The 143,188-nt window shown below is 44.8% G+C and overlaps 2 protein-coding genes across 21 annotated transcripts; both read left to right on the plus strand.

Annotated features, from left to right (window-relative positions):
• The first annotated feature begins 4,816 nt into the window (after nt 1-4,816).
• PAPOLA (poly(A) polymerase alpha) lies at nt 4,817-69,428 on the plus strand. 20 transcript variants are annotated; one of them, XM_084970139.1, is made up of 22 exons: nt 4,817-5,035; nt 22,648-22,833; nt 23,280-23,346; nt 24,693-24,774; nt 26,530-26,639; nt 27,100-27,153; nt 31,891-32,002; nt 33,223-33,312; nt 33,403-33,541; nt 35,022-35,094; nt 36,428-36,548; nt 37,495-37,579; nt 42,241-42,294; nt 42,803-42,922; nt 43,623-43,732; nt 47,895-48,016; nt 52,977-53,119; nt 57,151-57,251; nt 57,439-57,659; nt 62,212-62,274; nt 64,721-64,795; nt 67,257-69,428. In XM_084970139.1, the coding sequence occupies exons 1-22, from the start codon at nt 5,028-5,030 to the stop codon at nt 67,350-67,352; spliced, it is 2,232 nt and encodes a 743-aa protein (XP_084826265.1). In that variant the 5' UTR covers nt 4,817-5,027; the 3' UTR covers nt 67,353-69,428. The 20 variants fall into 20 exon arrangements, 18 of the variants coding, with proteins under 18 accessions (XP_084826265.1, XP_084826266.1, XP_001929110.1 ...); XM_084970140.1 differs by having other exon boundaries at nt 57,154-57,251; XM_001929075.8 differs by having other exon boundaries at nt 22,660-22,833.
• A 44,941-nt stretch (nt 69,429-114,369) lies between these two features.
• On the plus strand, nt 114,370-120,373 carry LOC146401909 (uncharacterized). The gene is made up of 3 exons (XM_084967058.1): nt 114,370-115,119; nt 116,889-116,994; nt 119,092-120,373. Exons 1-3 carry the CDS (start codon nt 114,822-114,824, stop codon nt 119,228-119,230), a joined length of 543 nt encoding a protein of 180 aa, XP_084823184.1. The 5' UTR covers nt 114,370-114,821; the 3' UTR covers nt 119,231-120,373.
• The last annotated feature ends 22,815 nt before the right edge of the window (nt 120,374-143,188 follow it).

The raw sequence follows: 143,188 nt of genomic DNA on the forward strand, positions 1-143,188 counted from the left end.
CGCGGCCGTGAGCTGTGGTGTAGGTCACAGACGTGGCTTGGATCCCGTGTTGCTGTGGCTCTGGTGTAAGGCCGTGGCTACAGCTCTGATTAGACCCCTAGTCGAGGAACCTCCATATGCCACAGGAGCGGCCCTAGAAAAAGCAAGAAGACAAAAATAAATAAATTAATTAATTTAAAAAAAAAAGGGAAAAAAGAAAAGATTCCTATCGCATCTTCTTGGGGAAATTAAGACCATCCAGAAGATAAAACTCCAAGGCTGAATAGGAGGAGTTCCCGTCGTGGCTCAGTGGTTAACCAACCCGACTGGCATCTGTGAGGACGTGGGTTCCATCCCTGGCTTCACTTGGTGGGCTAAGGATCCTGCGTTGCTGTGGCTGTGGTGTAGGCTGGCAGCTGCAGCTCTGGTTTGATCCCTAGCCTGGGAACCTCCATATGCCTCAGGTGAGGCCCTAAAAAGACCAAAAAAGAAAAAAAAAATCTCTCAGAAAGGCTTCAGGTCTCAGGTCAAAGGTTCGCTCCTCTGAGAGTCCTAGTCTGACCACCCTATCTAAAGTTGAACTGTCTCCTGATTTATGTTATTCGTGGTACTTATTGCAATTTATAATTCCCTTATCTGTTCATGTGCTTTTTCAAAAATGCATTTTATTGTAGTTGATTTACATTATTAGTTTCTGGTGTATAGCAAAGCGATTCAGTTTTATATATAAGTATATATATGTGTACGTATTTGTGTGCATGTGTATATGTATATATTCTTTTTCATATTCTTTCCATTACGGTTTATCACAGGATACTGAATACTGAATACTGTGTTATACAGTAGGAACTTGCTGTTTATCCATTTTGTATGTCATAGTTTGCATCTGCTAATCCCAAACTCCCAGTCTATCCCTGCCCTACTTCTCCTCCCCCATGGCAACAGCAAGTCTGTTCCTTGTCTGTGAGTCTGTTTCTGTTTCATAGATAAATTAGTGTCATATTTCATATTCCACACACGAATGATATCATATGGTATTTGTCTTTCTCATTCTGACTTACTTCATTTAGTATGCTAATCTTTACGTCCATCCATGTTGCTTCAAATGGCATTATGTCATTCTTTTTTTATGACTGAATAGTATTCCATTGTGTGTGTGTGTGTGTGTGTGTGTACACACATATATATATAGTATATATATTTAGTGTATATATATAGTATATGTACTACAGCTCTACAGTATAGCTCAGGCCAGGGAGTCAGATCTGAGCCACACCTGTGGCAACCCTGGATCCTTTAACCCACGGTGCCAGGCTGGGGATCACACCTGTGTCCTGGTGCTGTCGAGACGCTGCCTGTCCAGCGTGGTATAGGCCACATCGGGAACGCCTATACCTCAGCTTCTTTATCTTTTCATCAGTGATGGACGCTTAGGTTGCTTCCCTATCTTGGCTACTGCAAATAATGCTATGAACACTGGGGTGCATATATCTTTTGGATTTAGTTTTGTCTGGATCTATGCCCAGGAGTGGGCTTGCTTGTTCATGTGTTTTATCTGCTCCCAAAACAGTAGAAGGTAAGAACTAAGTGGGACACTGATCTTAGTATTTTTCACAGTGGAAAGTCACCGTAGCTTCGCAGTGTGATGGTGCACGGCAGGCAGGCAGTGATGGCGGTAATAATGTGTCCTCATCATCTGCCTCTCACTTCACTTTCTAGCTTCATTTCCATCATTCCCCACAACGGACTTTGTAGTTGCTACTTCAAAAGTTTCCCTTTCTTGGGAGTTCCCATTGTGGCTCAGCAGAAACACATCTGACTAGCATCCAAGAGGTCACAGGTTCGATCCCCAGCCTTGCTCAGTGGGTTAAGGACCCCGAGTTGCCATGAGCTGTGGTGTAGGTCACAGCTGCAGCTCAGATCCCACATTGCTATGGCTGTGGTGTAGGCAGGCAACTATAGCTCCAATTCGATCCCTAGCCTGGGAACCTCCATATGCCATGGGCGCGGCCCTCAAAAGAAAAAAGTTTCCCTTTCTCCAAATGAACTTTGAATTATTTGGGAGTTCCCTGGTGCCTTTGTGTTTAAGCCTCCAACACTGGCACTGCTGTGGTGTGGGTTTGATCCCTGGCCTGGGATCTTTCACATGCCATAAGTGCAGCCACAAAATAAATAAACAAATAAAATTACATGCACTTTTTCTTCCCCTGCCATGCCAGGGACAGGGTGGATAACCTGCTGAGCCACACGAGAACTCCCAGCTTTTCTCTCTTCAATTGTGTCTTCTACATGACATGCTCTTCCTCCTCCTCCTGTCCTAGCTTTTCTATCAGGACTTTTTTTTTTTTTTTGGCGTACCTGTGGTATGTGGAAGTTTCCTGGCTACGAAAAGAACATGCCAACAGCAGCAACCCGAGCTGCTATAGTGAAAACACATATTCACCATATTTACCAAGTAACATGGTATTAGCACATTCTAGGTACTAAATAAATATTCTTTGGTTGTGCTGTCTTCCTGCCTCACTCTATGGAAGGCAGAAACAAAAATGGTGCAACTGAAGATGGAAAGCGTGGAGGTTTAACATGCATCTTGTCCTCACTGCCTGCTGAGACACCAGGCAGAGGACAGTTATAAGCTCAAGAAGTTCCCTCTCTTTAATTCATAAAGTACATCATCAGTACCTGTCTTTATGAGCAATTTTTAAATACATGTATATATATATTGATTTTTAGGGTCACGCCTGCAGCACATGTAAGTTCCCAGGCTAGGGGGGCGAGTTGTAGCTACAGGCCTATGCCACAGCCACAGCAATGCGGGATCTGAGCTGCATCTGCCACCTACACTATACCTCATCCAACACCAGATCCCTGACCCACCAAGCAAGGCCAGGGATCGAACCTACATCCTTATGGATACTAGTCAGATTCATCTCCGCTGCTCCACAAGGGGAACTCCCAGGACCTGGCCTTAATATTTTGATATAACAGGATCTCAGATTTTCAATTTTTTTTTTTTTTTTTTTTTTGCTTTTTTAGGGCTGCACCCAAGGCATATGGAGGTTCCCAGGCTAGGGCTTGAATCAGAGCTGCAGCTGCCAGCCACAGCCACAGTAATGCCAGATCTGAACCAAGTCTATGACCTACACCACACAGCTCATGGCAACGCCAGATCCTTAACCCACTGAGCAAGGCCAGGGATCAAACCTGCAACCTCATGGTTCCTAGTCAGATTTGGTTCCGCTGCACCACGATGAGAACTCCAAGATGTTCAAAATTTTAAGGTCAGGTCTACCACTGGGCCCCCAACTAAAGCCACCTTGATGACAAGAGGGTAAAGGAATAAATAGAATTGAGAATCAAACACGTCTGTCTCTAGATCATTGCCGTTTAATAGAAACGAGCGCCACATATATAATTCAAATTTTTCTAGTAGCCACACGTTGAAAAGCAAAAACAGGAAAAACTGTCATATTTTCTACAATGCAATAATTATAAAAACACAATATAAAAAATTGTCAGGTTTTTCACATTCTTTTGTTCATACTAAGATCTCTGAAATCCGTGTGTAATTTATACTCACAGCACATCTTAAACGGACTAGCGTCATCTCAAGTGCTCAAAAGACACATGTGGCTACCCTCCTGGACAATTCGGGTTTAGTGCCCATGCTCTTCCCACTGACAGAGCCTTTAGAAGGCTAGTCCCACTAGATAGCAGTGAAAACAGGGAAATCCTTTGTCAAACAGGATTCCTGAGGATGTACAAATGCATAGTGATATAAAGAATTCAGAACTTTCCTTTGTTTGATTCCTTCCCTCCCCGCCATCAACCTTCTTTGTGACACTTTGGAACGCTTCCTAAATTCGAAAAAGTAAGGAATGTCAGAGTCAAGTCTGTCTCAGGCACTCTTTATCAAACTTCTGCTGGAGGTGGGGAGGAAACTCCCAGATCCCACCCCAGGGCTAGAAAGAGCTACCAAACACCTCTGGGAAACTACCAGCGAAAGGGCCTTGGCTAAAATCCCAAGGATCACTGCTGTCTCGGCTTCCATTGAATGACAGCTTTATCAGTGAGTTCCAGTGCACCAACAGTTACAGAGATAAAATTAGCTCTTGTTCCCGAATGCTCTGTCTTCAGAGTACTACTCATTCAACAGATATTTCCTGAGAGCCTGCGTACATATCGGTGGACAGAAAAGCTCCAAAGTTCCGGGTAGGGGGAACCGAATCCAGTGGAATAGGAGGGAGTCGCAGTAACATCCCTGCGCCCTCTGTCCCCGGCTGTGCCAAGCACCCACCCCTCTTGCATTACAGCATTAAAGAGGTGCCACTGCCCTCGGAAGCAAGCATAACTCTCACTTTGCAGACAAGTACAAAGCGGATGAGTAGTTTGTTACAACCCAAGTGGCCCTGTCCTGAGCCTCGCGCTCGGCGGGCACCTCTCGGGGGCACGCGTGGGCGCCTCGATCTCCTCCAAGAGCCTCAGCCGACGCCGCCCGAGGGACAGCGCAGCCGCCGCGACCCCGGGCGGCGAGAACGGCCGGACCTCACAAGGCGCCGGAAGCGGCGCCTCTCTGGGCTCTCCCTCGCGCCGTCCATGCGCATCGCCCCCGTGGGCGACGACAGCGGTCCGACTCGAGCGACGCCCCGCCGCCGGGAGGGTTCCGCACCGCTTCCACCGCTCCCCTGACACTCGCCAAGGAAGCCGAACAGGATTGGGGCGGAAATCGCCAGAGCGCCGGCCGGCGCGGGAACTACCTTTCCCGTGGGGCTTCGCGGCGGCGGGCCGCTGTTGCGCAGGCGCACGCACGGCGTGCGTGGCGGCGTCAGCGGTTCTAGAACGTTGCTGTGGTAGCGCTCGGGCGCCATGTTAGGACGAAGGGGAAGGAGGAGAAGCGCTTAAAGCGGCGGGAGCGGGTGCGGGAGTGGGGTTGGACCCAGGGCTGAGGCAGGCCCCCCCCTCCCTCCCGCCTCAGTGGATCATGCCCAGGGCGGCAGCGGCGGCGGTTGCGGGGGGGAAGTGACTGGGCGGTGCCGGCGCAGGAGACGATGCCGTTGTAAGTGATTTGTATTCTGTTTTCTCTCGCACGCCGGCGGGGCCCGGGGGGCGTCAGGGGAGGGGGAGGGGGCGCGCGAGCCGGGCCCTCGCCCCGTGGGGGAGGCAGGCGGGACTGGGGCTCTTCCTGTTTCCTTTCCTGCTCGCCGCCGCACTTCCCCTTCTGCTCGGTTCCCGCTTCCCCCCACCCCTTCCTGGCTTCGGCGGCCGTCGGGCCGGGGGCTTTCCTCTTCCGGAAGGGCCGGAGGCACCTCCAACGCTGCTGCTCCCACTTCTCCGCTAAAAGGAAGGGGGTAAAAAACCCCCAGTGTCGGGGAGGAAGGCCCTGCTCCTCGCGGGGTCTGCGTGCGCGGCGGGCTCGCCCCCCGGAGCCTCTCCGGCCCAATTCTCTGCCTGTGTTCCCGGCCTGCGTTTCCCGTTTCCAAGGTGCCTACATCGTGCGCCGCTGTTAATCCACTTCCACGTCTGAGCTTGATGAGCACTAGTTAAAAACCCAATTTTGAGCGTTGAGTCCCACGGTTTGAATTCCTCCCCCGCCCCAGTCCCCCACTCCCTGGCTTTTCAGCCGTCGGGAAAGGGGCACTTTCCAGGGTGCCCCCTCGAAAGGCGTTGCAATTACGACTTGCTCTCCCTATTTTGTTTTCATAGGGTAGCCGGATATCATCCTGCTTCCTCCTCTATCGAGTGGTACTTTGTGTTTTTCTGATTGTGCACTGAAAGCTAGTCCAGCTATGTCTTCTAATCTCACTAGGCCTACATTTTATACTTTCTTTCCCTTGTAGGGTCTTTAAAAAGTTTTCTTTTTTCCTCTCAGAGAACGGGATGTAATGTGAGAACTCATTGTTGGGATGGAAAGATTACAGTCTTTTTTTTCCTGCGTTTATACGGCAGCGTAGAGGCCTGAATAGTGAGACTGCATTTCTTCCGTGTTTGAGGATTCACGTGTAAGAGATGAGGGGTCGAGTTCTCTTCTTTGTAGCCCCAAAACGAAGCATGTAATTCATCCTTGACGTTTTACTTAAATGCAGAATAAAGATTTTATGGTTTCTAGACACCTAGTGTAGCACCTAAGCCTTTTTTTTTTTAAGTAAAAACTTCTTTTCTGCAAATAGCGCTGATCGTACAGTTTTACTTGTGTGTGTGTATGTGGGTGTACGTCTCTCTTTACAGGTGAGGCTCTTTGATACAGATTTTAAAGACATCTGTCACTTTTTACATGATGTTTTAAAAAGGAATTTCATGCTCCTTCCTCCCCCCCCCGTCATTTTTTTGAGAGGCATATCAACAGATTATTTCTGTAATGAGAATATTTGTTAGTTTCAATTAAACATACCGAGAAAGTCGTAATCTGCAAGGTCGCTGTTTATCGATTTATTTTATGGAACGATTAAAAGATTTACTAGAGAACTGAATCTGAGCAAGATTTTTGTGGCGTTTTTCAATTCAGCAATTAAAGCTAAAGTGACATTTAACACAGAAGTCACATTTTATTGCTTTTTGAAAAGGGACTTTTTTTCTGATAATCATGTCACTATTAAAAATTGATCAGTAGCAGGAATGTATGCCTTAAAAAGCTTTAATGAAGAAATAACTTAACTTGTATCTTACAAGAAATTAAATGTACTTTGATACCTACTTTTCCCCAGCATTCTTTGGGGAAGGGAGGTATTCATTTCCTTTAGAAACCTGAGTGTTTCAAATTCTTTGGAAGTTAGTTCAAATGTTTAAGATGGAAGACAAAGTGAAGACAGAAGGTTTTCACACAGGGATATTGCCTGTCTACTGTATTTCTTGAAATGTGAACAACATGGCCAGTTTTTCATTGGCTGTCCTTATTTTTAACTGTAAGTGTATTACAGTACTTTTTAATTTAATTTTTACTTGATATTGGAGTATAGTTGATTTACAGTGTTGTATTAGTTTCAGGCGTATAGCAGCGTGATTCAGTTTTTTATATATATATGTATATATCTATAAATATCATCCTTTTAAAGAAAACAACAAAAAGGCCAAAGACTGCCTAGTTAAATAGGCCCTTACTAATTTACTTTATTTGTTTTTCACGTTCTGGTGTCATTAATTTGTTTCTTTAAGGTTCAGAATTTTGATTTCCAGGCTGTATATTGTGTTTGACTTCCACTGTCATGTTTGGAATGGCTGTTAAATTTGTTTCAGCAGGTGGGGTTAAGGTACAGACAATGTGCGAGTTGTCAGAATGGATGAAATGAAAACAGATTATTGAATTTAGGTCGTTACAAAACATTGTGAACAAGTCTCCATGTATTGTATAAAAGCATATGTAATTTCACGTATAATTTTGAAAGGTTGGTCTGGAAAGCCATGGTGATGAGGAAGCTTCCAGAAATTTTGAGTCTTAGGATCCATCAATACAGGATTTTTCCTGTTGATACTATTGGCATTTTAGGCTAATAATTCCTGGCAGGGAGCTATCCTATGTATTATAAGGTGTTTAAAAGCATCCCTGACCTGTACTAAATTTCAGGAGTCTCACTCCCCAACTCCTTGGTACTGATAACCAAAAATATTGTCAGATATTGTCAGGTGTATGTGAGGCCAAAATCTTGTTGAAAACTATTGCATTAATATAAATTTTGTATTCCAGTTTATGCCCTACTCTGTGCTGGTCAGATGATTATTTTCGTCAGTTCAGTGCTGGCTATCGCACTGGTAATATAAAGATTTTAAGGAAAGTAAACATTATCAGTGACTTAGCATTCATGCCACATTTGTAGAATGACCTTAGTGGGGAAGAGATATTTGGCAAGACTTGGAGAAGACAGTAGTGTTTCTTCTAAGTGTATGTGGGAATGTCCCCAAAAAAGAAGGAATTGGAGCAGTTTCATGTAGTGTTAAGAGGTAGAATTAGGACTATTTTTGATGGATAGTAATGTTGTGTAGCAGCGATTCTCAGAGTGTGACCTGTAGAAGCCTGGGCATTGGGGGTCCTTGACATCCTTTTAGGGAGGTCATAAAATAGAAACTTTTTATAATAATATTGAGATCGGGAGTTCCCGTTGTGGCTCAGTGGTTAACGAATCCGACTAGGAACCATGAGGTTGCAGGTTCGATTCCTGGCCTTGTCAGTGGGTTAAGGATCCAGCGTTGCTGTGAGCTGTGGTGTAGGTTACAGATGTGGCTTGGATCTGGCATTGCTGTGGCTCTGGTGTAGGCCAGCGGCTACAGCTCGGATTAGACCCCTAGCCTAGGAACCTCCACGTTCCGAGGGAGTGGCCCTAGAAATGGCAAAAAGACAATAATAATAATATTGAGATCATTATGTCTGTTTTAGTCTGTTGACATTTGTACCAATGGTAGAAAAGCAGTGGAGCGAAATGCTGCTCATGCTTTAGGAAGAATCAAGGCAGAGGCACTGATTTCTAATTGTCATAGTAAACTTGACACCATACACACAGAATAAAAGGATTTGATGGAAGTTCCCATTGTGATGCAGCTGAAAAGAATCCGACTAGTATCTATGATGATGTGGGTTCGACCCCTGCCCTCACTCAGCTCAGTGGGTTAAGGATCTGGTGTTGCTTTCGAGCTGTGGTGTAGGTTACAGAGGTGGCTCGGATCCTGTGTTGTGGTGGCAGTGGTGTAGGCCGGCAGCTGTATCTCTGATTTGACCCCTAGCTTGGGAACCTCCATTTGCCGTGAGTTCGGCCCTAAAAAGCAAAAAAAAAAAAAAAGAAGGCTTTGATGAAGCAGTAAAAATATGAATTTTATTATGTCTTGACTCTTGACTTTGTCTTTTAATGATGTTATGACAAAATGGGAAGTATACCTAAAGCTGTGTGTAGAAAAAGTAGGATGGTTGTTTTGTGAAGAGCACATGTGTGATTGATTTGTGAGCTAAGCTAGTGCTTTTCTTATGAAGCTCTATTTTTACCTGAAGGAACAAGTGATGAGCTATGGATTTTCATACCTGAGTGCTTGGCATTTACTTGAAAAATGGAGCTTGTCTCTTTAAGGAAAAAAACTGACTGTATTTGTGGCCAGTGATAGAATGTGAGCTTTCAAACAAAAATTGGAATTTTGGAATGCCTCTTTCTGCCATTGTGAACTTGACAGCCTCCCAATAATTGTTTCTGGTTAGATCGATGGTGATATTAATGAGTTTTTTGATCTTGTGTAATTGTCAGCATTTGGAAGATATGCATAATGTGCAGTGAACCCCCGTTTTCCAAACCACTGATTGTGGTAATCTTCCACCAGTTTTGCATTGGTCAGAGGTATTTAAAGTGCCAGGTGGACCAGTGGATTTTAATGCAAGAGTACAAAGGGTTTTTTGATGTGGTTTCTGATTTTATATTATAACTAATCTTTAAGAACTTGCCACTTGTGGCAATTCATTGTAATGCCAAAGAATATTCACGATTATTTGAAAAGGCTACTAAAATACTTCTTTCTAGTTATAGTGGTGTAATGTCAGGTTTTCTCCCTGTGTATTTACCAAAACAGCTTATCAAAAGAGATTGAGTGCAGAAGCAGATATGGGAAGCTGTCTTTAAACCAAAATTAAAGAGTTTTGCAAAAGTGTAAAGTAGTGCTGTCCTTCTTACTTTTTTTGTTTTGCAGAATGGTTGAATTTTTTTGGCCACGCCTGTGGCATGTGGAAGTTCCTGGGCCAGGGATCGAACCTGTGCCACAGCAGCTTTTGGCAGTGTTGGATCCTTAGACCTCCTGAGCCACCAGGGAACTTCCTAGAAAATAGTTTTTTTTTAAAAAAATAGTTAATCTATGTTAACATGTAATAGATGTATTGTTTCTTAAATGAATAAACATTTAAAAAATTCCACAGCTGTAATTTCCAATGCAGTAAATACTGTCAGACATAATCCGTATAAATGACAGCTCTTTGGGGTCCTCCATAAATTTTAAGAATTGTAAGAGTCCTGGGAAGAGGAATTCCCATTATGGCTCAGCAGTTAGTGAACCCCACTAGCATCCATGAGGATTCGTGTTCCAGGCTCCACTCAGTGGGTTAAGGATATGGTGTTGCCCTGAGCTGTGGTGTAGGTCACAGGTGCAGCTTGGATCCCAAGTTGCTGTAGCTCTGGTGTAGGCAGGAGACTGTAGCTCGGATTCAACCCAAGCCTGGGAACCTTCATATGCCGCAGGTGCAGCCCTAAAAAGACAAAAAGACTGGAAAAAAAAAGAAAAAGAATTCTAAGAGTCCTAAGACTGCTGCTGTATAGTGTAGTAACAGCTGACAGCTGTCTCTGCAGCATCTTAATGGAGGAATGGACACACATGATTTAAAGACATTTTTTGTTGTCAATGAAAGACTGTATTAGATAATCTTTGAGAAAGGTAGGTTCTGGAGTTTGCATTATGGCGCAGTGGAAACAGACCCTACTAATACACATGAGGACTCGGTTAGATCCCTGGCCTCGCTCAATTTATCAAGGATCCAGAGTTGCTGTGGCTCAGATTTGACCCCTAGCCTGGGAACTTCCATATGATGCAGGTGCAGCCCTAAAAAGCAGGAAAGAAAAGGAAAAAAAAAAGAAAAAAGAAACGTAAGTTCTGAGAGATTTTGATTCTCAGATTTAAAAATTTAGAGATTTTTGTAATGAGTTGTTTACTGCTAAATAAATGTTGTTTATTGTTTTGAAATGTGAATATTTTACCTTAACCATTTTTGCAGTTGATGCTTTTTGATGGAGAAGTTGGGAGGGACAGTATTGAATTTGAATAAATTTATAAGCTTATCCATTCCTATTCCCTGACTGACCCCCCATTCCCGCCCCCCCCAAAGCCTTCTGGCTTGAAAACATAACTTTTAAATGTTGCGATTCACCAGACTAATTCTATCCTTGGTAACTAAGCTACTTTAATATTACAATTAAATTTCACCTTCAGTTGCTTTTAGGCAGGTTTATAAAAACTGCTTTCAGGAGTTCCCATTGTAGCTCAGCGGTTAATGAACCTGATTAGCATCCATGAGGACTCGGGTTCAATCCCTGGCCTCCCTCAGTGGGTCAGGGATCCGGTGTTGCTCTGAGCTGTTGTGTAAGCCGGTGGCTACAGCTCTGATTGGACCCCCAGCCTGGGAACCTGCATATGCCGTGAGTGCCGCCCTAAAAAGACAAAACAAACCTACTTTCAGGCCAGTTGGAGTCCCAGATATTTTTTCTCTTTTTTGTTTTTGTTTTTTTGTTTGTTTGTTTTTCTTTTTAGGTCCACACCCATGGTATATAGAAGTTCCCTGGCTAGGAGTCAAATCAGAGCCGCAACTGCCAGCCTACACCATAGCTACAGCAACGTAGGATCCAAGCCACTTCTGCAACCTACGCCACAGCTCAGCATCCTTAACCCACTGAGCGAGGCCGGGTAACGAACCCACATCCTCATGGATACTAGTTGGGTTCATAACCAGCTGAGCCGCAACGGGAACTCCCTCTTCTCTTTTTTGGTTGGGTGGGAGAAACATGTCCTTTATATGTTCATTGTTTTGACTATTCAGCACCTTCTAGGATTTTTAGTGACTCTATGTGGGATCAGTTCTCAGACTAGGGATCACAACAGTGAAAGTGCCAAACCATAACCACTAGACCACCGGGAACTCCCGAACAGCTTTTAAGTAATTGTACAGTTTTAGTTTATGATTTATAAAACAGCATTGTGGGAGATAATTAGTTCTCTTTGAAATAGGTTCTCTTTTGTCTAAAGTTCTTTTTTGTCTAAAGTCTTAAGGGTGCTAAGTTGTAGAATGGAGCTTAATTCAACTCTGGGTTCTGTGTTTTATTCTCATTTTAGGACTTTATCGTCTCCTAGGTACTTTGTTGGAAAACTGTGTTTCCTCAGCTCAGTTGGAGGTTTTGTTTTTGTTTTTTTTAAACATGTCTTAAGTACAGTTAATTTTCAGTATCAAGTTTTATGGAAGATGGTTGATTTTTAATCTTGTGGCTTGTAGGTCTGCAGAATATTACAGAATTTTTAATTGTGAAAATTTAAGAATTGGAAGAAAAAAATGGAGGAGTTTAAGTTAGATATCTTTTACCTTATTCCACTTCTGTTACAGAATTGCCTCTTGGAGTTCCCGTCGTGGTGCAGTGGTTAACGAATCCCACTAGGAACCATGAGGTTGCGGGTTCGGTCCCTGCCCTTGCTCAGTGGGTTAACGATCCGGCGTTGCCGTGAGCTGTGGTGTAGGTTGCAGACGCGGCTCGGATCCCGCGTTGCTGTGGCTCTGGCGTAGGCTGGTGGCTACAGCTCCAATTCAACCCCTAGCCTGGGAACCTCCATATGCCGCGGGAGCGGCCCAAGAAATAGCAACAACAACAAAAAGACAAAAGACAAAAAGACAAAAAAAAAAAAAAAAAAAAAAAAAGAATTGCCTCTTAAATTTATATTCCCTCTATGTTTTGTTCAGATACCAGCTTCTTGCATTTTACAATAGTTTTTATAGTTTTTAAGTTATTATTTAAGAATAGTGTTCTTGTAGTTGCTGTCTTAGTTCAGTGGTAACAAACCCAGCTAGTGTTCATGAGGATGTGGGATCAACCCTGGCCTTGCTCAGTGGGTTAAGGATCTGGCATTGCCGTGAGCTGTGGTGTAGGTTGCAGATGGGTTTGAATCCAGCATTGTTGTGGCTGTGGTGTAGGCTCACAGCTGCAGCTCTGATTTGACTCCTAGCCTGGGAACTTCCATATGCAGCAGGTGCAACACTGGAAAAAAAAAAAAAAAGGCAGAAGGCAAGAATAGTGTTCCTGTCATTTTGGCTATTAGAAACATCTAAATTGCATTTCCTGGAGTTAACATGTATAATACTTTGATTTAATACATTTTTTTTTTTTTTTTTGTCTTTTTGTCTTTTTGTCTTTTCGTTGTTGTTGTTGTTGCTATTTCTTGGGCCGCGCCCTCGGCATATGGAGGTTCCCAGGCTAGGGGTTGAATCGGAGCTGTAGCCACCGGCCTACGCCAGAGCCACAGCAACGCGGGATCCGAGCCGCGTCTGCAACCTACACCACAGCTCACGGCAACGCCGGATCGTTAACCCACTGAGCAAGGGCAGGGACCGAACCCGCAACCTCATGGTTCCTAGTGGGATTCGTTAACCACTGAGCCACGACGGGAACTCCCCTGATTTAATACATTTTTAATCATTACTTTTTATTTACTTTTTCAGATTCTCTAGTTACGTTTCCTTCATTTTCAAGTTGTGGGTTTTTTTTAAACTTCTAGCTTTTCTTGGAGAGGGGCAAGGGGACACTTAGGAAGGAAGGAAAAATAACTTGGACATTGTTACAGTTGAGTAACAAGTACCTTTCTTCCGCATAATCAACCTTATATTTCCAAAGTTGGGCCTTGGGATTCATCACTGCTTCATCTGTGTTTGTGCTCCTGCTACTGCTTAATAATTATTGGCTGGATGCTCTACCAGAAATATATATTTTAAGACTATAGTTTTTTTTTAGAAAGGCCATAGTTAGGTTTTAAATATATTTAGTACCACTTATACAGGATGGCAGGTGAATTAGCTATCCTTAGAATAAATTCTTAGTGAATACATTGTCTTTTTTTTTTTTTTGTCTTTTTAGGGTCACGCCCACAGCATATGGAGGTTCTCAGGGTAGGGGTCAAATCAGAGCTACGGCTGCCGGCCTACATCACAGCCACAGCAAAGCCAGACCCAAGCCGTGTCTGCAGCCTACATACACCACAGCTCAAGGCAACGCTGGAACCCTAACCCAACTCAGCGAGGCCAGGGATTGAACCTGCAGCCTCATGGTTCCTAGTTGGATTCCTTTCTGCTGCGCAATGATGGAAACTTCCACAAATACGTTCTCTTGACTCTATGCTTGACTCCACTAGTAAAATTAAGCTGCTAGTAAAGTTACTAGTCAAATTAAAATCTATGTTAAACTTGTGAAAGAGGAAATTGTGTTATTTCTGCTGAGAATTAATATTTAGTGCACATTCAGATAGTTTAGAGATCCCATATTCCTACTCTGTTCAATGACCTTTTTTCCTGCTTAATTTGAATGGGCACATTATATTTAAAGTTAAGGCCTTTAAACAACAAATTATATACTGTGATTAGATTAAATGTTGTGATTTATCTGCTTGCTTCCAAAGAAGAATATCAAGTAAATTAAGTTTTCAGTTTTTGACTTCATTGACTAAAACTAGAAGAAATGATGATGTTTTCTGTTGGCTAAGATCTATACATCTTGAGGGGATTGACACCCCCCCTTTTTATGGCTGCACCCCCAGAATATGAAAGTTGCTGGGCCTAGGGTTGAATCCAAGCTGCAACTGGGACCTATGCTGCAGCTGTGGCAACACCAGATCCTTTAACCCACCATACTGGGCCAGAGATGGAACCTAAGCCTCTGAAGTGACCCAAGCTGCTGTGGTCGGATTCTTAACCCACTGCACCATGGTGGGAACTCCCAGTAAACCCTAATACCATGAGCCACCAATTGCCAGTGCCCACTGTAAGGAGGCAGGTGTTCATCAACAGTATGAGTTTCGTTTACATTAGGATGCAGAGTCATTCATATGAACTGTTTCGGAAGAACACCATTGACCATTTGCTGTTCTTTTCTTTGTGTGTTAGTCATCTTCATAGACTGCCCTTTCCCCCTTCTCTCTCTCAGTCAGTCAGAGCGCACACCTCCTTAACCTTTTCCTTGGGCATAGCCTTAGTTCTTTATTTCTGTAATATTCATTTTAAGCTTTCCCATTGTACTCATCTGTTCAAGGATCTGAATCCCAGAACAGATTTGAAATTGTTAAGAGATTATTTCTGTCTTTCATATATACAATTAGGATCTTATTTCAGTAAATTTCAGCCTAATAAATAACATACTTTATGGCAGAAATAAATGAGGAAAAGATGCTTTTAGGAAAATTGGGTTGTTGAAGTTTGGTTACCTTGGATGCTTTACCAGTTTTCTAGAGCCAGAAACCATCATTTGCTTTGTGTTTACTAATCACAAAGCAGTACACTGAAAAATCCATTTTAGTTTTTATTTCATTTCTTTAATGTGTTTTGATTATCATAAACTAAAACGCTAGTAATCAAAAAGCTAGTAATCAGAAAGTTAAGTATTGTTTTAAATTGAACATTGTTTGGTGTTCCTTGCTGTTGGAGTGATTTTAGCCTCTTTAAGATCACAAACTTAATAGTAGAATAGTAGAATTGGATGATTTTTCAACTTTTGTATGATTTCATAATATTTCGTTTTAAAACTAAATTAACAAATTGGGGCATTCCTGTTGTGACTCAAGTGGGTTACAAACCTGGCTGGTATCCATGAGGATGCGGGTTCGATGCCTGGCCTCGCTTAATGGGTTAAGGATCCGATGTCATGAGCTGTGGCGTAGGTCACAGATGTGGCTCAGATCCTGCATTGCTGTGGCTGTGGTGTAGGCCAGCAGCTGCAGCTCTGATTCGACCCCTAGCCTGGGAACTTCCTTATGTTGCAGGTTCGACCCTAAAAAGCAAAAAAAAAAAAAAAAGTAATTTAACATATTGAAACAAAATCTTATAAAATGAAGTTCTTGCATATCAGTTCTGCTTGGTGTGTTTCTATGCATGTATACACGTAATACACAAATAATTTTTTTCTTTTTTAAGGGCTGTACCCGTGGCATATGGAAGCTCCCAGACTGGGGGTCGAATTGGAGCTGTAGCCACTGGCCTACACCACAGCCTCAGCAACGCCAAATCTGAAACCCTCTGAGCCAGGCCAGGGATCAAACCTGCAAACTCAAGGTTACTAGGTGGATTCGTTTCCATGGTGCCACAACGGGAACGCCTACATAAATAATTTTTAAAAACACAAGGTTATATCTTGTGAAATGTGTAGAGGCGCTTCACCATAAGAGGTTATGATTATAGTCAGATGCCCGAGGCCATGTTCTGGCCCAGTGAACTGAAATAAGCCTTTCCTCTCTTTAGTTTCTTCATCCATAAGGTGGAGTCAGTAGTAGTAGAGTCATCGGAAAATTGGGAATAATGTGAAGTACTTGACACACTCCCTGGAATATGTTGACATTTCAATAAATACTGGTTCTTTCATAATGCTACAACTTTTTTTTTTCACCTGACATATTGTGGGCATCTTTCCATGCTACTGCATGTGATAACTACTTCATTCTTTTTATATGGCATAGTATTAAGTTGTAAGAATGTACTCTGCTTAGCCAGTTCTATATTATATTTATGGATATTTAGGTGGTTTCCAGTTTGTTAGTGCATTGTATACAGCACTCTATTGAACAGCCTTGGATATCTTTTTGTGTTATGCCTATGAGAAGGGTCAAATTCCAGAATCTGGAGTCAAGAGAAGTATTTATTTACAAATAGCAAGCATGCCCTTTCTGTAAGGGATAATACTGTGATAGACACTGCTCCTTTCAAGCTTATTGCTGTTGTACAGGATTTCGGGCCCATATTTGACCTGTCTTCGAATCCATTGTATTTCTACCCTAGGAGCAGCTGCAAATTTGTGCTGTGATGTCATATTTTATATTTTAAAAATGGGTTGTAAGAGCTCCTGTTGTGGCTCAGTGGTAATGAACCCGATCTAATGTCCATGAGGATGCGGGTTTGATCCCTGGCCTCCCTCAGTGGGTTAAGTATCTGACGTTGCCATGAGCTGCGGTGTAGGTCGCAGACATGACTTGGATCTGGTATTGCTGTGGCTGTGGTGTAGGCCAGCAGCTATAGCTCCAGTTATACCCCTAGCCTAGCCTGTAACTTCCATATGCCATAGGTGCAATGCCCCCCAAAAACAGGAAAAGGAGAAAAACCCATTTCACCGTGAACTTGAATTCATCTGTTCAGTGTCAAGTCCCCTGGCTGGTGCGGCCCTAAAAAGAAAAAAAATTTTTTTTGATGAATATTACCAGATTGCTCTTTAAGGTGCTCTCTCCAAGTTTACTTCCTTTGTACTGCAAAGAGTGCTCATTTTGTTAACTTACCAACATTTAAGGTTTATCATGTCTTTCATTTTTACCAGTTGTACATCAGCTTTGTTTTTATCCAATCTGGCAGAAAAAAAAAGGTTTATCTTAACTTGCTTTCTTGATTTGTAGTGAGACTTTTTAAAAAGTTGACTTAATGTATTAAGAATACATGTTTCCTTTGTTGTTTGAAAGTAGAGTGGTCCTATGAAGCCTTTTGTAAGCCAAATGGCATAAAGTGAAGAATGAGTTACCTTAGGACATGTCTTGCTAATGGATACACAGAATAAATTGATATTAAAGCATAGCAGCTCACAGACAAAACTCTGGTAGTCTGATGCTGAATTTACGTATTTCCTGGGGAAGGTGCTTGGTGGTGCCACTCTTGTCGGCTGTTGAAGGTGTGTGCTGCCTGTCTCTGAAATGGCTTGCTGCAAAACAGATGAACACTATTTGTGCTTTTTTGCCTTTTTTCTCCCCCGTAAAAGTGATAATCCTCTTTGGATTTCATTCAGTTAGAGAAAACAGGCACTAGTGTAGGTCTTTCATTTGAGCATTCTGTACTTTCCTCACTGACTTGAAGTGTTTGTTAATATAATATATCCAAAGATTGATCATACTTTGAATCTGTGGCTAATAAACTAGAGTTTACAAATCGTGGGAACTTGTACTGTTTGAGTTAGCTTTATAGTTATTACACCAGAGTGGTTCTTGATATTTCAGAGCATACACATTGGTTAAATTGGATACCTAAACTTTTGAAACAAATATCTAGCCTAAATAAGCAGCCTAAAGTGTACATGCCAATTTCACAAAAATGTTGCTATTTCTAAGTACCTAAATATTTATCCTAGGTAGCATTAGGTCTTAGGTGGCCTAGCATGGGGAAAGGATGGACCTTATTTGGAAACTGGTCTTTGGTTCATAAAACTTTCAGATTCCTAGTTTGCCATCTGAAGCAGAGAAGAGATTTGATAAATTATAATGTAAATCCATAGAGGTACAACTTAAGAATGATATAACAAGCTGCAGAAATGAAACCTGAGTGGTGTAACTAGTAGTTATGAAATCAGGCCTGCTTTCTCTCTTTCTGCTTTATTACATTGCTTCTGGGTCGAGAGCAGATTTTGTGGACTGAGTTTTGAATGCCATTACCGGAAGTCATGGGAGTTTTTAGTAGCAGTATGGATGGTGGACTGGCATAACAAGGGAGTGGAAAAAGTGGGCCAAGATGCCAAGAGTCAGAACAGGTGTAGTGGGGATGGAATTGTTCTATAGAATGTTGTTGAAATTAAAAAAGGAGAGATGGGCCTATATCCTGTGTAAGCTTTGCCTCGATGAAGATTATTTTAAATATTATAAAGAAGATACCTGGAGAGAAGAATTCTGGAAGTATTTAGTATTGTGTCCTCTTCCTTCCTCCCTCCTGACCCCCCAAAAAGTGGGATAGAAGGAGTGCTTGCCTGTCTTGTGATTTCGGGGGGAGGGGGGAGGCAAAGTTCATACACACACACACACACACACACACACACACACACACACACACTGTGTGTAGGTATTTATATTTTGCTCTGATCCAGAAAGGGTTAAGACTTTTAGGAGTTCTTTAGTCATATGTTAAAAACTAGCAAAATGTTTTCATTAAAGGTGGATGAAAAGGAAGAATAAGGATAGAGACATAAAATAGCAGGAAATTAGGGTACTAAAATTTGTCTTATGGAAGCACAGTAATTTTTGAATTTTGTAGAACAGAAAACTTGTTGGTAAGAATTTAGGTAGTGGAGTTCCTCTTGTGGTGCAGCGGCAATGAATCTGACTAGGAACCATGCGGGTTCTATCTCTGACCCTGCTCAGTGGGTTAAGGATCCAGCGTTGCCCAGAGCTGTGGTGTAAGTTGCACACGATCTGGTGTTGCTGTGGCTGTTGGTGTAGGTCGGCGGCTGTAGCTCTGATTAGACCCCTAGCCTGGGAACCTCCATGTGCCATAGGTGCAGCCCTAAAAGGCCAAAAAAAGAAAGAAAGAAAAAAAAAATTTATCCTGAAGATAAATACAAATATGTTCGTGAGGTGAAAATGAGCTAGTTGCTCAGGAAAAGCACAAGTGTTGATACTTAAATTGAAGATGAGAAAGAAGTTTTAATGGATCACAAATACTGTGCCTCCATATCTAGTTTTTTCCTCATTGTTTTATATACTTGTAGAAGTTATTTTAAAAATAGTATAATATCGAAAGAAAATGAAATACTGGTAGAATCTCTAGAAAGTGATGGTCATGGGCAGGTGTCTGAGGTGTTGAAGAATGGGAGAGAAAACTTTGCATTCTTGGCATTGATAGCTGTCTGGAGTGTTCCAGGAGAAAGTAGGTAAGAATCCTTCAGGTTAACCAGTATTGGAGTGTGTGTATTTGTTTTAATAGAACAGATTGTTTTATAACTCTCCTTAATTTCTAACGCTATAACTAAATGGAAACAATTGACTTCTTCCATTCAAAGTTCAGTTATAGTTAATGTTTCTGCTTGGGATATTTTGGACATTCAGAGCATCTGGCAGCCTGGAATCCCTAGTCTGTCTGCTTAGGATGAGATTAAGCCATTTGTATCGGAGGCACAGGTATCTTGTACCTTTCAGACTGTGTTTTTGTTTCTTTCCTTTTATTTGGTTGTGATTTGTTTTATATATGTTATGTTTTATATACGTCTTATATGTATACTTGTATTAGATATATCTTCTCTACATATAAAGATATTTGCTGTATATGTTCTTGAATTAGATGGGACAGGTAAATGTTTTTTTCTTTTTCTTTCTTGTTTCTTTTTGGATGCGGCATGCAGAAGTTCCTGGGCCAGGGGTTCAACCCGTAGCACAGCAGTGACCAAAGCTGCTGCAGTGACAATGCTGGATCCTTAACCCTCTGTGCCACAAGAGAACTCCAAATGGTGGTTTTATCTTATTGGTGTGACAACATTTTGAATAGATAAAAATTGACAACTGGCATATGATTTTTTTTCCCCATCAGAATGTTGATGTGGAAACTAATGTAGACATTAACATTTTTTTTTTTTTTTCAAATTAGGGTAGATAAACTTGGTAAGAATTTAGAATTCTGAGTCTGGAGTTCCCGTCGTGGTTCAGTGGTTAATGAACCCGACTAGTATCCCTGAGGACATGGTTCCGATTCCTGGCCTCACTCAGTGGGTTAAGGATCAGGATTGCTGTGAGCTGTGGTGTAGGTTGCAGATGCAGCTCGGATCCTGAGTTGCTGTGGCTGTGGTGCAGGCCGGCAGCTACAGCTCTGATTCGACCTGTAGCCTAGGAACCACCATATGCCACAGGTGCGGCCCTAAAAAGACCAAAAATAAATAAATAAATAAAGAATTCTGAGTCTGTAGTAATCTCGTAATATAGTTAAAGGAGATGTGCTTTCCAAGCATTGTTTGTTTTGTTTTTTTTTTTGCATGACAATGAAAAATGATATTTGAGAAAGAAAAAATAGGCAACAAGCAAGAAAGCTTAATCCCACAGAGAATGGATACTCATATTTTGTCGATGATCCAAACTCAGCTGACAGTAAATTTAGCCCTTTCAAAAAGGAAAAGAATACAGATGAACTATTTGCTCAAAACCAAAAAAAAGGGGGGGGTTATTGATAGGAAAACCTGAGTTCAGTTTATACTTGACTTAAAGCTTTCCTTGCTTGAACCACATCTAGCTAGAATAAACTTTACACTTTGGCCCTCCTTATGCTAAAATCACTTACAGTTCTGAGGTGGTCGTGAAGGGCTGTAGTTTACTTGGAGATAATCATCTGAAGCGGTGAACAATGCAACATAATATAGTTATGCTAAGATATGTGGTCAGTGTATTTGTTTTACACTTAATACATGGTTTACCTGAAATCTGTAGCGTATGTTGTGAAGGAAGATTTTCAAAAGGTTAGACAGTTTCGAAAGCCACTATTTTTATTTCTTTTTTTTGGCAGTTGCCAGGCCAGGGATCAAACCTGTGCCACAGCAGTAACCACAGCCACAGCAGTGGCAATGCCACATCCTTAACTTGCTGAGCCACTAGGGAACTCCTGAAGGCCACCTTTTTGGTTAGTTTTATGGAACCCGATAAACCGCTTGTTGAGTGACGAAAGTATGTATTAAGATATCATGAATTCATTTATGCTTGTGTTAATTAATAGATTTTAATCATGGAAGACGCTACATAAATATGGAACATTAATGTAAGATACTTAATCTTTTGATGGTGCTTAGTGTATCCCCAGCTCTGAATTAACATCATAACCTTGTATAGCTGTTTAGTTTAAAGTAGGAGGAGCAAGTGATCTGATTTATATTTACTCAGCAAATGTTACTATAAAATCTTTTTTTTTTTTTTTTTTTTTTGTCTTTTTTTAGGGCCGCACCCGCGGCACATGGAGATTCCCAGGCTAGGGGTCCAGTCAGAGCTGTAGCTGCTGGCCTGCACCAGAGCCACAGCAATGCCAGATCCGAGCCTCGTCTGCAACCTGCACTACAGCTCATGGCAATGCCAGATCCTTAACCCCCTGAGCAAGGCCAGGGGTTGAACCCAAAACCTCATGGTTTGTAGTCGGATTTGTTAACCACTGAGCCACTGGGAAACTCCTAAAATCTGAGTTAAATTGAGACAGTGGATAACTAGTTCCCGAAACATTGATTAAGTGCCGTATTTCCCAGTGACCATTTAGTAGCAAACATTATGGGCTTCCTGGCATTCTTAGGTTTGTGTTGATAACAGAAGACAAAGTCCCACAGTGACAGTATAAACCAGAATCTAGGGATAGGTAGTACATGCATAATGGGACTTAACTGCATAGAATTCTTGGCACCTTATGCTTTAGTAGATTATTGCACTTTAATGTAAAAAAAAATGTATCTAGGATCTAGAACTTGTTAAAAAAAAAAAGGTAGAGGGGTGTGTGTGTGTATAAAGAACTTTATTTCTTAAGGAACAGAATTTGGGGCACATAGCTAATTCAAGATATTTGCTTCTTTCTTAGCCTTTACCTGGTTTCGTATTATTCAGTTAGGTTGGTTTTTGTTTTTTTTTTTCCATGGCCACACCTGTGGTATATGGAAGTTTCCTCTCTGGAAATAAAAATTTTAAACAATAGATTTGGCTTGTTTTCAAGAAGTAAAATTTCTCAAGTTCACTGTATCTAGATTGCATTTTTCTTTTAGGATATCTGACCTGGATTCTTTTTGGGCTACCTTGCAGCATATAGAGTTCCTGGGCTAGGGATCAAATCCGAGCCAGGGCTGTGACCTAGGCCACAGCTGAGGCAACGCTGGATCCTTACTTAACCCATTGCTCAGGGCTGGTGATTGAACCCATGTTCCTGCCACTGCAGAGACACCCTTGGTCCTATTGCACCACAGTGGAGATCTGAATTCTTATTTATAGTGTATTTTGATAATTAGATAGTGACAAAGTTAAAATCCTTGCAGTGGGAGAACTAATGTTTTATTTTTGGTCACTTAGATTTTCGCATTGCTTTTTGTTGTAAGACAAAATGTCTTGAAAGTTTTTTGGGGTCTGGCAGGGAACCAACTATGTTTAGAAATGCGTTTTACTAAAGCAGTTTTCTAATCATGCTGATTTAGGTCAAATTGTAGGCCTTTTTTGGGCAGTAATTTTATCCAGTTCTGTTTGCAGTCCAGTTACAACGCAGGGATCACAACAGACACAGCCGCCACAGAAGCACTATGGCATTACCTCTCCCATCAGCTTAGCAGCCCCCAAGGAGACTGACTGCCTGCTTACACAGAAGCTCATTGAGACTCTGAAGCCCTTTGGGGTTTTTGAAGAGGAAGAGGAACTGCAGCGCAGGTCAGTATGTGTGTGTGTGTGTGTGTGTGTGTGTGTGTGTTGTTAATTACAGTTCTTTATGAATGTAATAAACTTATTTTGAGGAATTCTGTGTACTTTGAAAGTCAGGTTTTTCCTAAATGTATATCTCTTTGACAAGAGTGATACCTAGAAAAGTTTTTTTTTTGTCTGTATAAGGTTCTTTTCCCTTAATTTTTGATTCATAGCACCTTTGGTTAGTATAGTACTATAGAGTTGTCAGAAAGCGGAATGCCTCACTCGCTAAAGGAATGCATTACCCAGTGTAACCGTGCCTCCATGTAGCAAGCTACATTATACTTTTTTTTCTGATAACTTAAACATTGGTTAAAATTTAGGAAGCCACTTATTGAAAGCTTTTTCATTTTTAATTAGTAATTATCTGTAAAAACAACTTGATGCTTGATTGACATTTGTTCTATCAACAGGATTTTAATTTTGGGGAAATTAAATAACCTGGTCAAAGAGTGGATACGAGAAATCAGTGAAAGCAAGGTAAGGTGACTTGTTTGTATGTGGGTAACTTGTCAGCTGAGCACAGTTGTCTCAAAATCTGTTCTTATCTGAGTGTATTTAGAGTCTTTAGTGTGGAGTCTTTTAGATTATTGACAACAAAAAACATATTTGGTTTCTGTATTTGAAAGCAGGAAAAATAACAATTCAGTGATTTTATAAGTACTTTAGGTCTCAGCACTTCAAAGCTGAAACTCAGTAATTATACACTTTACAGAAATAACAAGTGTTCTCCCAAAGGGTGCTTTAAAAATGTATTAAACGTGTATATTAAGTATTTTAGAATCTGGTTACCTTTTAAGGAATTCTTTTTTTTTTTTTTTTTTTTTTTTTTTGTCTTTTTAGGGCTGTACTCACGCAATATGGAAGTTCCCAGGCCAATGGTCAAGTCAGAGCTGTAGCTGCCGGCCTACACCACAGCTCAAGGCAATGCCAGATCCTTAACCCACTGAGCAAGGCCAGGGATCGAATCCGCGTCCTCATGGATACTAGTTTGGTTCGCTACTGCTGAGTGACGACAGGAACTCCTTGGTGGCTAAATTTAAATAACTGGGCTAACTTTACAAGTGGGTTTTTAAAATATGTAAATATAGGAAGACATGGTGTTGTCCACTTTTTAAAAATGTGATATTATAGATATAGATTGTCCGTTTTCTGTAAGTGATGATTATACATGCCCTTAAAAAAATAAGAGAGTTCCTGAGCTTTTCACAGTTTAATTTTAAGGTGTTGGGAGTAACAGTGTATGTCACATTGGGAGGGTGGTATGGAGGAGTGGTCTCTCTTATGTTCTGCTACCGAAGAAGACTTTACTGAGAAATTAATAAATAAAGAGAAACATTGAGATTATTTTTTTGTGTTGGAGTTCCTGCTGTGGTGCAGTGGTTAAAGGATCTGGCGTTGCTGCAGCTGCCGTGTAGGTCGCTACTTGAGATCAGATCCAGTCTTTGGCCCAGAAACTTCCATGTGCTGTGCCCCCCCCCCCCCCCCCCCCAAAAAAAGAAAAAGATTGTTTTTTGTGTGGATGGACATCATCCTTTCCACTAAGGGCAGTTAAGTAGTCTCCAGAGTACTTTATAGTGGTGCCAGGACACCAGAAGGTGACTGTCCTGGTGTTTCTGCTCTAAGGAATCATCAAAAAGTTTAGCTTTGTTCAGAGCCTATAATTTGTTTATACTCTTTCTAAATTTGCATGGAAATCTTTGGAATGTACTTCTTTTTTTTTTTTTCTTTTCTTTTCTTTTTCTTTTTTTTTTTTTTTTTTAAGAAATAAGTTATCTTTGTGCTCCACTGGCAAAATAACTAATTTTTTTTGTTTACTTCAACAGAATCTTCCACAGTCTGTAATTGAAAATGTTGGTGGGAAAATTTTTACATTTGGATCTTACAGATTAGGAGTACACACAAAAGGTAAATAGTGTTATAATTATCTTGAGAAGGAAGATTTTTAATTTCTTGAAAATTATAGTGACATCATCTCAGTTACTTGTGATGTATTATGTACAGCTTAGGTTTGCATGGAAGAGAGTACTTAGTACTTCAGGGAGCCTAAATTTTGGTAAGAAGAAAGATACAAAATGATGCTTTCTATACCTGCACTGTCCAGTGCACTTTTAAGTAAAATAAAAAATTCTCTTTCTCAGTAGAAGTGGTTACATTTTCATTGTTGAATAATGACATGTGGCTGGTGACTAACGTATTGGAAAGTGCACATAAAGTTCAGTTTTCCCTTTGGAGAGATCTTTTGGATAGTGCTGCTGTGTCATTTCTTCTACCTAAAGAATGTTAATCTGGAAATCAGAACAAAAAGCTTGAAAAAAAATGAACCTGTGGATTTCCTCATGTATTTATTGTAGATGTGAAATAGAGTTAGGCCAAAAAAAGGGGGGGGGGAGTTCCCTTGTGGCACAGTGGGTTAAGGATCCTGCATTGTCATTGCACCAGCTCAGGTTGGTGCTGCGCCATGGGTTTGATCCCTGGCCCAGGAACTTTTCATATGCTGTGGGCAGAGCCAAAAAAAATATCTGCAGCCATTAGTAATCGCTTTTAATACTTTCTTAGTTACACTTGTAGGTTTTTCCTCTGTATAAATAAATAACAATAAGAATGTTATAGCAGAGAACATTACCGAGCTCTTTTTTACTGAAGGCTGAGTTAAGATTTTGGTCTTCATAATCTTATTTCTTCCTCATTATTTTTATTCTTATATAACAAATACATAAGTCTGAGACAGCTTGAACAGTTTCTCCCAGTCATCTCTTGGCAGAGCTAGGATTCTAACTCTTGCCAGTCTGAGGCTGGAATCTTCAGCCCTTAACCACTGACTGCCTTAAAAGCATCTGCCAGTCTCACGTTCTCTTTGTTGTGGCATTACTTCTCCTCCCCATCTCCGACTACTCTGTGCTGTTAGTAGTGCATTTGCTTTTGATGTGTCCTGTGAACTCTGCCCTTCTCCCCCTTCATGAATATGCCAGACATACAGCCTTCAGAGGTAGTAGTTCAAATATTGAGTCTTTCAGGCAAATGGCTACGATGACCTGATTCCATATTGATCTGTTTCTTTTCTGATCCCAGTTATTGTTTTTAATCATCTTTTTTGTTGTTCTCCTTGTGTATTCAGTCAAGCACTAAATTAATAACATATAACTTCCTAGCACTAAATTAATAACAGCTGTCTTACCATGGTCTGCCTCTTTGGATCCTTGCCATTGGTCCTTCTCGAAGTGTATAGGTTCCATTGAGGGGCAGATCAGAACCCATAAGCACCAGTCACAATGTATAGGCAAAAATTGTATTTTTTTGTTTTACTCATTAGTTCATTGACATGGCTGTGACTAATGACACTAAGATGTTGGGTGTATTCCTGAAATCCCTTCTCTCACCCTAACTGTCCTGAGTCACCTTTCTTTGACTCCTAGTTTACCTGGGCCACTATAATTACAAGAGGGTGCTGCAGGAAAAAAAGGTCTCATCAATTAGGGTCATATTTTTCTTATAATGACTGGTAATTTTTCTTAAGGAGAAGAGTGCACTTTTACAGGCCCATCAGTATAATGTTGGTGGATTTTCAACATCAATTATTTCCATAATAATATGGAAAACAATTTTCTTGAAGTAGTTAATTAGTGGTTAATGGGCTTAATTTTTTTTTTTTTTTTTTTTTAGGTGCCGATATTGATGCGTTGTGTGTTGCACCAAGACATGTTGATCGAAGTGACTTTTTCACCTCATTCTATGATAAGTTGAAATTGCAGGAAGAAGTGAAAGATTTAAGAGTGCGTAAATGTTCAGGGCAAGAGGGGAGGAGTTATAAAAACTGATTTAGTCAACTGAGTTAGTTTTATGATACAGCCGTTAATTTATTGAGCTCTTGGAGTTTGTCAGACCCTTTTAAGCTCCACGTGTATGGTTGCATTTTATTTTTTACATTAAGTCCAAAATCATAAATTTGTAATCTCATGTCTAGAGTAGGAAATGAGGCAAACGAAATAACTGTTAAGCAACTTGGCCACCATCACGTATCTGAGTGGCAGAGATCAAAGATTTGAACTTAGGCATGTCTGCTTCAGGATTCCAGTGTCTTAAAGTTATTTACTGAGAACCTAGTCTGTGAGGCATTATGCTAAATTATATTCAAACAGGTTCAAGTATGCATTCATTTAAAAGCACTAAAACTGGTATAGGTCTAATGTATAGCTTTTCACAGACACTGAATTTGTTTTAATTGTCTCATAGGCTGTTGAAGAGGCATTTGTACCAGTTATCAAACTGTGTTTTGATGGGATAGAGGTAAGGTTCAAATAGACAAGTATTTCTATGTGTAATTTTGATAGATATAGGTAAAAACATGATTTATTTTAAAGTTTTGTAATTTGGGAGTTAGTGTGATACTGGTAAGAATTAAGTTTTTTTGAAATGGAAGTTATTGCCAAATCTTTGTAGGATATACTGTTTTTAGTCTTTTTAAAAAATTTTTTAATTTTTTAATTTTTTTTTTGTCTTTTTGCCATTTCTTGAGCTGCTCCCGCGGCACATGGAGGTTCCCAGGCTAGGGGTCCAATCAGAGTTGTAGCTGCCAGCCTACACCACAGCCACAGTAATGCAGGATCCAAGCTACATCTGCAGCCTACACCACAGCTCACGGCAACGCTGGATCCTTAACCCACTGAGCAAGGCCAGGGATCGAACCCTCAACCTCATGGTTCCTAGTCAGATTCGTTAACTGCTGAGCCACAACGGGAACTCCAGTTTTTTTTTTTTTTTTTTAAAGAGCCTAGTGAAACTAGGAGTTAAAATATAGACAGAAGTAATGAAATACTAACTATGAAATGCTGCTACACACAATGGAATACTACTCAGCCATAAAAAAGAACAAAATAATGCTATTTGCAGTAACATGGATGCAACTGGAGATTATCATACTAGATGAAGTAAGTCAGAAAGACGTAAATACCATATGATATCACTTACATGTGGAATCTAAAATGTGGCAAAATGAACCTATCTATAGAACAGAAACAGACTCACAGACGTGGAGAACAGACTTTTGGGAGCTGAGCGGAGGCAGGAGGGAATGGGGTAGACCACGTATTTGAGATTAGTAGATGCAAACTATTACATTTAGAATGGATAAGTAATGAGGTCCTACTGTACAGCACAGGGAACTGTATTCAGTCTCTTGTGACAGAACGTGATTGAAGATAATATGAGAAAAGGAATATATATATATATATACACACACACACACACACACACACACGCACACACATATATGTATGTATGACAGGGTCTTTGCTGTACAGCAGAAGTGGACACAACATGGTACGTCAACTATAGTAAAAAAAAAATTTAGAAAAATAAACTATGAAGACATCAAAAAATTTTTAATTGTATTTGTTAAAAATAAATATGCCTGTGGAATAGTTTACTTAATAGTTTTTCCATGTTCAAATTTTAGATACTTATAGTTTTAGAAACATTAATATAACACAGTATGTTTTTGCAAATAGAACTTTGCCTTGGCTTTATTTAAATTAAATATTTAAGAAGTTGATAGGAAATTGTGACCTGATTGTTATGTATACTGAAATATTTTCTGACAGTGGAGGATATATGAGCTCAAATTCTTGAAGTGATGTGCCATTCTCTGTGCTGTTTTCAGCATGTATAGTGAAAGTAGTTGCAGCAAAGCTGACAGTGAAGCAACTTAAGTTATTTGTTGTGTTACTTCCACCTTACATAATGGTGCTGGAAAGTCTGATAGTAATGAACGTTATGAAATTTTAGAAACTGGAGGAGTAATACTTCATTGTTTTGTAAGAAAAAAAAAGAGGTGGTTTCTATATTTGTTGCATAACTATCTCTGAGATACAAGTAACCTTAATAGATATAAAATGTTAATTTTTGTAAAGGATTATCAAGTTTAGGCAGTTTTGATTTACTGTGAGTTTTTAAATAAATATAAAATAATCTGTAATGTAGGCTATATGCTGTTTTCTCAAAAAGAACATTACCAACAAAGGGAGAGTTTTTTGGAGACTCAATTCGATTGTGTAAACTTTTCAGGATGGAGATGAAAGTCAGAATGGTTACCTGAACTATTTAATGTGTTAGTTATCTGTACATTCATTGTATCTAAAATAAATAATGTTGTTTTAGAGAATGCCTTTCAATTTCAACATCTTGTTAAGTGATTTTATGCGGACTTTTTAAAATGTCATCGTCATCCCTGAGTTGCCTTTTTTTTTTTTTCCTTTCCTTCTTTTTAGGGCCTCCCCTGTGGCATATGGAAGTTCCTAAGCTAGGGGTCAAATCAGAACTATAGCTGCCGGGCCTATGCCACAGCCACAGCAGTGCGGGATCCGAGCCACGTCTGTGACCTATACCACAGCTGATGGCAGTGCCAGATTCCCGACCCACTGAGCAAGGCCAGGGATCAAACCCACATCCTTATGGATACTAGTTGGATTTGTTTCCACTGTGCCACAACAGGAACTCCCTGAGGTCCTTTTTGAGTTACATATTTTTTTAGAGCATATGGTCTTTTTTTTTTTTTGGCCATCCCATGGCCTATGGAGTTCCTAGGCCAGGGATCAATCCAAGCTACAGTTGCAGTCCAGGTTGCAGCTGCACCCAGGGGGGATCCTTAACCCAGTGTGCCAGGCCGGGAATCAAATCTGCGTCCCAGCGCTACCAAGATGCTGCTGGTCCTGTTGCTCCTCAGTGGGAACTCCTATGAGCATATAATGTTTATTTCTGCCTATATTGGAAGAGATACTGGACTTTGTATCATTGGAAAATTTAGGCTGTACCACAAGTAATCGTGTAAGTGCACAGTTTTTTCCTAACCTCCAGCTGCATGTTTAGTTTTGTTTGTCTTTTTAGGGCCGCACCTGCAGCATATGGAAGGTCCCAGGCTAGGGGTTGAACTGGAGCTGCAGCTGTGGACCTACACCACAGCCACGGCAACATAGAATCTGAGCCACATCTGTGACCTATGCCGCAGCTCACAGCAATGCTGGAACCTTAACCCACTGAGGGAGGCCGGGGATCAAACCCGCATCCTCTTGGATACTGGTCAGATTCTTAACCTCCTAAGGCACAGTGGGAACTCTTGTGAGCATATAGTCTTTATTTCTGTCTAAATTGGAGGAGATACTGTACTTTGTAATCTGTATCATTGGAAAATTTAGGCTGTACTACAAATAATTGTGTAAATGTACAGTTTTTTTCCTAACCTTTAGCTGAATGTTTAAATGATTTTTCACAGTAAGCTTTTAAATTACTGCATTTTAAAGTAATCTTGGAGCTCCCGTCGTGGCTCAGTGGTTAACAAATCCGACTAGGAACCATGAGGTTTCGGGTTCAATCCCTGGCTTCGCTCAGTGGGTTAAGGATCCGGCGTTGCCAAGAGCCGTGGTGTTAGGCTGCAGTCGTGGCTCGGATCTGGCATTGCTGTGGCTCTGGTGTAGGCTGGCAGCTATAGCTCCGATTCGACCCTCGGCCTGGGCACCTCCCTATGCTGCTGGTATGGCTCTAGAAAAGACAAAAAGACAAAAAAATAAATAAATAAAGTAATCTTAAAGAAGATGTTTGTTTCTCTAGCACCATTCAAAGTTTGGAACCATGAAATCAACCTTCAGGAATAATTACCAAATCTGTGCTAAGTTTCTTTGCCTTCCATCTTTCCTTGAAAAAAAAAAAAAAGTTTTGTCAGTTGCATTCTCTAAGTCTTCAAAATTAGCCAGTTTTTGTTTTGTTTTGTTTCTATTTAGCAAAGCTAATTTGGAGAAACAGACTATAATATCATAGATACCTAAGTTCTTAAATATAAGGCTCTCCCTTTTTATTGCCGTGTATATTTGGGCCACATATAACCATATTGGCCTTATATTTGGGCATCTCTTAGGATATAATCAATTCACAGTTCATAGAGGTGACGAACTAAACAGTAATCCAGTATGTACTAACTAAATAGTATATATAACTAGATAGACTAATCCATTATAAATAGAGTAATCCAGTATATTTATGTATTTTGCAATCTTAATGAATTAAACTTAGTGTGATTAAAATGACAAGTACCTGGAGTTCCCAGTGTTGCTCAGTGGGTTAAGACTGACTAGTATCCATAAGAATGCAGGTTTAATCCCTGGCCTTGCTCAGTGAGTTAAGGATCCAGTGTTGCCACAAGTTGCAGAGACCAAGCTCCCATTTGCCCCTTAGCCTGGGAACTTCCATATGCTGCAGCTGTGGCCATAAAAAGAAAAAAAAAAAAAAATGACAAGTAGCTATATATACACTTTATGTTTAGTATTATCATGTTTTAGCATCTGATTAAAATACCTGTGATAAGGAATTCCCGTTGTGGCTCAGTGGTTCAGTCGTTAACGAATCTGACTAGGAACCATGAGATTGCAGGTTTGATCCCTGGCCTTGCTCAGTGGGTTAAGGATCCTGCATTGCCGTGAGCTGTGGTGTAGATCAGGTCGAAGACACGGCTCAGATCTGGCCTCGCTGTGGTGAAGGCCGGCAGCTACAGCTCCGATTAGACCCCTAGGCTGGGAACCTCCACATGCCGCGTGTGGGGCCCTAGAAAAGACAAAAAAAAAAATACCTGTGTTAAGAATTTTGTTTGGACTTTGAGAGGCATTGTCATTTAACAAATGGTTAGCAGATCCTGTTTTGTTTTGTTGCTTTTTAGGGCTGCGCCTGTGGCACATGGAGGTTCCCAGGCTAGGGATTGAATGGAGCTGTCTGTAGCTGCCAACCTACACCATCACCACCCAACATCAGATCCAAGCTGCGTCTGTGACCTACACCACAGCTCACGGTAGTGCCGGATCCTTAACCCACTGAGCAAGGCCAGGGATCGAACCCGAACCCTCATGGATGCTAGTCAGATCCTGCTGAGCCACGACGGGAACTCCTAGCAGATCCTGGTTTTAAGGTATTACATGTTTTCTTTTTTACAGAAATGCCTTAAAAATAGTTTGATAGATACGGAATGTTTTGTTCTTGTTTTAGATTGATATTTTGTTTGCAAGATTAGCACTGCAGACTATTCCAGAAGACTTGGACTTACGAGATGACAGTCTGCTTAAAAATTTAGATATAAGATGTATAAGAAGTCTTAACGGTATGTAAAACCTATTTCCTTTTGCATAGTAGCAATTTTGGTCAAATATGAAGTACTTTTTAACTCGTTTTATAATGAAGCTTTTAATAGCCACATAGTTTATCTATAGTGAGTTAAATAAAATGAGCTTTACTTAATAGTTAAATGACAGAAGGGTATCTGATAATTTGTCACATTCATTGATGTCTTGCACTGTTATTTCTTTTCTTCCTGGTGCATTTAAGGACTGTCTGACATTTGTACTCTTGCTATTGGTTTAGGCTTTGCTGTGTAAATCTAGTTAGGTTTTTTTTTTTTTTTTTTCCCATCTTTTTAGGGCTGTACCCGAGGTGTGTGGAGGTTCTCAGCCTAGGCATCTAATCTGAGCTGTAGCTGCCGGCCTCCGCCACAGCAATGATAGATCTGAGCTGCGTCTGCAGCCTGCACCACAGCCCACGGCAACACTGGCTCCATAACCAACTGAGTGAGGCCAGGGATCAAACCCACATCCTCATGGATTCATTTTTGCTGAGCCACGATGGGAACTCTCTCTAGTTAATTTTGATTCTGATAACCTTTGTAACATTTTCTACTGTCGTGTATAAAAGTTTTAGCTTTGAACACTTGTTTTGGCATTGCTTGTTACCATGCTCTTTAAAAAGAATTCTTGGAAACTTAAGTGGATCAAATCCTCTTCAGTATATCTAAACTGGAAGATGTTTTAATTATGGGTTGAGAAGTTCACATTGTGGCTCAGTGGATTAAGAACCCGACTAGTATCCAAGAAGATGTGATTTCTATCCCTGACCTCACTCAGTGGGTTAAGGATCCAGCGTTGCCATGACATGCAGTGTAGGTCACAGATGCGGCTCACATCCTGAGTTGCTATGGCTGTGGTGTAGCCTGGCAGTTGCAGCTCCAATTCGACCCTTAGCCTGGGAACGTCCATATTGCTAAGGGAGTGGCCCTAAAAAGACAAAAAAAAAAAAAAAAAAAAAAAATTATAGGTTGGAAATTTGAGATAAGGCAGATTACATAGAGTTGAGATTTCTTTGGTTTAGAGTAGTGCCTGTGATAGGAGATAAAAGCTTTATAGTTTTTATTTGCCTGTTATTAACATTACTAATTCTACCAAGTAAATTTTTGTTTAATTTGATATTACTATCAGAAAATTTAAAAGACATATTATCACTGAACTTTTGATGATTTAATGTTCTGTTCTTTTCACTCCTGTTAATCAGGTTGCAGGGTAACCGATGAAATTTTACATCTAGTACCAAACATTGACAACTTCAGGTTAACCCTGAGAGCTATCAAACTGTGGGCCAAACGTGAGTTCAGAATTTGTTGGCTAGCTTATTAAAAATGTTTAATCTTTTGTTCAACACTAACTTTTCTTTTTGCTTTTCCCTTATCAACAGGCCACAACATCTATTCCAATATATTAGGTTTCCTCGGTGGTGTTTCCTGGGCTATGCTAGTAGCAAGAACTTGCCAGCTTTATCCAAATGCAATAGCATCAACTCTTGTACATAAATTTTTCTTGGTATTTTCTAAATGGTATGTGTTTAGATTATATTAAAATAAAATTGATTGTAGACACTGAAGTTTAGTCTTATTTCTATGACATTTCTGCAGCTGGTTTCAGATTCAAATTTTAGTTCATTATGTAGCAGTTTAGGTAGCCTTGGGGAGATCATGCTGTGTAGAAAATGGCAAACCTAAATTCCCTTCCTTTCCCTCTCTTTCCCAGGATAGTAAGGCAGATGCTATTTGTACTTCCCTGCGTAAACTTACTTCCAAATAAACTCGTGAGTTTTAGCTATACTGTCTGCTAAAACCTAATGAGTTCATAAGTTGGGATATCATTACTTTGGATAAAAACTTACACATACCACTCTTTGAGGCCATTAGTTCCTTGTGGTTGTTTTTTGCTTTCAGCTACCCATTTATCTTTAGTAGGATATTAAAGATGTCAATATATATGTAAAGCTTTTAATTGTGAGTGCTTAAAAAAAAGCATTTGGTCATCCTTTTTGAATTTGTCATTAACCCAAGAGAGGTCTGTCTTTTTTTTTTAAGCTCTCCTTCATTTCAGCATGGTCACATCTGTCAACCATTCTTTCTTTTGAGTAAGAGATTATTACCATTTCATATTAGTTGGTTTGGCCCAGAAGGTTAGAGTTCCTGCCTTTCAGTCAAATTGATCTTAGAGATTTGTCTTCCCTCCCCATTTCTGCCAACCTCTGTATCTCCTCCCTCTGAAAAAAGAGGCTTTTTTTAAAAATTAGAGTTTTGGAGACGATTTAGAATTTAGAACTGTGCTACACTTTTCAGGAACACGTTTTCTCATTTATGGATTCGATAGCACTTAAACATTACCAGGTTTTCTCTTAATGCTGTACATACATAGCAAATAGTATTTTTAAGAAGCTGACCTTGATATGAAAGGTGGCAAATACTTCCCACTTTTCCATCTCGTCTATAAAGGACGGAAGTAGTAACCTCATAGAAGACATCTTGCAGACAGTGTGGTCCCCATTACAATGTTTATTACACATGTTCGTGTTACAGCCTGTAAGTAACGAGAGAAATGTTTTCCTAATCAGTTCTTAAAATTTTTCGTACTCCTTTGCCTATAGCGAGTTAACTTTTCATCATCAGTTATCTTTGGATGGAGCTAATATAAAGACAGGTTCTTTGTCTTTTCAAGGGAGAATTTATCCTGCTCAGGGTTAAGGTGAACACGTTAGATGTCTTTGGATAGTATTTTTTATGTAAATAGTGCTTTTTATCAGTTCTTTGAGAAGCAGAGATGTTTGACTTCAGTCAGAGAAAGCTACCAGATGATTTAAGTTAATTTCAAAGAGGAAAAGTATTTCAAGTAGTTTAACATCGACAGAGGAATAAAAGATTATATATACCAAGAGTGCAAAATGATTGAAGAAGGATCACATTCACAAATGCTGTATGTTTAACGAAATACGTGTAGATGGTAATATCCAATAGTCTTATCAAGTGCTACAATCTTTTTAAACAGGGAATGGCCAAATCCAGTCCTATTGAAACAGCCTGAAGAATGCAATCTTAATTTGCCTGTATGGGACCCAAGGGTTAGTGTATTATTTTTTCCCCTACAAATTCAAACTGTTCAATAACAAGTAAAAATCCTCTGCATAGACTTCAGGGAGACTTCCCATCCTATTAACGTATGAGTGGACATGTTCGTATTACACTTTTTTTTAATCTCAACTATAATTGTCCTCTGATGTGAGAAGCGTAATTATGTACCCTGTAAAACTACATTTAATTGTACATAGTTTATAATACCAAAGTCACTAACATTTTAATTTATTCTATAGAGAACTGCCTTGTAAGTCAAAGTTGTGTGGGCATTTGTGCTTAAAAAATAATAATAAAAGGATACTAAAAATCCCTGTATTTTTTTTGTTTGATCTAAATATTCTGTTAAAATTGGGTTATTGTAGGGAAAAAACTGTTGCTTAATGTTTAACTGTGGCAGATAACTTTTAAACACTTCACTTTAGTTACTAGGATATAATTGTAAAAATTGGTTTGGATAATTCAGATTACAGAAGCATTCCATGGGCTAAAGAGGAGTTTCCATTTGCTTCTTTGGAAGTTACAACCTTTACAGCTTACTCAGTTTAAGTGTTAACAACATGCACTTTATTAATTGATTAAAAATTTAAGTTTGAATAAGGCTTTCTAGGTTTATGAAGTTCTATTTTTCTACATTAGTTTGCTTTTTTATTACAATATCAAAAATATTGTCAGTTTAAAATTTTGTTAATGACATCAGGCTGTGTCTTTTTAAGTTTTCTAAACCTCAAGACATTTGATTTTGGAGGGATATGAGTTTGCAATTTCCTCTGTGGAGATATGCCATTTTTATCAATAGTATATGGAGTAAGATGAACAGTTCATTACCTCTTAAAATGATACCTGCGTGGATAATGTAGTTTTACCATATGTTAATAAGCTTCTACTCCTGATAAGTTAAGGGTATATTAAAACTAAGTTTCCAGCTTGTTTAAAATTCATTTTACACAGAACATATTGTAATATGACATTTCTCAAAAGTGTAATTGTGTGTGCATCCATATTACTATTGTTGGAAAAAGAAAAACTAAACAAGTAGATGTCGAAGTAGAATTTTTTTTGCTTGACAGGCACACTGTTTTTAGTAAGGTTGCCAAAATAGTCATGCCCAAATGATGGAAACAGACCATTAGTTTAGACCAAATCGCTGATTCTGTAAAGAATTTCTCTAAAAACAATGTCTCTTTACCTGGTTTTTCTTTCTCAACGCCAGCTATGAGTGAAATAAAATTTAATCATTGGTTCAGTTTAACAAGGGTTTAAAAGTCCAAGTATCTGTTGCATATGTACTTGAAGAAACTGATTGGCTGTTGTTGTATGTAGGTAAACCCCAGTGATAGGTACCATCTTATGCCTATAATTACACCAGCATACCCACAACAGAACTCCACGTACAATGTGTCCGTTTCTACACGGATGGTCATGGTTGAGGAGTTTAAACAAGGTAAGTGTTTCTATCCTTATGCTCTCCTTTATACACGAAGGATTTACATACGGTTGTACACCCAGTTTTCGGGTATGCAGTTAAATTGAAAGCATTCACTGAAGTGGATTTTGGTGTTTGTTTATTGATTATAGTTTATATTTGAGAATTGACTTGAAAACTTGGTTTAATCTCGTTTAGGCAGTTTATTTTTGAGTATATATTGGAAGATGAACCAGAATTTAATGCTGTGTCCTTAGCAGGACCGTTACGGTTTAGTGCCATACCATTGGCAATGTAACATTTTAAGTGGTATCATAGATTGTCTCCACTGGGTGACATGAGAAGCTTTTAGGAGTCTATGTACTTGGAAAGTGCTTTGAGCAGAATTTTGGCCAGATTGCCCACTATTTGGAATAACCCTTAAATGTTTCTGAATCCCAGTAATACTGCTAATTTGAAGGAGTAGCTATTGCTAAATGGTCTTTGAGGGAAGTAGCAAGAACAGAATGGTTTCATTTAATAGAAGGAAATAGAATCAGCCTCAAACTCAGAAGTGTCATGTTGGTTACTGTATTCTAACAAGGTTTTTCATGGGGAGATGTTGCTATCCTTTTATGGGAAATTTGTTTTTTTAGAAAGGCAGGAAACAAAGCTTATGGGAATTTTTCTCTTTCTCAGGTAACTGTAGTGCTTCAGTTTTAGGAAGGGGTCAGTCTATGGGCATGGCATTTTAGAGTAATGGTAATTTACCAGAAACTTGGGATCTCAAAAAAAAAAAAAATCCTCCAGCGTTTTTGACAGGAGTGTAATATATGTAAGACTCTTTATGCTCTAGAGTTATAAACTAAAATTGCTATATTATGATCTTAGTGGTATAGAGAATGCATGTGGTGTATTTAAGATCTTTAAAATTCTAGATTCTTAGACTGAAGCATGCAAACATTTTAATATGTTTTTAATTTAGGTCTTGCTATCACAGATGAAATTTTGCTGAGTAAGGCAGAGTGGTCCAAACTTTTTGAAGCTCCAAACTTCTTTCAAAAGTACAAGTATGTATTTTAAGGCATGTCGGACGTGTTGCTCTCTTAAGTAATGGTTTAATGGTAGCATATGTGACATCTTTTCTTACTAGACTAATGTAGTTTTGAATTTTCCTTTAAACATCTTCTATATAAGTTTTCTTCCTGTCACAAAGCACATACTGTTTTTAGTAAAACCCCTTCCTATCTCTTTGTCAAGGTAAAGTGTAGTCCCTGCAGTTTTTTGTTGTCCGATGTAACCGAATTTCTACATTTGTAGCAACATCAGTTCTGAAGGCTTGTTAGTCATCACCAAAACTCTAAATCTGTATGCCTTGGCAAAGGAGCGAACGGTTAAAATCTGTAGTTAATACTTTCTAAGAAGTAAGTTTTTTCAGCCAGTTCTGGAAACTTATTTATCGTAAGATTCTCTATAACATAGGCATAGCTAATAAAATGTCAATAATGTAGCCAGAAAAAATGTTTCCAGTGGTTAAAGCACACAGTAGGCCTACCATTTCCCCCTAATGTTAATAAAGCCCCCTCAAATATTTCTACAAATACTTTTCATGGATTTTAGTGGGTGTAATTTTTTTTTTTTAACTAATGGTTTTAATATAATGGTTTAATACCTTAGTACAGGTTAAAAGCCTGATTGTGTTGGTTTTGATGAAAACTGTAAGTTATAATAAATCTTACTTTAAAAAAAATGGACTTGCACTTTTATTTGCCCTGAGCTGAAAACTTGCCAAAGTCCCACTTAAAATTTTTTTTTCTTTAATGCTTGAAACTTTCCTGACCATTTGATCTTGTGTTGGATTGTGTTTTGTAATAATCTAAGCAAGATTGCTTTATGCTATTTCCCCAATTAAAAACAAGAATGATGACCTTCATGATGTCTCTGTGTTTTGTTTCTGTATCTTTTGCATGAAAAAGCAATAATGGAGCCAGCTTAATTGTTGTGTTCTGGGAGCACTGCATTGTCAGTAAAAATTTAAATAGCATAACATTCAATGTTCTTGTTTATTACTTATTCCCCATAAATTGTGTTTTTCCATTTGGCAGATAATTTTTCCTTTGTTTATTTTAACCAAGGTTGAGGAGAAGTACCTTTGAACATTTAAACTAATAAACATATATTCTGATACTTTAAGAATTACAGCGTAAAAGAGTACATGATTACTATAAGGAGAATAATAAAGAAATTGGTCTTGTAGAAAAGTGTCAGCTTCTCTTAATCCCTGAGAATCAAAGATAAATCTAGATTGATTCTTTTTCCTGTCTCACTTCTTTGTAGGAGTAAAAGGTGGGTAGAATGAAGTACCAATGTATATGATTTCTTTCACTTTAAGAAAGAATAGATCTGAAATTGAACAAACCTTGATCATCTCTGTTTGAATAAATTGGCATTGCTAGAACTTTGAAGGGTTTTTTCTTCAAAGCTTGCTTAATCTATCTTTTAAAACTTGTAGGCTGTCCTTATGCCAAATTACAAGGTCTTCAGTTGACTGATCTATTAAAATATTTATAGATTACTATCTTTCCTGAATTCTCTTGAAACAGTCAAATTGTTTTATTAAAAAACTTTATTTAATATAATATAGGAGATTGTAGCAACAAATAGAGGAAATTATGTCAGGGAAATTTAAATTTGAGCTGTGAGTCCTGGGAGAAAGATTTGAAAACATGGCAGCGATGGACTAATTTTACCTATACCAAATTCTATTTGTATTTTTTTCTCCAAAAATTTACCTCTTAAAGAACTAGTGATTGCTGTCATCAGACTTTTACAGGTATTCCCTGGTTTGAATTCTTTTAACATATTATATGAATCATCTTAAAGACTAGCCGTATAGTTGAATTGAAACCCTAGTTTTCTCTTGAGTCGATGTTGGTTAAGCTTATTTGAAGTATATTCTGAAAGTACTGTGTTTATGTGTAGGATTTTAAGTCGTGTGTGGTGTACCTCTCTGCCTTTCTTCGAAGGGAGGGAACGGTGAGGGAATTTCATTTGTCTTAGAAAGTAGACAAATTATCTTTTAGAAGGTATCAGTGTTTGGTGTGGGGAAAAAAAAGTAACATTGCTTTGTGAAATTTTATAGTCCTAAGGGAATATTTTTCATGTTTTACCTTTAAGATATTCAAGCTGACATAAGAAACCAAACCCCACCCCCACCACATGCACGCTTTTCCACTGGATTTCAGTAAAATAAATTATTATGGACACAGGAAATGTGAATGCTTACTTCAGATGTTCCATTTCGCTAGGAAATAAGGAAGGAAAAGCATTAGGGAAAAAAACCCAAATATTCTCAAGAATAAGATTGATGATTTATAATTTCAAGGAATACTTATTTATAGAATAATTTTACCCTAGAATGTTTAAAAAACTTTAAAAATAGTGACCTGTAACTCTTTGAGTTGCTTAACAGTGGAATTACAGAGATTCTTGTCTGAGAAATAATACAGATTTTCATTGCACATATCTGCGCTGTTATCTACCTGGGGAAAGTTTTAATACAATGAAATGGCCAGGAAACCTACTTAGAGAATGCTTTTTTGGAGGAAGTAGTTTTGAGGTAGTCATAGCAACTGATGAAGTTTTAAAGTTTTAATTCATTTGGGGTACGTGTTTTTATAGGTAAATTTTTTTATTGGAAACTGATAATCTTTAAATTTGGGGGAAAGTTAATCATTTGTGTTGATTTTAAAGTGTCTCATGAAGGCCTTTGAGTATCTGAAGCGTAATAGTGGCACTATAAAATAGGGGATGGTATTTTTTGGAGCAGCAACAAAATAAATATAGTCAAACTTGAGACCTGTTTCTCCTTGCTCTCTGTGCTCTGATAGGTGAAGAAGTTGAATACCAGTGCTGGTTTTTAAAACATAACAAACTGAGTTGGAATTTTGTTTTCAATTCCCCAGATGGACGAGTCTCACAGATCCTTAATGGCAGGTCACCTCTGTTAACCATAGTCATTATATTTTGTACTTAACATTTGTTTAAATCTGGCTGAGTAAAAGACATTTAACTTGAGCATAAATATTAGTTGTTCAACACCTTGAGTTATAGTAAAACATGTCTTTATGCATAAACGACGTACAGAGTAGTCCGACCCCCACCCCCACCCCATATGCGCTTTTCCACTGGATTCCAGTAAGAACCAATGGTGAACTCTTTAAGCTTTAAACTTGAAACTTTGAGTTGCCAGTAAGATGATGTTCAAATGCATTTTATATTTTGCTGTAAATAGAGAACACTGCACATCATTTAAGCATTTATTGAAGATTCAGGTGGTCATTAAGAGTATTTCAATAGTGTGGTAAAAAGAGTGATTTAGAGACGAGGGAGTTTTGTCCTTAAATTAAGTGAACCCAGACAACTTTGCTTTTTTTGAGTTTTTGTGTGCATGTCTGCTTTTTATACTTTGTCTTCTCCTGTTATAAGTCGTTATACTTTTGTCAGAGAGTTCTTTCTCCATTCTTCCACACCCCCTCTTTAAAATTTGTTGTCCATTTTCAAACTCCCAGGGAAATGGAAATCAGGTTACTGTGCATATTAGGGTATTTTTTTAAGAGCGTTTAGGGTTCCAAGGAGGGTTTCTGAATACATAAAATGCATGAGCTTTTAGTGTTTTTATGTGACTTTTATTGACGTTTATTTGGGCTGTGTGTTCTGTATATTTGGTTTGCTCCAAATAATTGCTAAACATATTAGACTGGTAAAGGAAGTTTTGGCCTGTATGGATTTGGACTGTATATTTACATTTCTATCTGCATGTTTTCATATTTATGTGTGTTACCTCTGTTATAGTTCATAAGTACTTGAAGTTAATTTAAAATTTTTGGTCATGCTCTGACTTTTCAAAGCAGTATCTGGACCAGATAATATTAGTTTGCTTTTTGAGTTAAAAGTTTCTGGTCAGAAGTTTGGCTTCTATCTCCTCTAAAATGGATTTTGTAGAAAGGTGTATTGGATTGAACTTTTGAGTCCTATGAAATTGAATTATATGAATTAAACTTTAGTTGTAAATAGTTGGTTTTTAAAAGATTTAAAACAGATACTTGGTCATACTTGTTTTCTGAAATCAAAACTTGCTTTCTTCTCTAATTTGAGTGGAATTGGATTCTCCATAGAAGTCAGATTTCTCTGTTGCTATTACATTAATGATGTCTACTTCTTTGTTAATAGAAAATCACACAATCACTTAAATATTTTCAGTTTAATCTTTGCTACTTTTTACTTTGAATTAAAAAGCATGATGTATTTGATACTATTTTTAAAGTTACTGATGTATGTATATTTAGTGGTCCTGTTTTTGTGGCCAAAGCCTGTTACCTTATTTCCATTAAAGCAATTTTGCTTTAATATGTTATATTTTAGTAAGGTAGCTCTTTATAAAGTCCTCCACCAGAATCATTGGACCAAATTATCAGTTGATGTTTATTCAGCATTCTTGAATTAAGCTGTTTTGGAGATAATGATTCATAAAACTTGTATCTTTCAGAAGAATCAAATTTGCTAGTAGTTAGAAACTTACGGAATTTAGCATTTATGATTTTATATGCAAACTGAGATTGCAGTTCTTTCTTGCTAAATTGATACCTATAACTGTCACGAGCTTATTACATTATAATCCAGCACAAAGCACTTAAATGAAGTAAATAGCATGTTGTCTTTATCTTCAAAGGCATTATATTGTACTTCTAGCAAGTGCACCAACAGAAAAACAACGCCTGGAATGGTGAGTATAAGATTAGACTTTACCAAACAAACAAAACTTCTTCGAAATGAGTCAGATAGCTTCAGAATACAGTAGGAGGTGAAAGTGCTTAAAACATCCAAATTGGTTTTCATAAATGGAGCTTTACTACTTGTAGTGGAGGTACAGGAATTTAGAGTTTCATATATAACTTTTTTGTTTGCCTTTTAGAGATACATGTATCATTTAACTATATTTAAAGTCCTTTGTTTTAGTTTACTTTTTTCCTCGAAATATTTGTGGGGATATCTTTTGTAACCTTCCTGGTTTGAATGGGGCTTGATATCCCCCCCCCCCATTTTTGCTTTATCATTTTTTGGGGTAGAAGATAAGGCTTCAGTTTTATCTGTGGGAGCTTAGATAGTTGAACTGCCCTCATTGTGTGTTGATGATCTTCATACTACAGCTTTGCACAGACATAGTTGACTTTGTGCATTTTATTTTTTTAATTAACCAGAATTTTCATTAATACTAAGTGATATTTGTTCAGGGTGGGCTTGGTGGAATCAAAAATCCGAATCCTGGTTGGAAGTTTGGAGAAGAATGAATTTATTACACTGGCTCATGTGAATCCCCAGTCCTTTCCAGCACCCAAAGAAAATCCTGACAAGTAAGCAGTTCTTTAATCTGGTCTTTCCATCCCCCTTTCAACTTTTGCTGATAGAAGTTTTATAGGCAATTTTTAATAACTGGAGTAACTCTTCTGTCTGTTCCATATGGGTTAGACCAATTTACAGTTAAGGTTTAGGTTTTCCTGATCAGGAACACTGAAGAGAAAGACTGTTTTTTGAGAAAAATTGCCCCTGAAGTAAATTGTTTTCTCTGCTATTAGTCTGTAATGATGAATGAAGTGCCTGTCAACTAATCTGAGTTCATGTCCTATAGTTCGGCACTTCAGCATTGCTTAACATTCCTTCCCATTTTTGCAGAGTGGTTTTCAGAATAGCTGTCATGTCAAATATGACTCTCTGCTTTTTATCTCAACTTTTTAAAACAGAACATCCTTTGATTTGACCTTGAAAAAAAATTGATTTGTCGTAGATTCTGGAACATTGAGGAGATAAGTTAAAAGCTGCCTCTTTTATACTTTTAAAAGGGGGCTTTTTATAGGTCAATTTCTGGTTTATATGTTGTATTATTACCTAGGTGGAATTCTCCTTTGCCTGTAACTACTTGTTGTATTTGGAGGGTAATGCTTATATATTTGTATTCTGTTTTTCTGCGTACCTCAGGTTGTCAGTCCACATTTGATATGGTAACATTTTCATGAAATCCTGATAAACTGTAGTAATACTCTTCTTGCTTTACAGGGAAGAATTTCGCACGATGTGGGTGATTGGGTTAGTGTTTAAAAAAACAGAAAACTCTGAAAATCTCAGTGTTGATCTCACCTATGATATTCAGTCTTTCACAGATACAGGTATACCTCTACTTGGATAATCAAAACATGTACTTGCATTCTGAATTTGTTTTCATGTATACCGTAGTGATATTTGCACTATTAGAATTACTTAGGAATATTTTACGATGATCATCAGAATAACCTTAATGTTTTTGGATTAGCGATTAGTTTCAGTAATAATCTACTATATGTCATTTTTTCTGTGTTGTTAGACCTAAGTGGTTGAACCACTTTAATTTGGCCATGATTACTTATGAAATTAGAAACCACCTGAATGTTTGATTGTTTTAAACAACCGAGTCTGTATCTGACTGCCTTAATAATCTTGAACCTTGGAAATTTATGAAGCTAAAACTCTGGGGACATGAGGAAATTTATCCTGTATGTCAGTTATAGATGAAAGTGTTATCATGGGTAGGGAATAGGATGATTAGAACTGCATTTCATATTGACCTGTATTCTTAGGTACAAGGTAGTACAGTTTAACTAAAGACCAAGTGGCGGATGTCGTTGACAGAAGCGAGGGCTTATAAATAGATGGACAGATTTTCAAGGGAATGGTCAGTGTGCTCAGGGGCAATGATGACCTTGTATCTTTTTTAGGAACTAATTCTTTTTCTCTCTCCTTTTCCTCCCATTTAAAATATTTAGTGTGTGTCATTCCCACCTATCCCCAGTAAGGAGTCTTTTATTAATGGCCTTCAGATGTAGCATTAAAAGTTTTTCATCTCCTTGGAGAAGGAGAGGCAAAAACTGTGACAGAATTTTTTAAAAGTATCATACACTAAATGTATAGGAGAAATAAAACGTATTTCATTAAAAAAGAAGTTTGTTTTGTAAATGCTCAGGTTTGATGACCAGAAGACATACTTAAGTAGATAATTGCATCTATGTGTAGAATTGCTAGCAGTGTGATATCTGGATTCCTGCTGATAGAGGTGTTCCCTACTGTGATTCCAAGACCATCAGCAGCATTGCCGTTGGTGACATGATAAAGATTAAAGTTTCAAATAAAATGAAAGATAATCTCTTGATATACATAGTGGTGACATGTCTAGAAACTTCAGATTAGAAAACTTTGTTTTTATGTAAAATTTCATTGAGTTCTTGGTTCAAATAGCTGGTAAGTGGGTTTTTCGTCTTTAGGAATGTAAGAGGGACGTAGTCCAGCGCATTGCAAAGAACTGTCCACATTGAAGGAAATTCAGTGTCCCTTTCAAGTAGTAGCCTTTAATTATTATGACAACAAAAACACTCATACATATTTTTTAGGATGTGATTTGGAGTATGATAACTCCATTTGCTGAACACCATAGAAGTATTTTTTTCAGTGTAAAAATTCTGATGTCAGCCTAATCTATTTGCAAACTAACAAATCACATAAACTTGGACTAGGAAATTTTTTGTACCTTGTGCCTGGTTGAACTTCTAATCCAAGATTGTACTAATGAGCCATCAGGTTTTTTTTAAAGGGGGAATTCCTTTTGTGGCTTAGGAGGCTTAAGAACCCATCATAGATAAGGATGGTTTTGATTCCTGGCCTCACTCAGTGGGTCAAGGATCCAGTGTTGCCTCAAGCTGTGGTATAGGTTGCAGATGTGACTCGGATCCCATCTGGCTCTGACTGTGGTGTAGGCTGGCAGCTGCAGCTCTGTTTCGACTCCTAAACTGGGAGCTTCCATATGCCGCAGATGCAGCTGTAAAAAGAGAGAGAGATTTTAACAGTGTTTTGGGCAGGAAACAGTTATCCTCTATGTTGAAACATTTTAATGGAATGCTTTGTGAGAATTTCTAATAAAACAAATTCAACATGTAGCAAACTCAGATTCTTACCCCCAGTCTCTTCCAGATTCTCTGCAAATCTTTCTGATCTCAGGCTTTGGCAGCTGTGTCCATCCATATAGTTGCTCAAGCTAAAAATCTTTCAGTCTTCCTTGGATCCTGTTTTTCCCATACTTAAAATCAGTGTATAGTTAAAAAACTTTTTGCCTCTACTTTCAGAGTATGCTGAGATTTTCTGCTAATAACTGCTATTTCTACCATTATTACCCTAGTCCAGGCCACTTGTCACTGGTCTTTTTCTTTTTTTCCTTTTCTTCTTTGGCTGCCCTGCGGCATATGGAGCTCCTGAGCCAGGGATACAATCCAAGCCACAGTTGTGACCGAAGCCGTAACTGAGGCAACACCAGATCCTTAACCCACTGTGTTGGGCTGGGCATCAAACCCGCTTCCCAGCGCTCCCATGATGCCTCCAGTCCCGGTGCGTCACAGTGGGAGCATCATCACTGGTTTTAGATTGCTGCCATTGCTTTAATTTTCTTGTTCTGCCCTTGCCAACTGACAGCTATTCTTAGCATCTAGAATGAAATTAAACCAAATCATGTCTCGCCTGCTTAAAAACTGTGATGGTTACCAATCTCTGAATCAAAGTCCAAATCCTCACTGTGGTTTTCAAGCCTTAATGTGATGTAGTCTTCCCATTGTGTCTCTGACCTCATTTCCTGATATAAATTCAGAATCTTTTGTGTTTTGACTCCAGAAAGGTTACTAAGTAAGACATCGTCCCAGTGGGGCTTGAGGTAACATTTGCTGGTCAAAGACAGTAACATTTCTGTATGATTGTTACATGAAGTAAAGGTAATGAGATTAAATAGTCACAAATAGTTCAGATCACGGTTTTGGTGGCAATCCTAGGAAAAGCTTCTATTTTGGGGGCTTTTAGAATTGCAGGTAAGGGATTATGGATCATCTGCTTTCCTTCCTACGCATGGCCTGTTTGTTAGTCCTCAAGCATCCCAGACATGGTGAGGACCTTTTGTCCCTGATGTTCGCTCTTCCTAGAATGCTGTTCCACCAGGCACTCTCACTTTCCTTTCTCATTTTCATTTGAGTCTCCACTCAGATATAATCTGGGTATCCAAGGTGAGCTTCCTGTCTTCTTCCTACGCCGTTTTTTCTCCATAGCACTTATCACTGATCTGATATGAAATATATTTTACTGGCGTCCCCATCGTCATGGTGCGGTGGAAACAAATCCGGCTAGGAACTGTGAGGTTGCGGGTTCGATCCCTGGCTTCACTCAGTGGGTTAAGGATCTGGTGTTGCCGTGAGCTGTGGTGCAGGCCGGCAACTGTAGCTCTGATTCTACCCCTAGCCTGGGAACCTCCATATGCCCCAGATGTGGCCCTAAAAAGATAAAAGAAAAAAAAAGGAAAGAAATATATTTTACCTTTTTTTTCTATTATGTTTTCCCCACTAGAATGTGGAATCTGAAGTTCTTTCGGTCTCTTACTTGGGCTCTGTTCCCCATGTCTAGAAGGTGATGCAGTATAGATGCCCAGTAAATACTTGTTGTATGGCTGAGTGAATTTCTCCAGTTTGGAACTAAGTTATTTGGATTTATTTTTAGCTTTTTGTTTTAGTTCTTGTGACCTCTGTTACTTGAGTTATTCTTAGAAAATAGGTATTAGTTTGTCTTAAAATTTTATCTTGCAGATTCTTGAAAAAGTATTTTGGGATGATTATAAGTTTGACTTTTGCTATACAGCTGTTACACTTGCACTAGAATTTTAAATTATACTGATAGCATAAATGAGTATGGGTTTAAGAAGCTTTTTTTTCTCCCAATTCTACCATTTCTTAAGGAGTTACTCTTTTATTTAAGAGTTACTACACTAGGAATTCCCATTGTGGTGCATTGGAAATGAATCTGACTAGTGTCCACGACGATGCTAGTTCGATCCCTGACCTTGCTTAAGTGGTTAAGGATCCAGTGTTGCCTTGAGCTATGGTAGAGGTCACAGATGCGGCTGGGATCCTGTGTTGCTGTGGCTATGGCTGTGCCATAGGCCGGCAGCTGTAGCTCTGATTTGACCCCTAGCCGGGGAACTTCCATATGCTACGGGCGCAGCCCTTAAAAAGAAAAAAAAGAGTTATTACACTGGAAGAATTAATATATTCTTTGTTTTTATTCATTCTGTACACCTTGTAGTAAAAAGCACTTATTAGAGTTTGCTCAGATATTATGTCAGATTATTGATAGGTTTTGACCTGATAATTTTTGATAGGGCAGCATTAATGAAAAAAATGCATCCCTACTTTATAATAGCTTCTCCTTGGTAAGTTGAACTGGCTTTTTTAAAATGTTTCTATTTCTTGTAACAATTTCCTAATTGTGTAGTTTATAGGCAAGCAATAAACAGCAAGATGTTTGAGGTGGACATGAAAATTGCCGCAATGCATGTAAAAAGAAAGCAACTCCATCAACTACTACCTAATCATGTGCTTCAGAAAAAGAAAAAGGTAAATTTAGAAAATACTTACAAAAGCATTAAATCATGTTTTATCAGTACTTCAGAATTTAAGCACAATTTATAAGTCATATTTGAAGTAGATCACAGCATTTTGAAAATCTGTTACATGGAGAAATTCCAGTATGTGAAGCCTTGCTCCTGATCAGGTTTCTTCCACACACCTTTTGGAGACTTCAGATTAGTGGTGATGCTTCATATCCATATTTTATATATGTATTATTTATATTCTCTTTTTGAAATCTCTTCTTTCTATCCATTTAGTTTCCCACGTCAGTATCTCTTTTCCTTTAAAATGTAAACATAGTTAAATTAGGTAACTCGTGGGTCAAGTAAATTATGTGAAATTTTTTAATGAAAATGATTTTATTTTCATAAGAATTACGCATGTATATTATTTAAACATTGAAAGTTATTGGGGATAAAGATCACTGACAGTGGTAACCATGACTTAATGTTTTGCAGTATGTTGTTCTGATGTTAGTACTTCCTGTTGGATAGCCGTCTTTTTCTTATTTGGACTTAATATAGTGTGTATGTATTGGAACTTTAGTGCAGAAAGAACAGTTGCATTTTTACTTTAAGTGGTTTCAAAAGTAGCTTATTTCTTTAATGGAATCCTTGAAAAAGCCTTGAAAGTAAATGAGCTGGAGATAACAGTATTAATATGTTGAGTTAAAAAGCACAGATGAATGTGTATCACTTGATACTTCTTCTATATAAAGTTTACAAGTTTGAAAATGTAAAACAATGTGTTTTTTAAGACAGAATATGAAATGAAAATATATATTAGAGGATGAGAACCAGTGCATTCTGGATGATGGTTGGTTATCTGCGGCTGGGATTGTAAAGAGAGGAATGTAGTTAATACACAGCACTCAACTTTAAACTTTTTTGGTTTTTTCTTACAGTTGTCTTCCTTTTTCACATCATATATTAGTGGTTCTTTTTTTTTTTTTTTTTTTTTTTAAATAACCACACCCTCTGCAAATGGAAGTTCTTAGGCCGAGGATTGAGTCTAAGCCACAGTTGTGGCAGCACTGGATCCTTTAACCCTCTGTACCAGGTTGGGATCAAACCTAGACCTCTGCAGTGACCCAGGCTGCTGCATTTGGATTCTTAACTCACTGCACCACAGCAGGAACTCCCCATGTTTTGTTTCTTAAAACAGAGAAATATGGTACGAAAGCACCTAACTCAAGGGCAAGTATTTTGCAGTACTGGTTCAAGTTCAGTCGAGTTCCACTGCCTCCTAGCTGTGAGCCTTGGACAAGTTACATTACAAACACCATGTTTTTGATTTGCCTTATCTCAAAAACCAGGACGATATTTTTTGCCTACCTCATTATGCATTTTGTGAGGATAAAATGAATGAGTACCTATAAGAGGTAGTTTAGACTAGTGCCTGGCATACCCTAAATCCTTGTATTTGTTGTCACCATCATCGTTATCACAACACAGAGTTAGAGGTACTTGCTTTTGGGTTTTTTTTGTGTGTGTATAAAATGCAGCTTTTAAAAGCATATTTCAGAGTTCCTGTCGTGGCACAGCGGAAACGAATCCGACTAGGAACCATGAGGTTGCGGGTTCAATCCCTGGCCTCACTCAGTGGATTAAGGATCCGGTGTTGTGGTGAGCTGTGGTGTAGGTTGCAGACACGGCTCAGATCTGGTTGCTGCGGCTCTGGCGTAGGCCGGCAGCAACAGTTCCGATTTGACCCCTAGCCTGGGAACCTCCATGTGCTGCAGGTGCGGCCCTCAAAAGATAAAAGACAATAAATAAATAAATAAAAGCATATTTCATTTTTTAAAATAACATTACATTAAAGCCTTTATACAGATTAACTTGTTAGTCGCTCTTTTCTCAACCTAATGGTTTTTCGTGAGTTATCAAATAATCTAGAAACTGGAGTTCTGTAGTGCAGCAGGTTAAGGATCCAGTGTTGTCACTGCAGTAGCCTGGTTTGCTGATGTGGCATGGGTTTGATCCCTGGCCCGGAAACTTCCACATGCTGCGGGTGCAGACAAATATATATATCTATATATACACAATATATATAAACACATTTAATGTATTTTTAAAAGTGAATGCAAAAAAAAAATTAACTATAAAATTCATCACCCAGTAATTACTACTCTTAAAATTTTAGTTTATTTCCGTACCAACTATTTAGTGTGCGTATGTAACTACAGATAGATATTTTTGAAAGGTTTTTGATGATACCTGCCATTTTGTGATCTGCTTTTTGGGGGGCTTTCTATATTGTGACCTTTTATCCAAATTATATTATATTACAAATAGTAAGTGGCTGCTTAGTATTTCCTTGTATGGCTGCAGTATGATTAAATCTGACCTCTATTTGATGTCATTTATTTATTTATTTATTTATTTTGTCTTTTTGCTATTTCTTTGGGCCGCTCCCGCGGCATATGGAGGTTCCCAGGCTAGGGGTCCAATCGGAGCTGTAGCCCCTGGCCTACACCAGAGCCACAGCAACGTAGGATCCAAGCCGGGTCTGTGACCTACACCACAGCTCACAGCAACGCCGGATCGTTAACCCACTGAGCAAGGGCAGGGATCGAACCCGCAACCTCATGGTTCCTAGTCGGATTCGTTAACCACTGTGCCACAACGGGAACTCCCTGATGTCATTTAGATTATTTCCAAGTTTCCACTAGTAAAATAGCACTTTCTTGTTTTATAAGAAGATAAGTGTCTACAAATCTAGATCTATAAATTGTTTCTTTGGACTCTTTTTTTCTTTTTACTTTTTTTTTTCATTTTAAATTAATTAATTTTTGCTGCAGCATGTGGAAATACTTGGTCAGGGATTGGACCTGAGCCCTGAGCCATAGCAATGACAGCACCAGATTTTTAACCACTAGGCCACCAGGGAATTCCTGGACTCTTATTAATGGCTTCCTTTTCCTAACTGCTATTTGCAAAGCACTATACCAATATAGAAAATACATATTCTTTTTTTTTTTTTCTTTTTAGGGCCACACCCACAGCATATGGAGGTTCCCAGGCTGGGGTAGAATTGGAGCTACAGCTGCCAGCCTGCACCACAGCCAAAGCAACACCATATCTGAGCCACTTCTGTGACCTTCACCACAGCTCACGGCAATGCTGGATCCTTTACCCACAGAGCAAGGCCAGGAATTGAACCCACATCCTCATGGATACTAGGGTTCGTTACCCCTGAGCCATGACAGGAACTCCTAGAAGACATATATTCTGTATTTAACGATACAGCATCCTTTAGGCATTGTCTCTACTATATTAGAAAGAGTGCCCAAACACTTGCCCAAAGTAATGTACTATGAGACGTGAATGCAAAAGTATGTGTGTTTTTTCCTCTCTGTAGTATGTTCTGTCTTTGTCTTTTATTAGAAAGTTTTGATAAAATGTTTATGATTTCTTGGCATAGAAGTTTCTTACGCCAAATATGAGAAAGACAACAGAGACAGAGCAAAGCAGCTTAATGATTTTGTGTTCAGACCAACCAGTTAAAGTCTTCATGTTGGCAGATCTTAAGTGTTTGATCACCTGGTCAGACACCTGTAGAATTGAGTATAATTTACTGAACAAATCCTGGAGAGTGAAATTGGTAGCATTTTTGCATAGGAAAAGATGTTCGTTTTACCATATTAGAAAATTGGTTTTGCAGCTGACTTCGTAGGCAAAAGGCATTACTTTCTCCTCTCCTTTCTGCCACATCTCATCTTCCCCATTTGATCAAAATTGATTAATGCACACACATGGTGTTTCCACAGTGCTAAATTTAAAAAAATCAGGTTATTTTGTCATTTTGGGAATTGGAGAGTGTGGATGTGTACACAAACGGCGTATGGGTGTTTATTAATAATGCAAATTATTTAAAATGTTTCTATAAGTAAGTGAACACTGGAACTGTAAGTATTCTGAAAAAAAAAAGCTGAAGAAATAAATTTGGCGATATAATCCATTTGATACATTGATTACAGAAAAAGAAACTTTGTCACTTTAGAAATCAACTTTAACTCATAGCACCATTTATAGTTTTTTAGCTTTATTTTGGCTTTTCTTGCACCACGCGGTTGTGTGGGGTTTTGTTTTTGTTTTTTTGTCTTTCTAGGGCCAAACCCATGGCACATAGAAGTTCACAGGTTAGGGGTCCAGTCGGAGCTGCAGTTGCCAGCCTATGCCACAGCCACAGCGACCTGAGCCCTGTCGGTGATCTATACCGCAGCTCGCAGCAACATCGGATCCTTAACCCACTGAGTAGGGCTAGGGATTGAACCCACATCCTCATGGATACTAGTTGGGCCACAAGGGGAACTCCCTAAGGAGTTGTTTTTGAGTGCTTTGATTTAACAGGGTAATCTACGCTATTTAACATGCACCATGTTAAAATGCTAAGTTGCAGACAGAGCACTGAAAGTCTCTTGCTTTTGGGAGAGGCTCATACAAATAGCTGGGACTGGCATTGAATTGTATTTACTTGATAATTTTTTTTCAAATTTCACTTTTTTATTATTGTAAAATAATTTGAAATCTATAAATAAAAAATTACTTCTAATTCCACTAGCCAGAGATATTCATTGTTAGTATCATGTTTTATCTTTGACTTTTTTCCTAGTATGTATGTGTGTGTGTGTGTGTAGTCCTGTGATTAAAGATACATATGTTTTCATACCAAAGTACTTAATTAATTTGCAGTATGTCTTAACATTCATTGTGTATATTTAATGTATTTTTCTCCCTTTTTTCCACCACTGAAGAACTGTAGTTAAGTCGAAGGCCCTTAGAAGTCAGGAAGTATTTACGTCCCAGATCTTTGCCTTTTATAGTCACTGTGACGCTTCTGATTATCATAAATGTAGTGATTTGTGCTTTTTAGTGGAAATCATGTTTCAAAGGTCTGGCTAAAACAAAGATGTATTTTTTATTAAATATTTTATTAATTGCAGCATTCAACAGATGGTGTCAGGTTGACACCTCTGAATGACAGCAGCCTCGACTTGTCTATGGACAGTGATAACAGCATGTCTGTGCCTTCACCTACTAGTGCTATGAAGACCAGTCCATTGAACAGTTCTGGCAGCTCTCAGGGGTAAGGAAAAAGAGAAAGGAAGTGGAATGGCTATTTAAATGTATTAGATATATTCTCTTATTATTGTTTTTATTTCTTTTTTTTTAAAAAAAATAGCAATTTAACCCTTAGTTTTGAGGAAAGTTGTTTTTATTTTTGTCCTTCTTTGTCATACTTGTATTCCATTTTTGGACAGATATATCTTGATTTAGATGTGAATGAATATTTTTTTAGCTCTATAACCTGTCTAGTTTCGTATGTTGAAACACCTACTGCCTGTAGTGAACTGTATAGTGCACTAAGGAGAACCAGACAAGAGGAACAGAATCCTCTTTCTGTCCTAGAGATATTTATTATCTACGTAGTAGGAAAACAATACCTGTGTTTTGGTTTTTTGTTTTTGTTTTTGTTTTTGGTTTTTTTTGTTTTTTTGTTTTGGTCTTTTTGCCATTTCTAGGGCTGCACCTGCGGCATATGGAGGTTCCCAGTCCAGGGGTCTAATCGGAGCTGTAGCTGCCGGCCTACGCCAGAGCCACAGCAACGTGGGATCCGAGCCACATCTGTAACCTACACCACAGCTCACGGCAATGTCGGATCCTTAACCCACTGAGCGAGGCCAGGGATTGAACCCGCAACCTCATGGTTCTTAGTCGGATTCGTTAACCACTGAGCCATGACGGGAACTCCCTACCTGTGAAAATATTAAGGATCTTCTAAAGAGGGTGAAGAGTGGAATTCCCTGGTGGTTGGCAGGTTAAGGATCTGGTATTATCACTACTGTGCCTTGGGTCACATCTGTGGTGTGGATTCAGTGCCTGGCTTGGGAATTTCTGCATGCCATGGGTGTGGCCAAGAAAGAAAGGTGAAGATTTATGTGGGCTGGTTTTAGTTAGAGGAAGTTTCTTTTGAAGAACTAGGTGTTTCTTTAAAAACATTTAAAGCCGGTAAACTTTTTTTTTTAATTTTTCAATTTTATTTTTTTGGTCTTTTATGGGCTGGCTGCACCTGTGGCTTATGGACTTTCCTGGGTTAGGGGTTGAATTGGAGCTGTAGTTGCCAGCCTAAACCACAGCTGCAGCAACATGGGATCCAAGCTGTATCTGTGATCTATGCTGCAGGTTTTGGCAGCACTGGATCCTTAATCCACTGAACAAGGCCAGGGATTGAACCCACATGTTCATGGGTACTAGTTGGGTTCTTAACCCACTGAGCCATAACAGGAACTCCCAAGAAGTTAAACATTTTTATGTTGAAAAAAAAACATGGCTATGGTGGCAAAAAGTAGATCACAAAAAGCTGTGGTTATGTTTAACTTCTATAAATCTTTATAGTGTATCACTGCAGACTTTTTTTAAATGGACATATTACTGTATTTTCAAAGGGAGCTGTTTATTATAGATTCTGGGAGTTCTGCTCATGTTTTAAATCGTGATGGTCATATGAGCAGTTTTTTTATTAATGAGTTGATACTTAAACCTTGAACACTTTCTAAAATTTTTTTTATTATTTAATGAATTTTATTACATTTATAGGTATACAGCAGTCATCACAACCAAATTTTACAGCATTTCCATCCCAAACCCTCAGTGCATCCCCCCACCCCCCAAACTGTCTCATTTGGAAACCATTAAGTTTTTCAAAGTCTGTGTGTGACTCGGTATCTGTTCTGCAAAAAAGTTCATTGTGTCCCTTATTTAGATTCCATGGGTAAGTGATAGCATTTGATGTTGTTGTCTCATTGTCTGACTGACTTCACTTAGCATAATTTCTAGGTCCATCCATTTTGCTGCAAATGCCGGTATTTCTTTCCTTTTAATGGCTGAGTAATATTCCATTGTGTATGTGTACCACATCTTCTTGATCTACTCCTCTGTCGATGGACATTTAGGTTGTTTCCATGTCTTGGCTATTGCAAATAGTGCTGCAGTGAACATCGGAGTACATGTATCTTTTGGAGCCATGGTTTTCTCTGGATAGATGCCCAGGAGTGGCATTACTGGACCAAATGGTAGTTGTATTTTTAGTTTTCTGAGGAATCTCCATCCTGTTCTCCATAGTGGCTACACCAATTTACATTCCCACCAACAGTGTAATAGGTTCCCTTTTCTCCACACCCTCTCCAGCACTTATTATTTGTAGACTTTTTGATGATGGCCATTCTGGCTGGTGTAGGTGGTACCTCACAGTGGTTTTGATTTGCATTTCTCTAATAATGAGTGATGTTGAACATCTTTTCATGTGTTTTTTGGCCATCTGTATGTCTTCTTTGGAGAATTGTCTGTTTAGATCTTCTGCCCATTTTTTGATGGGGTTGTTGAGTTGATACTTAAACCTTGAACACTTTTATGAATGCATGTTAATATTTTAATTTTTGAGAAAAAGCAGTTTTAAAAATTGGGTCATTAAAGTATGATCAACAGCAAAGATGCAAGTTGGTATGAATCTTTGGATTATTAATGTAAAATAGATAGTGCTGAGGTGCAGTAGTTGATGGGTTTGGTTTTCTCTTCTTGGATTCTTAGATCAATCAAATGTACCCTGAAGACTTTAAAAGATGTGTAGTTTTAAAACAATTCTCCATTTGTACAGCATTAACTTTTAGATTTTTATTTTTAATGGTTTCATCTTTTTTATTTTTGAGTGAAGAAACAAAAATTTTAGTAAGAATTTTGGGTTTTGTATAAAGGCCTTTGTGAACTTTGAGTGCACATGTATGTGAAATAGTGTGCAAAACAAGTAATTTCAGAAGTTTAATACTAGTTTCTTGAAGTATAAATAAGTTCTGTAAGTTAGATTTCTGAATTTTAAGTTTATTTGTGTGTTTGCTCCACAAATAATGAGCATTATGTATTAGCCACTTGGCTATTCAAGTTTTCTTCTGCATCTGTGGTTCTCTGACCAGTTCTTTTTTCTGATTAATCCTGAGTTCTTTGTGCCTTTCAGGGCTCTTTCCTTAGTCTTTTGTCCCTTCTTTGTATTCTTGGGGATGTGGTATACCCACTCTATTGACCTCATTTACTTCCATGTACCAGTGAGCTCCAAAGCTTTAATGAGCTGACTGTTCTGTGGTACCAAAAATCTAAGTCCTTTAGTTTGCCCACCTTGTCATGGTATCATTCAACAGTTGGAGAGTGTAAGCTATAGCAGAGACAGAATATCCAGAGGACTTTTTGCTTTTTTTCCTCTCGGGAGATAATAAAAATGAGATTTTTTTAAAATCCCTAATATTTTATAGGTGATAGAAAAGTTGAAGAGATAGGAGAATAAGGAAGAGTGACTTGAGTTTCCTGAGATAAGACTAAGTGCATCCTGAACATTGAAGGGGGCATTGGGTTTTGAGATCCTTTATTGTTTATCTGGGCCACGGTTTGGGCTTTTAGGGTTTCATTAACCTTTAGGTTTTGTATGCAGAAACTTATTTCTATTTCTCAGAGCACTTTTGATTGTATTTTCTTATATACCTTTTTTGTTTGTTTTGTTTTTTTGCTTTTTAGGGTCTCACCTGTGGCATATGAAAGTTCTCACAGCCACAGCAGCGCAGGATCCCGGCCACCTCTGCGACCTACACCACAGCTCACGGCAACACCAGATCCTTAACCCACTGAGCCCACATCTTCATGAATCCTAGTTGGGTTCATTAACTGCTGAGCCATGAAGGGGACTCCCAGCTATTCTGTCTAACGTGGTAGTCACTAGGCACATGTGGTTTAAATTAAATTAACATTAAATGAAATTAAACCTTTCATTTCCCACTAACTGTATTTCAAATGCAGAGTAGCTTCATCGTATAGTGGCTACGGGTATTATGTAACATAGATATAGGTCATAGTTCTAGAAAGTTCTGTCGGCCAGCACAGCTTTAGAATATTTGTGTGCTTTTGATTATCGATCATATGTTATCAGTGTGTTACTGATGTATATATACGTGTGAGAAGTAAAACTAAAAAATAATTTACTATAGAAAACCACTTCTGCACTTAATAGATTTTGTTATTGAGTGTTATACTTTTCTATTTGCATTTTCCACTTTTTGCTTTTTTCCTTGTTTTTAGCAGAAACAGTCCTGCTCCAGCTGTAACAGCAGCATCTGTGACCAACATACAGGCTACTGAAGTTTCTGTGCCACAAGTAAATTCCAGTGAAAGCTCAGGGGGTAAGCAGATAGGTTTGAAAATATTAGATTGTATTTGGTTTTAGCTTTTATTTTGAAAGATGGCTTTATTTGTTAAGTACTTTGACTTCAGTTTTTTAGTACCATTTTCTTATTTGCCTATAAACTTAAAGCTTTACTTTTAAGTCGATATGATTAAACTTTGTGTGCTTATGTATTTACTGCTTAGGTACATCGAGCGAAAGCATTCCTCAAACTGCCACACAACCAGCCATTTCACCACCACCAAAGCCTACTGTTTCCAGAGTTGTTTCTTCAACACGTTTGGTAAACCCGCCACCAAGACCTTCAGGAAATGCAGCAACAAAGATACCTAATCCTATAGTCGGAGTCAAGAGAACATCCTCTCCTCATAAAGAGGAGAGTCCCAAGAAAACCAGAACAGAAGAGGTATCTATATGTAGTTAGCCATGGGGATACTGTTTTGCCTAGCTTAATACCCAGAGGAAGAAAACCTTTGTGAGCCCAAACCGAGAAGCAGCAAGGAGGAAAGCTTTTAGATAATTTTTAGGTACTGCTTTAGTGCCATAGTTTCTCTTCACCCTTTTCTACTCTTCTCAGTAACTATCTCTCTTTCTCTTTTTTTTTTTTTTGCTTTTTAGGGCTGCCGGTGCAGCATATCGAAGTTCCCAGGGTAGGGTTCCGATTAGAGCTACAGCTGCTGGCCTGTGGCAGAGCCACAGCAACATAAGATCCAAGCTGCATCTGCGACCTACACCACAGCTCACGGCAACGCCAGACCTCCAACCCACTGACTGAGGCCAGGGATGGAACCCTCATCCTTAGGGATACTGGTCGGGTTCATTACTGCTGAGCCATTGCAGGAACTCCAGGAACTACCTTTTTCATAAAGCTGTCTCTCTTGTTTAAACTTCTTTAGCATGTCCAGTCTGTAACACAATTTAGCATGGATTTACAGTGGATATTTGTCATCCTGATTTATTATTCTCTCATAGCTGTGTGTCCTGATTCTTTGATAGCCTCTTTGGACAGTTTTTTGCTTCTGTGGTCCAAATGGAGTTTTGGAGCTTGTCCACTGTACTTGAGATTACAGGGCCACTAAGTCTAAGAGAGGCTCAGGGAATTCCTATTGAATGACTGACCATAAATTGCAGAGTCAGATTAGTTTTGGTATATTGAATGATTTTTTTCCTCCAGCCCTTGAGGAAATATTCTAGCAGTACTTCCCCTTTTTGTAATGGCCAGTTTACCTTGTCAAAAGTCTTAAATAGATTTAGGAAAACCATTAAAAATGTATGCTGATTTTGGTGTTTGCCTTAAAATAGAACTAGCCTTATAAGACCATTTCATTGCTCCTGAAGTCATACTCATGTTGTTTTTCTATTAATGAGACATTCACCATTGCCCTAGAGATGAAAGCCCTCAAACACCAATTCCGTTGTGATTTTTGGCTGATTGTTTGCTATTTAGGAACTTGATTGTTACACTAAAGTTTTTTTTATAATGGGTGAAAACAATCCGGGTATCTTGTGTAGTGTTTTGATCTTGAAGGGCAAAAGATTGTCTCTGTAAGTGTTATCCTGTAGCATATTCTGAATCCTTTTGTTATAGATTTTTTGGGAAACAGTCACATTACCCAGGTATGAATAATTGGATGAATTTTGTCACTCCGATAATGCCAAATTAGAGTGAAGAATGGCTATAGTATATCATATCGTACACCATGTATTCTGAAAACACATCTGTGTCTGTAATTATCTCTTAAGGCAGTGATTTTCCACCTCGGTTGTACATCAGAAGTAATGTTTCAGGTTTTTGTTTTTTGTTGTTGTTTTAATATAGATTTTAGAGTTTCCTCCAGATACACTGAATCAGAAACTCCAGGAGTCAGGTCTAGGAATCTCTTATTAAAAGTCACAGTGCTACATGATTACGTTGTAGTAACCTAAGAATGTATTTTTGGTGTAATTCCACTTTCTGTCTATTGATACTTAAAGTTGACAGAGCATTTCAGAATTTACGTTTCTTTTTGCCTTGGGTAAGGTATATGTAAGCATTAACTCTAGGTACCTATCATTCTATTTCTTTAATGCTAACGGCCTAATTGCTTCATGGTTCCCTGTGAGAGTTCCAAAATGCGTACCAGCATAGTCTTGTAATTTCCTTTGAACTTACTTGGTAGAAAACACTCATGTTTCATGTCTAGTTTGGAGAGGCAGTAGGGATATATATATCTATATATATATATATCTATGTAGGCTTTTTAAACTTAGTACAGAAAATTTAAAATAATACAAAGGGGAAGAAAATCGTTTCACGTACCCATCCTGTAGTTTGAGGTTTAATGACCTAAACCCTGTACCCTTAATTCTGTTAGCCCTTTCCATTTCCCCTGTACTTGGATTGTTTAGATGCAAAACCCAGACTTCGGTCATAACATTTCATTGGCATTGTTTTTTTGTTTTTTTTGTGTTTTTTTTGAGCAGAAAGGGGAATTGAGGGTTTTTTTAAGATTTTTATTTTTTCTATTATAGTTGATTTTGCATTGTCTGTCAGTCTCTGCTGTACAGCAAAGTGACCCAGTATTTTTGTTTTTTATTTTTTAATTTAAAAAAATTCTGCTCTTTGGCTGGGCCCATAGAATGTGGAAGTTCCTGGCCCAGGGATCAACCTTGCACCACAGCAGTGACCCAGGCTGTTGTAGTAACAATGCTGAGTCCTTAACCTCCTGCGCCACCAGACAACTTCCTCATTAGGTTGTTTTTTGTTTGTTTTTTTTTTTTTTGGTTTTTGGTTTTTGTCTTTGTTTTTTGCTTTTTAGGGCCGCACCTGCTGCGTATGGAGGTTCCCAGGCAGGGGTTGAATCAGAGCTATAGCCGCCAGCCTATGCCGCAGCCACAGCAACTCGGGATCCGAGCCATGTCTGCGACCTACACCACAGCTCACGGCAACACTGGATCCTTAACCCACTGAGCGAGGCCAGCGATCAAACCCACAACCTCATGGTTCCTAGTCAGATTTGTTTCCACTGCGCCACCATGGGAACTCCTCATTAGTATTTTTAAAATCTTGTCTCTAAAAGATAACAATTACACAGAAGAAAAAAAATAAAATAAACCTACCTCAAAAAATCAATAATTTATTAATATCAAATGTCTAGTCAGTACTTATATGTCCCTGATTGTGTCATTTTTAAAAATAGTCTTTATTTGTTGACATCTGTAAGTAAATAAGATCCTTGTGTAGTAGTTGATTGCTGTTTCTTAAGTATCTTTTGAAATAGAGGTTCACCATTTCCCTGCCTCCTCCCTCTTAAAACTTTTTGTTCTATGTATTTTTGTCAGTTTGGGTTTTGCTTATGGTAGCTTCATGGAGTTGACTAACAAAAATAGAATTTTAAGGTATAGAAGTGATCTTAGGATTTTAGATTATTTCATAGACTCACCTCTTCCTTTCCCAGAATAGGAACTCGAGGTTCAATAGCTTTCCCATTTATAAAGCTAATTAAAGTCAGAGCCAGAATTAGAACCCACACCTAAATCTCATGGTGCTAAAGTTGAAAAAGATTGTTACAAGTAATTCTGGTTTTGAAGGACTCTTACTGGATCTTTTATCCTCTTAGTGAGTACTTGGTATTAGAAATGTTAGTAGACCAGAAAAAAACACTGGTCTATTGTTATTATGTACATGTTAATATATTATATCACATACATAGGTAAGAGAGTTTTAGATATTGTGGGGTAGCTTAGTTCTATTTGATTTTTATCATACACTAAAGCTTTTTAAGTACATATAGAGGTAAAATAAAAATAGAAAAAGTTTGCCCTATCATCTGAATTATACATACATATATGTGTGTTTGTATATATGTGTGTGTGTGTGTATATATATATTTAAAGTTATGGAAAATTTCATACGTGTACAAAATTGTAACGACCAAGTTATGTTTGCATTACCTAGCTTTGTTGGTTAACAATTCAAGGCCAAACTTGTTTCATCTGCAAATCTGCTCCCTTCCCCATTGTTATGAAGCAAATCCCAGGAAGTTGTTTCAACCATAAATATTTCAAAAACACTACTACAGTATATTATCACCATATATATTTGAGTGTGATATATATGTATATTTATCAGTATTAACAATAATTCCACGGAGTCACATACCCAGTCAGTAAATACAGTTTGTATGTTTGCAGGATGCAAATAAAGTCCTTATGGGAACGGGTTGATATTGGTGTTAAATCTTTTCTACTTTATAAGGTAGCTTGTGGTTTCTATGTCTTGTTTTAAAGCCACATTTGAAATTAAGTTTTAGTTCTGCCTAGTAAATAGAGCAGAGAAATTTGTGTCAAAATTGTTCTTCTACAGAAAGTGTTTATTGCAAGTCATTGAAGGAATGAGAAAGTATAGCCGTTTTTGGTTTTCTGTTTCCCCTCTTTACCAAAAATGAGTTGTTTATTCTGAATAGAAATATAATAAGTTAAAAAAATAAGACCTGAGGAGTGCATTTTTCAGACCTCTTTCAGGATGTTAATAAGACCGACTAAGCCAGGGGGGTTCTGTGGTTAATTACGTTTGGGAAAGTTAGAGAGTCTTTCTAGAACTTTTCAGAACCTTTTATGTGCTAATGTGTCTGAATCTCCCAGAAGGGGTGATAGTATTCCAAGTTCCTATATGTTTGATCAAGGAACTTTTTTTTTCTCTCTCCCTTACAAAAAATGTTTTATGAACTTAGTGATTTGGGGAATATGTTTCAGGTGGTGATGGGCAGCAATAACAGTTTTCCTCAGGTTCTTTTACAAAATGTTGGTAGAAACTGAAGCCAGATTTGGTAACAGGAAAATAATTATTTTAAGTGAGCCAGTAATGTAGTTTAAGGATATGCTTGGTCTTACAGGTTAATTATTTTGTTCTTTAATAAAAATTGGCGAGTAATCTAAATTTTCATTTTAGAGAATAAAGCTTTTTTTTTTAAAAACAGGATGAAACAAGTGAAGATGCTAACTGTCTTGCTTTGAGTGGACATGATAAAACAGAAGCAAAGGTATACTCATTTAGCCTTGGAATACATACACAGAGTACAGCAGACGTGATACAAATAAATGTCTTTAGAATATTGTACTGTGTTCTGTTCTGTAGGTCTTAGGTGGTTTTCAGTATTATTTTTAGAGAAGTGCTTGTCCCTTTTGAATGTTAATGTATAGTGCTGAAATTGAATTCCTCAAGTGCAGGAGTTCCTACTAGATGAGAGATTATCTGATGGACATTAAATGGAAGCGATGAGTGAGATGTTCCTTAAAGGAACTTATATTTAAGTAGAGAAGGTGAGAGTAGAAGTGGTTATTGTATCATCAAAGAAAAGCAAAGTAATTGCAGATGGTGGGGGTGGTAAGAGACCCAAGAGCTAAGATGCTCCTTACTGACTGCAGAAGGCTTCCTCAAAGGAAGATGGTGGGTTGGAGGCACTCCTTGAAGGAGACAGGATTTTTGGTAGTACAAGATGAGAAAGTTATCTCACCCTTGGGGTGAGAATGGGATATGTTTGGAGCAGAAGATTTTGGCAGACAGTTCTGACTAGTACCTGGGATGCAAGGGACTCGAAAAAGGTAGATAGGGTGGGGAAGATTGATTTAGCCAAAGTTTTAGGCTTTGAATGTCATTTTTATAGAAATTGAAATGTACTGAAGACTTTTAACTTTTTTTGTGTGTTGTAGAAAAATTGGAAATCTCCATCTTTTCCCCAAAGTATCCAAATTCCCATGATTGATATTTTAGGGGAAGTATCTTTTAGTGTCCTTATAGATTTTTTTTTTTTTTTTTTTTTTGTCTTTTTAGGGCCGAACCCGTGGCATATGAAGGTTCCCAGGCTAGGGGGTTGAATCAGAACTATAGCCACCAGCCTACACCACAGCCACAGCACCTCAGAACCTGAGCCTTGTCTGTGACCTACCCTACACCACAGCTCATGGCAATGCCGGATCCTTAACCCACTGAGCCAGGCCAGGGATTGAACCCTCATCCTCATGGATACTAGTCGGGTTCCTTAACTGCTGAGGCACGACGTGAACCCCGTCTTTATAGATTTTGTGTGTGCACACATACCCCGGTGCCTTTTGCTATCATATCTTTATTCACTCAGTAAACTGAGAAAAATGGTTCATACGATTACATTATCTACAATATTATTAGTAGCTGCGTACATTTCTGTCATAAGGCTGTTACCGTATTTTATTCAACCAGTTCCCTATTGGCAATTGTTTCTGTTAAAAAAGGAAGTTGCCCTTTCGTGCTGTAGAATTGACTGTAGCTAAATAGCTGCCATTCATTTATGTCTGTTAGGATAAATTAGTGAAAGGAGAATTACTGGGACAAACAGACTCTTTTAGACCTTGATGTGTTACTAAGTTGTGCTTCAGAAAGACTCCTTACTCTTCTTCCCCTTCTACTCCTCAGACACCATTTTTATCCCTTTCAGTTCCATAGAAGTTTGGTATTTCATTGTTTTATTTTTATATATTTTGTTTTATAAAAATTCAAAGTTTTGTATGTTTATTTTCATTTGTGTGTATATATGTATTGGGGGGGCACCGCTTTAAGAAAGTTTAGAGCAGTGGAGTGGCATGGTTTGCCCCATATTTTCTGATTTTTCTTAGTGTAGAATCAGTGCATTGGTTATTAAGGAGGGGAAGAAAAACCAAAAGGAAGGAGGGATGTTTTAGAGACATTTTCTACTTTTAATTAAGCACATGGGAGTCGTTTTGTACTTCTGTTTAATTTTGTGTTCTGTTTTGTTTTGTTTTTTTGCTTGTTAGGGCCCAACTCGTGGCGTATAGAAGTTCCCAGGCTAGGGATCAGATTGGAGCTGTAGCTCCCAGCCTACGCCACAGCCACACCAACAGCAGCTCTGAGCTGAGTCTGGAACTTGCACCACAGCTCACGGCAACACTGGATATTTAACCCACTGAGCGAGGCCAGGGATCAAACCTGCATCCTCATGGATCCTAGTGGGGTTCATTACCCGCTGAGCCACAATAGAAACTCCCTTATTTAATAATATTGAATGAATTTTTTTTTTCCCCTTCACATAGCTAAGAGCTTATTAGGTTTATATTCTATTAATTATTGCCTGGGCAACATTTCATAATTTGTACCCATGCGTCTTTAATTATTTGCATTTGCTTAAAATGTCCAAGTTGGAGTTGGTTGGAAAGTCGAAAGATATTTTGTCCATGCCTTATAAGATTTAGGTAGGCAAATAGAAATTTTTATGTGTGTGAAATGGTGAAATAACCTACAAAGCTGTCTTTCTCTTTCTTTCTTTTTTGGATGATTAACCCTCTGACAATAATAGACGATTTTGTAATGTAGACACATCTTTCTCTTGATCCCTCCTGTCTTCCAGTTTGTCTTTTTTATTAGCCACCAAACCCAGTTATGTTTTTTTATCCTTTTTTAAGTCTCTTTCCTCCCCCGTCCTCTTTGTCTCACAGGAACAACTTGATACAGAGACAAGTACAACTCAATCAGAAACCATTCAGACAGCGGCTTCTCTGTTGGCTTCTCAGGTACTAAGTGCAAAAAGCAAGGAGAATTTTATTAGTGTTGTTTAATGAATCAAAATGAACATATACAGAAGTTTTATTTTAATCTTTGTGAAAGAAATTGCTAGCCTTCAAGTGTATTTATTGTATTTAAAGGTAGAGCACTGGATATGATATGATGGACCCATGCGCGTTTGCGCTGCCAAGCTGCTAACTCATCCCTTTATTTGACATTGCAAATCATTTAAATCACTGCACAGTATGCACTCTTCACATAGTATTTATAGGGCAGAGAGTGAAATTTAAATTAGAGCTTAAAACCATTCTTCATGCTTTTTGGGGAGAAGGGGCATGAGGTTAATATCTTCATTTTTGTCTTTTTTAAAATTTTTTTAGAGCCGCCCCCGCAGCATTTGGAGGTTCCCAGGCTAGGGGTCGAATCCCAGCTGTAGCTGCCGGCCTGCACCACAGCCACAGCAATGCCAGATCCAAGCTGCATCTGTGACCTACACCACCCTCACAGCAACACCAGATCCTTAACCCACTGAGCGAGGCCAGGCATTGAGCCTGTGTCCTCATGGATGCTAGTCAGGTTCGTCACCACTCAGCCATGATGGGAACTCCCAATATCTTTATTTTTGAAGTATGTTTCTGCCTCCACTTTTCACCTCTTTTATGTTGTTTTTTGTTTGGTTGGTTGGTTGGTTGGTTGCTTGCTTGCTTGGTTAGCTTTTTGGCCACTCAGTCCTGTGGCATATGGAAGTTCTTGCACAAGCGATCGAATCCACGCCACAGCAGTAACCCGGAGCCACGGCAGTGACAATGCTGGATCCTTAACCTGATGCACCACAAGGGAACTCCTCACCTCTGTTTTTAATTATTAATTTAGTGTAATCATAGTTCTTTAAAATTATTTTTTCAGTTGTCCTAGAAACTCTACTTGTGACAGTCCCTTGCATTCAGTAGGCACCTGATTTGTGAGTCTACATTTTGTTTGTGAATAATTGTTTTCTTTTTGAATCCTTTCCAATTAAATATACTCCAAAGTCTAGGTCAAACTCTGACACAAACCTTTTCTTTAAGTGGACATTAAGAGCTGCAGAAGAGCTCTGCAGAAGAGCTGAGACTGCTGCTGCCGGTGATGGTGCTGCACTAATGATACTGACTTTGGGGTTCACAGTACCTTCACATGATCATTTTACAACGTCTTTTTGTTGCCTGTTAATTTTCATAGTCCTGAGTGATACAAATATTATGGTTGCATTCTGAAATGTCTATTTTCATAGCCCTTATCTAACAAAAGTCTTGCGGGAAGAAACTACACCAATGTTAGGAAGTGTTAGTGTGATACCGATACATGGACAAACTTGTTGATCAGAATTGAGTCCTGTGGTTGTGATTGCGTGTCTTTACATTAATATCTAGGGAACTGTTTTCATAGTTTGTCTTACTGGCTTCATCCCTGTAGTGAGGAGTCCCCATGGGTGCTTGTCTTTTAGATGTTTTTATAAAGAATTACAATTTTCATTCTAATGAAAAGATCCCTAGAACCATGGAAAGAAAAATCACCTAATTGTATAAAGAGAATGATTATGTTGATTTTAAAAGATACATCACTATATATTTGGTGATGCAAGGGAGATATTTATTTCTGGGGAGGTGATCAGAATATTGTTGCTGTGTCCTAATAATGAGTCTTCACCGTTTTGAGATAAATTTGAAATATTTACAGATGAAGTGATAGGCCCTCTGGGATTTGCTTCAGAATAATCTGGAAGAGTAAAGGTGGGAAGACAGTGAATTGACTTTGATTTGACAGTTAGTAAAGCTAGATAATGAATACATGGAAATTCGTTATATAATGCTCTCTACTTTTGTATATGTTTGGGATTTTCCATAATAAAACACTTAAAAATGTCATCTCTGTGTTTTTGAGTGTTAAATTTGTGACTTAATTGTTTTTAACGTAGTAAAACATCCCTACACTTTTAATAAACAGATTATTGCTCAGTTGTATAGATTTAATTTTTAATTTATAGAGTCAGAAAGTAATACATTTACTGTTAATGTGCTGCTGCTCCTGTGTATGAGGTGAACTTTAAGTGTTCTCCCACACGGGGGTGCTCCAGTGCCAGTTAATATTAACAGCTCTTGGTATTACTACAAGGAAATATAGCTTAACATGAACTTTATAAGTATATGATGGGTGGTTTTTGGAGACTGTATTTATTAAAGCTGTATTTGAAATCACTTCTTTTTTTATATTACTGAAATATTGCTACTTATTTGAAATTTTCTGCAACTGTTAGAATAATTTTGTAATGACAGTCAAATTCCATTTTGACATTTGTTGTGTTTTTCTTTAAAATGTTAATATGTATGATAAAGTCCTATCCATGTCTTAGGAGATAAAGCAGTGGAAAGTAAATCTCATTGTTAAGTTACAGTACTTTGAACAATGTTTATTCTTTGCTTTTATTCTCAGAAAACATCCAGTACAGACCTTTCTGATATCCCTGCTCTCCCTGCAAATCCTATTCCTGTTATCAAGAATTCAATAAAACTGAGATTGAATCGGTAAAAACAACCTCAGGGGTCCATAAACAATATCTGCCAACTCAACCTGTTGTCTTCAAATGCTGAAAAAGGAGGATGGAGGGTACAAGACTAGACATGACTGAAATGGATTAGGTTTTTTGGTGACCTCCCTTACTGGGCTAATCAGCACTTGATCGGAAGTCCAGGTTAGTATGTGAAGCCAGGAGTACTATTATTATTGTGTTAGCAACAGTTGCATTAACTATTTCAAAAAATTACTGCCTTTAAAAAAAACAAAAAAACAAAAAAAAAAACCTCAAGCTATATTTGTATCCGTAATTGACATCTGGACTGGATTTATGTTTGATGCATTGTTTGGAAAATTTGCAATACAAACTGGCATAAGAATTCCTTATTCTGATGATGCACTTTTATGTATTTTTTTATTAGAAAGTAGAACTAATTTTAGATTTTCAGCTTGATGGATTTTCATTTTTTTCCTGAAGAATTTCCTTTACCATTAGTCTTCAAATTGGATGCCATTGTGTGGCGGTGTACTGTTACACTTCAGAGGAGGGGTAGGAGTACATCTAGTTCAGTCCCTGCCAGGTAGCTGTAACCTTCACAAATGAAATGTCAACTCTAGGGTATATATTTGACATTGAAAGAATAATTAGGAAATACTTTGTTTTGATGGGGTCATGATTAAGAAATGATATATTGGTTTTATTTATAGAATTGTTTAGAGTGCATACAGATCAGCGATCAGCCAGCAAATATTTTTCTTTGAGCTTGTTTAAGCTCCATATTCTTTTGCCTTCAATCTGTTGTCTTTTAAACAAACGAAGCTTTTTGCTCCCTCCCCCTTCTTGTTCTTTTCCCCTCTGCTTATGTGCATACGGTAGGACTTATTTCATCAAAGACAAAATGCCAGTATTTTCTTAAGCCATGATGTGAAACCAGTGACCCTGTGGCCACATGGCACAGAACACTAAATTTTGGTCCCATGGCTGTAACTTTAGGGTGACTAAAAATAATGCCTGTGAAACATGATATCTCTCTTGGATGGCCGTTTGATCTCTAAACATGAGGAATTTTGTACACTCCACAGAACTCCTGTCAGTAGTAAAGTTGATTTTCAATTTTAAACATGTGAGCAAAAAGGCATTTTTTCCAAGAATTTTAAACTGTATTTTTAAATGGTTGACCAAAATTTGTCAGTGAATTGTACATGTAGAAGCATTTAAAAATCATTTCTGACAAGCACTTGACATCTAGTCAGCTCTCTACTCCTTTTACATTTTGTTTTCTCCTGTCTATAGATTCAGAGCTCCTTTATGTAAGGGGACTAGTTCCTCGTAATCAGGCGACAGAATATTCATCTTTACAAACTATGAGGAATGATGCCAGATGTTGATAAACTTAGTTATTCTTAATCGGGACAGAGCCAACCTAACAGATTTTTCTGATGAGCATGTTTTATGAATCCTCCATTGTGCTCCATTCTATCACATGTGCATTTTTCCTGTTAAACTGCAATGACTTCAACTCTTCCCCTGTCCTTCTAAATTGATTTTCCAAAGTTGGAGTGTAGTCTTTCCCCCCTTAGGCTATGCATTAATTGAGGCTTTCTTTTCACCATACTTTATAATGTCTAGTATACGCTATTTCTACTGCCCACATCTTGGCTCTGCACAGTCACCTTGCCCTTCCTCCCACCACCTAAGAAAAGAGGGTCAGACTAACAGGTGAAGTGTACAAGGTGTCTGTGTGTTTGTGTAGCTTCAGAGTTAGATTGAAATTGCCAGGCACAGATTTAGTCTTTTGTCATTTTGTTTACACATTGGGGAAAAAGAATTCAGTTTATTAAACGTTTCATGTAACTGCACCCAAGTTTTGCCAAGCTGGGAACTTGGACCTTTTCTGTGTAGTGACTTTTTAATTCTAGTTTTCATAACCTGGAGATCAGACTGTTGCTTTCGCATGATGTACGTAGTGTCTCATGACTGGAGTTTGCTTTGTTTTATAGTATCTGTACTCCTTGTATTTTTCAAGAGCTATTTTGTAAACAGATGATGTATTTCTCCATTGAAAACACAATAAAAAAAAAACAGCACAATCCCATAGTTGGCTGGTTTCTTTTGACTGACTTTTTTTGTTTTTTTCAGTGATGTCTTTATTTCTGTTTGCAAGTTATGGTATATAGCTGTAAGTGAAGATTTGCAAAATAATTTACTTTGGTTATTTTTAGAAAAGATATTTCTGGTTAATTTATACCATTAGCAGCAACTTAATATTAATTGATACCTCACATAATCAGGTATTTATTCTTATAATTGATCATTAAGGAGGAAAACATGAATATAGTACCTAATAATTAATTTTCTGCTGACTCACCCTCCAAAACATTTACTCTGTGTATGTAGACCCTGTATCTTTCTCTGTGCTTACTCCGCGCCTGTAGACGGTGTGCGGCTGATGTTGTCAAAGCAGTTGGTGCTTTAACTCTCATGTCGGCAGGTGGCACTGTTGTTGTTCAGTGAATTTCAGGATCCTGTGTTTCTCACTTTACTCAACCCAAATCAGATTCGGCTTTTTTTAAACCCTCAAGTGCTCAACATGGCATACGTCACTTACAGGTTAGAAATGAACTGCGTTGTATGGATATTTGATGGCCCACTTTTGAGTGTGGTTATCTTAAATGCTTTGAGTAGAGAGATAGACCTCCTTATAAATGAAGCCATTATTTCAAAGGACATGCAGTCCATATTTTTATTCCTGAAATTCCAAGTTCTGATACCTGTACTATCTATAAAAATATGTGACTGTAATGTGAAATAACTTTTTATTAAAATAAAATTTAACTTTTGGGACTGTCTAGTAAAAGGGAAAATGTAAAAGTTATTCTCAACTCCATTGTTAACACCTGCAGGACTGAACTTGCCGTGTTTCCTCTACCTTGATAGACACCTAAACGCGGGACTGAACATCACAACTTTCTGAGTTTTATCACCCACATGGCCTCTAATGCATCTTGCTGAAATTACTAAAATGATAATTGAAAGATGTGTGTTTTGTAGCTCTGGGTGTTTTCTGGAATAAAGTTTGTATTTTTCTAATTAACACCTCTGTTTTTTTTCCCCCACACAGAAAAAAATGTTTTAAGCTCTGCCTAGTATTAATTCTGGCTGCACTCAAGGTGGCAATAAATGATCAGCAGCTCCAAGTAGTAACTGATATATGAAGGGATAAATCATTAATATACACAAATTGTAGACCAAGCACTGGAAATAGTACCTGTTAGTGCACTTCAGTACATTAAAACAAAGACAAATTGTTTGTCTAATAAGGCGCCGAACAATTCTTTGGATATACTTTTGCCTATTTTAATTCTAATGAAAGAAGAGCTTAAGGAAAATTAGTTGCCTTTTAGCCTGAATTGTGTGTGTGTGTGTGTATATATATATATATATATTTTTTTTTTTTTTTTTTTAATTCTCTACTTTATTTTCTGTTAGCTTTTCTTCAAACCAAAATCACAAATGGATGCTGTGTCGATGCAGACCTGAACTTGGCAAATGAAATATTAAGTGTGTTCCGTCTGGTCTTTATTATTTCCTTCCTTCTGCTGACTTCGGGTTTTGTTTGTGTGTTCTGTAATAAACATGACCTTCAGTCATATAAATAGAGACAAGTGGTCTGTTAATTCTGTGTAATATCTGTTTCTCATTTATAGAATCCATTTACCCATCCTTTCTCCATACTTATCAGTTTAAAAATACCTGTGACATTTTCCATAGCTTTAATGGCACCAAGAAAGATGGCATCAATATTTCTGAGCCATGTATTTCAGAAGTGATTGTATGTACTTCATTCCAGAAGTGATTTCATATACTTGGGAAGTCATTTCAACTTCTGTTTTTCTTCCTCAGAGACAGGCTTTTGTCTTAATGTTCTGGGAACATTATTGCAGCTGATCAAGCCGTACATGTATTTGTTGAAAGAGATGGGATTTTAAGTATGTTTTTCCTTTTCACATCCCCTCCCAATTCATCGGTCTTTCCTTGAAAGGGTGGAATTAAGGCTGTGCTCAAGTTCAAAGTTCAGAAAACTCGTGTTTGTGAAAGGTTGTGATTGTAATTGTTCTTCTTCCTTGTTACCTTTTTAAATGCTTTGCATTTTCTGATAGCTAAAAACCTTATCTACAAAGGGCACGGTATTGTTTTAGAGTTTATATGGAGTTCAATCCCCTACTATTTTAAGAAGTTAACGTTGAAAATATTCCTACTTTAAGGAATAAGATAGTGTAATCCCATTTTTTCTGTTTCAAGCATCTTTAAATTCCATTAGTCGGTGTTAAGAACGGAACAGTCTGTACTCCAGTCAAAGCTTATAATTTTTGCTGTATTTCTAAGGTACAGGATAATAATGCCTTTAATCAAAACTAGTTTCCTCCTTGCCACCCCACTTAAGAGTTTTTGTTTATACGTGTTGATTTTCAGTGAAGAGAGTAGATTTACACTCCGCAGTTCATCTTATGGGTCCCAGGATTGACCAGAGAAGCCTAAGGGCCCTCTCAGTTTTGTTTCACGTTGTAGAATAAACAGGTCTAGCAGCCCCAAAGCTGAGTCACCCTGGGAGTCAACTTGACATGACCACTTTGGTCTTAGCCGCAGAGTTCCTCTTCCCACCCAAGCACAGACATCACAGCCCTAAGAAGGTTTATCTAAGACACACTGCAGCAAAATGCATTATTTAGATGAGTGTAAATTCATCTATATAGGATTGGAGTCTTAATATTCTATAAAAATGCATTTTACCTATAAATAAGAAATGTTTTTCAAACAATTGCATCAATAGACTGAAATGCAAAACAGATGAAAGGGAAGTCCTGACCTATGGTGGGTTCGCGTCTTGGGCTGAGTGTGATGTAATTAACAGTTACAGTGATCAGGTATTGCCTAGTCTAAGTACCATGCATCTCAATATTTGGAACTATCCAGAAAGTATACTCAGTTTTCAATTAACTTGGATGCCTTAAATTACATATTAGTCGTGTGATTATGACCCAATTTTTTTTTTTAATCTAAGTCTTTGCAAGGTTTTTAGAAGCACTTTCTTTAATTAATTTGTAGGATGCTATTTTATTTTCCGGCTGTCTCTGTGGCATGTGAAAGTTCCTGGGCCAGGGGCTGGACCTACCCACTGCAGTGACAACACTGGGTCCTTAACCTGCACCTGCTAGGCCACAAGAGAACGCCTATAAGATAGCTTTTTTTGTTGTTTTTTGTTTTGTTTTGTTTTGCTTTTTAGGGCCACACCTGCAGGATATGGAGGTTCTCAGGCTAGGGGTTGACCCAGAGCTGTAGCTGCTGGCCTACACCACAGCCACAGCAGTGCAGGATCCAAGCTGTGTCTGCAACCTACACCACAGTTCACAGCTGCGCTAGATCCTTAACCCACTGAGCAAGGCCAGGGATCTAACCTGCGTCCTCATGGATCCTAGTCAGATTCATTAACCGCTGAACCACGATGGGAACTCCAAGATGCTATTTTTCATTCACCAGTTTAATCTGAGAAAATGCAATTGGGATCATACAAAAATTGGTTGTACAGGTTTCTTTCAGCTCATTGCAGACATTTATCTCAGCCTTATATGTTTTCTAATCATGTCATACAGTCCTTAAAAATATTTTCAGAGGGTGTAATATATTTTATGGAAATGCACAGTGACGAAGTTCTCTCTGGGGAGTAAAAGGATCGGGTGCCACTGCTGTGCCCCTCTTCCATCCTCATACACATGGGTGGATATCTGGGTTCTTTTCAGGTTTTTAGACATTAAAAAGTGGGTAGATGTATTTTAATATAATAATGTAAAATGTCCCGACTTTGTGCTTGTTCCTTGTGGATGCCGTCTTTCTCTTGGCACAACACCCTCCTTACAAACTTTCACACTGTGTGGTGCCTGGTGCTATGTGATTTCCAGAAATCTGGCATGAAAATTGGTCCTTGTTTGCGTTTTCTGACTGCAGTGGAGCTGTTAATAAAGAGATTGATGATAAAGTTGTTGAAAAGAGACAGTTGGGCAGAACTGCTCCCCATGAGTGACAGAGGGCATGATCTGCCTTCACAGCCAAGAAAGGCGCCCCCAGCAGAGAGCCGACCGTGCCTGGACACTGTGCCAAGACTGTTAGAAGGAGCTTTAGTGCACTGTTAGGCTACTACATCTCTTTAATTTAGACTTGGTTCCGCCTTTCCATTTTATCTAAGTTTATGGAGTGCTCTGGACAAATGTATTTGCAAACGTGATGCACTTCCCGACTATAAAATAATTGGGAAATTCTTGAAGGCATTCATAATTCATTCGAATTTGGCTTAGTGAAATTGTTTTGTTTAGAAAATATTACAGGTTTTATAAAAAGCCAAAGTCGAGCAGTCTCCTCCAAGTCTTAAGGCAGTCAAGTCCAACGGCCTCAAGAATAAGCATTGGCTGCAGCAAGTGCTGCTTATGGACATTAAATATCTCATTGTACATGTCATCTGTGACTGCTAGTAACAAGCTTGGGTGGCTGGCATGCAGTTAAGCTGTGCTCTGTTTTGTGGTCTCCTTGATAGTCCACTAGAGTTTGGGGCACTCTCTAACTGACGTTAAAGATAGGGGTTCTGCCTGTACTTTTTTAAACTATCCTAGGTTACATGTTTTCCACTTTAGTTTTCTTGAATATGAGACTCCTTTGGTCAGGTTTCTCCTTTAAGGAAGTTGTTTTATTGTAGCCTTTGTTTTGTTAAATGACCCAAAAGTGGACACTTTAGTTTCTTGACAAAGGAAGTTTTTGAAAGTACGATTTTTGCCTCTGCCAAGACTGTTAGATTGAAAGTGTGTGTATCTATCACAAGGCTTTTAGAAATTTTCTAATATGTTCATAAAACCTCAAAGTGGAACCTAATGAGACATCTCGTGCATTGTATCTGTGATGGGCTCACCCATTTCCACTGAGGGAGGAGCCCCATATTTCATCATTTCCATTGCTGGGTAGGAGTTAAACACTAGATTGGGCTTAACCTGATTTCCTTGATCTTCAGTTATTTTTACTGTTAACCTTTAGAAGGAGGTTCTGAACTGTCTGCACTTCCTTTAACGTGGGACCTTCAAAACAGAGTTCTCCATGTTTGCTCTATTGACTTTGATTTGGGAGGAAATAAAATGGGATGTTGGAGAATCCTGGTATAAAGGGCTTTCCTGGAATGCAGTCCTTGAATCACAGCATGTTTGAGAGCCTGTTCTGTAAGGCCACGTTTGTTCCTGGAGTCGCCTCGACCTCCCAAGAAGTTTCACCGGCCGGACAGACCTCTCAGGGTAGGTTCTCACCACAGGCCTATAAGCTAATCTACAAAACAGATTTGGGCTCTGTGATGGGGAGAAGAAAGGTGAGCTGCAGGGATTCCTGGGATTTTCCATCAGCTCCTTCTTAGCTTTGTACTTTTATGAAGAGCTTTGGTTTTGACAGTAGTTAACAAACTGTAGGATCATTCAAAAAGTGGATTTCTGGCGTTTGAAAAGGCTTAGACCTTTGAAATGGCAAAAGTTTTTTTTAAAAGGGTATTGCAGTTGAGATAAGGGGAAGATAAATGTACAGTAAGGTAAGGCCTGAATCTTTGAGAAAACAGCGTAATGGCCCCTTTTCTGGTTGTTCGTTCAACATGTTTTCAAATTCTCTCTGGACCAGCACTTTTTTTAGTTGCTGGCTTCATGGAATTTATATTCCCAGTAAAAGTTAATCTTTTGTCACATTTTTATTCATATGGCTAGTAAGAAAACTTCCCTAACTTGGAATTATTTGGAAGTTCTCACTTGGGGCTTTTGGCTTCATCTGCATTGGAGACTATTAACATCCAAATCAGTGGAGCTTCATGAGTGAAGGATTAGAAAGAGCATCTAAGGGGCTCCGATTTGAGTGTGTTTGACACAGTGTTGGTTTCCATGGGGAGAATATGGGATGGGGACTCCCACCTGGTGGGTTTGAGGCATGGAGCCTATTGGGAGGGTGAGGCACCATGGAGAATAAGATGCGGGATCTAGCTAGGCTCTTTGTTCAGTGAAAGCTTGAGGTGCCACTTGTGAGAATGGCATTGTAGGGGTACCTAGTCCTTCGTCTTAATGAATTTCATGGGGTTCTGCATCATCTATGTCAGGATTGGCACATGCTAGAAATAATGTTTAGCAAAGTTGCCCATTAAGACATTCCTATTTTAAAAACAAACCCACAAAAAAACAACATTCCTATTGACTGCCATTTTGTCACAGAGCTGAACCGAAGCATTCTGAAAACAGCTTTTCTGTGTAGTGGAAAGAATACCTGTTTTCCAGGCAGAGCTGCAGTCAGATCTCAGCTTTAGCACTTAAGCTCTCACCCTGGAATGCTCAACGGCTTTAAAGTTTTGACAGTTTTAAAAAGTTCTTAGTTGGGTTAGCCAGAATGGTCTGGCAGTTTGAGCTTTGCTCCAAGGTAGGATTTAGGAAATCTAACATTGGAAGGGGGCTGAACATTTGAGATTCTGTTAAAGCTTAAAGTTAGTGTCAGATCAACCTGATGGTGGATTTGGTTTGTAAATAATTATTTCAGCCAAATACTGTCGCCAGTTAGTTTCTTGAAATTTTGTATCTGTCTTGTTGGTGTGAGTCGCCTAAATCTGCCTCACTGAAGATTCCTAGAGTGGGAGAAGAAAAGGAACGCCTCTAATAAAGTAAGTTGAATATTGCCAGACCTTGGCCTTTCAGTCGAATTGTATTCCTGGTTGCATCACATCTGAGCCTTGTGCTTCTGAAGCCACTGCCTGTGGGTGCAACGTTTGATGTTAAGATGAGAATGCAGGCTGGTGGCTGGAAGGAAAAGCCCAGGCCTTGAGGAAGTACCAGTACCATCCTGTCCACAACAGCCCCGTGACCCTGGGCGGGTTCTTTAATGCTTTCCTTTCGGTTTCTGAGTAAAACAATTAATTCTTTATGTCTTTATTTCTTACTGGAATTGAACATGGATTAGCAAGTAAATAACATGTTTAGAGAGAGAAACAGAGTGAAGTGCTTTGTTAAACCTCAGTCCACTTGGTTACAGAGCAGGCACAAAGGCCAGGTGCGGACTGCAAAGGAGGATCTGACAAACCACCCCTCCTCCTTCCCAAAGCTGTTTTCCTGATAGGAAATTTGGGCAGGACCAGAGTACGGACACCAAGTCTGGAGTCAGGCAAAGCGCTTTTTCTTTTCTTTTTGAGGTTAGTGTGGGGAGGGGTAGACTGGCCAGTTCACCAGGGCTCTTTGTCCTGGTGCCAAGAGAAATGCAGGGCACAGCTTCAGAGCAGACAGAGCAGGCCTGCCTGCTCCTGGCTGAGGGCACAAACCCGAATGGACCCAGGGAAAATTTCTGACAGTAGCTGGTGTCAAGCAGCAGGTCCCATTGTTACAGCAACCTTTGAGGTTGGTACTGACGGAGTAAATGGTGCCACATTTGCACAAGAGACAAACAGGCTTAGTTTGTGAAATGCTTGTCTGTGGGCACACACGGTTGCGATTTGAACCAGTTTTACTCTAAGAATTTGGTCCTGAAATACAACCTCTCACTCTGTAGTGTTGCCTTTTAGTGGTTTTTGTCTGTTTTTGCCCTCCCCAGGGCGTATGGAAGTTCTGGGGCCAGGCATCGAACCTGAGCCACAGCACCAGCCCAAGCTGCCAGATCCTCAACTCACCCCACCCCAGGAGAACTCTAAGTGTATTTCTTTGGATACCAATGGGAAAGATGGGGGCTATTATCTTTTTTTTTTGCATAGCCTTCCCATTTCGGAAGAACTAAAATGCGTTTCTGCTATTTGGATGCCCTTACTGCTGGGCAGCTGAAGCTCAGGGAGAACAGAAATCTGCAAAGAAAGGTGACACCAAGCCTGTAGGGGGAGATGTACCTTGATGAGACTAGAGGCAAAGAATGTGTGTTTATTCTGCTGGGGAGGTTCCGCCTCTGGCTGTTTTGGTGAACTGACCCAGTCACACTCCATTCTCTTAACAATTGGTTTGTCTAAAATTAGGATTTTGGGGAGTACCCATCGTGGCTCAGTGGAAACAAATCTGACTAGCATCCGTGAGAACGCAGGTTTGATCCCTGGCCTCGCTCAGTGGGTTAAGGATCCGGTGTTGCCCTGAGCTGTGGTGTAAGTCAGACACGGCTCAGATCTGGTATTGCTGTGGCTGTGGTGTAGGCCAGCCAGTACAGCTCTGATTTGACCCCTAGCCTGGGAACCTCCATATGCCACAGGTGTGGCCCTAAAAAAGGCAAAAAAAAAACAAAAATAAAATCAGGATTTTTTGTAGTTCTCACTGTGGCGCCGTGAGTTAAGAATCCAACTGGAGCAGCTCCAGTTGCTGCGGAGGTGCAGGTTTGAGCCTCAGCCTGGTGCAGTGGGTTAAAGGATTCAGTGTTGCCGCAGCTGCGAGGTAGGTTACAGCTGTGACTCAGATTCAACCCCTGGTCCGGGAACTTTCATATGCCACTGTGGCCATTAAGAAAATAAAATAAAATTAGTTGTTTTTTTTTTTTAATGGTAATTTTACATATTAAGATGATTTCCTATAAATATTTTTCTTTTTTAGCCAATTAAGACAGAAGAGTGCCTAGAATAAGTGCTAATGAATTTTAAACTGTTCCAGAGCTGAGCAAATAGAAATATCAACAATAACACCTTAGCGCTTGTCTGGAGGTGCTGTAAGTACTGTATCCTATCTGAGGGTATTCCTTTGATACCTTTTACTCAAAACACAAAATTAAGTTAGAGGCGCCCTTAGGGGAATTAGATAAAGACAGCAGTTAAAGAGGTAAAAATAGAAATCTTCAAAAGGGAATTTTTTGTGGGGAGGCCTTTGTTCATTATATTCCATATAAAACGCCATGGCTGTAGTAAATACTGTTTACAGTGTGGATTGGGCGTGAACACATCCTTTGGCAGATTCATTATTAGGTGAACTGATTTTAGGCACATTTGATGCTATTGAGAATTTGTTAATGCTGATTTTTTTCTGATTGTATTAGAGATGCATATTCACTGTAATACTTGAAAAATGTAAAAAAGCGTAAAGAAGAAAATCAAAACTACCCATTATGCTACCTCTTACTTAGAGTTAGTTTTAAAGATCTTCATGTATTTTCTTTGTCTTTCATGCCCCGTTTTTTCTTTGTAAACACAATTGACAATCGTACCAGGTAAGCAATTTTATATCGTGGCTATTTTCCCTCCAGTTGTCAGGGCTGTTGAGTAGGTGTAGCAAAGAACCTAAGAAAGAATAGCCCGTGTGTCCTAACGAGCCATCCTTTGGAGTGTGGCCTTGGAGGAAGGTGGTGGTACCTGGACCTGGGCCGGGGAGGGAGAAGGGCACACGCTGTGTGGTGGTGACAAGGCTCCCTAAACTTCTTAAGGAGAAGGCTGAATTCTGGTGGTTCACCGTGAGGATTGCCTCCGGGGTGAAATGAATACCCCCTGGTTAGAACAAAGGGCTCAGTAGATGGTAAGTGAGCCAGGACTTCCTCGCGCCCCATTCCAGCCCCCTCTGATCTTCCTGGCTCGGCAGGGTAATTCTCCTGGACACGGCCGTGCTTCTGGTGAGTGTGTATTCACTCCGCACATGGCCACGGGTCCAGGCGCTGTTAGAGACCCGGGGACGGGAACTGACATTCACTCAGTGTCTTTGGTGTGCTGGGTGCTCTGGGTGACACCACACTCGGTAGTTAACTCGCAGTGGAGCCGGTAATGGGTTGACCTGTCCGGTTCCAAAGGCCAGTCTCTTCTGTTCTGAGACACTGACTGGTTCCTTCATTTAAGTTGTGAGAGGTCCTGGGTACACATGGTGAGAGCAGCTGAACAGCCCCTGTCCTTTGGAAAGCTTTCTGTTCACGGAGCATCAGGCTGGTGGACAAACAAAGGCGTTAAGATCCCTGGGAGGCTCTGAAGGAGAGTAGGCTGGTGCTTCTGAAAGGCCGGAACTCCCTCTTGCCCTGGGTAGACTTGGAGTGAGGCTGCGGCAGCCGGGTGCGGGGCTAGAAGGGGCAGCATGTTTCTGAAGCGACAAGAAGTTTGCTGAATCTGGAAGGAGAGGAAGGTGCCAGGGTTTCTGAATTCTGGTAAACGGGAGCGAAAGAGACGTGCCCAGAGATGTCACAGTGTGGTACAGGGGCCCAGAGGTGTGAGGGTGCATGCAGCTTCCTGGTGGCCTTGCGGAAGGTGTCACAAACAGGTGTAGCTGGGCGGTGATAGTGAAGCAGAGCTGGGGCCTTGGGGAGCAGGCGACCGCACTGCAGGCGCACAGGGCTCATGCCGAGGTGCAGACCCGGAGGCACCACAGGCTTGGAGGACAAGGCACAGCAGAGCGTGGAGCGGCCGGGAGGCCGTCGTGGTGGATTCACTGGTTCTATCGTGGAGGGTTCTGAAGGTCTTGCAACATTTGCGAACCACCAAGACACGGGCCAAGCTCTTAGCAGGGTTCAGACCTGAGTCAGGTGGGGGAGAGCACAGCTGAAGGCCCAGGGCGGGTTCAGCCTCTCAGCCTTGAACCTGACCCTGCCTCCAGGCCCCTCCGGGCTTGCACGATGCTTAGGGTCAGGGAGCGGCCAAGAGAAATGCTTTGCCAGTGACCATCTCACTGTCACGCCCTTGCCCTCCTCATTTCATTCCAGATCCAGTTTCCAGCCCTCTGTCTTGCTTCTCGCTCACCCACCTCTGTGACGGCAGATTGGACTCTCAGGTCGCCCTGCCCTCTAAAACCAATAACGCCAGCCCTCTTAACCCGGGCTCGCACCAGGTGCTGCGTGGACACCACCTCGTCGGATCTCCCAGCAGTGCATGGACCTGATGGGGAACCTGGTTTGTTTGCACGCTGGGGCACGGGGCTCAGTGCAGAGCCATGCCTGCAGTGGGATGCTGGGGGTCACGCCCTCAGCCAGCCACCCTGTCCCTGCCTCCGCCACTTGGCCACCAGCCCCGGGTCTGTGTTAGTAGCACTGCTCCTGTGGCTCCTGTGGCCCCCAGGTCCCAGAAACAAGTTCCCTGGGCTTGTGAGCCGAGGGATCTGCACTGAGGCCAGCACAGGCTGTGAACCTCTTCCCTTGGGACACTATGTGGGGCCATGATGTGACCTACTAAGGTGGGGGCCCCCGCCTCTGCAGGGTCGTCCCCAGAAAGCCTTTAGTCCTTGACGTCCATCCCTGCGGGGGCTCAGCTTTGCTCTTTGCTGTATCTTTATATCTCAGGCTAGAAACAGCCCCTCATCTGTTCACTGATGAACACAGCCGCCCTCACTGCCACCTCGCAGCCACTACCCAGACTCTTGTGGCCCAGACTCTGCTCTCCCTCTTCTTGTCATGCTGCCCACTGACCTCAGGTCCCCAGCAGCCAGCCCCCAGCAGTCGGAGAGTCAAGGCTGGCTGGCTCTCAGTGCCCCCACATCGTGAGGGGCAGTGGAGGGCATTTGCTCTCACCACTGGTGGGAGACGCTGCACTTTGCTCAAAGGGCAACCAGTCCCAGAGCAACGTGTCACCTGAGTGGGAGACCCTGGGAGGACAGCCTAGCGGGGTTTGGGATGCGCCGTCTGCTGGTACTAATTACAGCCTTCACCCAGGGCTGGCGGGGAGGGTGCCCAGGGAACAATAAGAATCTTCTCAGCCGGGAGGGGAGATCTGAGGGGGTGGGTTGAGGGGGAGGCGGAGGGAGGAGAAATGAGGACAAATCTTTGGGAAGCTTTGCTAGAAAGAGGCCATGGGTGTGTGGCCTGAGGCAAAGCTCACAGCTCCCCGCCCCCTCCAACAACCTTGACCTTGCCTGGAACCTTGGTTCCAAAACTCCCAGCCACTCCGTGGCACAGTTTGAGGCCCCAGCCCGAGCCTCTGCCTGGGGACCTGGGACCTGGGGGTGTGAGCAGCTCCTCAGGGGATCTGATGCTTTTCCAGGGCTGGTATAGGCAGTGATGCAGGGGCGCAGTGACCCGCTGGCTCCTCATCCCCACTCTGGCTGGGCTCTGCTTCAGGCTCCTGCACGGGAGGGAGCGGAAGTCTCCTTCCCGGGGACCTGGGGTGGCACCTCCTGGGGAGGGAGGCTGTGAGCCCAGTGTGAGGGGGGCGCTGACTGGGCAGCAGGTGTGGTGGCATTTCGGAGCCCCAGGTGCTGGGCCTGAGTTCTGGGCATGTCAGAGGATGAAGGTGCCCCCTCCCCCCCACTTCCTGACCCTCAGAAGCTCTTGCTGACACCTCCCTCTCCATCCCTCTGGGGCTTGGCTGGCTCTCACCTGCAGGTTGTGGCTTCTCTGAGAGTCTTGTGACCCCTCAGTGTGGGTTAGACCCCTCCCCTCTGCATCTCTCAGCAGTGCCTTGTCACCCAGCTGGGAACCAAGCTCCGAAAGCTGGGGGCGTCTCCATACATGCCCCTAGGCTCTAGCCAGTCCACAGCGCTTGTCAGTGTTACGTTCATGCTTGAAGGATTGACCGATTCCCACCCTGAGGAGCTCCTGAGGTCCCTGAGGGGTGGGGGAGGTAACCAGCTAGCATTTATTAAGACTTGATAGGAAGGAGTTCCCGTTGTGGCTCATTGGGTTACCAACCTGACTGGCATCCATGAAGATGCCGGTTCGACCCCTGGCCTCGCTCAGTGGGTTAAGGATCCAGGGTTGTCCTGACCTGTGGTGTAGGTTGCAGACGCAGCTCTGATCCCATGTTGCTGTGGCTGTGGTGTAGGCCCAGCAGCTGTGGCTCCAATTCAACCCCTAGCCTAGAAACTTCCATATGCCAAAGGTTCAGCCTTAAAAATAAAAATAAATAAATAAATAAAAGACTGGATGGAGGGAATTCTCTGATGACCCCATGGTTAAGGATCCCGCATTGTCACTGCTATGGGCTGGGTCTCTGCTCTAGCTCAGGTTCAGTCCTTGGCCTGGGAACTTCCACACGCCGTCAGCGTGGCCAGCGGAACAAAAGGGGCAGCGGGGAGGGGAGGACTTGATGTACCAGATACTGCACTAAATGCCCTACGTGGGGTATCTCATTGAATCAGTAATCCTCTGAGCAGGTCATATTGCGGTTCCCATTTTATAGATGCTGAGGTGGAGGCCCAGAGCAGTCTCATACCCGTCCAGGGTCCCACGCCTTGCAGACCATGGAGCCGAGGGTATGAAGGGGATGTGTAGGAGAGAGGCCGCCGCCCGTGTCCCAGGTGCTCTTTGGCCCTCTCCGCATCTTCCAGTCCTCAAACAGCCCACAGCAGTAGTTTTGCTGCCTGGAACCTAAGAATTGAGAGACATCCAGTGACTTATTCAAGGGCACCGCTGGGAAGCAGTCACTCGGAATTTGAACCCTTGACCAGGCCTGAGCAGACAGACCAGAAGAGGGGACCCTGAGGGCCGAGCAGCTTCCTCAAGGCAGGAGCCGTTTCCGCCTGTGGTCTGGTCCCCTTCCTGGGAAGAGACACCACCTGACAATTCTTATTGTCATTTACTGAACAAAGCAAGACAGGAAGCCCAGCGAATGGGGATGCAGTTAGACCTGGAAGGTCCTTGGAGATCTCAGGGGTCACTGTCAAAACCCTCCCCTTGAATGAGGACTCATCGCTGGTTTCCCAAAGCCTCCGAGGTCACCACCTCCCTGGCAAGGGCAGGTTTTACAGAATAAAGTGACAGGGGCTAAACCAGAGTGTGAGGACGGCCAGAGCAATGGCAGCCCCGCACTGGACCAGGGCAGGCAAAGGAAACCAAGCTGGAACTGAGGTGATTTCAAAAACAAAACAAAACAAAACACCAATCTTGGTCTGTGAGTCATTCTTATAAAAAATGAATATGGTATTGCTGCTCTAATTCTCTTCTTTGAATGGACGCGAAGAGCATTTCAAGAGAAGTTGGCTTTGAAAAGGTGAAGGGAACACTCACTCCAATGCGGCCGAAGATCTGGGCTCCAAGTGACAACGCTGGCTTGTCTGTGTCCCTCTGCAACTCAGCCCTGATTCTCTGAGCCCAGCTGGGAGCAGAAAAGGCTCTGGGAAGAGCATCACCCAGCCCATCGCCAAGGCTTGGCCCTGCCTCTGCAGCGGCATAGCTAGGCTCTTGGTGGCTCTCTCATGGGTCATTCGTGGGTACAGGTTTGTGGCTATGCTGTTATATCAGATTCTCCTGGATGCCTTTAATGTCAGCTAGCTTCATGTATACCTGGTTAAATACTGTCACGTACCTAATCCTCACGAAGGGCTTACGAAGTAGGCCTCATTAACTGCATTTTTTTGTTTTTGCTTTTTAGGGTTGCGCCTGTGGCATATGGAAGTTCCCAGGCTAGGGGTCAAATTGGAGCTGCAGCTGCCAGCCTACACCACAACCATAGCCATGTGAGATCCAAGCCACATCTGCAACCTGCACCACAGCTCCTGGCAACGCTGGATCCTTTAACCAACTGATCGAGGCCAGGGATCAAACCTGTGTCCTCATGGATACTGGTCAGGCTTGTTACCACTGATCCACAATGGGAACCTTCTGTTAACTGCATTTTGCACATTAAGAAACTAGTTCAGATTAAAGGTGTCCAGTGTCGGAGTTCCCGTCATGGCTCAGTGGTTAGCGAGTCCGACTAGGAACTGTGAGGTTGCGGGTTCAATCCTTGGCCTTGCTCAGTGGGTTAAGGATCCGGCGTTGCCATGAGCTGTGGTGTAGGTTGCAGATGCGGCTCAGATCCAGCGTTGCTGTGGCATAGGCCGGCAGCTATAGCTCTGATTCGGCCCCTAGCCTGGGAATCTCCATATGCTGCGGGAGCGGCCTAAGAAATGGCAAAAAAAAGGGTGTCCATTGTGTAGGCTGCCTGAATCTGGCACAGATAGCTGCTTTGCTGGTTGACTTGCTAATTGTGGCCAGGGAGGGAACAACCACTGCCTTTTGGCCTCAGTTGACTTTTTAGGAGTCGTATACTTTGGAGTTCCTGGAAACGAATCCGACTAGGAACCATGCGGTGGCATGTTTGATCCCTGGCCTCGCTCCGTGGGTTAAGGATCTGGCATTGCCGTGAGCTGTGGTGTAGGTTGCAGAGGCAGCTCGGATCCTGCATTGCTGCGGATGTGGCATAGACTGGCAGCTGTCGCTCCGATTCAACCCCTAGCCTGGGAGCCTCCGTATGCCAAGGGTGCGGCCCTAAAAAGCAAAAAAAAAAAAAACCGAAAACAAAACCAGAGTCAGACACTTTGGATCCTTGGGGCTGCGTCTTTTCTCTGCATCCCTCTGCACAGACTGCTGAGGTGTTTGTACAATGTTCTTCCCAGAAGACCCTCAGGAAGGGGGCTTGGGGGTGGGGGAGGCAAGAGCCGGCTGGGAGTGACGTGGAAGAAAGGTACAAGGTGAAGGATGCCTTGGAGCCCCACCCCCTGAGGTGATGCTGAGCCGGGAGATTCGGTGAACAGGCCCGCCGTCGTCTCTCCATCCTTCGTCCTTCGCGTGCGCCTCTTCTGCCTTCCTCCAAGAACGCAGACAGCCCTGGGCATTCAGTTCTTCTTACTGCCGTCTGCTTTTTCTTGTTTGCTAAGTGTTCTTTGCAGGAGCTAGTATTTTTATTCCCAACAGGCGGTGTGCATCTTGAAGGCAAGGAGCGTGCCGTCAACCTTTTTTTTTTTTTTCTCTCCACACAGGGCTTAGCAGAATATTAGCATGGCCTGGGTAGGACCAACCTACTAAGGATTTCCTGGATCTTTCTTTACCCATAGGAACAGAAATTCAACAGAACTGTTTTTGCATCTGAACCAAAAAAAAAAAAAAAAAAAAGAAAAAAAAAATCAATTGGCTGTGTGTCTCTCAGAAAATTATTTCTTCTCTCTGAGCCTCAGTTTTCCCATCCATAAAATGAGGCCAGTTGACAGGGGTTCTTGGGGGTGCTTCTGGCTGCAAGTTCCTTGGGGTTTTATGTCTTCTCTTTGTTGAAGGATGTTTTTTCCCGTGAAGTCTGTGCTTTGGCAATGCAATGGCCTCTGACTTGTCTGACTTGCAATGGCCTCTGTCCCTCCTGGCTCTTGCCTGCCAGCCTGCCACCCCCTGGCAGGCCCCTCCCACCTCTCTTTGTTTGTCAGCTCTGAAAGAGGAGCCCGGCCCCTCCTGGCTTCCCAGGGAGAGTCCTGATGAATACAGATACTGCCTCTTTTGCATATGAGCACCGGTGCCAGTCTGAACCCAGCTGTGTGCAACGTAAGGTGAAATATAGATTCCCCAGCCCAGCCTCGGCTTCTCCACGCGGCTAATGGAAAGCTTTCGAAGTGGGCCCCCATTGCATATGCATAAGCTCTCCTTTGGCTATGGGGTGGGCGGAGGGCCATTTCACTCTCTGTTCCACCGTGTTTCTTTGTGCTTCTTTGGGTTTCCTTGAAGATGAGCAGGCCGTCTGGGCTAAACAGCCATTTAAAACGGCTTGACCAGGTGCTGAGACCGGCCTCTTGGGATCTCTGGGGCTGAGCCTTGAATGGAAACCCACCCTCCTCCACCCACTCAGCATGGCTTCAAGAGCAACCTGAGTCCCCCTCACCTCCTGCAAGATAAAGATCAATCTCCTGGAGTTCCCACTGTGGCTCGGCGGTAATGAACCCAGCTAGCATCCATAAGGACACGGGTTCCATCTCTGGCTTTGCTCAGGAGGTTAAGCATCTAGCATTGCTGTGGCTGTGGTGTAGGCTGGCAGCTGCAGCTCTGATTCCTCTAGACTGGGAACTACCATATGCCTCGGGTGCAGCCTAAAAAGACCAAAAAAAAAAAAAAGCCAACATCCTTTCTCAGCACTAGAGGCCCTGGCTGCTCCCAGGCTCCCTGTTACTCAGTCCTTCAGCCATCCAGACTCACCTGCCAGCTCTTGAATAGGCCGGGCCATCTCTTGCCTGGAGTCTTGGCTCTGACTGTTTCTTCTGTCCCCTCTCTGGCACTCCTGCCCGGCTCGGTGCAGAAAGGAGGGTGCAGGGCTCCCCAGTCTGTATTCTTGTGGCCCAGTGGTCTGCCTCTGGCACACACCTACACTTGGAACTCCTATCTGTCCCCACTGGTCCCTGGGCCCTCCCTGGCCCCGGCCCAGCACCTGCACACAGTAAAGAAGGCCCAGGGCCAAGGCCCTTTTAATCTCCTTTATCAAAAATTCAGTTTGAAAAACTTGCTGATTCTTGCCACAGACGTATTTTGCAGAGGCCAAGATTAGGAAGAAAAGCCAGTCTGAGGGGATCATTTGGTGCCTTTATTTTAATTAATTAATTGATTATTTTCCACTTTGGCTGCCCCGAGGCATATGGAGCTCCCAGGCCAGGGAGCAGATCTGAGCCACAGTCTCGACCTAAGCTGCAGCTGCAGTAATGCCAGATCCTTTACCCAATGTGCCAGGCTGAGGATGGAACCCTCATGCCAAGCACTCCCAAGATGCTGCTGACGCCCATCCTACAGCAGGAGATCCTTGTTTGGTACCTTTAATGGGAAGCAACTAACTGGATGGAGTGTTAGCTGGTGCAGATTTGGTGGCTGTTGCTGCAGCCGACGCTGGAGACTCCTGGAGCGGGAGCCCCTCAGATTCTCCCCTGGGAAAGGAGAGGCAGCTGGGCTGCCCGGGCCAGGGACAGTTGGGTCACACGGAGGTGGCCACCCTCTTCTCCCAGTCCTCCATGTACCCCTGCTGGGTCTCCTAAGCGCCCATTCTCTCCTTCCAGTCCCCGATTCGGGTAGCTGGGAGGGATGGCAGAGGGGCTCGATGGAGTTTATATAGCTTGCCCTGTATATATTTAGAGATAAGAAGTTCATTTAGGGATTAGGGGCTGCTTCTTGTCTATGCATCATTAAGCATACCACATCTGCTACTGAGCTAGCAATCAGCAGAATATTGAGAAAAGTTATAAAGAAATCTTTGCGTCGGTTCATTTTTGTTCCCACTTCCCCGAGTCCTGGCTCTCAGACTTCTGCGATCCAGTGCGTTTGGGAGGAAGGCAGGCTGGGGCTGTGGAAGCCAGCCTCGGGACCTGGCCCTGGCTTCAGAGAGGCAAAACAATCTTGACCTGCTGATTGCACACACATGGTGTACACGTGTGCACGCATGTGTGTGAGTGTGAAGAGTGGGCAGTGGCAGAGAGGGGACAAGCTATGAGAAAGCTGCCTGTGCATTTTCCCATGATGCCCATGCCAGGAAGGGGTCCCTGGCAGTCCTGGGTGACCTTGACTCATCTGCTTCTGCACTGTGGTCCTGTCTATAAATGAGGGCGTTGGACGTGAGTGACGGGCCATCAGGATGCTGGTGAGAAAGAGCCCAGGTTCCCATACGTGGCTGTTGGGCTGCTGAAACTGGTGTTCTTGGGCCTGCTGCTCCCCTGGCCCCCACAACTGGCAAGGACCCCCCGGCTCTGGGCTGGCCCAGGTTGGTGGCCAGGGGCTGCCTGCTGGAGCTCTGGCTAGAGAGAGAGCAGCTGACCCAAGTCCTTGGTTCTGGAGGCTCAGAGCTGCAAACTGGGGGTGGCAGGTGGGTCCCTGCCTCTCTGGATCCTTCACCAGGCCCAGAGAGCTGAGAGCCAGCCCTCTCCCTGAGGTCCTCTGGCCAGCCTGGCCCCTTGGACCCCGGGTGGGGACGTGGCCTGAGGCCCAGCCCTTCCCCGGCGGCTGTCCCGCAGCGTGACATGTGGCGGGTTAAACTGCAGGTGTCACTGTTAGCCCTGAAATGGGGGCTCGGCTCGCCGGACCCAGGACGGCCACAAAGGAACCTGTGCACTTCGGCCGGTGGCCTCCGCGACCGGCGGCTCGGCCCAGCCCAGAACCGCACGGCGCCCCTCTTCCCCCGCCGCCTGGTCCCCGCCGCGCCCCGGGACAAAGTGAAGACAGGTCCCATGCGCCACCTCCCGGGCCCGGAGGAGGCGCCGCGCGCTCAGGACGAGCCCGGGGCGCTCGGACGTTAGGAGGAAGGAGACAAACTCGGTGTTGGCGGGCTCAGCACTTGACCTCGGCCGACCTCCCGGGTTGGAGGGGGCGCGGCGGGGGCTGCGCAGAGGACGGGAGCCGGGGTCCCGGGAGGCCGCGCGGTCGGCACGGATGGTCGGCGTCGCCTCGGGGATGGCATCCCCGCGGCGGGCGCGGGCGCCTTGGAGGTGGGGACTCTGAGCAGAAGAGGCCAAGCGCCCTTTGCTGGGGAAGCAGCAACCGAGGAGAGAGGCGAGAGCGACGGGGTATTCATGCTGGGTTCCTTGTCCCCAAATGGTGGCACCTGCCCCCTGTCAGACACTGCCAACAATGGAACGGTTCGAGATGAAAAGGCCCCCGTGATAAAGTTTATTTTTCAAAAATGAACAGCTGGGTGCGCTTTTCCCTGGGACTTTACCCCAGAAACCACAGCGCCCTGGTCACCTTGTCCAGAACTAGCTGAGAAATGCCAGCCTCGGGCGGACACGGCCAGCACCCAGCCACGCCAGTGAATCCCTCCCTGACTCCTTTTGGGGGTGTTGCTGAGCCCCAACCTTCCCTTCCCCTTTGTTTTGCTCCCTTTTTAATTCTGCATTTCATTCTGACCTGAGAACCGCGCTGGGCATGAAAGTAGTATCTGCAGGAACCAGGCTTTGCGGGGCGGGGGGTCCCCATCTGGGAGCTTGTTTGGGGGGGGTCCCTCCCCTGTGTGCAACAACTGCAGAGGAAGCAGCTAGAGGGCTCTGGGCTCCCTTCTCTTAATTTCTGTTTAAAGGGAACACAAAAAGCTGGCTGTGTGTGTGGGTGGGGAGCGAGGGCCCGGAATAATTCCAGGCCTTAAAAAAAAGAAAAATAAATTTTTGAATAAGAATGGTCCATGTACTGTGACCGCAGGGCAAATGCAAATGTCTGTTTTCAAACACTGACTCGTGCATTCTTATTAGAGACCGTGCCTGCGCCTCCAAGCAGGACTTTACATATTCATCAGTATCAGGGACCTGGGCTCCCCACTTCAGGTGTGGCTTTGCGAGCGCCCGTGTCCCTTTAATCTCGGGGGAGGAAGAAGAAGAAGAAAAAACACCCCCAACCCATGACCCAGGCGCATTTGGTCTGTTGTCTTCAGTTGCTAAAGTGTTAAGGGAATAGGAGGTAAAAAGATGCACGCAGGAAGAGAAGCCGCTCGGCGCTCCTCCACAAAGATCTTTTTAGTGTCAACTTAAATGTACACAAATAGCGGATGATGATCTCTTTTATTGGACTAACATTTATCCAGTAATATCCACACACTTTTAAAACCATTGAGGCCTCCTCTTCAGGTGTTCATTTGAATAGAAATAGCTGAATGAGTGTTTTTATAATTGATCCCCTGAGAACTGAATGTCTAGTGCTGCATAACCAACATTTTCCCATTGCTGGGTTTTTTTTTTTTTCCCCCCAAATTGCCACTCTGCAAAATTAGGATTTTGTACGGTTTTGATAAGAGAATTAACCTCCCACGTGCCAAACTCCCCGAGTAAGAGGGGCTCCAGGGGACGCGGCCTGGGCTGGGGCCTCTTGGACGGACACCCGCTCCCTTCTGGGGCCTTTGCCTCCTCTTGGTTTGGGGGAGAAAGCTCCCAGGATCTGGTGGGAATGCGGAGGTGAGGGAGGCAACTGGTGATGGAGGCGGGGAGGTGGGGCCTGCACCTGTCAGGGGCTCCTGGGCCCAGGAATCCCAGCCTGTGACTTTTTTCCTTTCATATAATCTGCAGGGTGAGCCTTGTGCTCACCAGCATTCCTAGGACCAGTCGGCTCTGGTCTGAGGGGGCGTCTGTGGGTGCTCAGAGACCTGGACTTTGAGGAAAATGTGCAAAGGCTTCTTGTCTCTTTTCCCAGCCCTTTCTCCAGTGCTGTCAAGTGCTTTATTTTATTTTGTGCAATGAGGCATTTTGTTTTGTTTTGTTTTGTCTTTCCTTTTCTTTTTAGGGCTGCACCCTCATTGTCTGGAAGTTCCCAGGCTAGGGGTCGAATGGGAGCTATAGCTGCCGGCCTACGCCACAGCCACAGCAATGCTGGATCCTTAGCCCACTGAGCAGGGCCAGGGATTGAACCCGAGTTCTCATGGATACCAGTTGGGTTTGTTACTCCTGAGCCACAACGGGGACTCCTTATTTTTTTCTTTTTGGGCCGCCCATGGCATATGGAGTTCCTGGGCTAGGGATCAGATCAGAGATGTAGTTGTGACCTGTGTCACAGCTGTGGCAATGCTGGATCCTTATCCAACCTGTGTCCCGGTGTTCCAGAGACACTGCTGATCCCGTTGCGCCACAGCTAGGACTCCTCAGTGCTTTATTTTAATATTCACTCTATTTTCAGGTTATAATCCTAATATAGACTCATTGTAGAAAGTTTGAAAACTAGGTAGAAATATAGAGATGAAAATAAATATGACCCCAAATTCCACCACCCAAGGCTAAACATTGTTGTATTTTTTCACAAGTCTTTTTTTTTTTTTTTTTTTTTGGTGTGTGTGTGTGTATTTTTAAAAATACATATATGCATATGAAATTGAGGTCATGCCGTACATATGTTTTTTGTTCTTTTTTTCCCCTCTTTCAATAGCATACACAAAGCATCTCTTGTATCTTTAAGCAATGTTTGTCAGCATCAGTTTAGTGGCTGCGCACGAAGCTATCAAATAGCTGCAAGCTGAATGAGCTGAATGACCCCCTATTGATGGATAGTGAGGTGGGGAGTTTTCTTTTTTGAAAACTTGTGTCCAAAGAAAATGTTCCTGGTTTTTTTGGGGGGAGGCTAATTATTTTGTTGTTGTTGTTGTTGTTGTTGCTGCTGTTTTTTTTTTTTGGTTTTTTTGGCCATCCCGGAGGCACGCAGGGATCAAACTCACACCACAGCAGTGACAACACTGGATCCCTAACCTGCCAGGCCACCAGGGACCTCTAAGGGAAGCTTACTTAAATCAGAATAGGACAACTACTTAAGAAACAAATTCCCCTTTGTGGCTTAGAAATGATGGGAAGAGCAGTTTCTTGCAGCAGAAACCGACAGGTGCAAGGCAACGCTCAGGCTCCCAACCAATCCCGGCTCTGGGCTCCCAGCCTGCCCCGTCCCCTCCTGCTCTGAGTGGAGCTGCAACCCTTCAGTCCCGCTTAGGTGGGCTGTTTCCAGTTGCAGGTATCAGAAGACCCCAGCTCAACGAACTTCAAAAGTGACGACACCGCCTCTGTCAGGCGACAGGATTTCCCGAGGTGGCAGATCTGGGTTGGCTAATTCCGTGCTTCCCCTTCCTGGGCACCCTTAGCACAGCAGCTCAGCCTCAGGCCACCTCCCTGAGGGGGCACATTGCTGCCCCGGTCCAGCCATGCCCTCCGGCCTGGATGAAAAATGGTGAAGTGCAAAGGTGGAAACGGGACCATTGTATCAAATATGTTCTTCTTCTTCTTTTTTTTTTTTTTATCCGCAAGGGGAACCTTTTCCGTAAGGCCAGGCCACTTTCCCCACCCAGCATCCCTCACCTCATGGGCTTGAACCACATGCCCAGGGCCAAGCCAGGCCTTGAGCAGGAGAAGGGGGCTCATCCTTTCAGAGGCTGAGACTGGGAGCTCCCCGCAAAGAGGCAGGGGCGCTGTGGGTGCCTTGATGTGCCCTCTCACCCTTCTGGGTTTAGACCCCCAGGGTCCCGGGACCCCAGCTTTTCCAGACCCCTGGAGGCACTGATTTCTTTGAGCTGTAGATTCGGCCAGACTTCAGGGCAACCCTTACTAAGTGACAGGGTGTTAAGGGGCCCAGCCTTGTGGGCTGGGGTTCAGCGGGGGTCCTGGTCTCCCCAGGTCCCGGAGGGCCCCAGGAACTCAGTGATGGCCTTGCGTAGGGGCCCCAAGAGGCTGCCTCAGGTTGCTAGTCCCTTCCTTGGCCCTCTGTGCTCTGCTTCCTCACGGCGAGGTTCTGCCCTCTCGGCTCCGTCCCTCCTACTTCTGGAAGCAGAATGTTACTTTTCCTACGGAGACCCCCCCGCCCCCGCAGGCAGCTCATTTGGATTGAGAGGGGCCGACCCCACTCCAACCCCAGGGCCAGAGTGCTGGACGGCCGATGATCACTGCATCACCCCACCCGAGATCAGTCTGGTTGTGACACACAATTGGTTTAACGAGAGTTGATTTGGTGGGGGGGGGTCTACTGGGAAAGATTTCCTTTCCCTGAGGTCTCTGGGATGTGAGCCGAGAGCTGGTGGTTCCCATCTCACCACTGTGCGGAAGAATCTGCCTGAGAATGAGGCCAACATGGAAGAAAGCCGAGTAAGAAGACGGAGAGAGACCAGGTTCTGATGATCTCAGCTGAAGTCCTGGACCCAGCCATTCCTGAAGCCGTACTATATTGGAAATTATTTATGGAAGGCAACAGTTTTCCTTTTGGGTGTTTGTTGAAGAGTCAGTTGCAACAAACACCCAACTCAAACTGGTTTATGTAAAAAAGGAATCTTGACCAAAGCTCCCAATAGAGGGAGCGCCTGTGGTGGTGCAGTAGAAATGAATCCGACTAGTAACCATGAGTTGCGAGTTCGATCCCTGGCCTTGCTCAGTGGGTTAAGGATCCAGCATTGCCATGAGCTGTGGTGTAGATCACAGATGCAGCTCGGATCCCGTGTTGCTGTGGCTGTGGTGTAGGCCAGCAGCTATAGCTCCAATTTGACCCCTAGCCTGGGAACCTCCATATGCTGCAGGTGCAGCCCCCAAAATCAAAATACTTCTACTACTAATAAAGCTCCCAACAGACCAATTTTCCAAAACCAGGATCCCATGGCCAGGCTTTGCCAGCTTCTCTGATGCTGCAGCAGGCCAGGCCCCAGTGCCATTTCCTTTGGGTGCTGGGCGCCTTTCCTGGGTCCACAGAGCTTCTGGTGTCTTCTCCCTAGAAGTCCGGTGGGAAGAGGAAAGGCCCGTCCCTGCCATCCCCACATTCACTCCTCCTTCTGCCCTGGCTTTCGCAGCTCTAGGGGCAGTTTCCTGATAATTCAGCCGAAGGTTTCTGTGGCTCAGTTTCTGCTTTCTGGAGCGGCCTCCTGGGGTTCCTGTAATGTCTTAGCTCCTTCCTGAGGCCCACGGTTGGCGCATCTCTGCTCATGTCACCATCGAGCTGAGACTGGCACATTTCCTGTGTTCACCCTTCTTCATAAATCACATCTCCAGGCTGCTAATCACCCTGGGTTTTTTTTTTTTTTTTTTTTTTTTAGGGCCACACCCGTGGCATATGGAGGTTCTTAGGCGAGGGGTCCAATTGGAGCTGTAGTGGCCGGCCTGTGCCACAGCCACAGCCACACAGGATCTGAGCGGCATCCACCATCTACGCCACAGCTCACGGCAATGTCAGATCCTTTAACCCACTGAGTGAGGGCCAGGGATGGAACGTGCAGCCTCATGGATACTAGTTGGGTTCATTACCACTGAGCCACAACGGGAACTCCCTTATTCTCATTCTTGACAATGAAGAGAAGACCACGAAATGGCCCAGCGGGAAGGGGCAGTGCCTCTGGCCTCAGCGCTGGGCCGCCCAGGACACGCTTTGAGCCCCAGGTGTGGGTCATGAAGACAGCACTCAGGCCGGTGGCAAAGGCCCGGTCCCTCCGGAGTCACGGGTGGCCTTTCTTCCTCTGGACTCGAGATTTTCCTTCTTCTCCCCCCACCTCCAGCCTGCCCGTCCCGCTCTGTGCTCAGCCTCTTTGACTTCTGGAGCCCCATTTTCTTGCCGAGTCCCTGTTTCCAGGGGATGTTTCCAAGACTCTCAGTGACGTCATTCTTTAAGTCAGAAAACCCTGCAGAGGAAAACTGCGTGATAAAAGCAGACTGGTTTTCGTTGCTTTCCAATCCTCAATACTCTTTCCTTAACTCAAGATCATGGTTTCTGGAAAGAGGGAGATTCAAAAACTCTGGCATTTGGGAGTTCCCGTCGTGGCGCAGTGGTTAATGAATCCGACTAGGAACCATGAGGTTGTGGGTTCGATCCCTGGCCTTGCTCAGTGGGTTAAGGATCTGGCGTTGCCGTGAGCTGTGGTGTAGGTTGCAGACGTGTCTCGGATCCCGTGTTGCTGTGGCTCTGGTGTAGGCCGGTGGCTACAGCTCCGATTCGACCCCTACCCTGGGAACCTCCATATGCCACGGGAGCGGCCCCAGAAAAAGACAAAAACAAAAAAACAAAAGCTCTGGCATTTAGACCCATGAGCTTTTTTTTTTTTTTTTTTTTTTTTTTTTTTTTTTTTTTTAATGGCTGCATCTGCTGCATATGGAGGTTCCCAGGCCAGGGGTCTAATCGGAGCTGCAGCGGCCAGCCTACGCCACAGCCACAGCAACACCAGATCTGAGCCACATCTGCGACATATACCACAGCTCACGGCAACACTGGATCCTTAACCCACTGAGCGAGGCCAGGGTTTGAACCCACATCCTCATGGATACTGGTCAGCTTCATTACCACCGAGCCATGATGGGAGCTCCTAAATTTTTTTTTTTTTTTTTTTTCCTCTCGGCTGAAACGTTCAGTGGCTTGACCCGGGATCTCAGTTCTCAGACCAAGGATTGAACCTGGGCCACAGCAGTGAAAGTGCAGAGTCCTAACCACTAGACCACCAGGCAGCTCCCTTTGAAATGTTGAGATTTTGTTTGTCGTGGACTTTTCCCTATTACCTGTCACATGAAAATAGTCTTTATCTTGATTTTTGGCACCCTTTTCAATTCTGAGCCAAAGCGAGGGGCCAGCTTGCCTCACCACAGGACCTCCAGCTGTTTGGTTCACTGCTGCAAGGGGAGCCCCGGCAACCCCAACTTCAGTCAAGTCCCTCAGGCACACAGAGGCCTCTTGTGAGTGTTTTCCTGTAGGAAATTCAGGAGAAGTGCTGCTTGCGGCATCTGCATGGACACCAGAGGGGCCAAGCTGACCCGGGTAGGGTGATGACCTTCAGGCTGGGCCGGTGGAGACGGAGGCGGGGGTGACCTTCCTCCTGCAGGGCTTGCGGCTGAGCCCACATTTCTCTCTTTTTTTTTTTTTTTTTTTTTTTTTTGCTATTTCTTTGGACCGCTCCCGCGGCATATGGAGGTTCCCAGGCTAGGGGTCCAATCGGAGCTGTAGCCGCCAACCTACGCCAGAGCCACAGCAACTTGGGATCCGAGCCAAGTCTGCAACCTACACCACAGCTCAGGGCAACGCCGGATCATTAACCCACTGAGCAAGGGCAGGGACCGAACCCGCAACCTCATGGTTCCTAGTCGGATTCGTTTACCACTGCGCCACATTGCTTGGGAACTCCTGAGCCCACATTTCTCTTTCTTCCTTCCTTCCTCCCTCCCTCCCTCTCTCTCTTTCTTTTTCCTTCTTTCTTTCCTTCTTTCCCTCTTTCTTTTCTTTTCTTTTCTTTCTTTCTTCCTTTCTTTCTCTTTCTTTCTTTCTTTCTGTCTGTCTGTCTGTCTTTCTTTCTCTCTCTCTCTCTCTCTTTCTTTCTTTTTCTTCCTTCCTTCATTCCTTTCTCTCTTTCTTTCTCTCTTTCGTCTTTTCTAGGGCCACATTGCAGCATATGGAGGTTCCCAGGCTAGGGGTCTAATCGGAGCTGTAGCTGCCGGCCTACACCACAGCCACAGCAACACGGGATCTTAGCTGCATCTGTGATCTACACCACAGCTCACGGCAATGCCGGATCCTTAACCCACTGAGTGAGGCCAGGAATCAAACCTGCAACCTCATGGTTCCTAGTCAGATTCGTTAACCACTGAGCCACAATGGGAACTCTTTCTTTCTCTCTCTCTCTCTTTCTTTCTCGCTCTCTCTCTCTCTCTCTCTTTCTTTCTTTCTTTCATCTTTTTACGGCAGCACCCAAAGTATATGGTAGTTCCCAGGCTAGGAGCGGCATTGGCACTGCAGCTGCTGGTCTCTGCCACAGCCATAGCAACGTGGGATCCCAGCCACATCTGTGACCTATACTGCAGCTTGCGACAGTGCTGGATCCTTAACCCACTGATCGAGGCCAGGGATCCTCATAGATACCAGTATGATTCTTAACCCACTGAGCTACAATGGGCACTCCTGAGCCCACTTATCCAGGGTAGGTGGGCCGGCTGACTTCTGGTCACAGAGGTGATGCCAACTCCTCGGGTGTCCAAGGCTGAGCCTTTTGTCCAAACCCTCCCTGGGCATTGCTCCCCTATGACTGGGGCTGCCCCAGCTAACAGGGCACCTCCAGTCCCAGGGCCCCTTTGGGGTGGGAGGAGCTGGGCCTCTTGAACGCCTGCCAAGAAGGCTGCCTCTCTTTGGCCCCTGTGTGGGCACCTTTGCTAACAGACAGACCACAGCGGCCAAGCCCAGAGGCCCCTCTCACCCAGGACTCAGGACGTCCAGCTTAGCTTACTGGACTTGGGGCAAGCAGATGAAATTTGTTATCTTTAGCTGTGTCAATTCTTTTCTCATCTCTCCTTGGTGGTGATGATTTTTTTTTTTTTTCTTTTAGGGCTGTATTGGTGGGATATGGAAGTTCCCAAGCTGGGGGTCGAATCAGAGCTACAGCTGCAAGCCTACACCACAGCCACAGCAACTTGGGATCTGAGCTGCGTCTGCAACCTACACCACAGTTCATGGCAACGCTGGATCCTTAATCCACTGAGCGAGGCCAGGGATCGAACCCACATCCTCATGGATACTAGTGGGGCTTGTTACTGCCAACCCACAATGGGAACCTCCGATTTTGTGTTTGAAAGCCTCCTGGAGGGAGAATTTGTGGATGAAGAACTTATGGGGAAATTTGTATGGAAGCCAGCAAGACAACAAGTGAAACTGTGAATCTGTGCATATAAAATACATTTATATACATTCACTAAAACAAAAACAAACAAAAAAACCAAGTAGTCTTGGGAGTTCCCATCGTGGCTCAGCGGTAACGAATCCAACTAGTATCAACATGGACGTGGGTTGGAATCCTGGCCTCGCTCAGTGGGTGAAGGATCTGGCGTTGCCCTGAGCTGTGGTATAGGTCACAGACATAGCTCAGATCCCGCATGCTGTGGCTGTGGTGTAGGCCAGCAGCTGCAGCTCCGATTCGACCCATAGCCTGGGAACTTCCATATGCCACACAGGTGTGGCCCTAAAAAAAGAGACAAAAAAAACCAGAAATGAAACAACCAAAAAAAGTAGTCTCATAAGGAAACTCCCAGCCACATTTTAGAGGTTGTAAGGAAAGGAAGGGCCCTGGAGAGTGGATTCTGCAGGTGTGGGCCCCTTGAGAAATGTTTCCGAATTATCAATGCCAGGAGTTCCAACAAAACCATAAGCATTCAATCTGGCCAGTACCTGAGTCTGAATCCCAGTTCCCCTCCTGGATCCCTTACTTCTTCAAGGTCCGGTCTTGTCATCTGGCAGATGTGAGAACAGCTTTTTCTCCAGTTGTTGGGAAGAGGAAATAAGGTCAGGATTTAAAGCATACAGTAGGTGCTGAATGAATGCTGGCCCTTCCTTTCTGTTCCCCTTCTCCCCCCTCTCTGCAGGGTCCTCCATCCGAAAGCCGATGCCTTTCTGGTTTGGTTCTGCTTAGTCCCATCTTAGATTTGAATGTCCGGATCCCAAACCTCGGTGTAGACGAGAAGGTGCAGTTGAAAATTGATACCAAAGATGAATACCATATGCTATCACGTACACGTGGAATCTAAAATATGGCACAAATGAACCGATCTACAGAACAGAAACAGATGCACAGACCTGGAGAATAGACTTGTTGTTGCCAAGGGGGAGGGGGAGGGAGTGGGATGGACGGGGAGTTTGGGGTTGGGAGATGCGAACTATTGCATCTGCAGTGCGTGAGCAATGAGGTCCTGCTGTACAGCACAGGGAACTATATCTAGTCACTTGTGATGGGCCATGGTGGAGGATAATGTGAGAAAAAAGTGTATGTATATGCAGAACTGGGTCACTTTGCTGTACAGCAGGAGTTGACAGAACATTGTAAATCAACTGTAATAAAAAATGAAAAAAAATTTTGTACCGGAGCAGATCCAGGTTTTGGGGGGCTCTCTTACAAAGCTAGGAACTCAACCTTGGGCTCAGGGCCATGCAAGAGGCCTAGACAAGGGCGGGGGCCTGAATTTCTGAATTTCACAGGCTGCAAGCTGGGGTCTCAGACCACTTTGTACTCATGCCTCAGAGCCCAGACCCGACCCCTTCCTCCTGGGAGCCCTCCCTGCTGGCCATCTGTAAGCCCCAGGAGTGCAGCCTGGGCAGGGAGGCAAGTGGGGAGAGGGTGGGGTGCCCCGAGCCCCTCCACCCACGTCCAGGTTTTTCAGTGCTTGGGGAAAACCCTGCACTTTGCCAGGGCTGCCCTTTTTTTTTTTTTTTTTGCTTTTTAGGGCTGCACCTGTAGCATATCGAAGTTCCCAGGCTAGGGGCCCAATTAGAGCTGCAACTGCTGGCCTACACCACGGTCACAGCAACCTGGAATCCGAGCCACATCTGTAACCACATGGCAATGCTGGATCCTTAACCCACTGAGCAAGGCCAGGTATTGAACCTGCGTCCTCGTGGATACTAGTCGGGTTTGTAACCTGCTGAGCCACAATGGGAACTCCCATTTTTAATTTTTTGTTGTTGCGGCTGCCAGGGCTGCTCTTGAAATCTGGCTGATGTCCCACCGGAAGCTCCTCTACGCATCTTCTGCTCTGGGATGGAGAGGCCCCCTGGCTTGATCCAGAGGCATGAAGCTGGGATCCAGGCCGGGCCCTGCCAGACCGGCCTGAGCCTGAGGCTTCCCGCCCCAGGGCCTTCTCCCCCTCCTCCCTCCTTCCTCCCCCTCCCCTCCAGCCTCTCCAAGTGGCTGAGCTCTGAAAGGCTCTTTTCCCTCTGGAGGCATCTGCTCAAGTCCCCCCCAACCCCCTCACCCACCCCCACCCACCGCCGTCTCCCGCCCCCTTCCCCCCCACCCCTGCTGACACAGGCCCAGCTGAGACATCCTGGTGACGACGAAGCTGTCCAGTTGCCTGGAAAGGGCTGACAGCAGACACAGCCCTGGTCGGGCAGAGCAAGTCCCCAGCCAGCTGGCGAGGGGATGGGCCTGAGCCAGGTAATTATTGCCTGGTGCAGAGGTCGAAAGCCGCAGAGCGGCTCATGTACTAATGAAACACAAATGGGACATCTGTGTTCAGAAGTTCAGCAAACCATGGAAAACCCAACTTTGCCAAGAGTTTATGTACTAGGAGCAGCTTCGCTCCTTCCAGCTGCGGGAGCAGTAAACACACCAGGACCGGTTTTTTCCCCCTTGCTTCTCCACGTATTCTTTATCTGGGGGGTGTTGCACCTTCTCTGGTCCTCCGACGGCTGGCAGAGCTGGAGGCGTGCCGGCCTTGCTGCAGGAGCTCTGCATCCCGGGCTCCCGGGCTGGCGGCGAGGGCTGATGGGGACTTCCTGCCTCTCCTCTCGTGGCCTGGTTCTGAGCCAGATCAGGACTTTGCTTCTTTCAGCGACATCAGCAGGCACGGGAGGAGGCCCATCTGAAGCCAGGGCCAAGGGGGCTGAGGGGAGGTGCCAAGTCCCACGTGTTGGCGAAATGTTCAGGAGTAGGGTGGGGGAGGGGTGCCCGCCAAGCAGCCTGGCTTCTCCCAGACCTGCCCTTTGCTCCCTGGGCCACCTGGGCAAGTCACAGGTCACCTGGCCCCACATCAGGGGCCTCAGATGCCACACCCGTGCTCATTCGGATTCTTGGGGGGTGGGGTGGGGAATTTACAGCAGGAAGGGGGAGTTCCTTCCTGGAGGCAGTGCTGGCTCAGGAGGAGCAGGACACGGGTGGCAGGAGGTGCTGGTCCCCCCCATCCCCGCCAGCCCCCCTCCCGGAGCTTCCTTCCTTGCCTCACTCCAGGGCCCCCGCCCCAAGACTGGCACCCTCAAGACTCAGTTTCCAAATCTGGGGTAGGCAGACTCTGGCCCAGCCACTTTGCGGGGGGATGGGGGTGGGTGGGGCATGGGCACCAGAGATGTGGCCCCTCAGGGTCTGTCCCTGCTCCCTGGGCTGCCTCTGGAGGAGAGGGGACCACGTAGTGCCAACTGGCCACATGTAGTTAAGAGTGAGGTACGTCAGGAGTTCTTGTGGCTCAGGGGGTTAAGAACCTGACTAGTATCCATGAAGATAGGGGTTTGATCCCTGGCCTCGCTCAGTGGGTCAGGGATCCGGCGTTGCCGCAAGCTGCGGTGCAGGTCCCTGACACAGCTTGGATCTAGGGTTGCTGTGGCTGTGGCGTAGGCCAGAAGCTGCAGCTCTGATTCCACCCCTAGCCTGCGAACTTCCATATGTGGCAGGTGCAGCCGTAAAAATAAAGACAAAAAAAAAAAAAAGAATGTGGTGGGGCTGTCATCTTCTGCCCTGAAGCCAGGACGGGGACCTCGCTGCTGCCACCTGATTTCTCCCCCTCCTGACTCAGCCCCACTTCTAGCCTTTCATCCTCCTCCTTTGAGGCGCACACCTCCACCGTGGACCACGTTTGCCCCTGGGATATGGCTGCTTCTGTAACCATGACAACCAGCGGGCACCAGACCCTTGCTGGGTGCCGCAGCCTTAGAGCCTACCAGATTGCTTGCTGGGTGCGGGCTGCAGGGTTGAGGTGTTTGCTGGTGGCCGTTGCTGGCACTCGTGGTGGTGGCCTCAGCTGCCCTTGTTAATGATGACCAGGCAGAGTCAGGGGCTTACCCGGGTTTCCTGAGGCCGAGGCGGGCCTGGAGCTGCCCAGGCAGCCAAGCCATGTTGAACCTGTCCCTGGAGCCGGGGCTGTAATTCCGGGCAGGCCCGTGCGAGTGCCATGGGGCCAGAGGGCAGCCCACAGTCAGGGTGTATGGAGCTGGGTCAGGGCAGAAGCAGGTCAGGAGTGAGAGGGGAGGGTCTTGTATGGCCTGGTGGGGCCGGGACTTGCCCCCAGGGGCAGTGCCTCTCTCCTCTCCTCCCTGCCCCTTCCCAGTGGGTTGTAATCCCTAGGCTGGAGGAGGAAGACTCATTAAGATGGTCTCATGAGTTCCCATGGTGGCTTAGTGGTAATGAACCCGACTAGTATTCACGAGGATGTGGTTCAATCCCTGGCCTTGCTCAGTGGGTTAAGGATCCAGCGTTGCTGTGAGCTGTGGTGTGGGTTGCAGTTGCGGTTTGGATCCCACGTGGTTGTGGCTGTGGCGTAGGCCGGCAGCTGTAGCTCCGATTGGACCCCTAGCCTGGGAACCTCCATATGCTACAGGTGTGGCCTTAAAAAGACACAAATAAAATCACAATTAAAAAAACAAAGCAAAACAAAAACCCATAAAGACCATCTTAGCATCCGAAACGACAACTTGTCAGACCAAGAGTTCCCCGGAGACTTGGGGTCAATGGCAGATACCTCCGAGGCTGCTTCGTCCTGAGGGTCTGAGCCCTGGCTCTTGGGAGGGAAGCACCAGGGACGGGACTGGGCATCCTTCCCAGTCAAGGTGTACCAATGCTTTCCTGTTTTTCATTTTTTATTTTCATTTTGTGCTTTTGAAGGCCGCACCTGCAGCATATGGAGGTTCAGGGGCCTCATGGTTCCTAGTTGGATTCGTTTCTGCTGCGCCACGATGGGAACTCCTTTTTAGATTTTTTAAAGTTTTATTGAAGTGTCGTTGATTTACAAGGTTAAAATAACTTCTGCTGCACCACAAAGTGATTCGGCTATCCGTGTCCACACATCCATTCTCTTCCAGATTCTTTTCCCACCTAGATGATCACAGAATGTAGTAGAGTTTGGAGTTCCCATCATGGCTCAGTGGAAACGGATCTGACGAGCAGCCGTGAGGATGCAAGTTTGACCCCAGGCCTCGCTCAGTGGGTTAAGGATCCAGTGTTGCTGTGGGCGGTGTGTAGTTCAGAGTCGTGGCTCTGATTCTGAGTTGCTGGGGCTGTGGCATATGCTGGCAGCTGTAGCTCCAATTCGACCCCTAGCCTGGGAACTTCCATATGCTGCACATTTAGCCCTAAAAGGACCAAAGAAAAAAAAAAAAGAATATTGAGTGGAGTTCTCTGTACCGCAGGCCCCTATTGGCCAGTCATTCCATATACCTCAGGGTGCATCGGCTAGTCCCCGAACCCCAGTCCATCCCTCCCCGCCCCCCTGTCCCCTGGGGAAGGCCTTACCAATTCTTGTCACCAATTTCCTTAGTCTCATTAGGAAAGGCTGAGCAAGCTCTGCACGGGGGTGGAAGCGTCACATTCAGAGCCCCTGTCGGAGCAGGTGCGGCAGGTACCCTGCGCTTGCTCGGAGTCCGCTCTTCCTCCTTCCCTGAGGCAGAGTCCGATTTGTTCAGGCTCCATCCTCCTCCCGGCCTTGGCCTTGTGGGGTGTGAGCAGTCTGGGGTTCCCACTCCCCCTGACCATGGGGCTGGGTGGCTGACCTTCCACGTCTGAAGTTGGGGCCACCCCAGGGAGGCAGGGAACCTCCTTATTGTCTAAAGCTCTTTGAGCCCAGGTTTCAGGGACGTGCAGCCCAAAGCCTCCCAGAGGGTCCTGAACACAGGGAGTGACTTTCTGCTTTGAAGGGAGATCGACTCCGAGGCTCGAAACCCTTCGCAGGGGTGACAGGTCCTGTGGATGCTGTGTGCTCGGTCCTCACAGCAGCCCTGAGCTGGGGAGGTGTGGCGTCGGCTCCCGAAAGTCCTGGGGTACCCAGGGAAGGTTGTTCCTTATTATTTTTATTTTCAGGTGAGAAAACCAAGATGAAAAAAGTAAGTGGGGGGAGTTCCCTGGTGGCTCAGCAGGTTAAGGACCCAGCATTGCCTTTGCAGTGGCTTGGGTCATTGCTGTTGTGTAGATTCTATCTTTGGCCCGGGAACTTCTGCATGCTGTGGGTATGGCCAAAAAAATAAAAAATAAAAATAAAAATAAAAATAAATAGGGAGTTCTTGTTGTGGCTCCGTGGATTAAGAACACAACTAGTACCCATGAGGATGTGGGTTTGATCCCTGGCCTCGCTCAGTGGGTTAAGGATCCGGCAGTGGCACAAGTTGCAATGTAATTCACAGATGTGGCTCAGATCCCACGTTGCTGTGGCTGTGGTGTCAGATGGCGGCTACAGCTCTGATTCAACCCCTCGCCTGGGAACCTCCATGTGCTGTGGGCGTGGTCCTAAAAGAGACAAAAAAAGAAATAAAGTAAGTGGGGGGCATCCAAATTGGAACTCATTTCTGCTGGAGCTTTTAACCACTGTGTGCAACTAAAAGGATAACCTTTCCATGCAGAGGGTCAGCGAATAGAGGCCACAGGTTGGAGCTGAGGCCCAGTCCAGGGCCACAGGGCTGTGTGCTGATTCATGGTCCAACAGGCGCCTTACCCAGGGAGTGCCTCAGGCCCCAGACTGCCAGCAGCTCCTGGGTTGGACCTTGTCTCCATTGCTTCAGTGTCCCAAGGGCTAGCACAGTGCTAGGTGTTTGTTGAGTGAATGCATGATTGTCTGTAGTGGCTGGATTGCCCCCAAGCAGTTGTTTAGGATGAGAAAATCAATCATGGACCTGCAGGGGCTTCAGACCAGGGATTCTCTGCCTATGGATGTAGAAACAGACCCAGAGAAGGTCTAAGATCGTGTGGCGAGTCAAGGAAGAGCAGGACCAGAATTTGGATCTCCTGCTGTCCAGCCAGTGTGGCCCAGGGGCTTCCTGTGGTCAGGAGGTGTGGGGGCGGGGAAGGAGCCTGTGCATGTGGGTGGGGGAGGGGATGAGAAAGAGCAGGGACTTGATGGGAGCGGGGGAGCGGCCAGGAGCTCCGGTCCCTCTCAGGGCCCCATGAAGGGCACCACAGGAGGACAGGGCTCTGAGCTGTCCTGCCTTGCCTGGGCCCTTCTCTGGCCATGCTGGACGAGGCACTGCTGTTGGTGGCCGGCCCCTTGGGCTGCTGTACCAAGAGAATGCTGGGCAAAGGGATGCTTGTTGGATTGGCTTCTAGCTCCAAGCTGCCAAACTGTGGGTGTCTTGGGGTTGTATCTGGGGCGAGGAGATGTCACAATGACCTCGCCCTGGAATGGAAAGCCGGGCTGTGACAGTGGCCCGTGGGGTTTCCCCACCCAGGACCCCCCAGCACTCTTGTGGGGTGGGGAGTGGGGTGGGAGCGGGACCAGCAGGAGAGGCTCGTGGGGCTTGACTTTGTGCTGCTGGTGGTGAACTTTGCGCAAAAGTGCTCCGTAGGCAGAAAGAGCAGCAAAAGGCTTTCATGCGCTATTTCAGGACTGCTGGCCCTGAACATTTATCACTTACTGATGCACATAATTTGCCTGATGACTCAGTTTCATATATTTTAGTTTCCAAAGATAAACAGTTTTTGCATATTTCCTGCAAATGGGGGTTATATTTAATAATCTGAGGGTAGGAGGGCTGGGTGCTGGGGACAGGGAGTTTGAAGAAGGCAGCGGCAGCTGGAGTGGTAGCACATTTTGGAATTCCGGCCGGAGGTAGCTGTGGCCTACAAGGCTGCCAGGACGAGGTGCAGAAGGCCGGCCCAGGGACGGGCTGATTTTGGAGGTGGCTGAACAGAGCGGCTACGGCCTTCGGTGCCTGTTTTCGGGTCCACTGGGCCGGACCTCAGGGTGGGAGACCTCGCTCGGGTTTGGAGCCAAAGCAAAGAGGTGCCCCTGATGTCCACAGAGTCCAGACCTGGCTCTGGCCGGCTGCCTCCCTGCATCTGGCCAAAAGCAAGTCAGCTTGAGGGAGTGACGCGCCCCCTTTGATGACAGTCAGAACCCTGAGCTGGATCCCTGGGAGGTGGTCTGGAAGCTCAAGCTGATGAGGCTGCTGAGAGCAGGGGGCAGATGTGGGCTCCAGCCCCGCTACTGACTTAGGAGCAGCATGGACAGAGGGCTTCATCATTTTGAGTCTTGGCAGTAATACTCACCTGATGGGGTTCCTCAGAGGTCGGGATGATCCGTGACAGGTAAGAGCACCTAGCAAAATGCCTGGCCCGGAGTGAAGGCTTCGTAAATGCTTCTTCCCCAAATGAGAACTGAGGGAGGGTCTAGAGGGGTCTAAGATACTCAGGTGATTGAAAACACGTGCTATGGTTTTCTAGCCTTAAGGAGCATATGTCTAGTTCGAGAGGCAAAGCACACCCCCAGGGAAGTTCAGCTGTGATGGTCAGAGGGGGACTGATTAGGTTGGAGTAGTTGTCTGGGCTCCTGGTGGCACGTGACAGAAACCCGGCTCAAATGGCTTGAGCAGATTCTTATGACCAAGCAGACTAAGGGTAGCTTCCTCGATGGCCGGCCGCTGGAGCCCAGGTGATGTTATTGGGACCTGGCCTTGCCGAGGGCTCCATCCTCAGGCAGGCATTCCCACGTGGTGCCTTTTTGATGGCTGAGTAATAGTCTATTGTATATGTACCACATCTTCTTTATCCATTCCTCTGTTGGTGGATATTTATCCCCCAACATTTATTTTTTTAATTTTTTATTTTTTTTGTGTCTTTTCTAGGGCCACGCACACGGCATATGTAGGTTCCCAGGCTAGGGGTCCAATCGGAGCTGTAGCTGTTGGCCTAAGCCACAGCCACAGCCACAGCAATGCCAGACCCAAGCCGCGTCTGTGGCCTATACCGCAGCTCATGGCAATGCCGGATCCTTAACCCACTGAGTGAGGCCAGAGATCGAACCTGCAACCTCATGGTTCCTAGTCGGATTTGTTTCCGCTGCACCACGATGGGAACTCCTATCCCCTAATATTTAAATTGGTGCATGGCACATAGTAGGAGTGTCATCAGTGTTTGTCATATGACCTGACACAGGCGCTGCTTGGCATAGCCTCTGAGGTCCAGGCTGCTCTGTTTCCATAAGCCTGCTCCAAACCTTCTTTCCTCTTTCTAACGCTCACTCATTTCTAAAGACTGGGCTCATGGAATTCCCTTGTGGCTTAGTTGGTTAAGGATCTAGCCTTGTCACTGTGTTCTGGTTATTGCTGCAGTGCTGTTTCGATCCCTGGCCCTGGAACTTCTGGGTGTGCCCTACCCCCCCCAAAAAAAAGGACTATTCAGCACACCCTCCTCCAGGGAGACTTGCCCCTCCACTGGCTGGGCCAAGTGCTGTCTGTCCCCCAGCAGCTCCTGTGCCCGGGCTGTCACAGCTCTGCCCTCTGTGATGGCTCCCTGCCTCCCACAGGCTGTAAGCTCCCTGGAGACACAGAGGCCCTCAGCCTGGGTGGCGGGACAGGTGGGATGCTTGAATACCACCCGGGCAAGGCCAGTGGCTAGCATGGGGGTGCAGGGGAAGCTGGCTCTCAGGGGTCAAGACCCTGCCCTGTGTCAACAGACCCGACTCCTGCCTCTTGGTGTCTCTGTTGGTTCCTGTCATCCTTCCTTAGTGGTTGGTCATCCTTTGGAGAAAGTAGTTATGGCCAGATCTGGGTGCAGCCCGGGAAGCATAGGAAGGAGCTGGGTCTCCCGGTGTCACCGTGGTGGGCAGGGGAGGCAGCCCAGAGACCCCAAGGGCCAGGTCTGAAATCAGGGGTCAGAGCAAGGGTCACTTGGGCCCCTGGACATTCTTGCTTGGAGACTGTCTTTTCAGAGATAGACTAGGATGTGGTTCTGGGCGTGCTGTCCTTGCAGCCATTTCCCTGGTGGAAAGAAGAAACGTGACCCTCTGGCTGCTAGGGGGCCATGGGTGACTGGGGAGATGGCTCTGCCCAGACCTCACATTCACAGCCACTCCTGTGCCCTCCGATCTAAAGAGTGTCCTTCCCCACTGCTCCCCCCCCTCCGTCACGCTGCAGGTCCACTGGGGGCCATGCAGGCCACCAACGCTTGTTTTCCTCCCTAACCAGTCCTAACAACATCCTGCTGGTAGGTGTCATTGTCCCCATTTCCCAGGTGAGGAGCCCGAGGCTGAGAGAATGAACCAGTCGAGGCAGAGCCAGGATCCAGCTGTGCTTGGGCCAGTTGCGTTCCTTCTGGCACCTTCCGTCGCACCCTCTCTGTCGGCAGGCCCCTCTCCTCCCCACAGTGGGGCTGTTGGGCTTCCTTTTCCAGGGCTGACAGCTCATCTCCTAGGTTTGGAGACTCATCTGCAGGACAGAAAGAGCTACTGGGCTTCTGTATGTTCAACCCATGGCAACATCAAGACCTGAGGGAATGAAAAAGCGCCAGCATCACTTGGTGACACAGCTCCTGATTCCAAAGTCCAGTCTAGGAAAAGCCCAAACCCTCCGAAGAACTGCAAGACTGGAGTGCAGAGGGTCTCCTGCCGCACGGCCGCTCCTCACACCTGGCCAGCTCCTTTCCTTCTTCCTTGGCTCCTCCCTCGACCTCAGGACCTTAGCACATCCCCTGCCCTCTGCCTGGAACAGTCTCCTTCTTGACCACCCCCCCCCCCCCGACTGTTTCCATGCAGCGCATTTGGTGAGTTTCACTGTTGTCGTCACTTGCTCTGGGAACCTTCCCTGACACCCCAAAGACCAGAAGTTTTTGTATTTGTCCTTGAAAGCCCAGGTCACAAGAGCAACGGCTCATCTCATGACCTGGCCCTGTCGTGGGTTGTCTCTGTGGGGCAGGAGCCAGCGCCACTGGCCTCACACCTGGATTAGGTGGTGCTGAGAGGCGATCGTACCCCTGTGCAGGTGGATGGACGGATGGACGGATGGACGGATGGACGGATGGGTGTTTCCGTTCCCTGAATGAGGCCTTGAAACCCGCAATGGTGGGGTCAGTACGTCCGTGTGTGCCAGTGACCCCGGGAGGACCCCCCGGAGGTGGCCCACACACCGGTCCCCCCATTGGTTAAAGCCTCCTCTAAACTAAAAAAAAAAGACCCTTTGCAGTGTTCCTGCTGTGGTGTAGTAGGTGAAGAATCTGACTGCAGCAGCTAGGGTCACTGCGGAGGCTCTGGTTCAATCCCTGCCAGCCCGGGAACTTCCACATGCTGTTGGTGCAGCCATAAAATAAAAAAAAAAAAAAAAAAAAAAAAAAAAAAAGACATTTCCCTTGTGGCTCAGTGGAAATGAATCTAATATCCATGAGGACGAGAGTTCAATTTCTGGCCTCCGCTCAGTGGGTTAAGGATCCAGCGTTGCTGTGAGCTGTGATGTGGATCTCAGAAGTGGCTCAGATCTGGTGTTGCTGGGGCCGTGGTGTAGACGTCAGGCTACAGCTCCGATTTGACCTCTAGCCTGGGAACCTCCATATGCTGCGGGTGTGGCCCTAAGAAGACCAAAAAAAAAAAAAAAAAGAAAGAAAAGACGCTTCTTTCTCCCCCTCCCCCAGTCTCCACATTGGATAAAATGACGCGACAAGCCTCGCGACCTCGCAGTGTCCACAGGCTGGGGAGCGGGTGTGCGGAGGAGAGGGGCCCGTGTCCCTGGACTTCCTTCGGCTGGCCCTGCCCTGTCGCCTCCGCGGGTGACATGTACGCTTCTCTAGGCCGCGTGGCGGAAGCCTGGGGGCCTGGAAGGCGGAACGAGGCTGCGAGGCTTCCTCGGGGGCCGGGGCAGGTCTGCGCTGGATGCCTCTCTGAGCCTCAGTTTCCTCCCGGGGATCGCGGAGGCGATGCCGAGGGACTCGCGGGGGTGCGGGGGAAGGGAGAGACGATGACAGGCCTGCAGGGGGCACCTCCTACCCTCACAGCCATCGTCTCCCTCGCGGGCGCCGTGATGCGCAATAACCACATCCTGGGCATCCACGTTTTTGTGGTTTTCTCCCAAATACTTTCCCGCCTGAAGGAGTGATGGGGAGCTGAAACCCCTCCTCTCCCACGGCGGACCCCCCACCCCCACTGCCCCTGTGGGGGTCCCTGCCCACGTGCCTGCCTTGGGGCCGGGCCTTGTCCGGGACCGGGTGTCCGGCTAACGTTAGCCAGGCCTTAGCACAGAAAAGGCGTCTGCTTCAGCTTTGCTAGATGCCGGCGCCGACTGAGGTCTTGGTAAGTGACAAGTATGTTACACCCTAGCCCCCTCCAGTCAGAAGGAGTGACCCCCACCTGCTTCTTCTACTTGGGCAGCTCCCAGGCGTTTCTCTGGCACTTCTCTTGTTGGCATCTTGGTGGATGTGGAGGAAAATGACCCATCCTTAAAAATTTTTTTTAATTTATTATAATAATAATAATAATTATTATTATTTTTGTCCAGCATGCATGCAGGAGCTTGACCTGGGATCTCAGTTCCCAGACCAGAGGTCGGACCCACACCCCAGCAGTGATAGTGCTGAATCCTAACCACTAGACCACCAGGGAACGGCCCCCCCAAAAGACCCATCTCATCTGAACCCAAGCTCTTTCTCCTCTTTCTGTGCCTGTCCAGCTGGCTGCGCCCTCCTCAGCTGCCTGTAGACACGGTCCCACCAGGCCCTGAACTACTGGGGGCCTGGCCAGGAGGATTCTGGAAAATTCCTTTCCCGCTGCGCAGGGATCTGGGAGCCTGTGGAGAATGAGGGGGCCTCTGGCAGCCCCCTCCCCAGCCCAGCACCCCCGCCCTGAGCCCCTGCCAGGCTGCCTATCGTGTGGTCACAGGCTTTTGACGCTGTCATTTGTATATACTTTTCGTCTGACTGTGAAACTGACATGTGTCCACTGTAGGAAATGCGGAAAGTGCACAGATGACAAAGGCGCAGACGGCTACGGTGACCATTTTGCTCGTGGACTTTGCTGTGACTGCCTCTCTTTGCTTTTCTTGCTTCTTTTTTTGAGGAGGTTTTTCTGAGCTGTCCACTGAGTTTAAAATTCCTTCAATCATATTTTTAAGTTCTCAGGCCCTTTTCTTGCCCTCTGGTTTTTCCTTTTATTGTTGTTTTGTTAGCATCGGTTTTTTTTTAAAGGTCCCATTCTTCAGAGCATGGTATTTTAATGATTTCTGAGGCTATCTTTTTATAATTTTTTTCTTTTTCTACCTTTCTCTTTTATCGCCTGGGTCTGTGGTATATAGGAGTTCCAGGACCAGGGACTGAACCTGCACAACAACAGTGACCCTTGCCATAGCAGTGACAATGCTGGACTCTAGATTGCTAGGCCGCCAGGGAACTCCTTTTCCTACCTTTCTGTTAAAAGCGTTTCTCCAGTTCTGGTGACTGTGCATGGTGATCCTTGGTTGTCCTTCCGTAGTTAAGAGTGAGGCACTAAAACCCCAGTGGAAGCTCAGCTGCAGGAGCAGGGCCTGTGGCCTGATGTTTTTCATAAAGGATGATTGGGTGGCAATCTAGTCATTATCTTGGGGGTTCTCAACCATCAGTAACTCTAGATCTTTCTGTCATCAAAGAGGACTCTCCAAATCTCCTGCGAGGGCCAGGACTTTTTGTGGAGGGCAGGGGGCATAAGCCCACCTGCCAAGAGTCCTAAGTGAGGATAGGGGGCCGAGTGTCCCACCATATTTCCTGGGCAAAGCTCTTAGCCCCCTATTCTCAGGAAGTTCTTCACGGGGGCCTTGATGGATGTGGGGTTGTAGAACCACAACCCAGTTTATTTTTACTGCAAAGTAGCCATTATTCCAGCCTTCTCCTGGGGTGGGAGGGGTAATTTCATGGGCACACAGGATGGGGGTGGGTGGGATATGTGGTAGGGTCACCAAAAGTTTTGCCTGGGGCCATCTTGGTTTTGGCATCAGAGGTCCTACCTCCTAGGAAAGCCCTCAGGCCCAGAAGACCAGGACGGCTGGTGCTTTTGCTATCCTGACAGTGACCTCCTACCCATCCTGTCTTCAGCCCCATCTTAGCCTCCAAGCTTCACTCATCCTTGGTCCTTCTGGTTCTTGGGCCTGACTAGGAGTCTGTGGAGGGATCTGGCTGCTTCTGGTTGCCCAGCCTCCTCCCCACTCCCTGAAATCAGTTGAATTTTAGCTCTCCGGTGTGCTAAGTCCATTACCACTGATTCATCAACTGTCCATCTTCCAAAATTTTGTTGATCTTTTTCATCTGCTGGGGAGTCATTCTTGCTTACTTTGTTATGAGTTTTTCTTTTTCTTTTTTTTTCTTACTAGGGCTGCACCTGCCACATATGGAAATTCCCAGGCTAGGGGTCAAATCGGAGCTGCAGCCACCAGCCTATACCAAAGCCACAGCAATGCCAGCTCTGAGTCACAACCATGACCTACACCACAGCTCATGGCAATGCTGTATCCTTAACCTACTGAGTGAGGCCAGGGATTGAACCTGCATCCTCATGGATACTCGTCAGGTTCATAACTCACTGAGTCACAGCAGGAACTCCCAGTTTTCTTTTTCTTTTTTTTCTTTTTGCTATTTCTTTGGGCCGCTCCCGTGGCATATGGAGGTTCCCAGGCTAGGGGTCGAATCGGAGCTGTAGCCACCGGCCTACGCCAGAGCCACAGCAACGCAGGATCCGAGCCGGGTCTGCAACCTACACCACAGCTCACGGCAACGCCGGATCGTTAACCCACTGAGCAAGGGCAGGGACCGAACCCAAAACCTCATGGTTCCTGGTCAGATTCGTTAACCACTGCGCCACGACGGGAACTCTTCCCTGTTTTCTCTTTTGAGCTTCAGTCTGAGGGTGTGTGGAGTTCTGTCTGTTCACTTTTTGATAACTGCAGGGTGGCTGAAAGTGGGAGACAGTGCAGCCGAGGGAATAAGTCCTTGTCAAGACCCAGGGGCATCACTCCGTGGTCCCCGACTATGAAAACTCCTCTGTCAGGGTCTGCTTCTTTGGGTGTTGGGAAGAGCCCTTCTGTCATGGGCTTTAGATGGTTCTCCAGTTTGGAGTGGCCTTGAGGACTCCCTTCTGTCGAGTTGTGGGTCTTCTAACCCTGTTTTCGTTGGGCCATAAGGAATCCGGGCTGAAAAGGGGGATGGCAGGTGGGCTCTTGGGTTGAGGCCCTGAAGAGAGATGGGGGTGGGGACAGGGACAGGGGCTAAGGCCTGGCCACTTGGATACCTGGGCCCAAGGGGGATGTGCCACTGGCCAGCACCCACTCTGACCCAAATATTTTCAACACCTACCTGTTTGGGCCCCATCTCTGAGAATGGTACATGGGTGGTCCAGCCCCGCACCTGCCTGGTCTGGGAGGACTCCCTGGAGTGACGGCATATGGATGCTCAGGAGGTATGGGGACCCAGAGGACTGGCCCCAGTCCCCAGCAGGTGGATGAGGTGCTGGGGAGACAGAACCGACCCCTCACGGGCCCCCCTGTCAGAGCTCTCAGGCCTCAGGTGGCACATCCCCCCTCATGCCTCACCCTGTGGGACCCCCCCCCCGCCACCTCTCTGAAACCGGCAGGCTTCTCGGGCCTAAAGGGACCAGGGGTGACCAAGGGGTTGGAGGAAAATGAATGCCCATCCCTGGTCCATTGGACCAGCCTGATGACAAATGGGAAATGGTCACCCCCAGTCTCCCCGTTACAGACCCCAGACACCCAGAACGAGGACAGGTGTGGCAGATTCCCCCCTTCCTCTGAAAGTGGAGGCTGGGCTCTGATGCCTCTTCCCGCGAGAGCTGATTCCTGACACTCAGAGTAAACAGTGCTCCCCTTCAGTCACCTCCCTGCCCCCACCCCCGCTTTGGCCCCCTCCACACACCCATTGCCCCAGGCTGTAGCTGCCCGCAATATATCCATCTATCCCCCCCACCCCAGGGCAGGTTACTGTGTCTTGCTCCCCCTGGGGCCAGCACATAGTAGGTGCTCACTGGATGCTTATCCGACAGATGGATGACGTCACTGAAAAGAAACAGGTCTCCTCCTGTCCATCCATGTCTCGCCACCTGCCCCCGACACCAAGGACCGGGTACTCGGGGGGACACCTTTAGCGAGCCGGCAATTTTAAGGCTAGGAGGCTACATGCATAATTACATAGTTAAGTAAAATTTATGTTTGGTGGAATCAGCCGGGCTCCCTGAGGGCAGCATAAACCAGAGAGATGCTTGGTTTCAAAGTCCCGTCTCCCCGTTGAAAATAGTTTGTCATTCTTTTGTGGCAATGGTTAAGAGCTCCTGGAGGCACACGGATGCTTATTTACTGATCCGCAGATGACGGATGGTACAGCCCCTGCTTTGTTTGGAAGGGAAAACTTGAACAGCTTGTCTGCACCTCTCCACTCGGACATTAAATCAACATGGCTCTATTAGTGGCCTTGGGATGCCAGCTGAGCTGTCTCTGAGCCTGTCACCGTGATGTCTTCATCTGTAACCAGAGCAGACGTGAGCTCCTGGCAGCTTCAGGAGGTGACAACGAATCCAATTAGCTCCTCTCCACGGCTCTGCAGTACCGCCGCGAAACGGCCTGACAGGGAGGGTGGCTGCGGTACCCCGCACAGTGGGACGCAGCAATCGCGGGAATGAGCAAGGGAGGGGGGGAGAGAGAGAGAGAGAGAGAGAGAAATAGGAAGGGGAGGGAACAAAGGGACCGAGCTTAATTGTTGGAGGGACTTTCTGCGTGAGTGGAGAGACCTCGTGCCAGAATGGCCTGAAACGGGCCAGCCCCTCTGGGTCTCTGATGCTGATGAGGCCACTGGAAGCCCGGCTGATGGGAGGCCATCCCTGCTCTGAAGCCGCGCTTGATTTTGACGCTGGTGGTCTCAGAGGACCACCCAACATCCCATTCGCTTCCTCCTCTGCCTCCTTCCCCGAATCTCTCCCGTTCCTGGCTCGGGGCACAGTCCAGAAAGTAATGGAATTTTTAGTGCTGCTGGGAGATGAGTGTTGGGTATGTCCTTTGGTCAAGGTGGGGCTGGGAAGACAGCTTCGTTCCCTTTCTCTGACTCTGTCTCTCTCTAGTGATGGAGGTGGGAGTGGGGGATGCGGTGAAGGTGCAGGGTGGGGTGACACGGCACGGGGAGAAGGTGCTGGAAGGAAGCTATGGGCGCCGAGGTTGCCACTTCAAGCATCCAGTGGGCATGGAGGAGGACAAGCCCGGGTGCAGACACGTGGCGGCTTGCTCTGTGTGTAGACGCTGGGCAGGGTGGAGGGAAAAGAAAAAAGGAAGGAAGAAAAAGAACAACCTTCCCCAAAGCCCAACTCCAGCCAGCTGGCCAGGCTGAGAGTTCGCGAAAGTTTCCGTGTTCCCAGGAAGAACACAACGTGAATGGTTTCTTGGGTCATTTATTTCGTAAGAACAACTCCCCTGCAGGCGCCAAGGTGTTTCCAACCGACCGCTGGGCCCCGATGTCCTTCCTGGAGTCGGGCGGTCTCTGAGCTCCAAGAACAGCCAGAAATGGAGGAGGAGAGAGAAACGGGACCTGGGAAGGTTGGACGGTGCCCCTTGAGATCCCGGGAGGAGTGAGACTAAGGGAAGGGAGAAGGGGAGAAAGGAGGGAGGGGGCCCCTGCCCCTGCCTTAGAGGAGGACCTGGACGGACAGAGACGTCTGGTCCGCATGGCCTCGCCCTGTGCGTGGGAAAGGGCTCTAGTGACCAGGAGGGGAGGCGTGATGGAGCCTGAAGCCCTCGCCTGGTCTCACCCACCAGCTGGGCGGCCTTGCACTCTGTACTCACCCTCTCTGAGCTTCCCATTTGCGCGTTAGTAGAGGAGAGAGGGCAGAGGGCTTCTGGGGAGGCTGCCCAGAGGGAACTCTAGTGAGAGCATCGGACAGGTACCCAGGCCTCCTCCTTCCCTTTCGTGGCCTCATCCTTCTGGCTCTTTGGGGAGCGCCGAGATGGGGAAACTGGTCCATGCCTGCAGAAGCCAGGCCTCAGGAATGCCTTCGGAGTTTCAACCGCATGAAATGGGCCTGAGCCAGTTCCAGGAAAGGGCTCAGTGCATGGATTCCTTCCCGGGAAAGGCAGGAGCAGGAATTTGCAACCATCGCCTGCTGGAGCCAGCGGGAATGGAGTCAGTGGCTAATGGCTGGCAGCGCAGGGGTCTTTGCTGCCAGCTCGCCAGTGGGGCTGTCGCTTTCTGCCACAACCTGGTCCCATCTACCTGTGGGGGTCTGGCAGCCACAGGGCCCTCGGGTGAGCGATGGAAGCGGGAGGTGGGGGGAAGAGGGGAAGGGGCCGGGAAGCGGCTTTGTGGTCCTTCTTTCGGAAGCAGGTTGTTGTGAACGTATGTGATCACAGTCCAACTCATTCCCGATTAATTGGGCAGGATATGGAGGCATCTGGCTGTTGCATAGGGCAACCAACGATTCCGCGTGCGCTGGAGCACCGGACGGCTTTTGGAACCAGCCCAGTGCTGCCAGGCACAATTATTTTCAGCAATGTCTTTCTGCCACCGAAACTTAGGACTGTGGACTTTGGCATGCGAGCTAAGTGCCGATTTGCAAGCTCACAAATTGACACGATCCTTGATGCAAGATGTTGTACCAGGGCCGAATGGCAGAGAGACGGACTCCTGCCTGCTGCCACGTAGTGGTCGGGCATGTTTGGAGAGAGCAGTGTGCGTGTGTGTGTGTGTGTGTGTGTGTGTGTGTGTAAGGTGGGGGTGAGAACGAGGCTGAGGGAGCCAGGGACCAGCTTACAAAGGGTCTTACAGGCCAGCTGCAGAGTTTGAACTTCAGCCTGTGACAATGAGAAGGAGCTCACTCATCTCAGGCATCAGTCCCTCCAAAAAGTCTGGCGTGGCTCCCAAGATGCTGTCAAAGGGCCCTGGGTGCTCTTGCTGGACCATTCACTATCTCTCCACCTGTAACTTGTAAGGCAATTCATTCTTTCCCTGCTGTTACCACGAGGCTCTGAGCTTCTTGGGAAAATTGCATTTGGTCATATTGATTCCCCAGCACCCAACACAGGGCAGACCTGTTAGACCCCAAGGTGATGCTGGTGGGATGGGCTGTCCTTGGTGGGAGAAATATGATCAGGTCATCAGCCACAGTGAGGGCCCCTGGACCCAGAGACCCCACATAAACCCTCAATGATCCAGGTAAGAGATGCAGAAGCCTAGCTTGAGAAGAAGAGGTGCAGAGGAAGCGACGTATGAGAAAGATATTTAAGCAGTTGAAGTTCGCATTGCACTGCAACGGAAACAAATCTGACTAGTAACCATGAGGCTGCATATGAAGGTTCCCAGGCCAGGGGTCTAATTTGAGCTGCAGTTGCCCGCCTACGCCACAGCCACAACCACGCGGGATCCAAGCCGCATCTGTGACCTACACCATAGCTCACGGCAATGCTGGATCCTTTAACCCACTGAGTGGGGCCAGGGATCAAACCTGCATCCTCATGGAAACTAGTCAGGTTCGTTTCCGCTGAGCCACAGTGGGAACTCCCATTCCTTGCACTTTTGAGATGGTTTTGGGAGGTTAAGTGATGAGTCCACAGTCACACACCACACACTCAGGAGGGGGCAGGATTTGATTCTGGGCAGCCTGACTCCACTGAACTATGGAAGCAGCCCACCCAGGGTCATGGTCCTGCTGCTGTGGACAAATGAATATTGAAGCAAGTGTGTGAGAAGGAAGATAGCCGCGAGCATCCCAGAGCTGGGGTGTGGCGTGAGCCTCGGGATTAGACAGAAACCCTTCTCCCTAAGGGCTTGGATGCCCTTTGGTCCTGCAGGTAGAGTCCAGAGTCTGCTCGGCCCGAGGGGGCCTTCTTGGTGTGACTTTAGCCTCGGGGAGCCACCTACTTCCTGAGACAAAAGAGGGCCCTGCCAAAGCCTCCTCCCTCCCTGGGAGTTTTGTAGTAAGTGGCCCGTGTCCCTCATTGTCCATTCTGCCAACGGTTCCCTTCCCCCTTCCTCCATGAATCAGCACTTAAGTACTGCCCTTCTGTGTTCCTTCCAGTTCCATGGCGATGCTGGGGGGGAGCCTGGTGGCTGACCTCTCGCAGTGGAAGGGACCAAGGGCCTACCTGTTGTCACGGGCCTGCTCGGAGCCTCAGGAGATGGAGGTATGTGCTGGGGAGCACAGGGGAGGGTCTCAGCCCAGCCTGGAGGAAGGTGAGGCGCCATGGGCTGGGCCTGGTATACACATGGAGAGAACACCATCTGGGCAGCAAACACACCATGAGAGGGAGCGTGCAGGGCCTGTGCCTGGGGAGCAGAGAGCACTTAGGACCAGATGGGTTTATCCAAGGTGTGGCCTCCTTTAGGCTTTCAGCCTGCTCGCCCAGTCAAGGCCTCCTGTCCCCTTTAGCCCAGAATAAGGAACATGAATGTCCTTATTGGAATGAATTCCACTGAATTGTTGTCACTTCAAAGAATCCCAACAACACGTACCCAACCCCCTCCATGTCTGGTCTAATGCAGATGTAGGAAGCCAATGGGGAGAGGAGGCCCAGAAACCCTGGGTTCCACATTAGGAGGCAGAGCCTGATCAATATGGCAGATCTGGGCAAGAATGGCTTGGCGTCCAAGAGGTCAGAGGGACAAGGGGTCAGGTGGCAAGGGAACTCAAAGGTGCTTTGGACCAGGGGCAGGGAAGGTTTTCCTTCTCCATGGTGCTGTCAAGTTGCTGAGTGGGGAGCCAAGGCCCAGGGGCATTAACTCTACTCAGGAGGGGAATATGGAAGAAGCTGTAAACCCACAGCAGAGGGGACCGTTCAGGGGAGGAGCAGAAACGTCAAGAGCAACGTCTCACTGGGTGTGGCTGTTCCACTGCAAGCTCTATGAAGTCAAGCGCCATAGTTGTTGGGCCCCTGGTGTGTCCCCAGTGTCCCCTATAGCACCAGACACATAAAGCTATTCAATAAACATTCATTGAAAGAGTCAAGGAATGGCTGTTGAGCTGCTGAGCCATAACCACCCACCCACCCATCTGGATAAGAGCAGCAGCTGGCGTCTAAAGGATGACCCAGCTTTATTCAGACGGTGGCAACAGCCTGTGGCCTTTCTGACAAAGAGTGTACAGTGTAAGAATGAACAGAAATGGGCAATAATTAAAAGATAAAGCAAAGCACTGAACAAATTCTGTGTTCCCAGGGGAGGGTGGGTCCCACCTTGATGCCTTTAACTCGCTACAAATCCCCCTTGGCCAGTTCCCCACCCTTTAGCTTTCTCCCTCCTGTCCGGTTTCTGTTTTTATTCTGAGATGATTCTGTGTTGGTGTTCAAGTGTATAAACTGGACCTCTCTAGTCACGCATCCTTCTCCTCAGTTAGAGATGCAGCAGCATCATCGGTCCAGCCCCAGCCCCACCTCCACACTCATTCTACACCCCAGAGCTGCCGAGTCACCTCTAATTCATGCAGATCCCTTCAATTTCATGCTCTATCTACATACATATATGCCATCTACTAGACACGAAAATAATATATGGTATTATTTTTGTATCTAAATTCGTCCTTAAAATTGTATTATACTATACAGTCAATTCTACAGTTTTTTTTCCCAATCAACACACTCTTTGATTCATCCGGGTTGTAAATAGAGACCTAGTTCATCTTATAAATTGCTATATAGTTTTCCAAAGCCTGAACATGCCATTTTTCATCTCTATAGTCTCCCAAGGATGGGTGTTTTTATTTTTGGTTTTGCTATAACAAACAAAGCTGTAATGAACATTCTTGTAACTGTCAGTTTGCACAAGAGTCCATTGAGGATGCACCTTAGAAATGGAATCGCTGGGCTGTGGAGTGTATGTGGGGTGATGGGAACACACGGTCCCACACTTTGCAGTCCTCCAACCTTGTATCTTGGTTGGCCTTGTGACTTGCTGTGACCAACAGACTCTTGATGGAAGGAGCCGCATCAAGTCGTGTGACCTTGAGCAAGTCACCTGCTTGGCCCACCCCGAGCCACCAGCAACCTGATTCCTCCACTCTTTACTGTCCCAGCTTCTCCTTAGGGCAGGGTCCCTTCATCGTGAGAACAGCTATCAGCCCAGCAGCCTCTCTCTGGAGCAGCCATCCAGTAGGGAGAGAGGTGGGAAGAGGATGAAAGAGGTAGAGCCCTTTTTATAGTCCGTCATCTTTCCCAAGCCACTGAGGTGAAGAAAGGCCTGACCAGGGAGGGTGGTCAACGGTGTGGCTCTGTTTTACCTCTTTCCAGGCCTTTCTTCTCCAAAGATGCCTTTAGCCCTTCTGAGATGAAGTCTGTGATACCTGATGATGCTGTCTGGGAAGGACCAGTGCTCCCCACGTGTGCTGGACGTTTTAGAGAAGATGCATCTTGGAAGGTCAATTATTAACTTTCCTATAGCCCCTTAAAACCCTCCTGGACTCAATCCAAGTAGATGTGAAATTCAGTCTCTCAGGGACTTTCCCGAGCTGCCCCAGAAGCTCCGCAAACACGCCTGGCTGGGTTCATCACACTCTGGTCCACGGTCACAGGAGACACATCTCAGATGCCATCCCCTCCAAGTCTGTGTCCCATCTCAGCTCTGTCCAGTGTCACTTCCCGACAACCCCACCAGACGTGGTCACATCACGTATAGCAGGCAATGATGTCACCACTGTGCCAACAGTGCAGATTGAGCAAAGCACGATCCACTGCATGGGACACCGAAACAGCAGCCTAGCTTGCAAATATGGCGCTTGGAACACTCTTCTGTTTAAAAAGTTGGACAAGGTTACCAGGCTCTTTTTTGTCAAGACTCTTTTGGAGAAATTAAATCATGACCCACGTACAAAGTCTCTCTCCTGTCTACCCTGTCTTCACGTTCTACCCAGGTCTGGCTCCAAGGTGCTCAGCTGGGTGTCTGTCTCTGCCCGGGTCCCCTTGTTTCTATCCTAACCCCACCCCCGCCCCAGCCACCTCCCCCGGGCCAACTGACAGGTGAATCTGTTTCCTCTGGACTTGGCTTTCTCTAACTACAAGTCCAAGGGGAGGGTCACTCCTAACACCGCTGCCCCCACGCCCCACCTCTCACAGCTCCTGGGCCTTCAACCCTCTTCAGGATGTCCTCCAGCTGGGCATCGAGTAATTAACAGCCAGATTCAAGGGCCAGGAGGGTCCCAGCAGCAGCATCGACTGTCTCTGATAGTCCCTGCTAACTACGTTCCTTAAGTCAAAGCAGTGTCCTCAGAGCACCCACTCTGGGGTGACAGTCTAGACCTTTGGTCACAGAGAGTAGCTTTTTTCCGGCTGGTGTATCTGGGTGGAGATAAATGTGTTCAGAGAACACGGATGTGATCAGGCTCCTGGTCATCGGCTTCTGTGCCCGCCCCTGGCATTGCCTGAGTGTGGTCCTTCAATGCAATTGGGGGGAACTTCTCAGCAAGAAATTGATTTGGTTCCCTGCTCCCCACTATCTTCTGTTTCCAAAAGATCCCCTTCCCACCCCCCCCGCAAAACAAAAACAAAACAAATAAAATTAAAAAATAACAAAAAAGGAGTTCCCCTCATGGCTCCGTGGAAACGAATCTGACCAGCATCCATGAGGAAACGAAGCTGACTGGCATCCATTCGATCCCAGGCCTCGATCAGTGGGTTAAGGATCCAGTGCGTTGCCATGAGTTGTGGCATAGGTCATAGACGTGGCTCAGAGGTGGCGTTGCTGTGCCTGTGGCTGTGGTGTAGGCCAGTGGCTATAGCTCCGATTGGACCCCTAGCCTGGGAACCTCCATGTGCTGTAGGTGTGACCCTAAAAGGACAAAATAACACCACGACAACAACAAAGAAAACCTACCATTCCTGGAAAACAGCCTCCAGAAAATGTGGTGGAATTTAGGACTTTCTAAGTTGAGACCCCCGAGTTTCCCGGTTTGGGCCAACGTCCTCCTCAGTCATTTGTGAGACCACACTTTCTCGGTCACCTTTGCGGGTCAGCAATTTCTCCTCTGCCTGCTGCGCTCCTGGTGCCGGGATCTTGGGTGGAGGGAGGGTTCCTGGTTCTCCTTGCAAACAGGGTGCCCACTTGGTGGACCCAAATCAAGCCGCCAGCCCTCTCCACCAGCACCTGCTGCCAGGTCTCCTGGAGGGGTGGGGGTGGGGCGGAGGGTCTGGGGGTGAACTCTGCAGCCCTTGCAGGGGGGCCTGCGAAGCCCCTCCTCCACTCTGCCTTCCACTTGGGAACAGATGGACTTGTGCTCCTGCCCGCAGGGGTGACCGTTCCTCCCATTGCTCCTGCACCCTGTTGGTGGAGGCTGGAAACATCTGACAATTTGCTGAGCCTGTGCTCTCAGAGGCCCAAAGAGAACCAAAGGTCTTCTGCCTGCCGGGGGGTCCTGCTGGGCGTCCTGCTGGGCATCCTGCTGGGCATCCTTTCCCTCCTCTTCCCTCCCCCCTCCTCTCTGCAGCTTTCCATCCTGCCACCTGGGAGAACTTCTCCACCTCCATGGTGGCCTCAACGGCGCCGCAGGGTCACCTCTCTTTCAGGCCACCCAGGCCCTGGTTCCGTTTCCCCAGGGTCCAGCCCCTGTGGCTTCAGCGCAGGCCTGGCTGGCTCGGGGGACTTCACCCCCACCCCCCATTATCCTGCCGCCTCGATCTCAGGCTGCCGCTGTTTGCTGGCCCTTTCTCATCCCTGTGGTTCCTGGGTGGACCGCAGGATACAGAACTTTTCAGCTGACGCCGCCTTTCCTTGCGTGGCTGGTGACTTCCCCCGCCAAAGTCAACGGGCAGTCTTCCGTCCAAAGAGCATCATGGATCCTGTCTCCTCCCTGTCCCCTCCCCAGGGTCTTTGTGTGACTGTAAGATACACGCTTGGCTTTGGAGCTCCTGCCTGTGTTCCCGAGGCTTTCCTTTCAAAGCCAAGCCCGAGTCTCTAGTTAGGCTGCTTCCTCTGAGCCAGTGATCTGGCTGCAGACAGAGTCGGGGCCCCAAGTCTCACCCTCCCAGACGCCTTTTCAGCCTTCCATCCATCCCGCTGTCTGGCACCGGCAAGATGCCCGAGGAGCAAGTCTGGAGCCAGTACAGGAATGGACAAGCGAGGGCTGCGGGTCTCAAGACGGCCCTGCACCGGCGCGGTGTCCCGGCTCCCAGGGCGCAGCGAGGGCGCGGGTGAGGGTGGGGTGGGGGTGGGTGAGGGGCGGGTCCCCGCAGCCTGGAAGGTCGGCGTGGCTCCTGGGAGGCCAAGTCCTCCGATCAAGGCTGTGCCCGGCCACCCGCCCTCCCTCCCCTGGAGCCGTGGGAGCCAGAGCCCACCCCGCCGAGCCGGGCGGGGGAGGGAGAGAAAAAGGGACTCTCTTGCCAGCGCGTTCTTCCCTTTTACGGTTTTTTGGCCCTGCCCCCTGGTGCTCACACAGCCGCCATCTGGCTCCCTCTGCTGCGGCCCGGCCCCCGCAGGCTCCCGGCCTTCCTGGGAGGGACCGTTTGCTTCGAAAACCCAGGGTTGGGGGCGGGGGGCATGTGGCGTGCCAGGCTGGAATTTCTGAAATTCTGGGATCGGCTTCCCAGCCTGGTCCCTGGCTGGCCGCTGGCGGCTCCTGTGAGCCGTGGACCTCGGTCGTCCCCTCCCCCCCCCCGGGGGGGGGTGGTGCACAGAGCAGGCGCATCCCCGTCTAACTTCTCCGCCCAGGGGGAGCGGGGATCACTCGGAGCCATCTGCGGGGGCTACCGAAGGCCACCTCTGGATCTGCAGGCTGCTGGAGGCACACTCAGATTCCCACGTCAGGGGCTGACAGCTTTTATGGACCACCCCCCCACCCCCCGCCCCGTCCTCCCTTCACACAATTCCCCCCATCCCCGATTTTATTTTTAAGGAAATAATCATAGCAGTTAGCTTTTCCTTTGTATGACTCCAATAAAGGAATAATTGAAAGGGCCCAGCGCTGCTGGAACTGCCCCTTCTCATCCTCGCTGGCAGGCGGTGGCGGAAAGCTTGGAAGGAGGACCGCCTGTCCTCAAGGACTTGGGACTCACCTTGGGGCGGCACCCAGGTCGCCTGCCTTCTGGGGCCCCTGAGCCCCACCTGGTGTAGCCAGGAGGGGCTTAGACGCACCCTCCAAAGGTGCTACAGCAAAAACGAACAGACAGGCTAACAGATCAAACACGACGCTTCAAAGGGGAGAAGAGCCACCAGTCCCCAAGCGCGGGGACACAAAGGCTCCGCCCCGCCCAGGGCTCGGCCGCCGTCGCCATCCGAATCCCAGCCCCGAGCACTGGGGATGGGTCTTCAGGGAGGACGTGACCAGTTACTGCACTCTCCGTGCTCAAGCACTCGGAGGGGCTAATTAGTGCTTTTAATATGCAAATCAGAGCCTGGGTAGATTAAATCTGGGGAAAAAAAAAACAGCTGGTGAATATGTTATTTTAATTATTACTCTAAAGGAAATATGGGCTTGGCTGAAGAGGATGGCAGGCGGTTGGGTATGAAGTTCCTATGGAAGGACCCCTGATTAAGGGGAGACCAAGCCGGGAAGGGAGTGTGGGGGTTGGGGGTTGGGGGGGGGGAGGGTCCTGGGAGGGGTTGGAGCCCCCCTGGCTGGGCAGTCTTGGGCAAACTGCTTTTTCCCCTGGGGCTTCACTTTCATCACTGATGACATGGGAGCTTGGCTAAGGTGATCTCATTTATTCATCCATTCATTCATTCAACAGCTACTAACGGGTCACCTGTGATGTGCCAGGTGATGAGCCAGCAGCAAGGTCTCTGTCCTAACAGGACTTGCATTGTAGGGGGCAGGACGGCGGCTGGCAATCAACAAGTAATACACAGGGAAACAAGTCCAGTTGCCGAGGTGTGAAAAAGAACTGCTATGGAATAAGACGGAAAACTCTGGGATGCTTGGAGAGGGTGGCAAGGACCGCTTCTCACTGGAGATGCCATTGCGGCTGAGACCTGGACATGATAGGACCATCCTCCTTCCTTCGGGGTGGCACTGAGTGTCCCCACGGCGATCCCGTCTGACCCCAGGATGGTTAATCCAGGCTCTCAGGACCTGGTCATTTAATGGGAGGTGGAGGAGCAGGCAGGAGTGTGACACCTCATGTTAAAAACAGAAAACAAACCCAGGTGAACTGGGCCTGACTCAGTTCCTCTTGAAACTGGGATGAGAAAGGAAAACTCAGCGGGGGAAGTCAGGTTGCCCTAGTTCTCCTCATCACATGGGCTCCAGTGACTCTAGACCAGTAAATACAGTTGTTGGGGAGGTGGAAGGGACCTGCACGGATCTCCCTTCAGTGTGTGTGTGTGTGCGCACGCGTACACATTTCCACACTGCCATCACCCAGGGCTAGAAATGTAACTTTCACCTTCTGCACCCTTGGAACCTTAGAGAAGGCTTTCTAACTGGTTCTTACCCTCCTGCTGAGGACTGAGGCCAGAGGGAGCCCCGCCCCCACCTCCCATTAGGGCCGAGCCACCTGAGGGGCTCATGGACCACCATTTGCCACTTCCTGAGTTCCTGAGTGGGATGTCCTTTTATGGGACAGGACCAAATGAAACTCAGAGATCAAGGTGTGTCACATCTCTCATCACGTCCAGAGGGACCCAAGTTCCACTTTGTTGGGTACAGGAGCAGAATAATAGGAAAACCAATGAAAAATTCATTCTTCTTCATCAACTTTGCCTGGAGGCAGGAGGGGAAAATTTCTTTGCACAGGATGGGGAGTCAAGAAGGGGTGTGTGATGAATAAGAGTCAGAGGCACAGAGGAGAGAGAGCAGAGAATAGGGAGGGAGGTGAGAAACCAGAGAAGAGGGTGAGGAGACCGAAGATGAAAGAGGGGAGAGAAGAGGAAAGAAGAGGGATGGGGGGAGGCAGCCAGGTGGGCGCAGGCTGGACACCCCTTGTGTGGTCGGGCGAGTGGCCTGCCAGCCCCAGCTCCCTCCATCATGCCTCCCCGAGCCCAGCCCAGCGGGCTGTCCACAACCACTACCCACAGGAAACAGCAAGGACAAAATGATGCCTGCTTTCCAAGGAAACAAGTCTGCAGAGGATACATGTGCCCCGGGGCTTCTGCAGCCCAGTGGGAAAAAGTGGGGGAGGGGCCAGTGGTACCCATGATGGCTGGACAGAGTGGTCTGTGGCCAGAGAGCAAAGCTTCCAGTGCCCCTGGGGGGTGGGGAAGGTTCATGCTGATGGACCCTGGGCCATGGGGCACAGCCTTCTCATGGAGGGGACTTTCTCATTATCATGCCCATAATGAACCCGACTAGTATCCATGAGGACTTGGGTTCAATCCCTGGCCCCGCTCAGTGGGTTAAGGATCTGGCATTGCCATGAGCTGCAGTGTAGGCTGTAGACGCAGCTCGGATATGGTGTTGCTGTGGCTGTGGTGTAGGCCAGCCGCTGTAGCTCCAGTTCTACCCCTAGCCTGGGAACTTCCATATGCTGTGGGTGCAGCCCTAAAAAAATTTAAATAAAATAAAAAGGACAAAGAACCCTTAGAGAGTTGGAATAATTTGACCAAGGCCACCAGGTAAGTGGTGCCATTGCAGGCGATGAGGGGTTACCCCACAGCCCCCCATCAGCCTGCAGCTGCTTCTGGCCTTTCTTTTCTCAGCTCTTTGTTCAGTTCAGCAGCTGTTTTCTCAGCCCATCTTCTGTGTGTCAGGATCTGTGTGGGCTCTGGGGCTGGACAATGGGGGTCCCAGATAGATGAGGAGGCAGCCCAGGGCTGTGAGGGTAGGAGCAGGGTGGAGAGGGTTCTAGCTATGGACGGTCACCTGAAGGCCAGCCCTATGCCGAGGACCCTGGTACTCAGTCCTGGGAGGTGGGTGTCATCCCCATTTGTCCAAGGTCACGAGATCAAGGCAGAGTAGAACATAGCCAGCATGTGCTTGGAGAAGGCTTTCTAGAGGAGTCAATGTCTGAATTTTGGGAGACGGCAAAGAATGAGTTGAAGGATGGGGGAAGAGCCATAAGAGGCAGGAGGACCAGGAGGCAATGGCCTGGAGATCAGATGGTGTGGGGTGTGTGGGCAAATAGACGAACTTTGCTGATAGCTAGTCTGAGTCTGGCTGGTGGGAACTGAAGTTGATTGGGTTGACAAAGAACGGATCACCAAAGGTGAAGAAGTGTCCCTGAAGCATTTTAGAGAGGAGGCAAAATGATTTGACTTCCAAGAAGTTCCCTCTGAGGATTATATCTAATCTCTTGTGATGGAACCTGACGGAGGATGTGAGAAAAAGAATGCATTTATATGTATAGCTGGGTCACTTTGCTGTACAGCAGAAATTGACAGAACATGGTAAATCAACTATCATAAAAAATTAAAAAAATAAATTCCCAAATGTCAAAAAAAAAAAAAAAAAAAAAAAAAAAGAGAGAGAAGTTACCTGTGGCTGCAGCATGGGCCTAGATCTACAGAGCTCTGCCCCTTTTAGAGCTAAGAGACACCATCAAGGAGCCTGCAGCCATGACCCAGGTCAGAGACTATGGGTTCTACCCCGGGGCAGTGAATCATACTGTAGAGCAAAGGGAGCAGGTCCAAGAACTATTTAGAGAGCAGGGTCCACAGAACTGCTGAGTATTTGCAGGTGGAGGAGGGACTTCCAGGTCTCCAGGTGTCTCCCAGGTCTCAGATCCTGGGGGGTGATAGAGATGCCATCAACTGGGAGAGAGAGACAAAAAAGGGCAGCATGCAGCCTCATGTTTTCTGAATGTGGTAACTTTGGGGGACTTTGGGGGACACTCTGCAGGCAGCCGGATACGGACTGGCACTCGGAGGACTGGTCTGCACCGGGCGTATATTTGAGATTCATCAGCAAAGAGTGGGGGTCGTCACTGTGAGAATGAGACAAGATAACTCCTCAGTTGACTTGAAAGAGTAAGAGGGGCGAAGATGGGGTTCTGGAGGACACCTGCTCCGAGTTGGGGTGGAGGAAGTGGGTCTGGGGAAGAGACGGAGGAGGGCTGGTCTGGGAAGTGGGAGGGAGCACTTCCTGGAGGCGAGGAAGTGGGGGCAGAGGGAGTGGTCAACAGAGTCCAATGCTCCAGGGCAGCCACCGAGAGAAGGATTGAGAGGCGTCCCTGCATTGATCAGCTGGGAGATGACAGATGACCTGGGTGAGAGGGGCTTGGGTGAAGGAGGTGTATAGAAACCCGCAACCTCATGGTTCCTAGTTGGATTTGTTAACCACTGCGCCACAACGGGAACTCCTGCAGTGCCTTTGAAGACCTAGTTTGAGAAGTCAGTATAGCGTTACTTCTACCACATTTATTTGTTAGAGCAGATTACTAAGTCTGGCCCACCCTCAAGGGGAGGGAGAATTCAGCTTTATGTTTTGAAGGGAGGACGGTCAAAGAATGTGCTGATATATTAAATTTTATTTATTATTTATTTATTTATGTCTTTTGTCTTTTTAGGGCCACACCCACGGCACATGGAAGTTCCCAGGATAGGGGTCGAATCAGAGCTGTAGCCTCCAGCCTACACCGCAGCCACAGCAATGCAGGATCTGAGCCGCAACTGTGACCTATACCATAGCTCATGGCAACGCCGGATCCTTAACTCACTGAGCGAGGCCAGGGATTGAACCCGCGTCCTCATGGATCCTAGTCGGGTTTGTTAACCACTGAGCCACAATCAGAACTCTGGATATATTTTTTTTTTTTTTTTTTTTTTTTTTTTTGTCTTTTGCCATTTGTTGGGCCGCTCCTGCGGCATATGGAGGTTCCCAGGCTAGGGGTCCAATCACAGCTGTTGACACCAGCCTACGCCAGAGCCACAGCAATGCGGGATCCGAGCCGCGTCTGCGACTTACACCACAGCTCACGGCAACGCCGGATCGTTAACCCACTGAGCAAGGACAGGGATCGAACCCGCAACCTCATGGTTCCTAGTCGGATTCGTTAACCACTGCGCCACGATGGGAACTCCATATTTTAAAACCATCACCTGGGTCCCCTCTGAATAGAGAAACCATGGATAGGCAATGGCAGAGCCAGTTTCTGCAGGGAGAAGCAAGGGGTGAGTCCAGGACTACAGTTCTGCAGTCTGAGGATAAATGGAGCTCAGGGGTGGCCTTGGGGATGGGGAGGCCAAGACTGGGAGAGCAGGGGTGATGCCCAAAGGTCATCTCCTGGGAGCTCAAATCTCAGCCCATGTTGCCTAGAAAATCAGGTAGAGGCAAACGCTTGGATGCTCATGCTTCACTGCGGAGTGAAAACCCAGGGGAGCAAGAGGGAAGGACTGGGCATGAAAACACGTGTTACCAAGTCCTGTGGCCAGAGTGCATCACTCCAGAATTCGTATATTGAAACCCTAGTCCCCAAGGCAAAGGTGCAATGATGAGGTGGGGCCTTTGGAAGGTGATTAGGTCAGGAGGGGGGGCCTTCATGAATGGGATTAGTGCCCTCATAGAAGGCCCCCCCCCGCCCCCCACAAGCTTCCTCACCCTCTCTGCCATATGAGACTACAAAGAGAGAGCCCAGAAGAGGGCTCGCAGAACCCCACCATGCTGGCACCCTGGTCTCAGACCTCCAGCCTCCAGAACTGTGAGAAATAAATTTCTGTTGATTATAAGCTCCCGGGTCTGAGGCATTCTGTTACAGCTGCCCAAATGGATAAAGACACTGAGCTTCGGCCACATACAGCTGATGGCTTGTCCTTGAAGGCTGTCTTTTTGAGACCAGTGAACTACTGCAAATGTGAACCTTTGTCCTGGGGAAAGAAAAGCCCTTATCATTGACTCGGCAATGTTTTGCATCCTGGGCCATCAACCTTCTGCTCTTACAGGGAGCACTGCCCAGCAACTCCAGCAGCTGTCAAGACGGTGGCACCTCATGGGCCCCTGTGGGCAAGTCCCTGCAGGTGTCAGGGCACCTCCAGGTGTATCAGCAGGAAGAGATGCTTGGGAGCAGGAGGTGACGGAACACTGCTGGAGGAGAAAGGTGAGGCGCTGTTGGCTTGTCCTCAAGGGCGATCTGGAGAACTGGATTTGGCCACAGTAGGGGCCAGGTAGGCAAGCAGGAGACGCACCTTGGCAATAACACCCTGCCATGAAACTGGCAAGGAAGATGGGCATTGCTTCCTTGTGGCTCTCAAGCATGTGGGTGGTGCCAGGCCATCCTCCTGGAGGGTCAGCAGCAACACTGAGCTGAAAATCATGGCCAGGCAGATCCGGAGATTCTTATAAGGTGAATCCAGCAGGGCTTACTATGCGCAGGGCTCTGTTGCAGGTGCTGGGCTATGAGGATGAGCTAGATATGGTTCTCTGCCTCTTGGTCAAATTGCTCACAGTCCAGAGGAAAAGACAGACAAATAATTACTGCACATAGTTTTGAGTGCTGTGACGGAGGTGAGAAAATGACCTACTGAGAGTCCAGGAGAGGGTCCTCGGTCTGGGCTGGGGGCGATATTGAGGACCTGTTTCAAAGTGAAAGGGGGAAAGTCGCTTTGGCAGACAAGTATATGCCATGGCCATATAAATATCTAGTGAGAGAGTTCCCTGCTGGCTCAGTGGGTTAAGGATCTGGTGTTGTCGTTGCTGTGGTGTGGGTTCAATCCCTGGCCCAGGAACCTCTGTACACCACAGGCATGGCCAAAAAAATATTTAAGGAGCTCTCAGAGAAAAGCAACAACAATGATCATATTAAAATGATGATAATAATTATCTAATAATGACATTAGGGAGAGAGAAAATGCGTTTGATTTTATTTTATCAGAGCTACAGTTGCCGGCCTATACCACAGCCACAGCAATGCCAGATCCAAATCACATTTGTGACCTACACTGCAGCTCATGGTGTTGCCGGATCCTTAACCCACTGAGCGAGGCCAGGGATCCAACCCGCATCCTCTTGGATACTAGTTGGAATCGTTTCCGCCAAGCCACAATGGGAGCTCCCGAAATTGCACATTTGAAACAAAGCACTTCAGTCGTCCCCTCTGAGCGTCTCAGTGATGAGGAAACTAAGGTGGAGAGAGGAGAGGTGACATGCTTGGGAGAGTCACAGTCAATCCGTGGCCGGGCTGGGACCGTATCCCAGCCTCTGCATCAGGCTGGGAGACAATACTGAGAGCATGCTTGGGAGAGTCACAGTCAATCCGTGGCCGGGCTGGGACCGTATCCCAGCCTCTGCATCAGGCTGGGAGACAATACTGAGAGCATGCTTGGGAGAGTCACAGTCAATCCGTGGCCGGGCTGGGACCGTATCCCAGCCTCTGCATCAGGCTAGGAGACAATACTGAGAGTTTGTTCTGTTTCCCAGCAGCGTGTATTTTTGGAGCACCTCCTATTTATCTCCTCATCTGATCCTCCTCATAATTCCATGATTCACATCAGCCTCCAGAGTCTCCATGTCCAGGAGCGGAAGCTGTGTGTTGCGCAAGTGGCGTCAGCACTGGTAAGACTCACACCCAGCTCCCCTGTCCCAGGGCCGTCCAGTGCGATCAGAAATCGGTCCCTGCCTGCCTGCGTTTTGCTGTTCTGTGTCCCAGGGAGTGGTGATCGAGGGTCGTTTTTCTGATTTCACACAATTTCGGAAGACGGGAGGAAACGCCACCTCCCCCAGCACACACACAGATGCAACATCTCTTCTTCCTGGTATGCTCAGAGCAGGGGTTGGCAAACTAAGGCCCGTGGGCCCATCTGGCCTGCTGCGTGTTGTTGTAAATAAAGTTTTATTGGAACGGAGCCACGCCCATCTGTTGACACATTGTCTGTGGCTGCTTTTGTACAAGGCGACCAGAGTCGAGGAATTGTGACAGAGACCGGCTGGCCCACGGAGCCTGAAATATTGACGGTCTGATCTTTTCCAGAAAACGCTTGCCTGCCTTTGAGCCTCGCTATGGTCTGAATGTCTGGGTCCCCAGCCGAATTCCCATGTCGAAGTCCTACTGCTGGATAATGTGGTGTTAGGAGGCGGGCCTTGGGGAGGGGCTTAGGTCTGAGGGGGCAACCCTGTGATGGGATTAGTGCCCCTCTCCCCCACCCTGCCCGCCGTGAGAATACAGGGAGAAGGCACCAGCGAGGAGCCAGGAAGTAGTAGGTCTCTTCAGTAAAACCTGACTGTGCTGGTGCCATGACCTTGGACCTCCAGCACCGAGAACTGAGAGAAATAAAGGTTGTTCAGAGTTCCCAGTGTGGCTCAGCGGGTTAAAAACCTGACTCTCATAGTGTCTATGAGGATGTGGGTTTGATCCCTGACTTCGCTCAGTGGGTTAAGAAGCCAGGGTTGCTGAGAGCTGCAGTGTAGGTTGAAGACGTGGCTCGGATCTGGCGTTGCCATGGCTGTGGTGTAGACCAGCAGCTGCAGCTCCGATTTGACCCCTAGCATGGGAACGTCCATGTGCTGCAGGTTCAGCCCTAAAAAGAAATAAAAAATTAAAAAAGAAAAAAATGTTTGTTATTTCTAAGCCACTCCATCAGTGGTATTTTGTTACAGCAGCCTGAATGGACTCACACGAGCCTGTTACAGGGTCACAATATGTATCTGTTAAATGAATGGATGAGTTCCCAGTAAGAATATTAACCCCCAGAGAACCCTGTTTGCTGCTGGATAGCTGATATCCCTTCAGCTTCCCTTTGATCTAAAGGAGCAACTGAAGGAGAGGTGAACTGAGTTGAGGGTTGCCCTTTTCTCAGTGAGGAACTACTCTGAATTGCTCCAAAGTCCAGGCTGGCTGGCTGGGCTGGCTGGTGATTGATGGGTCACTGCATCTGAGGAAGAGGGCGACCCTCCCTTCCGGGAATCCCAAAGCCCAGGGGTTCACCAGGGAGGAATGTGGAGGCAGGAGTCACGCTGAGAACCTGAGGCTGATGCACACACAGGCGACACACACGCAAGGCTTCGAGGCACACGTTTTAAGAATGAGAAGAAAGCACGAGACCGCAGGAGCTGTGGTTGGTGTATCTCCAGCTGCATCTCCGTAGGGTTTGCCCTCCTAGGCTGATTGGCATTCCTCCCCCACGCACATCTAAAGCATCCATTAAACACCTGGCGGGATGCAGTCAAGGGCATCAGGATGGCGGAGGGACCTCCACCGGTCAGGCAGCCTAGCCTCCTGCTTTCAGGGCAGTGAGAGTCCTCCCCAGGGGTTGGCCGTGTTCCAGAAGCCAGGTCAGGCCTGACTCTGGTTGAAGGGCTTCTGAGCTGGTCAGAACACTGCCACTCCTCGAATCATTGTCAGCTGGAAGCTTCGAGTCAGTTCAGTGCTGGAGGATTCGAATGTCATTTAGAGAAGCAGAGAACCTGTTCTGCTGAGAGCTGGCTGGGGCCTTTCGAGTGGCCAGTCCTGGTCGAAGCTTGAATATCCTCAGGGATAAGGGTCTCACTACCACTCAAAAAGCCATGCCTCTTTCGAACTTTCCTTTGCCAGTGCTCCTCCTTTTGCTTGCCTGAGACATGCCTTCCTTCCTGCCAATGTCAGCCCACGGGTCCATCTCCTGTTGGCTGGAAGCACCAAGAAGTCTTCTCCTTTTGCACGGTAACAGGAAAAGTGGGGTGAGCCAGTGCTGGCCTCGGGAATCAGACAGGTCCCCCTGCTCCCCAGAGATGTGACCTTGAGGGAGCAACGGAACCTTCGGAGCTCCGATTTTCTCATCAGAAATGGAAGAGACAAGGGAACTGCCTCCCAGCCATGCTAAGGCTCAAAGGAGAGGAGGCATGAGAAGCCCTTGGTTCCATGCATTGCTCCCCAAAATGGCAGCCACCTTTGGGTTGAGAACTGCTGAGGCCTAGAAAGTTATGCCGGGGGGTTGGTGTGTGTGGGAGTGGAGATGGATAAAGCTGTGGCCTCGGAGGAAGGTGTGGGTTCCAAAGTGAGAGGAAAATTACATTATTATATGCAATTATAAAACCATGTTTGGGGAGTTCCCGTTGTGGCACAATGGAAACGAATCTGACTAGGAACCATGAGGTCGTGGGTTCAATCCCTGGCCTCACTCAGTGGGTTAAGGATCCGGGTTGCCATGAGCTGTGGTATAGGTTGCAGATGCGGCTCGGATCTGGCGTTGCTGTGGCTCTGGCGTAGGCCGGCAGCAACAGCTCCAACTGGACCCCCAGCTTGGGAACCTCCATATGCTGTGGGTGTGACCCTCAAAAGACCAAAAAAAAAAAAAAAAAAAAAATTGACAAAAAATAAAGAAAAGTTAAAAAATTAAAAAAAAAAACATGTTTGGGCATGTGATCAATGATATGTTTAAATACATTTATATAGATATGAAGGAATACTTTTGTATATATACACCTATGTGTGCCTATGTATTGTATATATAACAAATATATATAAATGGAAACCTATAGAAAGAAGGGGATGGAAGCAGGACTGAGCAGAGGGGGAAGCCAAACTGTGGTGTAGGTGCCAGGATGGTGGGTGGACCCCATGGTGAGCTTTGGAAATAGAGTGGCCTTTGTCGTGGTCCTGAGCTGGACGGAAACGGCTAGCCTTTTGGACCCCTCTGGGGAGCAGTCACGGCATGCTGGCCTCACCAGAAGGCACGTGACCTTGGCTTAAAGAACCCCTGCAGCCCAGGCGCTCCCTAGAGGACCTGACTTGACAGTAGCCCCAGCAGCTGGGACAAAACTCTCATTGTTGAGGATGGGTGGTGTGTCACAGGGTCCGCCTCTGCCCACCCTTGCGCGGCTGAGTCTGCTTTTTCATGGATGTTCTGGGACCCAGGGGGACCCTTCTTCTGCCAAGAAGTACAGGAGAGAAAGATTAGTGGGCTATTACTCCTGATGCTGCAGCTGGACTCAGGGCCACCAGCTCACACACATATTGCCTCTCCCCCCGCCCTCCACCCCCATCCATTTCAGACCCCCTGCCCCTCCAACCAGCCCTTTTGCTAGTCTCAAGATATTGTCCGATTGTAGGATCTGGGCCCTCCTCCCAGAGGGGTCAGACTGGCTACCATGCCCTTCCCAGGCCCGGGTGGTGGTGGCCGTAGCTGGATCAGCCTTGCTGAGTGGGAACCATGCATGGCTCCCACGGCCACTCACGGGTCCCTCTTGCCAGGACTGGCGTAGCCGAAGAGGAGTCTCGCTGAGGTCAGCTGGCCAAGCCATCGGGTGGCTTCGTGCTCCTCCAGGGGTGGGGTCCTGTGATAAACAGCTCTCCACTTCTCCTGTCCATTCCCAGCTATCCATCTGGGTGTCTCTTTCTCAGACTTCCTTGTCACAGCTCCTCTGGTCTTTTTCTTTACAAGAGCCTCACCAGCCTGTCAAGCTATTTGCCATTGACCTAAGACTGGATATTCTAATTTGAGGTCACAAAAGTGAACGACCAGGGGTTCATTGGGAAGCTTTCCCCTCACCGCTCTTTTCTGAGCGGGACTGTCATGAAAACGCACCCATTTCAGCTCGCACCCCACCCCCTGCCCCTTCTGAGCCCCTTGGCCGCTACTCCGACCCTGCTGGCTATCACACCAGCATCCTCCTGGCTGCTGATGGCTCTCATCGCCACTGAACCTCATGCATAAACGCATCCCCTAGCGTCAGCCCTGGCCTACGGTGGCGGATGCCCAAGGGTCCGGATGCCAGTCTTCCTCTCACCAGCCCATGGCCCCGGTATGTGACTTTTCTCCCAGGGCCTTCTATGTAACTGAATGACCCGCGTGCCTTCTGACCTCCCACAGCACAGCCAATCCCACGCCCTCACTTCGCTGAGCCTTTAAATCCCTTTTGTGCCATCGGCCATGGCAATCCTGGTATTTCGGGCTCAGTGGGACGTTTTTTTCCCCACGCTTCTGGAGCCCTCCTCAGTAGCGAGTTTGCACCATCATGGGGTGTCTTGGTCAGGAGGTTAAATCCCATATTGTGGGAAAGTGCAACCCAAAGGATGGCCTCCCCATTCCAGGCTTATTATCCAGCCCCCTCAATCCAGCACCCTCCGACTGCAGCCCCATGCGTGCTCTTCTGGTGGACTCTAGCAGGTGCATGCTGGCTGGCTCTAAGCAAGGTGGCAGCTCTTTTGTGAGACCCACAGGACCCCAGGAGGAATGGAAGGAAATAAAAATCTTCTTGGTTCTGGTGTGGGGTGTGTGTGTGCATGTGTTTGTGTGTGTGTGTGTGGTGGGAGGATCCAAAGGCTCTGGGAGGCGGCTAGTGCTTCAAACAGAAAGAATGAATTTCTTTTTTTATTTTCTGTCTGTTCAGGGCTGCACCTGCAGCAGATGGAAGTTCCCAGGCTACGGGTTGGAATCAGTGCTGCAGCTGCAGGCCCAGGCCACAGCCGCAGCAATGCTAGATCCGAGCCAAGTCTGCAGCCTATGCCGCAATCTGAGGCAATGCCGTATCCTTAATCCACTGAGTGAAGCCAGCGATGCAAACTGATCTTCTTTCTGTTTCCATAAATTTGCCTTTGTGGGACATTTCATGTGAATGAAATCATACCATAGGTAGTCGTTTGCTTCTGGCTTCTTTCTCATTGTGTGTGTTTGAGCAGTTCCTTCCTTTCCTTTGCCGACTCCAATTCCATTGTCAGGATATACATTTGGTTTATCCATTCACCAAGGGAGGGGACATTCAGATTGTTTTGAGTTTGGGGGCTGCTGTGAATACATTGCTATGAGCGTTCATATACATGTCTTTGTGTGGGCCACAGTTTCCCTTTCTTGAGTGGATCCCTAAGAATGAGATGGCTGGGTTGCACGGTAAATTCACGTTGAGCTTTTGAAGAAACTGCCCCACTGGTTTCCATGCCCACCAGCGAAGTATGAGGGTTCCAGGGTGCGTACATCCTTGCCAAACTTGGTATTGTCTTTTTGATTATAGCCATTCTAGCGGGTGTATAATGGTATCTCATTGTGGTTTTGATTTGCATTTCCCTAATGAGTAATGATGTTGACATTTTTCATGTGCTTATTAGCCATTTGTATATTTTCTTTGGTGATGTCTGTTCAATTTTGTCTATTTTTCAATTGGGGTTTTTGTCTTCTAATTATTGAGTTGTAAGAGTTCTTTACGTCCTCTGGATACAAATCCTTTATCAAGTATATGATTTGCAAATAGTTTCTCCCGGTATATGTCTTCTCTTTTCATTTTCTTACTGGTGAGAAAGAAACAAAAAATATTTTAATTTTGGCGCAGCTCAATGTGTCATTTTTTTCCTTGTTTGTGCTTTTGATGTGGTATCTAAGAGCTCTTTGCCTAACCCAAGACTCCAAGTGTTTTGCTAAGTCGTCTTGTAGAAGCTTTATAGTTTTAGTTAATTTTAAATTAATTTTTGTGAATCGTGTGCGATAAGGGTCTAAATTCAGCCTTTTGCATGTGGGTATCCAGTTGTCACAGTAGCACTTATTGAAAACATGATTCTTTGCCCATTAAATTGCCTTGGCATCTTTGTTGAAAATCAATTGATCGTAAATGTAATAGTGTTATAATCTAGACTCTCAGTTCTGTTCTATTGATCCCCTCCTTACGCCAGGACCACATTATCTTGATGTAGTAGCTTTATAGGAAATTTGAAGTTACGTAGTATAAGTTCTTCCACTTTGTTCTTTTAAAAAATTGTTTTGGGCTATTTTGGGTCATTTGCATTTTCACATGAATTTTAGGATCAGCCAGTCAGTTTCAACAACAACAACAAAAAGCCCTACTGTGTTTCTGACAGGGGTTAGGTTAAATGTATAGATCAATTTGGGCAGAATTGTTATCCTAACAGTAGCCAGTCTCCGATTCATGTGTATGTACTATCTCTCCATTGATTTTTATTATTTTATTTTATTGTCTTTTTATGGAGGTTCCCAGGCTAGGGGTCAAATCGGAGCTACAGCTGCCGCCCTACACCACAGCCACAGCAACCCCAGATCTGAGCTGTGTCTTCGACCTGCACCACATCTCATGGCAACGCAGGATCCTTAATCCACTGAAAGAGAGCAGGGATTGAATGTGCATCCTCATGCATCTTAGTCAGATTTGCTTCTGCTGAGCCACGACAGGAACTCTTCCATTGATTAAAAAATTTTTTTTAAAAAGCATAGTTGATTTATAATGTTCCTTCAATTCCTGCTGTGCTGCAAAGTGACCCAGTCATATACATGTATATGTATGTACATATATTCTTTTTTTTATACCGTCTTCTGTCATGTTCTAACCCGAGAGAATGGATATAGTTCCCTGTGCTGTACAGTAGGACCTCACTGCTTATCCACTCCAAATGTAATAGTTTGCATCTGCTGACGCCAAACTCCCAGTCCACCCCACCTTGCCCCCCACCCTCCTCCCCCCTGGCAACCACACATCTGTTCTCCATATCCGTGATCTCTTTCTGTTTTGTAGGTTGGATCATTTGTGCCATATTTTAGATTCCACCTATAAGTGATATCATATGGCACTTGTCTTTCTGACTGACTTCTCTCCATTGATTTAAATTTTCTTCAAATTATCTCACTAGTGTTTCGAATTTCAGTGTCCAAACCTTGCATTTCTTTTGCTAAACTTGGTCCTGAGCATTTTATATTTTCAGATGTTATGGCAAATGGGATTTTTCTTAGTTTCATCTTTAGATTAGATGTTGTTAGAATATAGAAGTACAGTTTGTTTTTGTATATTAATCTTTTTTTTTTTTTTTTTTAATGGCCGCACCCAGGGCATATTGAAGTTCCTGGGCCAGGGATTTAATTCGAGCTGCAGCTTGCAGTAATGCCAGATCCTTTAACCCACTGCGCTGGGCTGGAGATCAAACCCATGTCTCCACAGCGTCCTAAGCTACTCCCATTGTGCCAGAGCAGCAGCTCCTTGTATATTAATCTTGTAGCTTGTGACCTTGTTGAAATCATTTATTCGTTCTAACAGTTGTGTGTGTGTTGTGTGTGTGTTTTGTGTGTGTTCCTTAGCCTTTTCTTTTTCTTCTTCTTTTTTTTTGGGGGGGGGGAGTTTAGGGTTGCACCCATGGCATATGGAAGTTCCCAGGCTAGGAGGCGAATCAGAGCTGCAGCTGCCGGTCTACACCACAGCCACAGCAATACCAGATCTGAGCCGCATTTTCGACCTACGTGCCTCAGTTTATGGCAACGCAAGATCCTTAACCCACTGAGCAAGGCCCAGGATCAAACCCACATCCTCATGGAGACTAGCTGGGTTCGAAACTGGCTGAGCACAATGGGAACTCCGCCTTAGGCTTTTCTACTTTCGGAATAACATAATTAGTAAGTACAGTTTTGTTTCTCTTTCCGTGTGAATGCCTTCTCTTTATTTTCCTTGACCGACCACTGGCTAGAACTGCCAGGAGTGTATTGAATAGAAAAGGTGAGAATGGACATGCTGCCTTATCCCCAGTTTTAGGGGGAAAGTGTGCATTCTTTTACCATTATGTAGGATATTAGCAACAAGTTTTTTGTAGTTGCTCTCTCTCTCTCTCTTTTTTTTTTGTCTTTTTATGGCCACACCTGAGGCACACGGATGTTCCCAGGCCAGGGGTTGACTAGGAGCTGTAGCTACTGGCCTACACCACAGCTACAGTGACTCGGGGTCTGAGCCACATCTTCGACCTACATCACAGCTCACTGCAACGCTGGATGCTTAACCCCCCAAATGAGGCCGGGGATCCTAGTCGGGCTCATTAGCACTGAGTCACGACGGGAACTCATGTAGTTGCTCTTTATCAGGTTTAGGAATTTCTCTTCCACTCTGAATTTGTAGAGAGTTTTTTTCGTGCGTATTAGATTTTGTCAAATATTGTTTTCCGTATCTTCTGGTGGTTTTGGTCCTTTATTCTATGAATATAGTGTGTTATGTTGATTGATTTTCAGGTTTTTAAAATTTTTACCTCTATGTTTATGAGGTATGTTGGTCTAGTTTTCTTTTTTTGTGATGTCTTGTCTGACTTTGGTATCAAGGTAATATTGCATGATGGAATGTGTTTTCTGAAAGTTTGTAAAGGGTTGGTACTATTTCTTTTTCTTTTTTTTTTTTTGTCTTTTTGTCTTTTGTCTTTTGTTGTTGTTGTTGCTATCTCTTGGGCCACTCCCGCGGCATATGGAGGTTCCCAGGCTAGGGGTCGAATCGGAGCTATCGCCACCGGCCTACGCCAGAGCCACAGCAACGTGGGATCCGAGCCGCGTCTGCTGACCTACACCACAGCTCACGGCAACGCCGGATGCTTAACCCACTGAGCAAGGGCAGGGACCGAACCCGCAACCTCATGGTTCCTAGTCGGATTCGTTAACCACTGCGCCACGACAGGAACTCCCTATTTCTTCTTTAAATTTGGAAGAATTCATCACTGAAGATTGGATTTTTCTTTGAAGGAAGATTTTAAAATTACTAATTAAAAATTTTTTTTCATTTTTTTATTACTCAAATGAATTTATCACTAATGAAAATTTTTTAAATGAGTTATAGGTTCATTCAAATTTTCTCTTTTTTTCTCTTTTTCTTTCTTTCTTTCTTTTTTTTTTTTTTTTGTCTTTTTAGGGTTGCAACCTTAGTGTATGGAGTTTCCCAGGCTAGGGGTCAAATTGGAGCTGTAGCCACTGGCCTACACCATACCCACAGCAACGCCAGATCCAAGCCACATCTGTGGCCTACACCACAGCCCACGGCAATGCCAGATCCTAACCCACTGAGGAAGGTCATGGATCGAACCTTCATCCTCAGGGATACTAGTCAGACTTGTTTCCACTGTGCCACGAGGGGAAGTCCCAAATTTTGTCTTTTCTTGAGCTGGTTTATGTAATTTGTACCTCTCTAGGAATTTGTTCATTTCACCAAAGTTGTCTAACTTACTGACATAAAATTATTTATAGTGTCTTTTTTTAAAAAAACTTCCAGTTGGTAGTGATATTCCCTTTTTTATTCTTTAAAAAAATTTTATTTTATTTATTTATTTTTTTACAGCCGCACCTGTGGCATATGGAAGTTCCCAGGGTAGGGGTCAAATCAGAGGTTCAGCTGAGGCCAATGTGGCAGCTGGCAGCAATGCCAGATCCTTGTCCCAACAGGAGAGGCCAGGGGGAGAGGCCAGGGATCGAACCTGCATCTTCACAGAGACAATGTTGGGTCCTTAACCCACTGAGCCACAACGGGAACTCCCTTTTTTCATTCTTGATCCTGGTAATTCGGGTCTTTTTTTTCTTGACCAGTCTAGCTAAAGATTTGTCAACTTTGCTGATCTTTTGAAATAATGAACTTTTGGTCTCAATGATTTTTTTCTATTATTTTTATGTTCTTAATTTTATTGGATTCCATTCTCATCTTTATTATATACTTCCTTTTGTTTGTTTTGGGTTTTGTTTCTTCTTTGCTTTTTAGTTTCTTAAGGTGGAAGCTTACCTTAGAGACTTTTCTTCTTTTTCAAGGCGTTAATGCTGTATCTTTCCCTGTAAGCACTACTTTAGTTGCATTCTATAAATCTTGATGTTTTGTTTTCCTCCAGTTAAAACATTTCCTAATTTCTCTTGTGATTTTTTTTGATCTATGAGTTAATTAGAAGTATGCTGCTTAATTTCCAAATATTCAGAGATTTTCCAAATTTATCCCTGATTTTGATTTTAATTTAATTCCATTGTGTTCAGAGAGCATAATTTGTATGATTTCAGTTCTCTTAAATGTATTGAGGCTTATTTTATGGTCTAGAATATGATTTATTCTTGAGAATGTTCCATGTGCTCTTGAGAAGAATGTGAATTTTGCAGTCATTGTTGAGTATTCTATAGATATTAGTTAGGTCGTATTGGTTGATAGTGCTATTTTCTATATTCTTGGTGAGTTGTCTAGTCATTCTATTAAGAGTGGGGTATTAAAGTCTTCAAATATTATTGAACTGTCTATCCTTTCAATTAATAAATTTTTAATATTTAATTGTGGTAAAAAATAATATAAAAATTACCATCTTAATCATTTTTAAGTATACAGTCCAGTGGTGTTAAGGAGATTCTCCAGAACTTTTTTTTTTAAAGGACTGCACCCATGGCACATGGAGGTTGCCAGGCTAGGGGATGAATCGGAGTTTCAGCTGCTGGCCACAGCCACGTGGGATCCGAGTCACATCTGCGACCTATACTACAGCTCACAACACCGGATCTTTAACCCACCGAGCGAGGCCAGGGATTGAATCTGCGTCCTCATGGATAATAGTCAGATTCGTTTCTGCTGCGCCACGGTGGGAACTCCCGCCAGAACTTTTTTATCTTGCAAAACTGAAACTCACTTAAATAACTTCACATTTTCTTCTCCCCAAGCTCTTGGAAACCTCCATTCTAGGATCTGTTCCTATGAATTTGACTACTTTAGATATCTCATATAAGTGGAATCCTGCAGGATTTGTCATTTTGTGATTGGCTTATTTCACTTAGCCCAATATCCTCAAGTTTTATCCATGTTGTAGCATGTGTCAGAATTTCCTTCATTTTTAAGGCTGAATAATATACGCTTGTATGGGTATATTTATTTTGTTTATCCATTAATTTGTTGTTGGATATTTGTGTTGGTTTTTGTGAAATAATGCTATAATAAATATCCTTTCAATTCTGTCAATTATTATTTCATACATTTTGAGGCTCTGTTATTAGGTATGTATATATTTATAACCATTATATTTTACTAATCAGTTGATACCTTAAATAGTTATGAAATGTTCCTCTTTGTCTCTAGTTATATTTCTTGTTTTTTTTTTTGTTTTTGTCTTTTTTTTGTTTTGTCTTTTTAGAACCATACCCATGGCGTATGGAGTTTCCCAGGCTAGGGGCTGGATCAGAGCTGTAGCTTCCCACCTACACCACAGCCACAGCAACCCTGGATCCAAGCCACACCACAGCTCATGCCAATGCCAGAGCCTTAAACCACTGAGCGAGGCCAGGGATTGAACCGGTGTCCTCATGGATACTAGTCAGGTTCATTAACTGCTGAGCAATGACGAGAACGCCTATATTTCTTGTTTTGAAGTGTATTTTATCTGATATTAGCACAGATGTAACTTGGAGACAATGCAGGTTCAGTTCCAGATCACTGCAATAAAGTGAGCATCACAATAAAGTGAGTCGCATACATTTTTTGGTTCCCCATTGCATATAAAAGTTATCTTTACACCATACTCTTGTCTTTCAAGGTTGCAATAACATTACGTCTAACAAAACAGTGTACATTCCTTAATTGAAAAATAGCTTATTGCTAAAAATTGCTAGCCATCATCTGAAAACATAGGATTGCCACAAAGCTTCAGTTTGTAAAAAACATAGCATCTGTGAAACACAATAAAGTGAAGTGCAAAAAAAAATCAAAGTATGCCTAGATAGCCACTCCAGTTTTTACTATATTTACTCCTTGCATGGTGTATCTTTTTTTATCCTTATGCTTTGTATCTATTTGCATCTTTAAATCTAAATGATCTCTGGAATACAGTATGTTGTTGCATCTTTAAAAAAAATTAATCCAGCCTGACAATCTTTGCCTTTTTGTTGGGATGTTTTATCCATTCACATTCAACATAATTATTGATATGGTTGGATTTATATCTTTCATTTTGCCATTTTTTTTTCATGCCTTCTCTCTTCCTTTGCTTCTCTTTTTTACTTTCTTTTGTGTCAAATAGATGATTTTCATCATAATAGTTCCTTTGCTGGTGTTTTTAAAAACCAGCCTTGAGTTTATTTGTTTATTTTATTTTTTTTTAGTGGTTGCACTGGGGAGTGCAATATACTTTTTAGCACAGCCTCATTCAGATAATACTAACTTAATTAAAATACAGACTCTTTACTTCAATATAGCTCCATTTGCTCCCCCTCCTTTGTTCTGTTATTGTCATATATGTGTGTGTGTTATAAGATGAACCTCACATTTATAATTACTGTTGTCTGTAATCTTATGTCTTTTAAAGAAGTTAGATAAGAAAATGCAATCTTTTATATTCCTCACATATTTACTCTCTCTCGTGCTTTTCATTTCTCTGCGTGGGTTCCAGAAAGTTTCTTCCTTTCGGGATAAAGAATTTCCTTTTGTGTTTCCTGTAGGGAAGGTCTGCTAGCCAACAAACCAGTTCAGTCATTGTTTGAAAATGCCTGCATGTTATTTTAAGTTTCTGAAGGACAGTTTTAGTGGATTGTAGAATTCTTAGTTAAATTTTTAACTAATTCTATGAGTTAAAAAAACTTTTTTTTCCTTTAGCATTTTGAATATGTCACCTCTCTGTCTTCTGGTTTCCATTGTTTCTGATGAACAGCTTGCCATTATGTTGCTGCTTCTCTATATGCGATGAGTCATTTTTCTCTTGCTGTGTTCATGATTTTCTCGTTTTCACTCAACAATTTAACTGTGATGTGTCTAGGGTGGATCTCTTTATGTTTATTCTGCTTGTGGTTCATGGAACTTCTGGAATATGTCACTTTTTTCATCAAATTTGAAATATTTTTGCAATATTTCTTTATTCCTATCTTCAGTCCCAT

This window comes from Sus scrofa, chromosome 7, assembly GCF_054392235.1.
Source record: "Sus scrofa isolate SSC_HxYL_T2T_F1_AM1 chromosome 7, Sscrofa_HxYL_maternal_Yorkshire_Landrace_v2.0, whole genome shotgun sequence".
In the NCBI taxonomy this organism is placed as follows: Eukaryota; Metazoa; Chordata; class Mammalia; order Artiodactyla; family Suidae; genus Sus; species Sus scrofa.

What these genes read in the sequence shown, in the direction of transcription:
- PAPOLA (XM_084970139.1), top strand. An exon ending in AACTTCTTTCAAAAGTACAA is followed by an intron (nt 37,580 to 42,240) that starts GTATGTATTTTA and finishes TTATCTTCAAAG; the next exon opens with GCATTATATTGTACTTCTAG. An exon ending in TCAGTCTTTCACAGATACAG is followed by an intron (nt 43,733 to 47,894) that starts GTATACCTCTAC and finishes CTAATTGTGTAG; the next exon opens with TTTATAGGCAAGCAATAAAC.
- LOC146401909 (XM_084967058.1), top strand. Translation starts at nt 114,822, where the DNA reads ATGGGGAAACTGGTCCATGCCTGCAGAAGCCAGGCCTCAGGAATGCCT. An exon ending in GGCAGCCACAGGGCCCTCGG is followed by an intron (nt 115,120 to 116,888) that starts GTGAGCGATGGA and finishes TGTTCCTTCCAG; the next exon opens with TTCCATGGCGATGCTGGGGG. An exon ending in CGGAGCCTCAGGAGATGGAG is followed by an intron (nt 116,995 to 119,091) that starts GTATGTGCTGGG and finishes ACCTCTTTCCAG; the next exon opens with GCCTTTCTTCTCCAAAGATG.